Below are 121,896 nucleotides of genomic sequence, written 5' to 3'. Positions count from 1 at the left end.
TACATGTCAGGTAGGAAGAATAGAGAGGTCACTTGAAGGGTGCGAGTCTGGTGGGGTAGAGGAGCAAAGGGATCTTGGAATACAAATACACAAATCACTAAAAGTAACGACACAGGTTAACAAGGCCATAAAAAAGCAAACCAGACACTTCTAGAGGGATAAAATTGAAAAGTAGAGAAGTTATGCTAAACGTGTTTCGAACCTTGGTTAGACCACACTTGGAGTACTGCATACAATTCTGGTTGCCATATTTGAAAAGGTTATAGAGGCACTGGAGAGGATGCAGAGAACATTTACAAGGATGACACCAGAAATGCGAGGGTATACCCATCAGGAAAGGATGAACAGGCTGGGTCGCTTTTCACTTGAAAAAAGAAGGCTGAGGGGTGAGCTAATTGAGCTCTTTGAAATTATGAAAGGTTTTGATAGAATAGATAAGAGTGTTTCCACTTGTGGGGAAGAGCAAAACTAAAGGCCATCAATATAAGATAGTCACCAAGAAATCCCCTGGACCTGATGGCTTGCATCCTAGAGTCTTAAGAGAAGTAGAGGCAGGGGTTGTGGATGCATTGGTTGTAATTTACCAAAATTTCCTGGATTCTGGGGAGGTCCCAGCAGATTGGAAAACTGCAAATATAACGCCCCTATTTAAAAAAGGGGGCAGACAAAAAGTAGGAAACTATAGACCAGTTAGCCGAACATCTGTGGTTGGGAAAATGTTGGAGTCCATTATTAAAGAAGCAGTAGCAGGATATTTGGAAAAGCAAAATTCAGTCAGGCAGAGTCAGCATGGATTTATGAAGGGGAAGTCATGTTTGACAAATTTGCTGGAATTCTTTGAGGATGTAACGAACAGGGTGGATAAAGAGGAACCAGTGGATGTGGTGTATTTGTACTTCCAGAAGGCATTTGACAAGATGCCACATAAAAGGTTACTGCGCAAGATAAAAGTTCACGGGGTTGAGGGTAATATATTAGCATGGATAGAGGATTGGCTAACGATCAGAAAACAGAGAGTCGGGATAAATGGTTCATTCTTTGGTTGGCAACCAGTAACTATTGGGGTGCCGCAGGGATCAGTGCTGGGACCCCAACTATTTACAATCTAGATTAACGACTTGGAAGAAGGGACTGAGTGTAACGTAGCCAAGTTTGCTGACGTTACAAAGACGGGAGGAAAAGCAATGTGTGAGGAGGACATAAAGAGGCTGCAGGAGAACACAGGCTAAATGAGTGGGCAAATATTTGGCAGATGGAGTATAATGTTGGAAAGTGTGAGGTCATGCACTTTGGCAGAAAAAAATCAAAGAGCAAGTTATTATTTAAATGGAGAAAGATTGCAAATTACGGCAGTACAGCGGGACCTGGGGGTACCTGTGCATGAAACACAAAAGGATAGTATGCAGGTACAGCAAGTGATCAGGAAGGCCAATGGAATCATGGCCTTTATTGCAAAAGGGATGGAGTATAAAAGCAGGGAAGTCTTACTACAGCCATACAGGATATTGGTGAGGCCACACCTGGAATACTGCGTGCAGTTTTGGTTTCCATATTTACAAAAGGATATACTTGCTTTGGAGGCAGTTCAGAGAAGGTTCACAAAGTTGATTCCGGAGATGAGGGGGTTGACTTATGAGGAAAGGTTGAGTAGGTTGGGCCTCTACTCATTGGAATTCAGAAGAATGAGAGATGATCTTATCGAAATGTATAAGATTATGAGAGGGCTTGAAAAGGTGGATGCAGAGAGGATGTTTCCACTGATAGGGGAGACTAGAACTAGAGGGCATGATCTTAGAATAAGGGGCTGCCCATTTAAAAATGAGATGAGGAGAAATTTCTTCTCTCAGCGTTGTAAATATGTGGAATTCGCTGCCACAGAGCTGTGGAAACTGGGACATTGAATAACTTTAAGACAGAAATAGACAGTTTCTTAAATGATAAGGGGTTATGGGGAGCGGGCAGGGAAGTGGAGCTGAGTCCATGATCAGATCAGCCATGATCTTATTGAATGGTGGAGCAGGCTCAAGGGGCCGTATGGCCTACTCCTGTTCCTATTTCTTATGTTTTTATGTTCTTAAATCAAATAGGGAATTTAGAAGAAACTTCTTTCCCCACAGAGTGGTGAGAATGTGGAACTCGCTATCACAGAGAGTAGTTGAGGCAAATAGTATAAATGAATTTAAGGGGAGGCTAGATAAGCACATGAGGGAGAAGGGGATAAAGGGTTATGGTGATGGAGTTAGATGAGAAAAGATGGGAGGAGGCTCAGGTGGAGCATAAATGCCGGCATGGACTGGTTGGGCCAAATGCCTGTTTCTGTGCCATATTCCCGATGTAATCCCATGTAATTTTTTTTTTAAATAGCCATGAAGATCTGAAATCAGTTTGCAAACTATTGTTTCTTATCCATGCAGGATTTGGGTGGGTCTCAGCAAAGTTGAGTAATTGATGGTTTAACACAGTGAGTCCTGCGAATAGGCTGTTAAGCAGAGTACAAGCAAGGTTCTTGGTCAATGAAAGGGGAAGGAAAAAAATGTTCTGTGTTCATTCACTGAGTAAAAAGAAACACAAATCTAACTCCTGTTTTGTCCTCTGAGACATTGCTAAGTTGTAATAAATTGAAGATGCCGCTCATTGCAACTTATTCTTAGGTCAAACAAATTGACCATTGATATCACAGAGATACTAAAGGGCTTTCAGTGTATTATTTACAATGTTTTTGTTATTAAAGTTGACATTTAATCTTTTTGTTTACAACTATCCAAACTGTGTTTTAATACTCCTGTACCGATATATTTTGATTAATGGTATTGTACTTGATTCAACCTAAAATGTGAAAATATTGTATATACAAGTCAATGTTCAATGGACAATAAACCCTAAAAACAAAGTAAAATACTGGAAAGAGCAACTTATTTCAGTTATTTATATTTGATATTAAACAATTATTTACAAATCACTCTGCCTTAGTACATATTTCAAACTTTTACACAATGGAGTACCCAAAAATACAACACATGTCTTAACAAGCTGGGCAGGCCAGTCCATTAGTAACCTTTCAGTGACAGTTGTTTGAAACAGTCTGATTGTCACCCTCACTTGATTCTCATTTTACTCCTCACTGCCTTTATTCTCGACATTTGCTATTCTCAGTAAAATTAGTAAGCCAGTGGCAATCACTGCAGGTTATTTGAAGCAACAGACCCATTCCATTTGTTTTAATTTAAAATCCATTCAAGAATAAATGACACTAAGGGATAAAATCACAAAGCAAATCAGTCAGATTTCATTGTGTATGTTGATTTAATGGTTTGATCAAGCGAAATACTAACTTCCACTACATTTTTAAATCTCGCAGATTCTAACAGCACAGATCTATGAATCTATTGACTTCAAAAGCACACTGGTAATGGTTCTCTTTAAAATGTAAAAATGCAAAATCAGCAATCTATCAAGTTTCTTCCCCATTATAAAGGTTATATTCTTTAAAGAGAATGTAGTATTTAAGACGACTGGGCAGTGACAAGAATGTCATAAATACCGGACATCGCAGCCTCATCCGGCCCATGCATTTTCGGATCTTCAGCCTGCACAAATGCTTCAATGAACGTGGGTTTTCTGGAATTAGGAAGGAAATCATCATAAATGTGAAACTACTTGGAGAATATGAATGAAAGATTTTTTTTTAAATACATAATTCACGTTATTTTTCTAGAAATATTAACATACAAAGTTTAATATAAATGATACATATAATTTATATAAAAAAAAAGGTAGTGTTTCAGAAGACTGAGATGAGGAAGAACTTCTTCACTCAGATGGTTGTGAATCTTTGGAATTCTGTACTACAAAGGGCTGTGGTTGTTGAATCGTTGAGTATATACAAGGCTGAGACAGATAGATTTTTGGACTGTAGGGGAATGAAGGGATATAAGATAGGGCAGGAAAGTGGAGTTAGGTCGTAGAGTCTGACCACCTCCCATGATATTCAATGACATTACCATCGCTGGATCCCCCAACATCAACATCCTGGGGACCACCATTGACCAGAAACTTAACTGGACCAGCCGCATAAATACTGTGACAACAAGAGCGGGTCAGAATCTGAGTATTCTGCAGCGAGTGTTTCACCTCCTGACTCTCCAAAGCTTTTCCACCATCTACAAGGCACAATTCAGGAGTGTGATGGAATACTCTCCACTTGCCTGGATGAGTGCAGCTCCAACAACACTCAAGAAGCTCGACACCATCCAGGACAAAGCAGCCCGCTTGATTGGCACCCCATCCACCACCTTAAATATTCACTCCCTCCACCACCAGCGCACTGCAGCTGCAGTGTGTACCATGTGTAAGATGCACTGTAATAATTCGCCACAGCTTCTTTGGCAGCACCTCCCAAACCTGTGACCTCTCATCATCATAGGCAGTCCTTCGAAATCGAGGAAGATTTGCTTCCACTCTAAAAGCGAGTTCTCAGGTGACTGTACAGTCCAATATTGCCTCTACTCCCTAGAAGGACAAGACTGCAGGCGCATGGAAGCACCTTCACCTGCAAGTTCCCCTCCAAGTTACACACCATTTTAACTTGGAAATATATCGCCGTTCTTTCAATGTCGCTGGGTCAAAATCCTTGAACTCCCTCCCTAACAGCACTGTGGGAGTACCTTCACCACAAGGACTGCAACGGTTCAAGAAGGCAGCTCACCACCACCTTCTCAAGGGCAATTAGAGATGGCCAATAAATGCTGGCCTTGCAGCGATGACCACATCCTAGAACGAAGATCAGCCATGATCTTATTGAATAGCAGAGCAGGCTCGAGATGCCGTATGCCTTACTCCTGCTCCTAATTTTTATGTTCTTAGAATATTCCAGAATTTAGCATTTACTAGATTTCCATGATCCAAATTAAAGAGATAAAAATTTGGAGCAGATTTCTAAGATAGACCCTGGCAAATTGCTCAGCATACTTTAAATGGTGCCATTATAATAAGTGTACCAATTAAGAAGGGTACCTGCTGTTTGAGTGATGTGGAGTGATGCGAAAACTTTTGGCTACTTGTTAACATTAGAACATTGCTTAGGAATTTATTTATTTTATGTCATGGTCCATAAAGGTACCAACAACATAGGTAGGAAGAGGGATGAGGTCCTGCAGGCAGATTTTAGGGAGCTAGCAAAGAGATTAAAAAGCAGAATCTCAAAAGTAGTAATCTCTGGATTACTCCCTATGCACGAGCTAGTGAGTATAGAAATAGGAGTAAAGAGCAAATGAGAGATGTTGCAGGAGGGAGAGCTTCAGATTCCTGGGACATTGGGACCGGTTCTGGGGGGAGGGGCAGAGGGGGGGGGGTGGTCTTGTACAGACCAGATGTGTTATACCTCAACAGACCTGAAACCAAAGTCCTCGTGGGAGGGTTGCTAGTGCTGTTGGGGAGAGTTTAAACGAATTTGGCAGAGAGACGGGCACCTGGATGTAGCATTAGAAAGGAGAAACAAAGTGCACAAAGGATTGGAAGAGACAGAGAGCACTAGATTAAGAAATAGTAAGGACAGATTGTGGGGTCAGTCTAAGGGAGAATACAAGAAGGTCTAAGATAGGTTTATAGAGCATGTGTGTAAACACATGAAGCATGGTAAATGTAGTTGGAGAGCAGGCGCAAATAGTCACATGGGAATATGATGTCATGTCGGTAACGGAGACCTGGCTCAAAAAGGGGCAGGATTAGGTTTTAAATATTCCAGGATATAAGGTGTTCAGGAAAAATAGGGAATGAAAGAAAGGAGGTGGGGTGGCAGTATTGGTTAAGGAGAATGCTATAGTGCTGGAGAGAGAGGATGTCCTGGAGGGGTTAAGGAAAGAATCTATTTGGTTAGAGTTAAGAAATAATAGAGGTGCCATTACACTACTAGGTGTATTCTATAGGTCACCAACTAGTGGGACAGATATAGAGGAGCAAATTTGCGTGGAAATTACAGGGAGGTGCCAGAACTATAGAGTAGTGATAATGGGGGATTCCAACTATCCTAATATAGACTGGGATTGAAATAGTGTAAAGGGCATGGAGGGGGATGAATTTCTGAAGTGTGTTCAGGAGAACTTTCTTGATCAGATCGTTTCCAGCCCAACACTGTTTCTGGGGAATGGGGTGGGTCAAATGGAGCAAGTGTCAGTAGGGGAACATTTAGGGAACAGTGATCATAGTATCATAAGGTTTAGATTAGCTATTGAAAAGGACAAGGAGCAATTTAGAGTAAAAATACTTAATTGAAGGAAGGTCAATTTCAGTGGGTTGAGAATGGATCTGACCCAGGTAAATTGGAATCAAAGATTGGTAAGAAAAACTGTAATCAAACAATGGGCTGCCTTTAAAGAGGAGTTGGTTTGAGTACAGTTGAGGAAGGAGGAAAAGTAGGGCAACTAAAGCCAGAGCTCCCTAAATGATGAAAGAGATAGAGAGCAAGATGAAGCAGAAAAAGAGCACATATGACAGATGTCAGGTTGAGAATACATGTGAGAATCAGGCTGAATATAGAAAGTTCAAAGAGGAAGTGAAAAAAAATAAGAGGGGCAAAGAGGGAGCACGAGAATAGATTGGAAGCTAGCATAAAATGGAATTCAAAAATCTTCTATAGGCATATAAATAATAAACAGGTAGTAAGTAAGAAGGGGGTGGGGTGCTGGTTAGAGACCAAAAAGGAGATCTACTCATGGAGGCAGAGGGCATGGCTGAGGTACTAAATGAGTACTTGGCATCTGTCTTCACCAAGGAAGAAGATGCTGTCAAAGTCATGGTGAAAGAGGAGGTAGTGAAGATACTGGATGAGATAAAAATTGATGAAGAGAAGGTATTAGAAAGGCTGTCTATAAAAGTTGATAAGTCCCCAAGATCGGATGAGATGCACCCTAGAATGCTGAGGGAAGTTAAGGAGGAAATTGCGGAGATACTGGCCATAATCTTCCAATTCTTAGATATGGGGGCGGTGCCAGAGGACTGGAGAATTGCAAATGTTGCACCCATGTTCAAAAAAGGGTGTAGAGATAAACCCAGCAGCTACAGGCCTGTCAGTTTAACCTCGGTATGAAACACTAATCAGGAACAAAGTTAACAGACACTTGGACGTTGGATTAATTAAGGAAAACCAGCACAGCATTTTTAAAGGCAAATCATGTTTAACTAACTTGATTGAGTTTTTTGATGAGGCAACAGAGACGGTTGATGAGGGTAATGCAGTTGATGTGGTGCATATGGATGGACTTCCAAAAGGCGTTTGACAAAGTGCCACATAATTGGCTTACCAGCAAAGTTGAAGCACATGGAATAAAAGGGTCAGTGCAGCATGGGAAACAAAATTGGCTAAGTGACAGGAAACAGAGAGTAATGGTGAATGGTTCTTTTTCGGACGGGAGGAAGGTATACAATGGTGTTCCCCAGGGGTGATTGGCAAAAGAACCAAAGGCGACATGAGGAAAAACTTTTTTATGCAGCGAGTGGTTAGGATCTGGAATGCACTGCCTGAAAGGGTGGTGGAGGCAGACTCAATCGTGGATTTCAAAAGGGAATTGGATAAATACACGAAGGAAAAAAATTAGCAGTGCTACGGAGAAAGGGCGGGGGAGTGGGACTAGCTGAATTGCTCTTACAGAAAGCCGGCACAGGCTCGATGGGCCCTGGTACAAGGGTCAAGGATGTCTCGGAGCGGGTGCAGGACATTCTAAAAAGGGAGGGAGATCAGACAGTTGTCGTGGTACAACGACATAGGTAAAAAAAGGGATGAGGTCCTACGAAACGAATTTAAGGAGCTAGGAGCTAAATTTAAAAAGTAGGACCTCAAAAGTAGTAATCTCGGGATTGCTACCAGTGCCACGTGCTAGTCAGAGTAGGAATCGCAGGATAGCGCAGATGAATACGTGGCTTGAACAGTGGTGCAGCAGGGAGGGATTCAAATTCCTGGGGCATTGGAACCGGTTCTGGGGGAGGTGGGACCAGTACAAACCGGACGGTCTGCACCTGGGCAGGACCGGAACCAATGTCCTAGGGGGAGTGTTTGCTAGTGCTGTTGGGGAGGAGTTAAACTAATATGGCAGGGGCATGGGAACCAATGCAGGGAGACAGAGGGAAACAAAAAGGAGGCAAAAGCAAAAGACAGAAAGGAGATGAGGAAAAGTGGAGGGCAGAGAAACCCAAGGCAAAGAACAAAAAGGGCTATTGTACAGCAAAATTCTAAAAGGACAAAGGGTGTTAAAAAAACAAGCCTGAAGGCTTTGTGTCTTAATGCAAGGAGTATCCGCAATAAGGTGGATGAATTAACTGTGCCAATAGATGTTAACAAATATGATGTGATTGGGATTGCGGAGACGTGGCTCCAGGATGATCAGGGCTGGGAACTCAACATCCAGGGGTATTCAACATTCAGGAAAGATAGAATAAAAGGAAAAGGAGGTGGGGTAGCATTGCTGGTTAAGGAGGAAATTAAGGCAATCGTTCGGAAGGACATTAGCTTGGATGATGTGGAATCTATATGGGTAGAGCTGCAGAATACCAAAGGGCAAAAAACGTTAGTGGGAGTTGTGTACAGACCTCCAAACAGTAGTAGTGATGTTGGGGAGGGCATCAAACATGAAATTAGGGGTGCGTGCAATAAAGGTGCAGCAGTTATAATGGGTGACTTTAATATGCACATAGATTGGGTTAACCAAACTGGAAGCAATACGGTGGAGGAGGATTTCCTGGAGTGCATAAGGGATGGTTTTCTAGACCAATATGTCGAGGAACCAACTAGAGGGGAGGCCATCTTAGACTGGGTGTTGTGTAATGAGAGGGGATTAATTAGCAATCTCGTTGTGCGAGGCCCCTTGGGGAAGAGTGACCATAATATGGTGGAATTCTGCATTAGGATGGAGAATGAAACAGTTAATTCAGAGACCATGGTCCAGAACTTAAAGAAGGGTAACTTTGAAGGTATGAGGCGTGAATTGGCTAGGATAGATTGGCGAATGATACTGAAGGAGTTGACTGTGGATGGGCAATGGCAGACATTTAGAGACTGCATGGATGAACTACAACAATTGTACATTCCTGTCTGGCGTAAAAATAAAAAAGGGAAGGTGGCTCAACCGTGGCTATCAAGGGAAATCAGGGATAGTATTAAAGCCAAGGAAGTGGCATACAAATTGGCCAGAAATAGCAGCGAACTCGGGGACTGGGAGAGATTTAGAACTCAGCAGAGGAGGACAAAGGGTTTGATTAGGGCAGGGAAAATGGAGTACGAGAAGAAGCTTGCAGGGAACATTAAGACGGATTGCAAAAGTTTCTATAGATATGTAAAGAGAAAAAGGTTAGTAAAGACAAATGTAGGTCCCCTGCAGTCAGAATCGGGGGAAGTCATAACGGGGAACAAAGAAATGGCGGACCAATTGAACAAGTACTTTGGTTCGGTATTCACTAAGGAGGACACAAACAACCTTCCGGATATAAAAGGGGTCGGGGGGTCTAGTAAGGAGGAGGAACTGAGGGAAATCCTTATTAGTCGGGAAATTGTGTTGGGGAAATTGATGGGATTGAAGGCCGATAAATCCCCAGGGCCTGATGGACTGCATCCCAGAGTACTTAAGGAGGTGGCCTTGGAAATAGTGGATGCATTGACAGTCATTTTCCAACATTCCATTGACTCTGGATCAGTTCCTATGGAGTGGAGGGTAGCCAATGTAACCCCATTTTTTAAAAAAGGAGGGAGAGAGATAACAGGGAATTATAGACCGGTCAGCCTGACATCGGTAGTGGGTAAAATGATGGAATCAAGTATTAAGGATGTCATAGCAGTGCATTTGGAAAGAGGTGACATGATAGGTCCAAGTCAGCATGGATTTGTGAAAGAGAAATCATGCTTGACAAATCTTCTGGAATTTTTTGAGGATGTTTCCAGTAGAGTGGACAAGGGAGAACCAGTTGATGTAGTATATTTGGACTTTCAGAAGGCTTTCGACAAGATCCCACACAAGAGATTAATGTGCAAAGTTAAAGCACATGGGATTGGGGGTAGTGTGCTGACATGGATTGAGAACTGGTTGTCAGACAGGAAGCAAAGAGTAGGAGTAAATGGGGACTTTTCAGAATGGCAGGCAGTGAATAGTGGGGTACCGCAAGGTTCTGTGCTGGGGCCCCAGCTGTTTACACTGTACATTAATGATTTAGACGAGGGGATTAAATGTAGTATCTCCAAATTTGCGGATGACACTAAGTTGGGTGGCAGTGTGAGCGGCGAGGAGGATGCTATGAGGCTGCAGAGCGACTTGGATAGGTTAGGTGAGTGGGCAAATGCATGGCAGATGAAGTATAATGTGGATAAATATGAGGTTATCCACTTAGGTGGTAAAAACAGAGAGACAGACTATTATCTGAATGGTGACAGATTAGGAAAAGGGGAGGTGCAAAGAGACCTGGATGTCATGGTACATCAGTCATTGAAGGTTGGCATGCAGGTACAGCAGGCGGTTAAGAAAGCAAATGGCATGTTGGCCTTCATAGCGAGGGGATTTGAGTACAGGGGCAGGGAGGTGTTGCTACAGTTGTACAGGGCCTTGGTGAGGCCACACCTGGAGTATTGTGTACAGTTTTGGTCGCCTAACCTGAGGAAGGACATTCTTTCTATTGAGGGAGTGCAGCGAAGGTTCACCAGACTGATTCCCGGGATGGCGGGACTGACCTATCAAGAAAGACTGGATCAACTGGGCTTGTATTCACTGGAGTTCAGAAGAATGAGAGGGGACCTCATAGAAACGTTTAAAATTCTGACGGGCTTAGACAGGTTAGATGCAGGAAGAATGTTCCCAATGTTGGGGAAGTCCAGAACCAGGGGACACAGTCTAAGGATAAGGGGTAAGCCATTTAGGACCGAGATGAGGAGGAATTTCTTCACCCAGAGAGTGGCGAACCTGTGGAATTCTCTACCACAGAAAGTTGTTGAGGCCAATTCACTAAATATATTCAAAAAGGAGTTGGATGAAGTCCTTACTACTAGGGGGATCAAGGGGTATGGTGAGAAAGCAGGAATGGGGTACTGAAGTTGCATGTTCAGCCATGAACTCATTGAATGGCGGTGCAGGCTAGAAGGGCCGAATGGCCTACTCCTGCACCTATTTTCTATGTTTCTATGTTTCTATGACCTCCTTCTCTGCTGTAACCATTCTATGATTCTATGAACTGCCTCCAACATACTGCAGACCATTCGCGTAAGCAGATGATATCTGCTTTGCTTCAAGAGACAGAGACTTCAGAAAGATTGAGGACAACTTGAACCAAGACATGGCAGCCACTGCAAAAAATGGAAACGCCTAGTGTGTCGAAGACAGTGTTGTCATGCTCCCTTCATAATAATGTCATCACTTCATGAGAACTCAACAACTTCTTGGATGGAAATGGTGAGCACTTAAGTCAGTAAATCTAGGAATAACTGTGGATTACACACTTACCTACAAGGACCGTCTCACCAAAGTATTTCAGAAGATCAAAAGCAGAAATGTCCTCCTAAATAAGCTTGCGGACTCAACTAATGTACAAACCTTGCACAGCTCTCTGCTACTCAGTTGGAAAGTAATATACTCTTGTGAGGTTAAACACTTCTCACATGAAATGAGTTGAAATACAACAAAATCAAATAATGAGAATAATAGAAACTTATTAAACTTGAAATTTAGAGTTTAAAAAGATAGCTTTAAATAAATTACACCCAAAGTGGCAACCTGAACCAATGTGAGTTTGTTTGCAATTAAGATAGTGGTACTGCAGCAAGTTAATCGGTGGAGCCTGGTATCCAGTCGTCTTGGATCCCCTTGCCACTGGACCAAGACCTTGCTCCGTCAAGCCCGTGTGGTGGCTGGTGTGCAACGGCCACCCCAGCTTAAAAGAATTCACGCACAGGCATCTTCCACCATTTAAATTGAATTCTTCAGTCACCTGAGTACTCATTTTTAGTATGAAAGCAAGTCATCCTCGATCCCGAGGGATTACCTATGATGATGATGAATTGTTTAGCAACGAGAATATATTTGGTGTATTAATGTAAACCCCAGTTTATCAAGCCACAATTTAATATGAAAGTTCATTAACTTAAAAGAAATATAAGAATTGTGCAAAGTTTGAATTTCTAAGATAAATTTCCTAGAATATATGTCTGAGACCATTCATATTGCCTGGCTCAAGGGGATTGCTAACACACATGTACAGAACTTTGATGCGATCATCCGCACTCTAAATAGTGCTAAGGAGCTCCGAGGGACTTGTTAAAACAGTGGAGTTATATTCCCCGCAGTGTCAAACCCAATTAATCTTACACTGCTTCTCTTAAGAGTTGGGTTGGACTTGGAGTTTCTACAATAATTTTAGCATTGCTACAAAGAGAAAACTATTTTGCTGTGACACTGCAGTATAAGTGCACCCTAAATGTGTCCTGGGAAAGCCAATATATAGAGCTAATATTCATTAGTGCACCTTAATTAGCAAAGACATTGAAACCATATAATCAGAAACTTACTCATGATATGTCTGATTTCTGACCATTCATTTTGTTCTTCAAGTGCAGCTTCCAATTTAGAGCAGAAATGAACCTGAGCCACATAATCCAACATCACACGGATCACTTTCCCAGATAGGTGCTTTAACCAGTTTAAAGTAATGACTTCACAAAACTGAAATAGAAATTCAAAAGACTATATAATAATTCGATAAATGTTTTAAAAATTGATTGTTTCCTTCTGCGTTTTTAAACTACAACAAAAAGCATTGTCCACAGCTGAATTCAATAATATATTTAGGCATTAAAATCTTGCTTGAGTGGAAGCATTGTTGTGGCATATTCAAGGTTAGTGGACGAAACTTTCATTTACTCCTGAAGCCCCAGAAGCTTGCGTTCATGAAACCCTGTTTCGCAGCTCAACTGTGCACCTTTTCACATTCTTTTGGCCCTAAATTTGTGGTCGCTGGTTTCCCACGAGCAGATGCCTCCAACCAGCAAAAAATCTACAAACTTACCTGATGGTCCCAGAGGTTCGGACACTTGCACTCCTGGGCCTCTATACAAAAGCCGGCGTATGTGTGGAATCCTCAGAAGTATGAGTGGAAATACAGCTGTACCCCCAAAAATACACGTACACTTCAACATTTTTTTTTAAATCACTTTTAAAAATTAGACAAAATCATTTTTAATTAAATATTCAACACAAAAATAATGTCATTTTTTTGAAAAATAAATTTACAGATTTTAAAGGGGCTAAAAATAAACTTATCTTATTTCACCGGTTTTTAAGTGTATAAATTATTGGAAAAAAAATTATTTTTCTGTTCTTTAAAACTCTTACGCTGGTAAAAGCAGGCTTTACGCTTTTACCAGGCGTAAGAATTTCACAGGCATTCGCTGGGCAGAAGTTGGTCAAATAGCCCAATTCTCTGCCTGCGGAGGCGCTTTTCCTGGGGATGTGTGCGAACTGTCAAGAAGAGTCTTGACAGATCACAAGTTCCGGGTTTTAGCGCATGCGCTTCGCATACCTAAACCCGGAACATGCGCTGCCCCTATGGGCGCATGCACACCTCGTACGCACCTTAGGGGCCGCAAATTATGGCCCACTATCTTTTTGATGAATTTGTGTTTTTCAGGTAAAATACTTCAATGCTGAATAATGAAACCTTTCCACTTTTGGCATAGTTTCAGTATTGAGCAGGGTTGATTCATTGTACATGGGGAATGTCGACAGTCTGTGGAGAGCATTGCAGCCAAGCTCAATCCTGTTCTCGCCCCGAGAGCACACATGCACCTTCCAGCAGAGGTTATTTTATGGCGAGCAGGAGTGGAAACCCTGAAAGATTTATCCCTCCCTTGTCCAAGAGCATGGAACCCACTTGCCAGCTTGGCTGAGAGCAGCTAAATTAGCCCAAAGCGGAGATGAATCTGATGTGTATGACTCATTGATACATGTACTCACATTGGGCTCAATTTTCCCCAGTGATTTGCGCCACTATTTTGGACCTAAGTTGAAAAACCACAGCTTCCCCAATCAATTTGCACCAGTGTAACTCAGTTAGTTACGATTTTTTTTTAGATCAGTTTTTTTCAGCCAAAGTGGGCGTATCCAGCCACCTACACCAATTAGGGAAGTTTGGCCAGCTGAGAGTTACTCCAGTTGTGCTTTGGCCAGCGTATGTGGCCTCTACTGAAAAACCTTCCCTAGAGTTAAGGAAATCGGTGCAGCAGATGCCCGGATGCACTAAAAGAATTGAAAAACACATAGCAGCTACTTACCTGCAATCCCACCCGAAGGCTGTCCAGTCCCATTCTCAGTCCCCATTCTCCTGGTCCGGTCCCATTCTCAGTCCCCTGTTCACAGAGAGAGGGAGAGAGAATTCCACAACTGAACCGGGGACCAAGAATGGGACCGGACCGGCAAGCCTTTCAGGTGGGGTTGGAGGTAAGTTGCTGCTATGTGTTTTTCAATTCTTTGAATGTGTTGGGAACTGGCTGTATGCTTCACTTTGCAGTCTCAGCTCACACTGTGTCCCTGGTTACCATGGCAGCCAGATCTTTTTGGCACAGATCAAGACTCCACCCCCAAAACTAAAGGTCAGGTTACGCCACGCCAAAATGAAGAAATCCAATTTAGAATTTTTTTGGGGCGTAATTAGGCCCCCAAAAAATCGGGTGTAATTCAAGTACGCCAAAAAAATGCTTTGGGTTAAATTGAGCCCTTTATTACTATAAGTGCATGGAGTATCCTGTTTAAAAATCTGAGCTCGTGGAAAGTAGATACACTTATCTGATGTAAAGAGAGAGAAGGAACAAGGGCTCCACAAAGAAATATACATCTTACACAGGAGACTATCATTGTATGGTTTGTTAACTAACATAGATATAAATAAATCTAAAAAAACAAAATTAGTTATGATCTGAGAGTAGTTGATCATAAAACCCAGAGCAAGAACCAGGCTTCAAGGCACAATGGCTTGGATTTTGCGGTCAGTGGTGAAGGAATAGCGCCAGCCGTTTATTGCACTTACACTTGCCCACAGACTTTCTATGGGCTTTTGCACTGGAAGTTGCAGTGACTAGAAATCCAATTCAGCACAGTATCCTCTACAGGGGATCTGGGTCCCGTTTGAACAGGGCAGGTAATTGTGTATCTCCTTAACCAATCAGATTCAAGAATCCTCAATGAGGTGCACAGAGTCTGAACCAGGAAGTGTAAGTTCGAATAGTTAATTCAATGCCAAATCATGTACAGAAAGCAAAATAAAGAGAGGGAAAGAAAGATTGGATTAGGGAAGAGAGTAAAGAGCCCAAAAGAAAGTTTTAAAAATTATTTTGTTTAAATTTTTTTAAATCTCCACCAATAGTTAGTGGGTGTCTAACAGGCAAGAACCATAACTTTACACCATCCCATGTATTTTCAATGCTGAGTCTCTTGGTGAGACCCTGTTATAGAGAAGCTTCTGGAGGAGCAGGGCAACTCTGACAGCAACTTCCTGATTTCCGAGTTGAACTGTGCATATGCGATCACCGGAAGTTGCTGTCCTATGAACACTTCAATACCGGTGAGCACTGATAGCCTCACTGTTAGTTTTACCGCAAAATCTGGGCCAATATCTAATAGTGATTGGTCAGGGATCTGTCACAAAGCCATGGGGAAAGCCCAGTTACTCTAACACTGAAATAGACAGAATAATCCAGTACCTACCATGTTGTCTTTAATGATTGTAGGTGTCCATCCTTCAAAGACAACGAGGGGATGAATTTTGTTTTCATGTGGACAATCAAAGCATCGATGGATGTCATAGCCGTAACTGAACAACATCCTCAACATAACTTCGTCATTTAATGCATATTGCAGAGCAGATGGGAAGTGAGTTGTGTTCACTCTGCAATAGTAATTTACATTGGCTCCATGGCGAAGAAGCAAGTTTATGAGCTCATAGTTGCCCAGTCTGACAGCTAGCTGGAGACAATTGATAGGATCTTGGTTTGGTAGTGCTCCAGCCTCCAGGAGCAGCCGAGCAGAGCAGACATCATTATTGGACACACAAAAATAGAGAGCAGATTTTCTGTGATCATCATAGCCTTTGCGAAGCCTGGGACTGAGCATGAAATTGACATCGAAACTGGACTGCAGAAGCAACTTGAGGCATTCTTGGTGGCCACCTGCTGCTGCGGAGTGCACTGGACTTATCCCACTCTCCTTAATAGCAGAGTAATCTGTCGCTGGAATTAACAGCTTCAATGCGCTAAGGAAAACCAGACAAAAATAAACTATAGCAATGAAAAAAAGCTGCACATAATGGAAATCAGAAATAAAATAGAAAATCTCAGAAAAACATGGCAGGTCCGCCAGTACTGGAATAAAGTGATCAGTGAAATTAATGTTTCAAGTTTACACCCTTCATCAGCTGGACAAAGGGTCTCAAACATTTACCTGTTTTATTTTCAGATGCTGAGCAACAAATTGTGTTTTCCAGCAATTTTTGTTTTTATTTCAGATTAAACTGAACACTGAAGCTAAAAGGAAGTAGTCTGCCTCTGTTCTGTTTACATGAGCCCCACCAACTTCAGGCTTAGAGTTATAAAGCTGCAGCTGATAGCACATGCACAGTTCTCTTGCCTGCAACTGCATCTGACTTATCTTGCTATGGTGGCACTGGAAACTCAGGAGGCGAAATTGCCCCTCACCCCGATTGGGGGTGGTATCCCTCCAGTGAGGTCATGCTACGTGGATGCTCTGCGTAGCACTGATGCGCCACAACGCACCTCCCCTTGGATTAAAGGGGAGGGCTGCTGCGCACTCTGCATAGCTCTTTGGTGTCCGCCACTGGACCACCAGGGCAGTGTGAGACCGGGTCAGCAGCCCGACACCCAAAGGGAATGCTGGGCTGCGTGATAGCAGCCTGGTCCAAGCCAGGGCCGGCACGATCGGGCCAACCCAAAAGTCGGCCGGCAAATAAAGATGGCGGCCCGGGGCATTGCAGGCGTCCCCTTTAAACAGCGCCCTGGGAGCAGATGTCCGCCAGATTTGCGACCCGCGAAGCTGGCATTGACATCCGCCCACATCAGCCTTGTGACCCGTGGAGCAATTTCCCCCGTGGGGTGTTAAGGGATTGGCGCAGGGCAGTGAAGAGTCGCCGCGCGCGGCGGGGCACAGCTGAGACAGCTCCTCCCAAACCTCCGGGGCAATTTCCCGGGAGGCGGTAGCGCCCCCCCCTCCTCCGGGCGAAAACTGCCTTGCCTTGCCTTTCTCGGAGGTGCTAACGGGGCAATTTCACCCCCTCAATTCTTAACAGGTTTTGCAAGCTACTGCAGAATTTACCAGCCCCAACTCTGGCCATCAGCCGATGGAGATTGGTAGTGGGGGGAATGTAAACCGGGATAAGCTGCACTGGGAGACTGCTGAAATGCAAAAGCTGGTAGGATAACATTATTTGTTTACGTCACCTTGCTAGTTTTAGGATACGTTTTCTAATTGGTGCTACGCGATCTGGAGGATTTACACAGGAACGTAGCTAAAGAAGGACATAAGAAATAGGAACAGGAGTAGGCTATATGGCCCCTCGAGCCTGCTCCACCATTCAATAAGATCATGGTTGATCTGTTCATGGGCTCAGCTCCACTTCCCTGCCCGCTCCCCATAACCCCTTATCGTTTAAGAAACTGTCTATTTCTGTCTTAAATTTATTCAATGTCCCAGCTTCCACAGCTCTCTAAGGTAGCGAATTCCGCAGATTTACAACCGTCTGAGAGAAGAAATTTCTTCTCATCTCAGTTTTAAATGGGCGGCCCCTTATTCTAAGATCATGCCCTCTTGTTCTAGTCTCCCCCATCAGTGGAAACATCCTCTCTGCGTCCACCTTGTCAAGCCCCCTCACAATCTTATACATTTCGATAAGATCACCTCTCATTCTTCTGAATTCCAAAGAGTAGAGGCCCAACCTACTCAACCTTTCCTCATAATTCAACCCCCTCATCTCCGGAATCAACCTGGTGAACCTTCTCTGAACTGCCTCCAAAGCAAGTATATCCTTTCGTAAATAGCAGTATTCCAGGTGTAGCCTCAACAATACCCTGTATAGCTGTAGCAAGACTTTCCTGCTTTTATACTCCATCCCCTTTGCAATAAAGGCCAAGATTCCATTGGCCTTCCTGATCACTTGCTGTACCTGCATACTATTCTTTTGTGTTTCATGCACATGTACCCCCAGGTCCCTCTGGAATGCAGCACTTTGCAATCTTTCTCCATTTAAATAATAACTTGCTCTTTGATTTTTTTCTGCCAAAGTGCATGACCTCACACTTTCCAACATTATACTCCATCTGCCAAATTTATGCCCACTCATTTAGCCTGTCTATGTCCTTTTGCAGATTTTTTGTGTCCTCCTCACACATTGCTTTTCCTCCCATTTGTATCGTCAGAAAACTTGGCAACGTTGCACTCAGTCCCTTTTTCCAAATTGTAAATATAGATTGTAAATAGTTGGGGTCCCAGCACTGATCCCAGCAGCACCCCACTAGTTACTGATTGCCAACCCGAGAATGAACCATTTATCACGACTCTCTGTTTTCTGTTTGTTAGCCAATTCTCTATCCATGCTAATATATTATCCCCAACCCCGTGAACTTTTATCTTGTGCAGCAACCTTTTATGTAGCACCTTGTCAAATGCCTTCTGGAAGTCCAAATACACCACATCCCCTGGTGTGGTGTCACAATGTGACATTAATATCAGTATCTCCCAGCATAAAGCTGCTCGTTTAAAAAGGGGTTATAGACTGAAATTCCCAACCATTCAAAAATATTATTATTTAACTTTGGAGCAGAGTAGTTAAATGGTTCGTTTTGCATGTTATTGGGTCTCAGTTCCAACAGTGGCCGATAATAATGAGCTTTGCCAGTTCCCAGCACTTGGTGCAGCATTTCACCATAAATGGAAATAAAAACAGAAAATGCTGGAAATACTCAGCAGGTCAGGCAGCATTTGAGGAGAGAGAAACAGAGTTAACATTACAGGTCGATGACCTTTCGTCAGAACTTATCCACCATAGATAGAGTTGGGCTGGAAGAATCAAAACAGCCCAATGATTTGAAATGATTCTTAGATTGGTATCAAATGCTGGGGGAAATGCCTTATGCAGATTACTTTATCAAAGAAAACATTGGCAGGGAAAATTTGTATGAGATTCCTATAATAATGCTCGAGTATCCTACAGATAAGTAACAGTTCCAAGGAAGTCCTATTTGAAAGAGCGTGCGGCGAACCAGTTCCACCCACCCCTTCCCTCAACGACTATCTGTCCCACCTGTGACAGAGTCTGTGGCTCTCGTACTGGACTGTTCAGCCACCAAATAACTCACTTCGGGAGTGGAAGCAAGTCTTCCTCGATTCCAAGGGACTGCCTATGATGATTTGAATACTAAAAATTAATAATGATGAAGCTATAAGAATATTATTAATTTTTTGTGTTTCGAACAATGATTGTGGATGACAAAATAGACAAGAAAGGCAACAATGCCTGCTGATAGATACAAGTGCCGCAGACTTGGAGAAGCAGCATTTGAATATAGCCAATGCTCACAATCGCACTCAGGCTCCCTCCACCCCCAACAAAAGTCTCATGACCTGGGCCAGTTCTTTATATACAAGACTAAGCCAAGGTCAGGTTCCAAGTCAACTTGAGAGTGGGTAAATGGGCAGCAACTCCACCGGGTGGAATTTCCTCAGTCCAGAGGAAAGGGCCTTGGTAAAGGCCTTAAAGGTTAGTCCCTTCAACCACAATCTAGAGTATTCAGCCAAAATTACCACATAGGAGATAGAAAGGAATAAACCAATTTGTATACTTACCTTGGTATAATTGAAAATGAAAACTTCAGATTTGTCTAAATTATAGCCACAGTATTTCAACATTAAAAAAAATTTTTTTTTTTAAAAGCGCTGCAATTTCACCTCAGGTTTTTATTCAAACTATTGGAAATAAAAACATCATCACTGTAGTGGTATTCTGCCTGATATATATTTCTCAGACTTACTGATAGTGCCCTTTGTATGATGCCCTGTGAATGGGCAGGTGACCAGTGTATTTAGGAACATTGGCATCAGCCCCATATTCCAATAGAAGTGCCAGGCATTCAGAGTTCGCAACTGTAGCAGCCTCAAATAACACAGACACGCCATCAGATGCTTGAGACAGGACATCAGCTCCTGTGAAACAGAGACAAGTTCGTTTAAAGTCAGAAGTAGGGTGAGGCTGGATGGGGCAGGGGTATGATATCCACTCTTTCATATTTAGACCTTGGATTGAATTCAGCTCACAGTGAGATCATGGAAGTTTCCCCTCTCTGTTAGCTGTAAAAGAGTAATGTGATCTTAAATGACAACAAAAAAGACATATTTTGAAGAAAAATTGGTAACAGGTAATTAAGATCATTAAGTCCCAACAAGCCTGCCTCTTTTCGTAGATCAACTCTAGCTACCTGCCTTTTTACCAGATCCATCAATCTGCAAAGCACCTTGTATTGCCTGCTTCAATGATCTCCCTGGTAACTCATTCCATATAAATGTTACTTTGGGATAACAAAGTTCTGTCTGAGTTCCCTTCTTGCTAATAACTTCCTAATTTGTTACTTGTGTCCACTTGTATTTGAACTCTTCACTATTTGCTTCGATCAATTTTGCCAATGCCTTTACAATCTTGGGGTGGAGGTAAGGAAGGCGTTGCAGAGAATGGGAACAAAATGGTTGCACATTCTACGACCGATGGCAAAGCAGAGAGAGGAAAAAGGGAAATGGGCAGTAGATCAGCATTGGAAAGTGAACAGTTCAAGCAGAGACGTGGGGCTCAAAAATGTTGTGTAGAGGGAGTGAGGCCACAAAAGAATTTGAAGAAGACCACCCAGATGTTGAAATAAATGTGCTGGGGGATGTGAAGCTACTGAGCAGCAAGGATGAGGGTGATAGGTGAGGGATTTTGTGTAGCATGCGATGTAGGCAGCTGAGATCTGAATGAGTTGGAGTTTATGTAGGTTGCAGCTTGGCTGAGCATCACAAAAGTATAGTCTGGAGGTGACAAAGGGATGGATTAGAATTATAGTGGCAGTGGGGGTGAAGTAGGGGAAGAGATGGGCGGTGTTTTAGAGGTGGAAGGTGGAACAGGGAACTTTGGACCTATGATTGCCATAGATCTTCACCACTGGGATTTCCCTTGTGTCATGTCTGGGTTTGTTGTAGGTTAATTGTTAGAGATTGATTGATTGCTATGATTAATCAGCAACTCCATTATTGTTGCATCATGTGACTGCGAGGATGGTAGAAGATGAACTAGATGGGCCTTGGTCCTTTTTCATCTAGCAATTCCAATGTTCCAATCATTGATGATGCACTGAACACGGGGTTTGAACCTCAGCTAGGGCTAATCAGAACATTGAGGCTATCTTGTTGAGCCTTGACTGACAGTGGACTTTATCTATCAGACATTGCTCTAGTCAACTAACAAGAACCATGGGAGCATCCTGATCAATAGCATATACACTATGCAAATGATGCATTACCTTTGTGGAGTAAAAGTTTCACCACTTCTGTACATCCATTCTGTGCAGCAAGAGCTAGTGGGGTGAGTCCAAAGGCACTTTCAGGGTCTAGATAGGCTCCAGAGCGAATCAGTAAATCCACTAAATCCTTCCTACCCAGTTTGGCAGCTTCGTGCAGGGCTGTCCTCTTATTAATGCACTCCAAGTTCACAGCTGCCCCAAAACACAACAGCATCGAGGTGACATCAAGAGCTCCATTTCTTATAGCTTTGAAAGGAGAAAAAGGGTCTCACTGACTTATGTTAAATGTTGCATTCAGAATTCAACTATCTTATAAACAAGATTACACATTGTAAAAACTTAACAATACTTTGGTTATTGATTACAATACATTTAGAAGACACCTCTCTAGTAACCAGAAATCTCCTACCTTATTTATCAAATATAAGATCCTCTCTACATTCTTCTTCAGTTTGCATTTGCTTAAAGTTTTTTCTAATCCTCTTTCTAATTGATCTCTCCTTCCCCCATCTATCCCACTGTCCCCCACCTATCCCACTGCCCCCCCAACTATCCCACTGCCCCCCACCTATCCCACTGCCCCACACCTATCTCACTGCCCCCCTACCTATCCCACTGCCCCTCCCACCTATCCCACTGCCCCTCATCTATCCCACTGCCCCCCCCACCTATCCCACTGCCCACACCTATCCCACTGCCCCCCCACCTATCCCATTGCCCTCCCACCTATCCCACTGCCCCCCACCTTTACCACTGCCCCCCCACCTATCCCACTGCCCCCCACCTATCCCACTGCCCCCCACCTATCCCACTGCCCCCCACCTATCCCACTGTCCCCCCATCTATCCCACTGCCTCCCACCTGTCCCACTGCCCCCCACCTATCCCACTGTCCCCCCATCTATCCCACTGCCCTCCACCTATCCAATTGTCTCCCCATCTATCCCACTGCCTCCCACCTATCCCACTGCCCCCCACCTATCCCACTGTCCCCCCATCTATCCCACTGCCCCCCATCTATCCCACTGCCCCCCACCTATCCCACTGTCCCCCCATCTATCCCACTGACCCCCACCTATCCCACTGCCCCCCATCTATCCCACTGCCCCCCCACTTATCCCACTGTCCCTCCACCTATCCCACTGCCCCCCCACCTATCCCACTGCCCCCCACCTATTCCACTGCCCCCCCATCTATCCCACTGTCCCCCCATCTATCCCACTGTCCCCCCATCTATCCCACTGCCCCCCATTTATCCCACTGCCCCCCACCTATCCCACTGTCCCCCCACCTATCCCACTGACCCCCACCTATCCCACTGCCCCCCACCTATCCCACTGCCCCCCCACCTATCCCACTGCCCCCCCACCTAACCCTCTGCCCCCCACCTATCCCTCTGCCCCCCACCTATCCCACTGCCCCCCCACCTATCCTACTTACCCCCCACCTATCCCACTGCCCCCCCACCTATCCCACTGCCCCCCCACCTATCCCACTGCCCCCCCACCTATCCCACTGCCCCCCACCTATCCCACTGCCCCCCACCTATCCCACTGCCCCCACCTATCCCACTGCCCCCCACCTATCTCTCTGCCCCCCACCTATCCCACTGCCCCCCCACCTATACCACTGCCCCCCACCTATCCCACTGCCCCCCCATCTATCCCACTGTCCCCCCATCTATCCCACTGACCCCCACCTATCCCACTGCCCCCCATTTATCCCACTGTCCCCCCACCTATCCCACTGTCCCCCCACCTATCCCACTGCCCCCCCACCTATCCCACTGCCCCCCACCTATCCCACTGCCCCCCCACCTATCCCACTGCCCCCCCACCTAACCCTCTGCCCCCCACCTATCCCTCTGCCCCCCACCTATCCCACTGCCCCCCCACCTATCCTACTTCCCCCCCACCTATCCCACTGCCCCCCCACCTATCCCACTGCCCCCCCACCTATCCCACTGCCCCCCACCTATCCCACTGCCCCCCACCTATCCCACTGCCCCCACCTATCCCACTGCCCCCCACCTATCTCTCTGCCCCCCACCTATCCCACTGCCCCCCACCTATCGCACTGTCCCCCCACCTATCCCACTGCCCCCCCATCTATCCCACTGCCCCCCACCTATCCCACTATCCCCCCATCTATCCCACTGCCCCCCATGTATATCCCACTGCCCCCCATCTATCCCACTGCCCCTCCACCTATCCTACTGCCCCCCCCCACCTATCCCACTGCCCCACACCTATCCCACTGTCCCCACCTATCCCTCTGTCCCCCACCTATCCCACTGCCCCACACCTATCCCACTGCCCCCCACCTATCCCACTGCCCCCCATCTATCCCACTGCCCCCCACCTATCCCACTCTCCCCATCTATCCCACTGCCCCCACCTATCCCACTGTCCCCCCATCTATCCCACTGACCCCCACCTATCCCACTGCCCCCCATCTATCCCACTGCCCCCCCCCACCTATCCCACTGTCCCTCCACCTATCCCACTGTCCCTCCACCTATCCCACTGCCCCCCCACCTATCCCACTGCCCCCCACCTATCCCACTGCCCCCCATCTATCCCACTGTCCCCCCATCTATCCCACTGACCCCCACCTATCCCACTGCCCCCCATCTATCCCACTGCCCCCCCACCTATCCCACTGTCCCCCCACCTATCCCACTGCCTCCCCACCTATCCCACTGCCCCCCACCTATCCCACTGCCCCCCCACCTATCCCACTGCTCCCCCCACCTATCCCACTGCTCCCCCCACCTATCCCACTGCCCCCCACCTATCCCTCTGCCCCCCACCTATCCCACTGCCCCCCCACCTATCCTACTTCCCCCCCACCTATCCCACTGCCCCCCCACCTATCCCACTGCCCCCCACCTATCCCACTGCCCCCACCTATCCCACTGCCCCCCACCTATCCCACTGCCCCCACCTATCCCACTGCCCCCCACCTATCTCTCTGCCCCCCACCTATCCCACTGCCCCCCACCTATCCCACTGCCCCCCACCTATCCCACTGCCCCCCCACCTATCCCACTGCCCCCCACCTATCGCACTGTCCCCCCACCTATCCCACTGCCCCCCATCTATCCCACTGCCCCCCATCTATCCCACTGTCTCCCCATCTATCCCACTGCCTCCCAGCTATCCCACTGCCTCCCACCTATCCCACTGCCCCACACCTATCCCACTGCTCCCCCACCTATCCCACTGCCCCCCACCTATCCCACTGCCCCCCACCTATCCCACTGCCCCCACCTATCCCACTGCCCCCCACCTATCCCACTGTCCCCCCACCTATCCCACTGTCCCCCCATCTATCCCACTGCCTCCCATCTATCCCACTGTCTCCCCATCTATCCCACTGCCTCCCAGCTATCCCACTGCCCCCCACCTATCCCACTGCCCCCCATCTATCCCACTGCCCCCCCCACCTATCCCACTGCCCCCACCTATCCCACTGCCCCCCCACCTATCCCATTGCCCTCCCACCTATCCCACTGCCCCCCACCTATCCCACTGCCCCTCCACCTATCCTACTGCCCCCCCACCTATCCCACTGCCCCCCATCTATCCCACTCTCCCCATCTATCCCACTGCCCACCCACCTATCCCACTGCCCCCCACCTATCCCACTGCCCCCACCTATCCCACTGCCCCCACCTATCTCACTGCCCCCCACCTATCCCACTGCCCCCCACCTATCCCACTGCCCCCTACCTATCCCACTGTCTCCCCATCTATCCCACTGCCCCCCCACCTATCCCACTGCCCCCCCACCTATCGCACTGTCCCCCCACCTATCGCACTGCCCCCCCACCTATCCCACTGCCCCCACCTATCCCACTGACCCCCCACCTATCCCACTGCCCCCCCACCTATCCCACTGCCCCCCCACCTATCCCACTGTCCCCCCACCTATCCCACTGTCCCCCCATCTATCCCACTGCCCCCCACCTATCCCACTGCCCCCCACCTATCCCACTGCCCCCCATCTATCCCACTGCCTCCCATCTATCCCACTGCCCCCTACCTATCCCACTGCCCCCCATCTATCCCACTGCCCCCTACCTATCCCACTGCCCCCCATCTATCCCACTGCCCCCCACGTATCCCACTGCCCCCCACCTATCCCACTGCCCCCCACCTATCCCACTGCCCCCCACCTATCCCACTGCCCCCCATCTATCCCACTGCCTCCCATCTATCCCACTGCCCCCTACCTATCCCACTGCCCCCCATCTATCCCACTGCCCCCTACCTATCCCACTGCCCCCCACCTATCCCACTGCCCCCCATCTATCCCACTGCCCCCCACCTATCCCACTGCCCCGACACCCAATTGCATCCACCGTTCCCTGATTGAAAGAGTAGGCCGGCACTTTGCATCAGCGTTTCTACCAATATTCCTCTAAAAGAGTCTGAGCTTCAGCCAACTCATTCTCTCGCTTTTATTTCCATTTCTGTGAAGGAATTGTCGAGCTTTAGTTCATTGCCTCCAACTTAATCTGATTAAGAAAAACAGTATCTAATGAGGATTCATGGGATCAAATCAATGCCATTCCTCTCCGGCACACTAGTCTGTTGCACTAAACTCTGTGCTCTAGCAGCTCAGCAAGTCTTCCTGTGGTTTGAATTAACTGCACTGCAGTACAATGAATAATGCAAGTGATTTTGTGCCAATAAACACTTAATATTTCCACATCTTAGTTTTATGTCTCCCACTGCTGACCCTGCTTTGGTCTAGAGTGAGAGATGGATCGGGTTGTTACTGTGCAATCACATTAATGTGAAATACTCTTCTATAGGGTAGAACAGGCCCCAAAAGTCCCTCTCCCCCACCCCATCCAAATGTTATTCAATTTGTTCGAGTGCTTCATAAATCACATTCAATGATACATCAATATACTGCCCAACTTTCAAACAATCTCATCAGGGATTAAGCTAATGATTTCAGAGAGATCCTTCAGTCCATATTATACTTGTACCCATTTTCTTCTGTCCCACTTTTCCATAATTAACAAAGCTTCATAAAAAAGGAAAATAACTTGCATTTCTATTGTAAAATAAAAATGCAAATACTGAAAATTTGAACTATTCTGAACATTCTGTAAATGTACAGGTTAATCAGCATCTGTAAAGAGGAACGATAGGTTATGAAGGGTGTATGAAGGGATAATCTGTCTTTTCTCTTTGCAGATACTGACTGACATGTTTTCCATTTTCTGATTTTTTTTTTTGCAATTATATGGTGCCTTAATCATTCCTTGGGACATCGCAAAGCACTTCACACCAATTGGTTACTTTTGAAATGTAGTCGCTGTTGTTACATAGGAAAATTTGGCAAAACAAGGTCTTACAAACATTATATAAGAGGCATGATCTTTTTGTAGTAGTGTTAATTGAGGCGCAGGCTGAGTTGGGCACTGGGGCAGAGCCCTGTTTTCCTTCGAATATTATCATGGCATCTTTTACATCCATATGATCAAGCAGATGAGCCTGGTTTGTATGTCTCATTGGAAACATGGATGTAAAATAAGATAAAAACAAAACTAAATAAGTCTCAGACTGAAGAAAATGAAAGCGCTGACTCGATGGGCCAAATGGCCTCCTTCTTTGCTGTACTTAGGAGTAGAAAAATATGAAAGCCCACAGGAATCACAAATATTTAATCCTAATGATACTGATATTGGATCAGGAGATAGCAATAAGTAGGTGGTTTGAAAAGTAATTAAATTGATTCAGACTTCGATCCTTATCAATGATAAAGTTCAGTAGCACAAACTTAAAGAGAGATTCACCGGCTATTAATACAGAATTTCCCTCTTCATTCTTGGAGTTCGGTTTGCAGCCATTCTCAAGTAAATAGTGCACATTGTCGATAAGGTTCAACTCAACTGCCAAAAACAGAGGGGTTTCCCCCTTCAGGGTCTTCTGCTCCCATGTATTAGGATTAGAAGCTGCAACAAAATGAAACCTTAGTTAGAAATAAAAATATAAATTTGGGGATTCAAATACAGTTAAATAACAACTTTTATCAACCTCACCCAAACACCATGAGTGTCAGGTGGTAAATTGCAATAATTATTAGTTTAAAGAGACGGGGATGTTCACAGCGTTGTTCCTTGTAGCGAGAGTGATGTCCCTTGTGTTTGCATCTTTGATACTGACTTTAACATGAGTTACATTGATACTTGTATAACACTCTTCACCTGCATTGTTTGCAATTACCAACAAGTCTGCAATGCTTATGAAAACAATGTATTATAATAATTTGAGTTTAGAACTACAGAAAAAAATGTACTGAACATTAAAAACCATCACAGTGAGAATATTCAGTCCCATACTGAAGGAAATTCTTCCACCTAACAGTAGAAATCACTAAAGGTAGGATTATTAAGATTCTGAATTAATTCACACTTCCAATTAATGTAATGAATGGACTATTACTGCAAGAGTAATGCTCACTGAATACTTTAAAAGCCCATAGCTAAACTTTCCCTGCATACAGGTAGGAGCTAAACATTTAAAAACCTGTGAAATAAGGTAAGTTTATTTTTAGACCCTTTAAAATATGTACATTTATTTTAAATATATATATTTTTTTGTTTTCAATAATGAATTAAATTCCATGTTGTTAATTTTAAATATGTGATGTTTAAAAATATATATTTTAAGTATGTGTGTATTTTTGGGGGTATTTCCATTCATACTTATGGTGATTCCATACACACGGAACTCACCACAAGTATGAATGGGAATACCCCTACTTTGATTGGTTGGGCTGGTCCACGTGACCCAAGGAGCGCTTGCGAAGCGCCTGCATTCCGGGGATATGTGGGCCTCTACACAGGCCTTCACGTAGAGGCCTAGGACCGCAAGTCTTCGAACCTCCCGGATCACCAGGTAAGTACGCAGATTTTTTTCAGGTCGGTGGCATCCGCCCGCGGGAAGTCTCCGACCGCAATTTCTGCACCTTTGTTTTTGCCTTCTGCCATTGTGAAGAATGGTACCATTTGCTTTCTTCTCTCGCAGTTTTTCATGTTCATGGCTAGACTCCACATTCTGTAGGCAGGCCGAGTCTCAGTGAATCCAAATTTACATCTTTATTACTGCTGTGTACAGGTTATCATGTTCATGTTTGGCAATTAGCTCCAAGTTGCCTCAACTAGTCATTTTGGTTCAGTTGGTAACACTTTTATCTCTGAGTCAGAAGATTGTGGCTTCAAGCTTCACCCTAAGACTTGAGCACAATATCTAGATTGACAATTTAGTGCAGGACTGAGACTTATTTACTGATGAAATATTTGAAGCAAAAAGAGCAAGATACTAATACAGCACAGTTTGAATTGTTCTAACGGTTTATAACAATAACGGACCAGAGCCCCAAATCCCGTGCTACATTTCTCAACAAATTCTTGGAAACTGAGTCTCCGATCGGGTATTGTGTGCGATTATTCCTTGATACATATTAGTTGCAAGGTGAACTGGGAACAGAAGATTGCAAAAGAGTTTCAGGGTTATAAAAACATCCTCTCTTTGAATTTGACAATGGTTCCATGACAAATCCATCACAGCAAACCATGTGTTAATGGGTCAAGAAACAAAAGTACACTCACTTGCGCTTGTGCCTACCAGGGGTGACCGAATAGAGGTCTTTAAAATGATGAAAGGTTTTGACAGAGTGGATAGGGAAAAGAACATAACTAGAGGCCATCAATATAAGATAGTCACCAAGTAATCCAATAGGGAATTCAGAAAATCCTTTACTCAAAGAGTGGTGAGAATGTAGAACTCGCTACCACAGGGAGTGGTTGAAGCAAATAGTATAGTTGCATTTAAGGGGAGGTTAGACAAGCATATGAGGGAGAAGGGAATAGAGGGTTATGCTGATAGATTTAGATGAGGAAAGAAGGGAGGAGGCTCGAGTGGAGCATAAATGCCAGCATAGACTGGTTGGGCCGAATGGCCAGTTTCTGTGCTGTATATCCGATGTAATCCAACTAGTTAAACTGGTTCTCAACACCCAATACTAAAAGAAATTATATTCGGAGGCAGCCATCAGCAAGAGAAATTCACACAGAATAGCATTGTAGACTATTCAAAAACAATGAACTAAAATTTTAATAGTGGAACATGGATTGAAAGATAAAAGAAAAACATTTAGGGCAGATGTTTTCATTGACTTTAATTAGGCTTGATTGCATGCAGTACCTTCATATATTAGTCACCAACAGAATGACCTTACCACATAAACATAGGGGTGCTCACACAAAGTCTTCCTAGACATATTGCTGGCTAAAGCCATTTAAAAAAAAATTCCAGATGTACCCCAACTAAAATTACTAGAATTTACCTCCTTTAGAAATACAGAAATTCCAGTTTCAGTCACAAAACTATGTAATGTTCTATAGTGTAGATCATTGTGAGCAATGCATGGCTATGGAATTACATTGCTCAACTCTACTTTTTACCATTGTACTCCTGCTAACTACAGAACACTATAATGAACAACAGTGATCAGCAACATAAGTATCAGTATGTTACTGACAGAAAATTATTTGGATATAGGCCGAGAGGGAGTGATGTCAGAATTTGTGATCTATACCAAATTGAGTTTTAGTTAATTCCTTAAAAGACCAATGGAATTGCAAAGGGATGTAATGCCCCTATTTAAAAAAGGAGGCAGAGAAAAAGCAGGAAACTATAGACCAGTTAGCCTAACGTCTGTGGTTGGAAAAATGTTGGAGTCCATTATTAAAGAAGCAATAGCAGGACATTTGGAAAAACATAATTCAGTCAGTTAGAGTCAACATGGATTCATGAAGGGGAAGTCATGTTTGACAAATTTGCTGGAATTCTTTGAGGATCTAACGAACAGGGTGGATAAAGGGGAACCAGTGGATATGGTGTATTTGGACTTCCAGAAGACATTTGACAAGGTGCCACATAAAAGGTTACTACACAAGATAAAAGTTCACAGGGTTGGGGGTAATATATTAGCATGGATAGAGGATTGGCTAACAAACAGAAAACGGAGAGTCGGGATAAATGGTTCATTCTCGGGTTGGCAAACAGTAACTAGTGGGGTGCCACAGGGATCAGTGCTGGGACCCCAACTATTTACAAATCTATATTAATGACTTGGAAGAAGAGACCGAGTGTAATGTAGCCAAGTTTGCCGACGATACAAAGACGGGAGGAAAAGCAATGTGTGAGGAGGACACAAAAAATCTGCAAAAGAACATAGACAGGCTAAGTGAGTGAGCAAAACTTTGGCAGATGGAGTATAATGTTGGAAAGTGTGAGGTTATGCACTTTGGCAGAAAAAATCAACGGGCAAGTTATTATTTAAATGGAGAAAGATTGCAAAGTGCTGCAGTACAGCGGGACCTGAGGGTACTTGTGCATGAAACACAAAAGGTTAGTATGCAGGTACAGCAAGTGATCAGGAAGGCCAATGGAATCTTGGCCTTTATTGAAAAGCGGATGGAGTATAAAAGCAAGGAAGTCTTGCTACAGTTATATAGGATATTGGTGAGGCCACACCTGGAATACTGCGTACAGTTTTGGTTTCCATATTTAAGAAAGTATATACTTGCTTTGGAGGCAGTTCAGAGAAGGTTCACTAGGTTGATTCCAAAGATGAGGGGGTTGACTTATGAGGAAAGGTTGAGTAGATTGGGCCTCTACTCATTGGAATTCAGAAGAATGAGAGGTGATCTTATCGAAACGTATAAGATTGTGAGGGGGCTTGACAAGGTGGATGCAGAGAGGATGTTTCCACTGATAGGAGAGACTAGAACAAGGGGGCATGATCTTAGAATAAGAGGCCGCCCATTTAAAACTGAGATGGGGAGGAATTTCTTCTCTAAGAGGGTTGTGAATCTGTAGAATTCACTGCCTCAGAGAGCTGTGGAAGCCTAGTCACTGAGTAGATTTAAGTCAGAGATAGACAGTTTCTTAACCGATAAGGGAATAAGAGGTTATGGGGAGTGTGCAGGGAAGTGGAGCTGAGTCCATGATCGGATCAGCCATGATCATATTAAATGGCGGAGCAGGCTCGAGGGCCCGATGGCCTATTCCTGTTCCTATTTCTTATGTTCTTATGATATTGATAAGATGGTGAAATCGGCTAAAAAGTGACAGATAGAATTCAATGTAAGTGTGAGGTGATGCATTTAGGCAAGATATGGTCACAAAACGCTAATAGAATTCTAGGTTTGATTTCTAGAGGTATGCAATATAAAAGCCAAGATGTAATGGGGTCGATATAAAACCTTAAGAAGACCTCAGTCAGAGTACTGTGTGCAGGATCCAAACTGTAGGAAGGATATTGATTTTAGAGGGTACAACACACATTTACGAGGATGCTGCTTGGTATGAGGGAATACAAATAGGAAGAAAGATTTGAAAAATTGGGTCTTATTAGAACATTGCAGATTATGTGGTGATATAATAGAAGTGTTTAAAATTCTGAAAGAATGGGACAGGATAGAGAAAAGCAGACTGTTTTCAGTAGTAAAAGGATCAAGAACAAGAAGCTATAGATACAAGATTAAATGTAATAGATTTATAAGAGAGGGCCGGAGAAACTTCTTTACTCAGAGATTTGTGAAGCACTGGAATTCACTTCCAGGGTTAATGGTTGAGGCAGAAACGATGTCAACATTCAAGATTGGATAGGTGGAAGGCGGCAAAGGGGTTGAAGGGATATGGGAATAGAGTGGCTATTTGTGTTTAGAACTATTTGCTCGTGTGGAAGGTAAATGGCAACTGGTTTAGCCAAATGGCCTGTTTCTGTGCTGTAAATTCTATATATGTATGTCTCTGAATTTCAGTTTCTGCAGCAAAAAAAATTTGCCAAAGTGGCAGATAACAAAATGTCAAAGTACCAATACTTTTTATAAGGCATAAAATAAAAACAGAAAATGCTGGAAATCTCAGCGGCTCAGGCAGCACCTGTGGAGAGAGAAACAGAGTTAACGTTTCAGGTGAATGACCTTTGAAATATAAAGTGCCTAATCGAAAGATGAGATGCTGTTCCTCAAGCTTTCGTTGAGTTTCATTATAACGGTCCAGGAGGCCGAGGACAGAGAGGTCAGAGTGGGAGTGGGATGCAGAATTAAAATGACAGGCGACTGGAAGCTCAGGGTCACGCTTGCGGACTGAATATAGATATTCCACAAAGCAATCACCCAAACTGAGTTTGGTCTCCCCAATGTATAAGAGACCGCATCGTCAACAGTGAATACAGTATACTAATTTGAAACTATAAGTAAATCGCTGTTTCACCTGGAAGGAGTGTTTGGGGCCCTGGACTGAACAATCCAACATATAACTTTAAAACAATCTTTAATATCTGAGCATATTCTACCTTTAATTTAATGGGTGAGCACTCTTTCTCCCCACTAACTTTGTAGGTAAATGCACCACATGGTGTAGTACGAAGCCATGGTGACAGAAAAACCAAGGATTGATCCTTCGCCTCTGCTGCGTTCACAGATTACAGTCAAGGCAGCAATTCCAGCAAAACAACTGGCCTCCTTGTGCTGAAAGTGAAAAAATCAACTCAGCCTCCGCTGTTGAAAGGTACATGAACATTGGGTGAAGGATTGGGCTGAGCTATGATACTCCCAATGGTCAAATTGGCTGACAACACTCACTGTTGAGGTACGGATATCAGTATCAGCCCATGTCTGTCATGAGTTAATACTGGTGGCCCTTCCACTGCTATGGAAGCAACCATTGAGATATAGAGCACACCTGAAAAGGTAATTAATGATCATATAAATCATAATCCATAATTTTGTGGTTGATTTCAGATAAACAAATAGCAACATTAAATTAACATGGTTACCTTGGAGAGTGGCTCTAAGAATTTCCTGATTTAACTGTATAGCTGCTTCATGCAGAGGAAGCCAGCCTCTGTCATCAGCTTCATTAAACGCAAAGCAATGAATGGACAGCTGACGCAACTCTGCTTCCTGACCTAGAAATGAAATATACTTCAGTCATGTCATTTACAGACTGCTGACAACAAGAAAACAATTTCAAGAATGCATAAAATCTATCAAGCACACACATTCCACCTCAAAGAACAAACACACTCGATCTCAATGCATGAAATGAAGATTGGACTGTGTTCTGACACAAGAGGAATTCCATACTATGATTGGAATATTCAGGTGTTACAGTATATTATGGATATAACAGGCATCATGGTACATTATGGGTATAACTGGTGTCACTGTACATTATGGGTATAACTGGTGTCACTGTATATTATGGATATACTTAGCAGCTTTGAAAGTGGATAAATCCCCAGGCCTGGATGAAATGCATCTCAGGCTGTTGAGAAGCAAATAGCAGAGGCTCTGACCATCATTTTCCAATCCTCTCTGGCTACAGGTGTGGTGCCACAGGACTGGAGGACTGCAAATGTTGTACTTTTGTTTAAAAAGGGAGGAAGGGATAGACCAAGTAATTACAGGCCAGTCAGCCTAACCTCAGTGGTGGGACAATTAGTGGAAAAAATCCTGAGAGACAGGATAAATCTTCATTTGGAAAGACATGGATTAATCAAGGACCGTCAGCATGGATTTGTTAAGACAAGGTCATGTCTGATTAACTTGATTGAATTTTTCGAGGAGGTAACCAGGAGGGTCGATGAGGGCAGTGTGTATGATGTAGTGTATATGGATTTTAGCAAAGCTTTTGATAAGGTCCCACATGACAGGCTGGTCATGGAAGTAAAAGCTCATGGGATCCACGGCAAAGTGCCAAGTTGGATCCAAAATTGGCTCAGAGGCAGGAAGCAAAGGGTAATGGTTGATTGGTGTTTTTGTGACTGGAAGGCTGTATCCAGTGGGGTTCTGCAGGGCTCAGTGTTGGGTCCCTTGCTTTTGTGGTATGTATCAATGACTTGGACTTGAATGTTGAGGGTATGATTAAGAAGTTTGAAGATTAAACTAAAATAGGTTGTGCGGTCGATAATGAAGAAGAAAGCTGTGGATTGCGGGAAGATATCAATGGACTGGTCAGGTGGGTAGAACAGTGGCAAATGGAAATCAATCCGGACTGGAACTAGAGGGCATGATCTTAGAATAAGGGGCCGTCCATTTAGATCTGAGCTGAGGAGAAATTTCTTCTCTCAGGGGGTTGTGAATCTGTGAAAATCGCTGCCTCAGAGAGCTGTGGAAGCTGGGACATTAAATAAACTTAAGACAGAAATAGACAGTTTCTTAAATGATAAGGGGATAAGGGGTTATGGGGAGTGGGCAGGGAAGTGGAGCTGAATCCACGATCAGATCAGCCATGATCTTATTAAATGGCGGAGCAGGCTCGAGGGGCCGTATGGCCTTCTCCTGCTCCTATTTCTTATGTTCTTATAAGTGTGAGGTCTAACAAGGCAAGGGAATATACATTAAGTGGGATGACACTGAAAAGTGTAGAGGAAAAAAGCGACCTTGGAGTGCAGGTCGACAGATCCCTGAAGGTAGCAGGCCAGGTAGATAAGTTGGTTAAGAAGGCATATGGAATACTTGTCTTTATTAGTCGAGGCATGGAATACAAGAGCAAGGAGGTTATGCTTCAACTGTATAAAACACTAATTAGGCCGCAGCTGGAGTACTGTGTGCCGTTCTGGTCACCACATTACAGGAAAGATGTGATTGCACTGGAAATGGTGCAGAGGAGATTTACGTGAATGTTGCCTGGACTGGAGAATTTTGGCTATGTGGAAAAATTGGAGATGCTGGATCTGTTTTCTTTGGACAGAGGAGGCTGAGGGGTAAGCTGATTGAGGTGTATAAAAAAATGAGGAGCCTGGATAGAGTGGATAGCAAGGACCTGTTTCCCTTGGCAGAGGGGTCAACAACCAGAGGACATAGATTTAAAGTAATACAGTTGGAGCTGGTGCTCTCCACTCTCTCTCCTGTGACAGTTGGAGCTGGTGCTCTCCACTCTCTCTCCTGTGACAGTTGGAACTGGTGCTCTCCACTCTCTCTCCTGCGACAGTTGGAACTGGTGCTCTCCACTCTCTCTCCTGCGACAGTTGGAGCTGGTGCTCTCCACTCTCCCGTCCTGTGACAGTTGGAACTGGTGCTCTCCACTCTCCCGTCCTGTGACAGTTGGAACTGGTGCTCTCCACTCTCTCTCCTGCGACAGTTGGAGCTGGTGCTCTCCACTCTCTCTCCTGTGACAGTTGGAGCTGGTGCTCTCCACTCTCCCGTCCTGTGACAGTTGGAGCTGGTGCTCTCCACTCTCTCGTCCTGCGACAGTTTGAACTGGTGCTCTCCACTCTCCCGTCCTGTGACAGTTGGAACTGGTGCTCTCCACTCTCTCGTCCTGCGACAGTTGGAACTGGTGCTCTCCACTCTCTGTCCTGCGACAGTTGGAACTGGTGCTCTCCACTCTCCTGTCCTGTGACAGTTGGAACTGGTGCTCTCCACTCTCTCGTCCTGTGACAGTTTGAACTGGTGCTCTCCACTCTCTCTCCTGCGACAGTTGGAACTGGTGCTCTCCACTCTCCTGTCCTGCGACAGTTGGAGCTGGTGCTCTCCACTCTCTCTCCTGCGACAGTTGGAACTGGTGCTCTCCACTCTCTCTCCTGCGACAGTTGGAACTGGTGCTCTCCACTCTCCCATCCTGTGACAGTGGGAACTGGTGCTCTCCACTCTCTCTCCTGCGACAGTGGGAACTGGTGCTCTCCACTCTCTCTCCTGCGACAGTGGGAACTGGTGCTCTCCACTCTCCCATCCTGCGACAGTTGGAGCTCGTGCTCTCCACTCTCTCTCCTGCAACAGTTGGAGCTGGTGCTCTCCACTCTCCCGTCCTGTGACAGTTTGAACTGGTGCTCTCCACTCTCCCGTCCTGTGACAGTTGGAGCTGGTGCTCTCCACTCTCTCTCCTGTGACAGTTGGAACTGGTGCTCTCCACTCTCTCATCCTGTGACAGTTGGAACTGGTGCTCCCCACTCTCCCGTCGTGTGACAGTTGGAACTGGTGCTCTCCACTCTCCCGTCCTGCGACAGTTGGAGTTGGTGCTCTCCACTCTCTCATCCTGTGACAGTTGGAACTGGTGCTCTCCACTCTCCCGTCCTGTGACAGTTGGAACTGGTGCTCTCCACTCTCTCTCCTGTGACAGTTTGAACTGGTGCTCTCCACTCTCCTGTCCTGTGACAGTTGGAACTGGTGCTCTCCACTCTCCCATCCTGCGACAGTTGGAGCTCGTGCTCTCCACTCTCTCTCCTGTGACAGTTTGAACTGGTGCTCTCCACTCTCCTGTCCTGTGACAGTTGGAACTGGTGCTCTCCACTCTCCGTCCTGTGACAGTTGGAGCTCGTGCTCTCCACTCTCTCTCCTGCGACAGTTGGAACTGGTGCTCTCCACTCTCCTGTCCTGTGACAGTTGGAACTGGTGCTCTCCACTCTCCCATCCTGCGACAGTTGGAGCTCGTGCTCTCCACTCTCCTGTCCTGTGACAGTTGGAGCTGGTGCTCTCCACTCTCTCTCCTGTGACAGTTGGAACTGGTGCTCTCCACTCTCCCATCCTGCGACAGTTGGAACTGGTGCTCTCCACTCTCCCGTCCTGTGACAGTTGGAGCTGGTGCTCCCCACTCTCCCGTCGTGTGACAGTTGGAACTGGTGCTCTCCACTCTCTCTCCTGTGACAGTTGGAGTTGGTGCTCTCCACTCTCTCTCCTGCGACAGTTGGAACTGGTGCTCTCCACTCTCCCGTCCTGTGACAGTTTGAACTGGTGCTCTCCACTCTCTCATCCTGCGACAGTTGGAGCTGGTGCTCTCCACTCTCCGTCCTGTGACAGTTTGAACTGGTGCTCTCCACTCTCCCGTCCTGTGACAGTTTGAACTGGTGCTCTCCACTCTCCCGTCCTGTGACAGTTGGAACTGGTGCTCTCCACTCTCCTGTCCTGTGACAGTTTGAACTGGTGCTCTCCACTCTCCCGTCCTGTGACAGTTGGAACTGGTGCTCTCCACTCTCCCGACCTTTGACAGTTGGAACTGGTGCTCTCCACTCTCCCGTCCTGTGACAGTTTGAACTGGTGCTCTCCACTCTTCCGTCCTGTGACAGTTGGAACTGGTGCTCTCCACTCTCCTGTCCTGTGACAGTTTGAACTGGTGCTCTCCACTCTCCCGTCCTGTGACAGTTGGAACTGGTGCTCTCCACTCTCCCGTCCTGTGACAGTTTGAACTGGTGCTCTCCACTCTCCCGTCCTGTGACAGTTGGAACTGGTGCTCTCCACTCTCCCGACCTGCGACAGTGGGAACTGGTGCTCTCCACTCTCCCGTCCTGTGACAGTTTGAACTGGTGCTCTCCACTCTCCCGTCCTGTGACAGTTTGAACTGGTGCTCTCCACTCTCCTGTCCTGTGACAGTTTGAACTGGTGCTCTCCACTCTCCCGTCCTGTGACAGTTGGAACTGGTGCTCTCCACTCTCCCGTCCTGTGACAGTTTGAACTGGTGCTCTCCACTCTCCCGTCCTGTGACAGTTGGAGCTGGTGCTCTCCACTCTCCCGTCCTGTGACAGTTTGAACTGGTGCTCTCCACTCTCCTGTCCTGTGACAGTTGGAACTGGTGCTCTCCACTCTCCCGTCCTGTGACAGTTTGAACTGGTGCTCTCCACTCTCCTGTCCTGCGATAGTTTAAACTGGTGCTCTCCACTCTCTCTCCTGCAACAGTTGGAACTGGTGCTCTCCACTCTCTCTCCTGCAACAGTTGGAACTGGTGCTCTCCACTCTCTCTCCTGCGACAGTTGGAGCTGGTGCTCTCCACTCTCTCTCCTGCGACAGTTGGAACTGGTGCTCTCCACTCTCCTGTCCTGTGACAGTTTGAACTGGTGCTCTCCACTCTCTCGTCCTGCGACAGTTGGAACTGGTGCTCTCCACTCTCTCGTCCTGCGACAGTTGGAACTGGTGCTCTCCACTCTCTCGTCCTGCGACAGTTGGAGCTGGTGCTCTCCACTCTCTCTCCTGCAACAGTTGGAGCTGGTGCTCTCCACTCTCCCGTCCTGTGACAGTTGGAACTGGTGCTCTCCACTCTCCCGTCCTGTGACAGTTTGAACTGGTGCTCTCCACTCTCTCTCCTGCAACAGTTGGAGCTGGTGCTCTCCACTCTCCCGTCCTGTGACAGTTGGAACTGGTGCTCTCCACTCTCCCGTCCTGTGACAGTTTGAACTGGTGCTCTCCACTCTCCCGTCCTGTGACAGTTGGAACTGGTGCTCTCCACTCTCTCGTCCTGTGACAGTTGGAACTGGTGCTCTCCACTCTCTCGTCCTGTGACAGTTGGAGCTGGTGCTCTCCACTCTCTCGTCCTGCGACAGTTGGAACTGGTGCTCTCCACTCTCTCGTCCTGCGACAGTTGGAACTGGTGCTCTCCACTCTCTCGTCCTGTGACAGTTGGAACTGGTGCTCTCCACTCTCCCGTCCTGTGACAGTTGGAACTGGTGCTCTCCACTCTCTCGTCCTGCGACAGTTGGAACTGGTGCTCTCCACTCTCTCGTCCTACGACAGTTGGAACTGGTGCTCTCCACTCTCTCGTCCTGCGACAGTTGGAACTGGTGCTCTCCACTCTCTCGTCCTGCGACAGTTCGAACTGGTGCTCTCCACTCTCCCGTCCTGTGACAGTTGGAACTGGTGCTCTCCACTCTCTCGTCCTGCGACAGTTGGAACTGGTGCTCTCCACTCTCTCGTCCTGCGACAGTTGGAGCTGGTGCTCTCCACTCTCCCGTCCTGTGACAGTTGGAACTGGTGCTCTCCACTCTCCCGTTGGTGTAGGAGGGAGGGCTTTAGTTTCCTGAACAATTGGGACCGCTTCTGGGGAAGGTGGGACCTGTACAAGTCGGACAGGTTACACCTCAACAGAGACAGGACCAATGTTCTCGCGGGTGGTTTTGATAGTATGGTTGGGAGGGCTTTAAACTAGCTTGGCAGGGGGATGGGAACCCAGGAGAGGGCTCTGAGCTAGTTAGAGTGGGTGAGAGCTCAGATGAACAGAACCCCAAGAAAGAATGCAAAAGGCAGGAGGCATCAGAGCAGAGTAGCACTGGGGTAAGTGTAAACCACAAGGTGATAGGAAGGGACAATATGTATGAATATAAAGGGGCTGCAGGAGGGGTCAAAACTAAAAATCATGGTTTAAAAACTAGCATTAAAACACTCTACCTAAACACACGCAGCATTCGAAATAAAGTAAATGAGTTGACGGCACAAATCATTACAAATGGGTATGATTTGGTGGCCATTACAGAAACGTGGTTGCAGGGTGGCCAAGACTGGGAATTAAACATACAGGGATATCTGACAATTCCAAAAGATACACAAGAAGGGAAAGGAGGTGGGGTAGCTCTGTTAATAAAGGATGATATCAGGGCAGTTGTGAGAGACGATATTGGCTCTAAAAAACAAAATGTTGAATCATTGTGGGTGGAGATTAGAGATAGTAAGGGGAAAAAGTCACTGGTAGACATAGTTTATAGGCCCCCAAATAATAACATCATGGTGGGGCGGGCAATAATCAAGGCAATAATGGAGGCATGTGAAAAAGGAACGGCAGTAATCATGGGGGATTTTAACCTACATATCGATTGGTCAAATCAAATCGCACGGGGTAGCCTTGAGGAGGAATTCATAGAATGCATACGGGATTGTTTCTTAGAACAGTATGTTATAGAATCTACAAGGGAGCAAGCTATCTTAGATCTGGTCCTGTGTAATGAGACAGGAATAATAAACGATCTCCTAGTAAAAGATCCTCTCGGAATGAGTGATCACAGTATGGTTGAATTTGTAATACAGATTGAGGGTGAGGAAGTAGTGTCTCAAACGAGCGTACTATGCTTAAACAAAGGGGACTACAGTGGGATGAGGGCAGAGTTGGATAAAGTAGACTGGGAACACAGACTAAACGGTGGCACAATTGAGGAACAGTGGAGGACTTTTAAGGAGCTCTTTCATAGTGCTCAACAAAAATATATTCCAGTGAAAAAGAAGGGCGGTAAGAGAAGGGATAACCAGCCGTGGATAACCAAGGAAATAAAGGAGAGTATCAAATTAAAATCCAATGTGTATCAGGTGGCCAAGGTTAGTGGGAAACTAGAAGATTGGGAAAATTTTAAACAACAGCAAAGAATGACTAAGAAAGCAATAAAGAAGGGGAAGATAGATTAAGAATGTAAACTTGCGCAAAACATAAAAACAGATAGTAAAAGCTTTTACCGATATATAAAACGGAAAATAGTGACTAAAGTAAATGTTGGTCACTTAGAAGATGAGAAAGGGGATTTAATAATGGGAAATGTGGAAATGGCTGAGACCTTAAACAATTATTTTGCTTCGGTCTTCACAGCGGAAGACACAAAAACCATGCCAAAAATTGCTGGTCACGGAAATGTGGGAAGGGAGGACCTTGCGACAATCACTATCACTAGGGGGGTAGTGCTGGACAGGCTAATGGGACTCAAGGTAGACAAGTCCCCTGGTCCTGTTGAAATGCATCCCAGGGTATTAAAAGAGATGGTGGAAGTTATAGCAGATGCATTCATTACAATCTACCAAAATTCTCTGGACTCTGGGGAGGTACCATCGGATTGGAAAGCAGCTAATGTAACGCCTCTGTTTAGAAAAGGGGACAGACAAAAGGCAGGTAACTATAGGCCGGTTAGTTTAACATCTGTAGTGGGGAAAATGCTTGAAACTATCATTAAGGAAGAAATAGCGGGACATCTAGATAGGAATAGTGCAATCAAGCAGACGCAACATGGATTCATGAAGGGGAAATCATGTTTAACTAATTTACTGGAATTCTTTGAGGATATAACGAGCATGGTGGATAGAGGTGTACCGATGGATGTGGTGTATTTAGATTTCCAAAAGGCATTCGATAAGGTGCCACACAAAAGGTTACTGCAGAAGATAAAGGTACGCGGAGTCAGAGGAAATGTATTAGCATGGATCGAGAATTGGCTGGCTAACAGAAAGCAGAGAGTCGGGATAAATGGGTCCTTTTCGGGTTGGAAATCGGTGGTTAGTGGTGTGCCACAGGGATCGGTGTTGGGACACAACTGTTTACAATATACATAGATGACCTGGAAGAGGGGACAGAGTGTAGTGTAACAAAATTTGCAGATGACACAAAGATTAGTGGGAAAGCGGGTTGTGTAGAGGACACAGAGAGGCTGCAAAGAGATTTAGATAGGTTAAGCGAATGGGCTAAGGTTTGGCAGATGGAATACAATGTCGGAAAATGTGAGGTCATCCACCTTGGGGAAAAAAAACAGTAAAAGTGAATATTATTTGAATGGGGAGAAATTACAACATGCTGCGGTGCAGAGGGACCTGGGGGTCCTTGTGCATGAATCCCAAAAAGTTAGTTTGCAGGTGCAGCAGGTAATCAGGAAGGCGAATGGAATGTTGGCCTTCATTGCGAGAGGGATGGAGTACAAAAGCAGGGAGGTCCTGCTGCAACTGTACAGGGTATTGGTGAGGCCGCACCTGGAGCTTTGGTCACCTTACTTAAGGAAGGATATACTAGCTTTGGAAGGGGTACAGAGACGATTCACTGGGCTGATGAGGGGGTTACCTTATGATGATAGATTGAGTAGACTGGGTCTTTACTCGTTGGAGTTCAGAAGGATGAGGGGTGATCTTATAGAAACATTTAAAATAATGAATGGGATAGACAGGATAGAGGCAGAGAGGTTGTTTCCACTGGTCGGGGAGACTAGAACTAGGGGACACAGCCTCAAAATACGGTGGAGCCAATTTAAAACAGTCGAGAAGGAATTTCTTCTCCCAGAGGGTTGTGAATCTGTGGAATTCTCTGCCCAAGGAAGCAGTTGAGGCTAGCTCATTGAATATATTCAAATCACAGATAGATAGATTTTTAACCAATAAGGGAATTAAGGGTTATGGGGAGCGGGCGGGTAAGTGGAGCTGAGTCCACGGTCAGATCAGCCGTGATCTTGTTGGGTGGCGGAGCAGGCTCGAGGGGCTAGATGGCCTACTCCTGTTCCTAATTCTTATGTTCTTATGTTCTTATTAATGTTGGGGAAGTCCAGAACCAGAGGTCACAGTCTAAGGATAAGGGGTAAGCCATTTAGGACCGAGATGCGGAGGAACTTCTTCACCCAGAGAGTGGTGAACCTGTGGAATTCTCTACCACAGAAAGTTGTTGAGGCCAATTCACTAAATATATTCATAAAGGAGTTAGATAAAGTCCTTACTACTAGGGGGATCAAGGGGTATGGCGAGAAAACAGGAATGGGGTACTGAAGTTGCATGTTCAGCCATGAACTCATTGAATGGCGGTGCAGGCTCGAAGGGCCGAATGGCCTACTCCTGCACCTATTTTCTATGTTTCTATGTTTCTATGAAGCTATTTGAGGGGAAATTTCTTCACCCAGAGGGTGGTGGGGGTCTGGAACTCACTGCCTGAAAGGATCCTCGCTGCACAGCATTGCCCCCCAGACATCAAGATCCACGGCATGGCCCTGGACATCGTGGACCACTTCCCTTATCTCGGGAGCCTCCTATGAACAAGAGCAGGCATTGATGACGAGATCCAACACCGCCTCCAGTGCGCCAGTGCAGCCTTCGGCCGGCTGAGGAAAAGAGTGTTGGAAGATCAGTCCCTCAAAACTGTCACCAAGCTCATGGTCTACAGGGCCAGAGTTATACCCACCCTCCTGTATGGCTCAGAGACGTGGACCATGTATAGTAGACACCGCATGTCGCTGGATAAATACCACCAGCTATGTCTCTGCAAGATCCTACAAATCCCCTGGGAGGACAGACGCACAAACATTAGCGTCCTTGTCCAGGCCAACATCCCCAGCATTGAAGCACTGACCACACTTGATCGGCTCCGCTGGGCAGGCCACATAGTTCGCATGCCAGACACGAGACTCCCAAAGCAAGCGCTCTACTCAGAACTCATCCACGGCAAATGAGCCAAAGACGGGCAGAGGAAACGTTACAAGGACATACTCAAAGCCTCCCTGATAAAGTGCGACATCCCCACTGACACCTGGGAGTCCCTAGCCAAAGACCGCTCTAAGTGGAGGAAGTGCATCCGGGAGTGCGCTGAGCTCCTTGAGTATCATCGCCGAGAGCATGCAGAAATCAAGCACAGGCAACGGAAGGAGCGTGCGGCAAACCAGGCTCCCTGCCCACACTTCCCCTCAACCACTGTCTGTCCCACCTGTGACAGAGACTGTGGTTCTCGTATTGAACTGTACAGCCACCTAAGAACTCATACTAAGAGTGGAAGCAACTCTTCCTCGATTCCGAGGAACTGCCTGATGTTATGTATTTAACCCTTTCTAACTTGCATTACACCTGGCCACCAGAGGGCCCACCTGTTTGAGTCCCAAGGGATCCCAGCATCCCTTTGGAGCACAGTATATAAGCAGGTCACCCACGAGGTACCTGCTCTCTGGAACCTTAATAAAGGAGCTAAGGTCACACTTGCTCATTACACACAGTACTCAGTCTCGCCATTTATTATGAATATAACAATTGGCGACGAGGTAACGAATAACCGCGCGAAAATGCAAAGAACAGTCAGCATCCTGGTGAAGTTCTCAGAAGGGGCCAATTGGGAGGCCTTCATGGAGAGACTCGTCCAATACTTTGTGGCCAACGAGCTGGAAGGGAACGAGAACGCCACCAAACGAAGGGCGATCCTCCTAACTGTCTGTGGGGCAACAACCTATGGCCTCATGAAGAATCTCCTGGCCCCGGCAAAACCAACAGAGAAATCCTAGGAGGAATTATGTACACTGGTCCGGGTGCACCTAAATCCTAAGGAAAGTGTTTTGATTGCGAGATATCGGTTCTGCACGTGTCAACAATCAGGGGGCCAGGAAGTGGCGAGCTACATTGCTCAGCTAAGGCGCCTCGCAGACATTGTGAGTTTGAGGGATTCCTAGAACAAATGCTCAGAGACTTTTTTGTACTGGGCATCGGACATGAGACAATCCTTCACAAACTGTTGACTGTAGAAACTCCGAATCTGAGTAAAGCCATAACGATAGCCTAGGCATTTATGTCCACCAGTGACAACACCAAGGAGATTTCACGGAACAAAGAAGTTTCAGCCAGTACTGTGCATAAAGTAACGTTGGTTTTAAGCAGAAATGTACACGGCAGAACGTACACGCCGACTGCTGTGGTCCAATCTCAATTGACCCAGAGTCTGCCATCAATCGTTAATGCGAGGCAGTTGGCGCTGCGGGGGTGATCATCGGCCCCATCAATGCCGCTTTAAGCACGATGCGTGCAATGGTTGCAGAACAATGGGACACCTCCAACGAATGTGCAGGCAAGCTGCAAACCCTGCAAACCACCACGTTGCAGAGGAAGATCGATCCACAGTGGATCAGACTGAGTTGGAAACTCGTACGAAGGAGGCAGAAGTGTACGAGGTATTTATGGAGCTGGACACGGGGGCAAGTCAGTCCATAATGAGTAAAAAGGCCTTCGACAGGCTGTGGGGAAAGAAGGCACACAGGTCTAAGCTCAGCCCCATTCACACTAAACTAAGGACTTACACCAAGGAACTAATCCCTGTAATTGGCAGTGCAGAAGTCAAAATCTCCTTTGACGGAGCAGTACACGAACTCCCGCTGTGGATTGTACCAGGGGATGGCCCCACGTTGTTTGACAGAAGCTGGCTGGGAAAAATCCTCTGGAACTGGGACGACATCCGAGCGCTTTCGTCCATCGACGATGCCTCATATACCCAGGTTCTAAGCAAGCTCCCATCATTATTCGAACCAGGCATTGGAAGCTTCTCGGAGGCAAAAGTCAAGATCCATTTGGTTCCCGGTATGCGAACGATCCACAAGGCTCGGGCGGTACCGTACATGATGCGTGAAAAAGTGGAAATTGAGCTGGACAGGCTGCAACGTTAAGGCATCATCGCGCCGGTGGAATTCAATGACTGGGCCAGTTCGATTGTCCCGGTACTCAAGGAGAACGGTACGGTTAGAATCTGCGGAGATTATAAAGTAACGATTAACTGTTTTTTGCTGCAGGACGAGTACCCGCTACCCAAGGCAGATGACCTATTTGCGACCCTGTCTGGAGGGAAGATGTTCAGCAAGCTGGACCTGCCCTCGGCCTACATGATGCAGGAGCTGGAGGAGTCTTCGAAAGGCCTCACCTGCATCAACGAGCACAAAGGTCCGTTTATCTACAACCGTGCCCGTTCGGGATTCGGTCGGCTGCGGCAATCTTCCAGCGGAACATGGAGAACCTGCTAAAGTCGGTCCCTTGCACAGTGGTCTTCCAGGACGACATACTGGTTACAGGTCGGGACACCATGGAGCACTTGAAGAATCTGGAGGAGGTTCTTAGTCGGTTGGATAGCGTGGGGCTCAGGTTGAAACGCTCGAAGTGTGTTTTCCTGGCACAGGACGTCGAATTCTTAGGAAAGAGAATCACAGCAGACGGCATCAGATCCACCGACGCCAAGAGGGAGGCCATCAAGAACGTACCACGACCACAGAATGTGATGGAGCTGCGGTCGTTCCTGGGACTCCTTAATTATTTTGGTAATTTCCTACCTGGGTTAAGCACCTTACTAGAATCCCTACATGCACCACTGCTCAAGGGAGACGACTGAGTATGGGGGAATTCACAAGAGGCTGCCTTTAAGAAAGCCAGAAATTTATTGTGTTCTAACAAACTGCTTGTCCTGTATAATATATAGAACATAAGAACATAAGAATTAGGAACAGGAGTAGGCCATCTAGCCCCTCGAGCTGCTCCGCCATTCAACAAGATCATGGCTGATCTGGCCGTGGACTCAGTCCACTTACCCGCCCGCTCCCCGTAACCCTTAATTCCCTTATTGGTTAAAAATTTATCTATCTGTGATTTGAATACATTCAATGAGCTAGCCTCAACTGCTTCCTTGGGCAGAGAATTCCACAGATTCACAACCCTCTGGGAGAAGAAATTCCTTCTCAACTCGGTTTTAAATTGGCTCCCCCGTATTTTGAGGCTGTGCCCCCTTGTTCTAGTCTCCCCGACCAGTGGAAACAACCTCTCTGCCTCTATCTTGTCTATCCCTTTCATTATTTTAAATGTTTCTATAAGATCACCCCTCATCCTTCTGAACTCCAACGAGTAAAGACCCAGTCTACTCAATCTATCATCATAAGGTAACCCCCTCATCTCCGGAATCAACCCAGTGAATCATCTCTGTACCCCCTCCAAAGCTAGTATATCCTTCCTTAAGTAAGGTGACCAAAACTGCATGCAGTACTCCAGTTGCGGCCTCACCAATACCCTGTAAGTTGCAGCAGGACCTCCCTGCTTTTGTACTCCATCCCTCTCGCAATGAAGGCCAACATTCCATTCGCCTTCCTGATTACCTGCTGCACCTGCAAACTAACTTTTTGGGATTCATGCACAAGGACCCCCTGGTCCCTCTGCACCGCAGCATGTTGTAATTGCACCCCATTCAAATAATATTCCCTTTTACAATTCGTGTGCTCAGGTCTTAAACAAGTTCCCTTCGCTGTTCGAACCAGGCATCGGGAAGTTGCAAGGAGCAAAAGTGCAGATCCACCTAATTCCGGGGGCGCGACACATCCATCACAAGGCGAGAGCAGTATCGTGCATGATGAGAGAAAGGGTAGAGATCGAGCTAGACCGGCTGCAAAGAGAGGGCATCATTTTGCCAATCGAATTCAACGAGTGGGCCAGTCCGATCGTTCCTGTCCTCAAGGCAGATGGCACCATCAGAATCTGTGGTGATTACAAAGTAACTATCAATCGTTTCTCCCTGCAGGACCAATACCCACTACCAAAGGCCGACAACCTTTTTGCTACACTGGCGGGAGGAAAGACGTTCACGAAGCTGGACTTGACCTCGGCCTACATGACGCAGGAGCTGGAGGAATCATCGAAGGCCCTCACCTGCATCAATACGCACAAAGGTCTCTTCATTCATAACAGATGCCCGTTTGGAATTCGATCAGCGGCGGCGCTATTCCAGAGAAACATGGAAAGCTTACTGAAGTCGGTCCCACGCATGCTGGTCTTCCAGGACGACATCTTGGTTACAGGTCGGGACACTGTCGAGCCTGGATGAGGTTCTTAGTCGATTCAACCACTTGGGGCTCAGGTTACAACGGTCGAAGTGTTTTTTCCTGGCGCCTGAAGTGGAGTTCCTGGGGAAAAGAATCGCGGTGGATGGCATCAGGCCCACCGATTCAAAGACGGAGGCAATCGAGTACACACCAAAGCCACAGAATGTGATGGAGCTACAGTCGTTTCTAGGACTCCTGAACTACTTTGGTAACTTCTTACCGGGTCTCAGCAGACTGTTAGAACCACTGCACGCCTTACTGCATAAAGGAGACGAATGGGTATGGGGTAAAAGCTAAGAAAATGCCTTTGTAAAAGCTAGAAAATTGTTATGCTCAAACAAATTGCTTATGTTGTATGATTCATGTAAGCGTTTGGTACTAGCATGTGCTGCGTCGTCGTATGGCGTAGGGTGTGTATTGCAACAAGCTAATGATTTTGCGAAACTGCAACTGGTTGCTTATGCATCCAGGAGTTTGTATAAGGCTGAGAAAGCCTACAGCATGATTGAAAAAGAAGCGTGCGTGTGTGTGTATGGGGTAAAGAAAATGCATCAATATCTGTTTGGACTAAAATTTGAATTGAAAAATTACCATAAGCCACTGATATCCCTGTTTTCTGAGAGTAAGGGGTTAAATACTAATGCATCGGTCCGCATCCAGAGATGGGCGCTCATGTTGTCCGCATACAACTATGCCATCCGCCACAGGCCAGGCACAGAAATGTGCCGATGCTCTCAGTAGGCTGCCATTGCCCACCACGGAGGTGGAAATGGCGGAGCCCACAGATTTAGTCATGGTTATGGAAGCATTTGAGAGTGAGCAATCACCCGTCACAGCCCGACAGATTAGAACCTGGATGAGCCAGAACCCCTTACTGTTCCTCGTTAAAAATTGTGTGCTTCACGGGAGCTGGTCCAGTGTCCCAGTGGAAATGCAGGAAGAGATAAAGCCATACCAGCGGCGCAAAGGTGAAATGTCTATACAGGCAGACTGCCTTCTGTGGGGAAATCGGGTAGTGGTCCCCAAGAAGGGCAGAGACACCTTCATCAGTGATCTCCACAGTAGCCACCCAGGCATCGTAATGATGAAAGTGATATCCAGATCCCACGTGAGGTGGCCCGGTATCGATGCGGACTTAGAGTCCTGCGTGCACAGATGTAACACATGCTCGCAGTTAAATAATGCAGCCAGGGAGGCACCACTAAATTTATGGTCTTGGCCCTCCAAACCGTGGTCTAGGGTCCATATCGACTATGCAGGCCTGTTCTTGGGTAAAATGTTCCTTGTGGTTGTAAATGTGTACTCTAAATGGATTGAATGTGAGATAATGTCAGCAAGCACGTCCACTGCCACCACTGAAAGTCTGTGGGCCATATTTGCCACGCATGGACTACCCGATGTCCTTGTGAGCGACAACAGACCATGTTTTACCAGTGTCGAGTTTAAAGAATTCATGACCCGCAACGGGATCAAACATGTCATATCTGCCCCGTTCAAACCAGCATCCAATGGTCAGGCAGAAGAGCAGTGCAAACTATCAAGTAGTTCTTGAAGAGGGTAACTGAAGGCTCACTGCAGACTCGCCTATCCCGGGTTCTGCTTAGTTACCGCACGAGACCCAACTCGCTCACTGGGATTCCACCTGCTGAACTGCTCATGAATAGGACACTTAAGACAAGGCTCTCGTTAGTTCACCCTGATCTACATGAACAGGTAGAGAGCAGGCGGCTTCAACAAAGTACATATCATGATAGCGCAAATGTGTCACGTGAAATTGAAATCAATGATCCTGTATTTGTATTGAATTATGGACAAGGTCTCAAGTTGCTTCCCAGCACTGTTGTGGCCAAAGAGGGGAGCAGGGTGTTTTGGGTCAAACTTTCAAATGGACTCATTCACCAGAAACACTTGGACCAAATCAAACTCAGATCCATGGACTATCCTGAGCAACCCACCTTGGACCCTACCTTCTTTGACCCCCCCAACACACACACCAGTGGCAACCGACACCGCGGTTGGACACGAAGCAGAACCCATCACCCGCAGCAGCCCAGCAGGACTCACCACACCAGGGAGTCCAGTAAAGCCAGCTGCACAGCAGCCCAGCGAGGGCCCAACAGATGCTTCACCAATACTAGCATCTGCACCAAGACGATCAACTAGGGAAAGAAGGGCCCCAGATCGTCTCACCTTGTAAATAGTTACACTATTGACTTTGTGGGGGGGTGGTGGGTCGAGAGTGTTGATATATATGTATATACTTTGTACAGACACCAGAGGGCTCATCCCCTGGAGTCTCAAGGGATCCCATAATCCCTTTGGAGCATAGGTAATTAAGGAGGCCTCACAGGCTGGCGAGGCACTCTGGAGACCTACAATAAAAGACTAAGGTCACACTTTACTTTGAGCTCACAGTATCCAGTCAGTCTCTTTATTTATACATAACAAGGAGGAAGGCGGATTCTCACCAACTCAAAAGAAGGAGTGGAGTCGCAGAACCCCAGGGTTATAAGTTAAGTATCTAGATATTTAATATTTTGGTTCTTTGTGTTTTGTATCTCCGTGGTTCCTGTTAAACTTGAGTAAATAATTTTGTCTTTTGTCTCTCTAAATTAGGGCAGCAGGTTAAACTAAGAACTTTAGTTAGTAGTCTAATAAATAGAAGCATGGCAGTGCACCTCAGCCCCATTGAATGCACATACTGTCCCAGGTGGGAGGTCCACGATGGTTCTCGCGTCCTGGACAATCACATATGCTGGAAGTGGCATCAGCTTGAGGGGCTCGAGCTCCGGGATACAGAGCTTGATTAGCAGATGGTGTCACTGCAGTGCATCAGCGAGGCTGAGAGCTACATGGATAGCACATTTCAGGAGGTGGTCACACCGCAGCTTAAGGGTTTACAGGCAGAGAGGGAACGGGTGACCTCCAGACTGACAAGGAGGACCATGCCGGTACTGCAGGAGTCCCGTGTGTGCATCTTGCTCTCTAACCAGTATTCAGTCTGAATACTGGTGATGATGAGGGTCCCTCTGTGGAGTGCAGCCAGAGTCAAATCCATGGCACCATGGATGGGCTCAGCTGTACAGGGGGGCGGAGGAAGGTCAGAAAAGCAATAGTGATGTGGGATTCAATAGTTAGGGGAACATACAGGGGTTTCTGCAGCCACAGATGTGATTCCAGGATGGTATTTTGCTTCCCTGGTGCCAGGGTCAAGGATATCACTAAGGTGGACATTCTGAGGCTGAGGGTGAATAGTTAGAGGTCGTGGTCCATAGAAGCATACAAATTTACAGCACTGAACAGAGAAGGCTGAGGGGAGACTTAATTGAGGTTTATAAAATCATGAGGGGCCTAGATAGAGTGGTTAAGAAGGACCTATTTCTCTTAGAAGAGAGATCAATTACTAGGGGGCATAGATTTAAAGTAATCAGTAGAAGGAGAGGAGAGTTGAGGAGAACTTTTTTCACCCAGAGGGTAGTGGGGGTCTGGAACTCACTGCCTAAAAGGGTGGTAGAGGCAGAAATGCACATCACATTAAAAAAAATACTTGAAGTGACATAACTTACAGGGCTACAGACCAAGAGCTGGAAAGCTGGAATAGGCTGGATAGCTCTTTTTCGGCTGGCACAGACACGATGGGCCAAATGGCCTCCTTCTGAGCCATAAATTTATTTGATTCTATGACTAACTAGTTCATTCTCTTACAGTTGGCATATCACAGTAGCGATAGTACACCCTCCATACATTGATCTACACGACTGATTAGGACAATGGTCAAAATTCTCTCTTATAATCATAAATAATAATTGCATAAAAAAAACACACAAGAGATTTATAAATGTATTAAAACAAAATCATAATATTTATGATTTATAAATGTATTGTTGCACATGCTGTCATTGACAAACACTGAAAGTGCAAATGGCAAGAAAATATATCTTGTCCTGTGGAGATTGATGTTTGAATGAGTACTTGCGCTCCCGTTGGTTAAATGGAATATGATTTGATGTAAGCTTCTCGTCAACTTCCCCCTCCCTTATGTTGAACTCACCTAACAAGTCCTGGAGGAAAACATTAACTACTAGAAAGCAAACAAAAATTGACAAATCATTGTTCGCCACGGTGTAACATTTGGGACCTTAATATGCTCCTTATATCTACTCCCTGTGCACAAAATTAGGAAATGCCCAAAGAAAACAATGGGCTGCCTTTAAAAAAGAAATAGTTTGGGTACAGTCAAGGTACATTTCCCACGAGGGGGAAAGGTAGGACGACTAAAGTCAGAGTGTTATGTATACAATAAAAATACAAACTGAGTACTATTTAACTGAACAAGATACACCCTTGGCTCTGCTTTATTACGGCCCGAAGTGTATGACTCACAAAATGGCTGGCCTTTTATATCAGGACAGCACCATGTGCATACTGCTCAGTGGCCTCCAACAATTACACCATCTAGTGGCTACAAACCGCATGTACATACATGACACAGAATTTACTGAATGATGAAACAGATAGAGAATATGATGAAGCAGAAATAGAGCGTGCATGACAGATGTCAGGTTGGAAAGACATCTGAGAATCAGGCTATATATAGAAAGGTCAGAGGAGAAGTGAAAAAGAAAATAAGATGGGCAAAGAGAGGGTAGGAGAATAGAATGGCAGACAACATAAAAGGTAATCTGAAAGTCTTCTATCAGCATAGTGTAGTAAAAGGAGCCGATTAGGGACCAACAAGGAGACCTATGCGTGGAAGCAGAAGCTACAGCTAAGGTACTCGGGGCCATAAAAGGAGCGGTGAGCGGCGACCACAAGCAGCATGGAGGCCCCGACCTGCAAGGGAACATCAGCGGCAGGTCGGGGCCATAAAAGGAGCGGTGAGTGGCAGCCACGAGCAGCATGGAGGCCTGTAACTACAAGGTACAGCGCGAGCTGGTGCAGGAGGGCGACGGCTGTGAAGAGTGACGTCATCAAGATCCAGGTCAGTGATTGGAGTGTGAGCAGATACAGCAGGAGCAGTGAGGTCGGGGCGAAGGAGCGGCGAGAGACTGTGGAGGGACGTAATCAGGGCCCAGGGGAGGCACGAGTTCAGGGCCATGGGCCCAGGGGCAGCACGGGCCAGCCCACACTGCGATATGTGTGCGCACTATGTCCGTGCAGCAGAGCTGGTCTCCAGTTGTCTTAGGTAATCCTTGCCACTGGACCAAGACCTAGCTCTGTCAAGCCCGTGTGGTGGCTGGTGTGCAACGGCCACCCCACGTTAAATAAATGCACACACAGGCATCTTCCACCCTTCAGGATGTAGTTCAGGTCCTTCATTGAAACACCTGTGAACTCGTCCTTTTTTTGGCATGGAAGCAAGTCATCCCCGTTTCGAGGGACTGCCTATGATGATGATAAACATGCATTTATCTTCAACAAGGAAGAGGATGCTGCCATAGACTTGATGAAGGAGGAGGTAGTGGAGACACTTGATAGGATAAAGGTTGATAAAGAGGAGGTATTAGAAAAATTTGCTGTACTTAAAGTAGATAAATCACCAGGAGCGGATGGGATGCATCCTGAATGCTGAGGGACTTGAGGGCAGATATCGCGAAGGTATTGGCCATAATAGTCCAATCCTCCACAGAAACAGGTGTGGTGCCAGAGGACTGGAGAATTGCAAATGTTACACCATTGTTTAAAAAAGGGTGTAAAGGTAAACCCAGTAACTATAGGCCAGTCAGTTTAACCTCAGTAGTGGGGAAGCTTTTAGAAACAGTAATCAGGGATAAAATTAAGAGTCACTTGGATAGGGGTGGATTAATTAAGGAAAGCCAGCACGGATTTGTTAAAAGCAATTCGTGTTTAATCAACTTGATCGAGTTTTTTGATGAGGTAACACAGGGTTGATGAGGGCAGTTCAGTTGACTTGGTGTACATGGATTTGCAAAAGGCGATCAACAAAGTGCCACATAATAGGCTTGCCAACAAAATTGAAGCCCAAGGAATAAAAGGGACAAAAGGGCCTGGATAAGAAATTGGCTAAGTGACAGGAAACAGAGAGTAATGGTGAACAGTTATTTTTTGGACTGGAGGAAGGTATACAGAGGTGTTCCCCAGGGATCGGTTCTAGGACCACTGCTTTTCTTGATATATATTAATGACTTGAACGTGGGTGCACAGGGCACAATTTCAAAATTTGCAGATGACACAAAACTTGGAAGTATAGTGAACAATGATGAGGATCGTGATAGACATAGACAGGCTGGTGAAATGGGCAGACACGTGGCAGATGAAAGTTAGCACAGAAAAGTGTGAAGCGATGCATTTTGGTAGAAAAATGAGGGGAGAACATATAAACTAAATGGTACAATTCTAAAGTTGGTGTACAAACAGAGAGACCTGGGAGCATATGTGCATAAATAGGTTAAGCGTGCCGTGTTTTCAGTGGGGCGGGGGCAATTTTGGCCCCATAGAGTACAAAAGTGTTTCTTGGCTGATTCTGCTGCATTCAAGAGACTCCAAGCTCAAAAATAAATAAGACTCAGCAAAAAAGCTAGCCCAGTAAAGCCAACAAAGTATTCTACTGCAATCGATTAAATGTTAATTCAGATTTCTATAGTTTGGATACATGACTTAAAAGGTCTGTTTAATATCAAATCATCTGTAGTTATACATTAATTCACCTGTCTTTATTGCTTCGACAATCTTCCTGTTCTCTTTACTTTGTAAGAGCCTGCACACAAAAGCAAGATTACATCTGAACTGCGCGTTCACAGATATGTTCAGAGTTTACTATTGCTCTACACTTGGTAATGCGTGGGTTAAGTTACTTACTTTATACCAATGGGGTCAAGATGTTAACCAACTAACTGTACAATTAGTTTCCCTTCTTAATCATTTTTAAATGATCTATGAAATAATTATTTCAAATATAGGAGAACACCTAGATATATGCAAATAACAGGAATACATATATATATATATATATATTTAAAACTGAAATGTTATCCGTCACTTACTAAACAGGGCTGCTGGGCCACACGTTAGGTTAGGGAAACTCTGTTGCTCTTTGATATCCTGGTACAACTTCTTTAAGTCTTTCTATGCTAATATTTAAAAAAATGTGTCCAAGCTCCTTCAGTGGGTAAATGCACCTTCGAACGTGCTGTTGAGCCCTGCAGACCATGAATAGGTTCAGTCCTTGGTCTGTGCTGAGTCAGTTGGTCCTGGCCATGGATACTGTTTGGGCGAGATAATTATTCTCAGTATCTTGGATTACACAGGGAGAAAACAATCAGCCAGGTTCTTATTCCTGCTGACCCCTGGAAGAAAGTGGTTCTGTGTGGTCACCAGGTGAAGACAGGATTGGGCTCAGCTGTGATGGATATTATGCTGACACATGAAGATTAGCCATTTGGATGAGGTGCCAGGGGATGGCCAGTACCTGTGCAGCTATGCCCAGCAAGACATTGCTTTCAGGAGAAGAGGAGGAAAGAAGATGGCTTTTTCTGTTGAAATAAGTAAGTGTTTTATTACTGGTGACCAAATGCAAGATGTGGCATCTGTGATAGTAAAAGTCTGAAGGAGCCACTGAATCTGTGGTAGGGCCAATAGTTCAATTGAAAAACAGGGTTGCTGTTTGAAACATTGGGCCCAAGTTTCCACAAGAAAAAAAACGGGCGCCCCTCCGAGCTGGGCGCCCGTTTTTCGCGCCTAAAACGGCGCCTAAAAAAATCCTCGGTATTCTCCACCGACTTTCAGGTTCTGTGGCACTCGGCGCAGTCAGCACGAGCTGTGGGGGGGGCGGAGCCAGGTCCCTGCGCTGAAAACAGTGCCGGGTCCTCTGCACATGCGCGCTACAGTGGGCACGCAAGTGCAGTAGCTCCAGGCGCCGAACTGTGTGGGAGGAGCCCGAAGCACGCAGCCCCTAGCCCTGGCCCAATGGCCTCACTGGGGCTGTGTGAATAAGGCTCCTCCCACGGCCAGCTCCTGCTCCCCGCCCCCGACAAGACCCGACACGCGACCCCCCCCACCGCCGACCCGACCCGACACCCGAGACCCACTCCCCCCCCGCCCAGACCGAGACGCGACACCCGCTCCCCCCCCCCGCCCCGACCCGACACCCGAGACCCACTCCCCCCCCGCCCAGACCGAGACGCGACACCCGCTCCCCCCCCCTGCCCCGACCCGACACCCGCTCTCCCCCCCCCGACCCGACCCGACACCCGCTCTCCCCCCTCCGACCCGACCCGACACCCGACACCCGCTCCCCCCCCGCCCCGACCGAGACCCGAGGCCCGCTCCCCGCCCCGACCCGAGGCCCGCTCCCCCCCCCGACCCGCTCCCCGACCCGAGGCCCGCTTCCCCCCCGACCCGACACCCGCTCCCTCCCCCCGACCCGACACCCGCTCCCCCCCCGACCCGACACCCGCTCCCTCCCCCCGACCCGACACCCGCTCCCCACCTCCGACCCGACACCCGCTCCCCACCTCCGACCCGACACCCGCTCCGCTCCCCCCCGACCCCCCGACCCGACACCCGCTCCCCCGACCCGACACCCGCTCCTGTTCCCCGACCCCCCCCTCTCTTTCCCTCCCCTTCCCCTCCCTCTCCCCTCCCCCTCCCCCTCCCTCTCCCCTCCCCTCCCCCTCCCTCTCCCCTCCCCTCCCCCTCCCTCTCCCCTCCCCTCCCCCTCCCCTCCCCCTCCCTCTCCCCTCTCCCCTCCCCCTCCCTCTCCCTCTCCCCTCCCCCTCCCTCTCCCCTCCCCTCCCCCCTCCCTCCTCCCTCTCTCTCTCTCCCTCCCTCTCTCGCTCAGCGGCACGAACAGCTGCAGAATTCTCCCTGGCTGAAGCACTTTCACACAGGTAGGAAGATGGTTTATTTAATCTTTTCTTGGCTTATAAATGTTTATTCAGGTTGGATTTATTTGTATAATATTTGTAGAAGTATAAATAAGGATTTATTGTCGAATTTAATGAGTTCCCTTCCCCCCCCCCACCTCGTTCTGGACACCTAATTTGTAACCTGCGCCTGATTTTTTAATGTGTAGAACAGGTTTTTTCAGTTCTACAAAAATCTTCACTTGCTCCATTCTACTTTAGTTTGGAGTACATTTTCACTGTGGAAACTTTCAAATCAGGCGTCAGTGGCCGGACACGCCCCCTTTTGAAGAAAAAATTCTGTTCTAAACTAGAACTGTTCTACCTGACTAGAACTGCAGAAAAAAAAATGTGGAGAATTGCGATTTCTAAAATAGTCCGTTCTCCACCAGTTGCTCCTAAAAATCAGGCGCGAATCATGTGGAAACTTGGGCCCATTAAGTTTAGAAGTCTGGAACATGAGTACTCTGAGAAACTGTTGCAGCATTTAAATCTGAAAGATTATGTTAATTACATAATTTGACTCACTACTACCAAAGCTTAGCGTGGTTCACAGAGCACCAGGGAGAAACCAGGTTTGCCACCAGAGTATTTTCTTATTATATCTGATAGACACAACAATATCACATGCACATATGTTGTTGCTAATTATAGTCTGAATAAACGACATAGTTTTCAGAAAAGGATAGAAGCACTGGTTCGGTACAGCTGAATAGCTCACAGGACGAGACTGCAATTTGTGAAGAGTGGTGACTTGATACAGTGTAGAGGTAAGAAAATTACTGCACTGTACCTGAAATCCTCCACTTCAACAGAAGGGATACAAGGATCCCCTATACAGATTTCTAGCAGACTCTGTTCTATTACATGCTGCATTATTTCTTGATCTTCCCATTCTTCATCTGTTGTAGTCATATTCATGATGAATGTTACAAGTCAGATTCTGACCTAAATATTTGTTTCCCTTTCACTCCAAGGAAACAGTGTACCATATTTGTGTAGTGAAAGATTCCTGTGGATATGTGAAAAAAAGTAGAAATTAGTTAACTTCCTTTTCCCTCTGTTAGCTTCATTCTCTTCCTCTCCCTATTACACGAGCTTCACATACATCTCCTTCAGCTGACTTAGCGGTGGAGTATACAGAATTTGTAGTCTTCTGTACCCTGATTCCTAATTATTCTTGTTAACGATTAGACACAGATGGAATTGAGTTATTGGATCATTTTTTTTGTTCTGGATTTGGTGTTCATATTTATAGTGAAGTGAGGGCAAGACACACAAAGTTGGACTGAAGGAAGGCAATCTGATGGTGGTACTCAGTACAATGGTAAGGATTATGGGATTGTCAGTGCATTGGGGATTTGGAGAGATGGTTTAAGTGAACCACTCTTTGATGAGCTGCTCTCTGCGAGCTCTGGCAGATAGGGGCATCGGTGGTTGATGCCTCTCCTGCTCTTCTTCCTCTACCTGGTGCACTTCTCGTTGCTCATGAGGTGGTACGGGCTGCTCCTTCAAGATGACAAAGTTATGGAGCATGTAACAGACGACTACAAATCTGAGGCGCGTACTGCAAGGCTTTTCCAGAATGGTCCAGGCAATGGAAGTGAGCACTCTGATTGTTTGTTCGATAACATCTCTTGTGGTTGCATAGCTCTCATTATAGGCCTGCTCTGCAGATGTGCCAGGGTTACTGACAGGAGTTATGAGCCATGTCTGGAGAGGATAGCCCAAATGCAAGATGGTAATTTGACTGCCTGGCTGGAATAAAGGCGACCTAGAGGACTGGCACAGGATGAATAAGTCATGACTGCTGCCAGGATACCGGGCACAGACCTACATGATACCAACTCTGCTCGCAAATAAGCTGCACATTGAGAGAGTGGAATCTCTTTCAATTGTTAAAAATGCCAGCCTGGTGATGGGGAGCACTCTTGGTAATGTAAGTGCGGTTTATGACACCCTGCATCCTGGGGAAGCCTACCATGTGGACGAAGACTAGGGCTCTCTCGCCCTGCTTTGCTCTGTCCATAGGGAGCAATATATAGGTGTTCCTCTTGCTGTAGAGAGCCTTGGTGACCTCTCTGATACAGTGATGGACTGCAAACTGTGATAGGTTACTGATGTTACCTGCTGTAGCCTGAAAGAAACCAGTGGCAAAAGTGTTCTGGTCCATGGAGATCTTGACAGCCACAGGCCCGATTTGTGATTGCAGCTTGGCTCACTGACAGCCTCCTTTGTGTCGGAGAAGTGCTCCCTGAATACCCGTTGTGGATACAGATTCCTGCACAGTGCCCTCTTCCTTCTCCCTCTTGTCGCTCTCTTCCCTGCTGGTGCCCCTTCTCCTCCAGCCCCAAAGGCAGCCCTACCAGACCACCCAGGACTGTAATCAAACTATTTATAAGGCAGCCAAAAGCACTTTCTCTTCTCAGCAGTCAAACTTAACTTTCCAGAGTCAGATAACAAACCAAAGAACACCTAGAGGTTAACCAGCAGCTTGAAATTACAAAGAAGTAACTAACCTGTAAATGTTACATAATCCCTTTAAAGAGCAGTGGTGAAGGGTCCTTCCTGCCTTGCTGGGCAAGTTTAACAAGTAGCAAGTCAGGCGCTTGGGCAGGCCAATCTCACAAAAGGGTCCTACAACAAGCATAGGAACCTTATTTACATAAGTTATTCATGGCTTTAAATCATTCTGGCCTGCACGTTGCATGCCTATGGAGAAGTCCGTTCCAATATGGCCGGCAGTGCACTTATGGCTGCTAATGAATGTGCGTTTCCTGCCTGCCATATTGAACATATGTGCCCATTTAGTACCCAAAAAACAGGCGTGGCACAATCAAATTTCTCGGTCCAACTGTGATCTCCATGATGAATGTTTTCTTCAAGAATATTTTGTCCCTTTGATGTTGGAAGAGGAGAAAATGCTCTAGAAATAAAGTTCTGTCACCTCTAGGACTGCCAAACTAAGATAAGAAATAGTTTACAAAAGTACAAAACTTGTTTCTAAAGCAAATTTCTAGTATTCTTCACGTCCAACCAGAGTTTGAAAATTAACAGGAACTGTGAGACCTGAAGAATGATTTGCTCTATTTATATTTAGTGACTGCAGTAAACAACATAATTGATTAGGTGCCACTATCTCTGACCATTAAACAGAAATGCTAGCACTACTTTTAATGTTTCTAGAAATGTATCTTTTAGCAGTTTCTACTCACCCAGTGTTTCTTTACTCAAAATATAACCTGGAGAATTTTGACTGCGTTGATTTCCAAGGTTCACTCATGTCAGTTTTGAGACACTGACTCAACCAATTGCTAAAAATAACAGCACTGGTTTTTTTCTGTCTGCTGGTCTGCCTCTCAGTATTCACCCTCTGGAAATGATCCAATGTCACAAAGCCTAGGGAGAGGAGTTTAGCTCTTTACCAGATCTTGTTCTATTTTACTTTTTCAGAAGGGAACACGGAAACCTAACTGCAGAAGTCCTTACAAGGTTTACATTTATAGCACAAATCCCAGTGATTATGCCAGGAGTGGGCATATCTAATTTTACTTTCTAAAGCAAAATACTGTGAATGCTGGAATCTGAAATAAAAACAGAAAATGCTGGAAATACTCAGTGGGTCAGGCAGCATCCGTGAAGAGAGAAACAAAGTCGATGACCTTTCATCGGGTCATCATCCTGAACCCGTTAACTCGGTTTCCCTCTCCACGGATGCTGCATGACCTGCTGAGTATTTCCAGCATTTTCTGTTTTTATTTCTAAATTTATTTTTATATTTTTAACCTTGCCTTTATTTACCACTCATTTATCAATTAGAATCAAAGAATTTGACCTTGTTTATTGTCAAAGATGAACATGCCACCTGAATGGTTAGCTCTAATTTTAAGATTATGCCTTCTTGTTTTGGATTCCCCACCAGAGGAAATAGTTTGTGTCTATCCTATCAAATCCCTTTACAAAGACTTCGGCCGGAATTTTCCCGTTGTCGACCGTGTGGGTTTGGGGGCGGGTCGGCAGTACAAATCCCGGAAATAGCGAGCGTGTCGGGAACCCACGGTCATCCCGCCACCTTGCACATTTTACGAGGACGGCTTTGAAGGCTCGACACGGACCGATCGGCAGAGGTGGGCAGCCAGATTGAAATCATTGAAAGTGCTTGTTGAGAGACCTTTAAGAGTGATTTTAATGCCAGCTTTTGACTTTAACTGGAGGAGCGCGGGATTCACGGAGGTCGGGTAGCTTGCTTGTGAAGGGGAGGCGGAAGTGGCCGTTGGCAAGTTCATTCATTGACAGCTGGGTAAAGCACGTAAATACTGCAACATTACACCTCATTACTTGTCTCATAGAAAGGCTCCTGCTCACTCTATTTTGTAAGAATCCTGAGAAATCCCCATTTCAAATTCGCACTAACATGGACTTAATCAATTGATTTTATTACTAATTGTAGTTTAAAGATTTCATTATGTTATCGTTGCTATTGTAAACCCTTTTGTAATATGCCTTGGGTAGAGCCGGTTACATTTTAAAATGCAAGAGGCGTTGGGCCTGTTTGACCAAATAAAAAATGCAGACTTCAACATTCCACTTTACAGCAGTGACTACACTCCAAAAGTACTTCATCAGCTGTAAAGTGCTTTGAGACATCCGGTGGTCGTGAAAGGCGCTATAGAAATCCAAGTCTTTCATTTTGTTAGCAAAGCCGACAGTGAGTCAGTGATAAAAGCTAAAAGAATTACTGGAATTCCAGAGTCTGAGATAAGAAAGCAGGGACTGTAAGATTGTTATGAATTCCATGTTAGTTGTTTTTTTTGAATACTTGTTTTGATATCTTATAAGCATTAATATCTTATAATCATCAGTAATATATCAACTGTGTGTAAGGATTATATGTAGAAATTTATAATCATCAACTGAATGCAATGATAACCTGAATTATGTATAACATGTAACCCTTTTTCTTATGCTTAAAAGTCTGAGTAGGCTGTAGCCAGACAACCTGGGGTGAGAAAGATTGGCATTGTCGAATAGACTGCAGTTAGCCTGGGGACCAAGGTTAACTTGATGTTGGAATGTTATAAAATCCGCAGTGAATTATAAAAATAAAAGCCATCAGCAGGGACCATATCTCAACCTGTGGAGACATATTCCTTCTGTATTGCCATCACTACCCCAGATATAAGTCTTGATAGCCAAAAACAGATGATGTAAGAGTGTCAAAAGACTAACAGCCTGTGTAAACCAGGGCGCTACGAATGTGGCATCTTTATAGAAACATAGAAATTTACAGTGCAGAAGGAGGCCATTTCGGCCCATTGTGTCCGCGCCGGCCGACAAAGAGCCACACGGCCCTTGGTCAGCAGCTCTGAAGGTTACATATAAACCTATGAACAATGAACAATGGCAGAAAGGTAAAGAGCATCCGGCCCAACCAGTCCGCCCCACACAACTGCGACACCCACTGCACTGCAACATTCTACACTCCACCCCAACTGGAGCCATGTGATCTCCTGGGAGAGGCAAAAAAACAGATTAAAAACCCAGGCTAATTGGGGAAAAAAATCTGGGAAAATTCCTCTTCGACCTATCCAGGCGATCGAAACTAGTCCAGGAGATCACCCTGGCCATATTCGATTCCCTGCAGTGCATACCTTCATATATGCGCCAGCCAACAAGTGGTTATCCAATCTAATCCCACTTACCAGCTCTAGGTCTGTAAACCTGCAGGTTCCGGCACTTCAAGTGCCCATCCAAGCACCTTTTAAATGTAGTGAGGGTTCCTGCATCCACCAGCCTTCCAGGCAGTGAGTTCCAGACCCCACAACCCTCTGCGTGAAGAAGCCTCCCCTCAAATCCCCTCTGAACCTTCCACCAACCATCGTAAAACTATGCCCCCTCATAATTGACCCCTCCACTAAGGGAAATAGGCCCTTGCTATCCACTATTTCCAGGCCCCTCAATAAGGTCTCCTCTCAGCCTCCTCTGTTCCAATGAGAACAAACCCAGCCTATCCAATCTGTCCTCATAGCGAAGATTCTCCATTCCAGGCAGCATCCTAGTAAATCTCTGCATCCTCTCCAGTGCAATCACATCCTTCCTATAATAAGGTGACCAGAATACTGTTATGTCTTTAATACTCTTATGAATGACTCAACAAGGTCTAGTATTGTACTTGAACTGTTGTGACCTTAGTCTCATTTATTGTAACTCCAGAGTGAGGCACAAGCATGGTGGGCAGCCTTTTATACTGGGTCCTGCACACCTATGCAGGTGACCCTAAGGTCTCCCACCACAGTGCCATCTGGTGACTATACAGTTAGTATATATGGTCTACATACATGACATCACTTCCCCAAGTCTTTAATGCAAATTGACTCGTACATTGACGGTGACCTGGGCTTTGCTCTTCCTAGTTGACCATTGGAGGGTCGCTTCTGGCTTGGGTGGGTTGGTAGTGAGATTTGTTGCCAGTGGAGGTCCCCGTGGTTTCTAGTTGTGAGTCCATGACTACTCCATACTCCCCCCCACCCCCCCACACAGGGATCAGGCTAATGGCCCGTTTTACAGTTCTGCCTGTGAAAGGCGCCATTCTATTTACAGTACTTGCCGGGTTTGAGTCCTGAGAGTGAGTCATCATCTGCTTGGAGCTGCAGCTTGAGGTCATGAACACCTGGCTGATGCTGATGGCCTTCTGCAGAGTTACGGTGGTTTCGGCAGACAGTAGCCTGTGAAGAAGGGCCACATGACCGATGCCAATTACGAAGACGTCCCGCAACGCATCGGCGAGGGATGCATCGAATTCACACGGTCCTGCCAGCCTCCTGAGGTCAGGAGCGTACTTCATGATTTCCTGGCCCTCGAGGTGGCGGTGTGTATAAAATCAATGCCTGGCCATGAGGATGTTCTCCTTCATAGAAACATAGAAACATAGAAAATTCGGCCCTTCTAGCCTGCACCGCCATTCAATGAATTCATGGCTGAACATTCAACTTCAGTACCCCATTCCTGCTTTCTCGCCATACCCCTTGATCCCCCTAGTAGTAAGGACCTCATCTAACTCCTTTTTGAATATATTTAGTGAATTGGCCTCAACAACTTCCTGTGGTAGAGAATTCCACAGGTTCACCACTCTCTGGGTGAAGAAGTTCCTCCGCATCTCGGTCCTAAATGGCTTACCCCTTATCCTTAGACTGTGACCTCTGGTTCTGGACTTCCCCAACATTGGGAACATTCTTCCTGCATCTAACCTGTCTAACCCCGTCAGAATTTTAAATGTTTCTATGAGGTCCCCTCTCATTCTTCTGAACTCCAGTGAATACAAGCCCAGTTGATCCAGTCTTTCTTGATAGGTCAGTCCCGCCATCCCGGGAATCAGTCTGGTGAACCTTCGCTGCACTCCCTCAATAGCAAGAATGTCCTTCCTCAGGTTAGGAGACCAAAACTGTACACAATACTCCAGGTGTGGCCTCACCAATGCCCTGTACAACTGTAGCAACACCTCCCTGCCCCTGTACTCAAATCCCCTTGCTATGAAGGCCAACATGCCATTTGCTTTCTTAACCGCCTGCTGCACCTGCATGCCAACCTTCAATGACTGATGTACATGACACCCAGGTCTCTTTGCACCTCCCCTTTTCCTAAACAGTTTGAGTTGGTCCAGAATTAGCACTTTCAGCTTCTCGTATGACTTGGTCATTGTTTACTCTGGTGCAAGCAAGTCCCTGACGAGGCCGTAGACCACGGGCCCATAACTGGTCAACAGGATAGTTCTGCGCTTATCTGCCAGCGTGGTCGGATCATTGCCTACCAGGTCGTTTGCTAGGAAATATTGGTCGAACGGTGCCGTAAAGGCTTACCAATCTTCACCCTCTGAGAACTTTTCTAATGCACCAATGTTAGTCATTTTTGCGTGAAAGTTCGTAATCTCGCCACCAGTTGTTATGTCTTTAATACTCTTATGAATGACTCCACCAGTATTGTATTTGAGCTGTTGTGACCTTAGTCCTATTTATTGTAACTCCAGACTGAGGTAGAAGCATGGTGGGCAGCCTTTTCTACTGGGCCCTGCACACCTATGCAGGTGACCCTCAGGTCTCCCACTGTAGTGCCCTCTGGTGGCACACCATATGTGACTATACAGTTAGCATACATGGTCGACATACATGACAAGAACTGCACACAGTACTCCAGCTGTGGCCTAACCAGAGTATTATACAATTTAAGCATAACCTCCCTGCTCTTGTTTTCTATGCCTTGGCCAATAAAGGCAAGCATTCTGTATGCCTTCTTAACCACCTGGCCGCCTACTTTCAGGGATTTGTGGACAAGCACTCCAAGGTCCCTTTGTTCATCTACACTTTTAAGTGGCCTACCGTTTAATGTGTATACCCTTTCCTTATTAGCCCTCCCCAAGTGCATTACCTCACACTTCCCTGAATTAAATTCCATTTGCCACTGCTCTGCCCACCTGACCAGTAGATTGATATCCTCCTGCAGTCTATGACTATCCTCTTCATTATCAACCACACAGCCAATTTTAGTGTCATCTGCAAACTTCTTAATCATACTCCCTATATTCAAATCTAGATCATTGATGTATACCACAAAAAGTAAGGGACCCAGTACTGAGCCCTGCAGAACCCCACTGGAAACATCCTTCCAGTTACAAAAACATCCATCACCCATTACCCTTTGCTCCTATCTCTAAGGCAATTTTGGATCCAACTTGCCACTTTGCCCTGGATCCCATGGGCTTTAACCTTCATGACCAGTCGACCATGTGGGACCTTATCAAAAGCTTTGCTAAAGTCCATATACACTACATCGTACGCACTACCCTCATCGACCCTCCTGGTTAACTCCTCAAAAAATTCAGTCAGGTTAGTCAGACACGATCTTCCCTTAACAAATCCGTGCTGACTGTCCCTAATTAATCCTTGCCTTTCCAAATGTAGATTTATCCTGTCTTTCAGGAGTTTTTCCAATAATTTTCCCACCACTGAGGTTAGACTGACAGGCCTGTAATTACTCGGCCTATCGCTTTCTCCCTTCTTAAACAAGGGTACTACATTAACAGTCCCCCGGCACCATGGCCAAATCCAAAGAGGACTGGAAAATGATGGTCAAGGCCTCTGCTATTTCCTCTTTTACTTCGCTCAACAGCCTGAGATGCATTTCATCTGGGCCTGGGGACTTATCTACTTTCAAAACTGCTAAGCCCCTTAATACCTCCTCTCTCACTATGTTTATTTCATCCAGAATTTCAGACTCCTCCTCGATAGCAGTATCTGCATTGCCCCCTTTCTTTGTGAAAACAGACGCAAAGTATTCGTTAAGAACCCTCCCAACATCTTCCGTCTCCACAGAAAGATTACCCTCATGGTTTCTAATAGGCCCAACCCTTTCTTTAGTTATCCTCTTGCTCTTAATATATTTATAGAACATTTTTGGATTTTCCTTAAGTTTACTAGCCAAGAATTTTTCATGCTCTCTCTCTTAGCATTTCTAATATCCTTTTTAATTTTACCTCTGAACTTTCTATATTCCTCCAGAGATTCTATAGTATTTAGCCGTCGGTACAGGACATAAGCTTCCCTTTTTTTCTTTATCCTCCTCTGTAAGTCCCTAGACATCCAGGGGGCTCTAGAATTGTTATTCCCACCCTTTTTCTTTAAGGGAACATGTTTGGCCTGAGCCCTCCGGATCTCCTCCTTGAATGCTGGAATCACTGTTCCGACACTGATTTACGCACAAGTAGCTGTTTCCAGTCTACTGTGGCCAAATCACTCCTCAACTGAGCAAAGTCAGCTTTTCCCCATTTTGGGACTTTTATTCCTGGTCTATCCTTGTCCTTATCCATAACTAACTTGAATCTGACTGAACTTTGGTCATTGGCACCCAAGTGCTCTCCCACTAATACCTCTTCCATCTGCCCAGCTTCATTCCACAAAACTATATCCAAAACCGCCCCCTCTCGTGTTGGGCTTGCTACATACTGACTAAAAAAGTTCTCTTGAATGCATTTTAAGAACTCTGCACCCTCTTTACCCTTCACACTATATTTTTCCCAATTAATATTAAGATAGTTAAAATCCCCTACTATTACTGCCCTATGGTTTTTGGACTTCACAGAAATTTGCCCACATATTTGCTCCTTTATCTCCCTCCGTCTGTTTGGGGGTCTATAATACACGCACAGCAGTGGGGGCACCCCTTTTTTATTTTTCAATTCGACCCATATGGCCTCATTTGATGATCACTCTAAAATATCATCCATCCTCACCGCTGTAATAGTTTCTTTAATCAATATCACGACGCCCTCCCTTTTTACCCCCTTCTCTGTCTTGTCTAAAAATCCTGTCACCGGGAATATTGAGCTGCCAAACCTACCCCTCATTCAGCCATGTCTCTGTAATGGCTATAATGTCATACTGATTAATGTCATTATGATTGGATTTTAGGCTTGACTGTCAGCCAGTGATTGGACCATGGGTTTTGAATGAGAGTAAGTGTATTAACAGTCACAAATTGTAGAAGATTTCAGGAGTAAAAGATTTATTAGAGGAAGTATCAAGGAGACAGCCAGGAGATAAAGAGAGAGAGGCAAGATACACCACAGCGTGCAGCCTGCTCACAGTTGCGCTTGTATCCAGAGGATAACGGGGAAATATAAGCCTCAGTTATTCTTTGTAAACTGCTGTTCGAATACTGTAATGTATTAAGTTTTGCTTTACAGTATTCGAGCAGCAGTGTAGAGATAATAATTTAACTTTATTCAGCACATGCATTAAGTCTTACTTGTGCTGAATAGAGTTAAATCATTGTCCCTAATACGGGTCAACCTCGAATCATTTGGAACCAGGATTCTTTTGGGATCTTATAATTTTGTCCACAGATTTGGGTGCCTGCAGCTTGCAGAAGCCACTTTCACCACATTGCTACTCACTATCACAACATTGAGGGATTGGCCTGCTGATCTCCACTTTACATAGAAACATAGAAACATAGAAAATAGGTGCAGGAGTAGGCCATTCGCCACTTCAAGCCTGGACCACCATTCAATAAGATCACGGCTGATCATTCACCCTTTTCCTTCTTTCTCTCCATACCCCTTGATCCCTTTAGCCATAAGGGCCATATATAACTCCCTCTTGAATAGATCTAACAAACTGGCATCAACAACTCTCTGAGGTAGAGAATTTCATAGGTTCACAATTCTCTGAGTGAAGAAGTTTCTCCTCATCTCGGTCCTAAATGGCTACACCTTATCCTTGGACTGTGACCCCAGGTTCTGGACTTCCCCAACATCGGGAACATTCTTCCCGCATCTAACCTGTCCAGTCCCGTCAGAATTTTATATGTTTCTATGAGATCCCCTCTCATTCTTCTAAATTACAGTGACTATAAGCCCAGTCGATCCAGTCTTTCTTCATGTCAGTCCTGCCATCCCGTCTGGTGAACCTTCGCTGCACTCCCTCAATAGCAAGAATGTCCTTCCTCAGATTAGGAGACCAAAATTGTACACAATATTCAAGGTGTGGCCTCACCAAGGCCCTGTACAACTGCATTAAGACCTCCCTGCTCCCGGTCTATAATTCCCTGTTTTCTCTCTCTCTCCTTTTTTAAAAAGTGGTGTTACATTAGCTACCCTCCAGTCCATAGGAACTGATCCTGAGTCGATAGAATGTTGGAAAATGATCACCAATGCATCCACTATTTCTAGGGCCACTTCCTTAAAGTACGCTGGGATGCAAACCATCAGGCCCTGGGGATTTATCAGCCTTCAATCCCATTAATTTCCCTAACATAATTTCCTGACTAATAAGGATTTCCTTCAGTTCTTCCTTCTCGCTAGATCCTCTGTCCCCTAGTATTTCCGGAAGGTTATTTGTGTCTCTCTTCGTGAAGACTGAACCAAAGTATTTGTCCAATTGATCTGCCATTTCTCTGTTCCCCATTATAAATTCACCTGACTCTGACTGCAAGGGACCTACGTTTGTCTTCACTAATCTCTTTCTCTTCACATATCTATAGAAGCTTTTGCAGTCAGTTTTTATGTTCCCAGCAAGCTTCCTCTCACACTCTATTTTCCTGCTCCTAATTAAACCCTTTGTCCTCCTCTACTGGATTAGAAATTTCTCCCAGTCCTCAGGGTTGCTGCTTTTTCTGGCCAATTTATGTGCCTCTTCCTTGGATTTAACACTATCCCTAATTTCCCTTGTTAGCCACGGTTGAGCCACCTTCCCCGTTTTATTTTTACTCCAGATAGGGATGTACAATTGTTGAAGAATTCCATGTGGAATTTAAATGTCTGCCATTGCCTATCCACTGTCAACAGTTTAAGTATCATTCGCCAGTCTATTCTAGCCAATTCACGTCTCATACCATCGAAGTTACCTTTCCTTAAGTTCAGGACCCTAGTCTCTGATTTAACTGTCACTCTCCATCTGAATAAAGAGTTCTACCATATTATGGTCACTCTTCCCCAAGGGGCCTCGCACAACAAAATTGCAAATTCGTCCTTTCTCATTACACATCACCCAGTCTAGGATAGCCAGCCCTCTAGTTGGTTCCTCAACATATTGGTCTAGAAAACCATCCGTAATACACTCCAGGAAATCCTCCTTGACCATATTGCTACCAGTTTGGTTAGCCCAATCTATATGTAGATTAAAGTCACCCATGATAACTGCTGTCCCTGCCATCTACTACATCAGCAAGGGTGCCACTTATACTGTCTCACCTTGGCCCTCAGAATCGGACCAAGATGAGCCCCACCGCCAACAACAGCAGCAACCACAACAGCAGCATTCTCCTCAATGACCTAATGCTCCACAGGAGAGAGGGGGACACCACAGGTCTACAATGCGCCAGAGGCGATAGCCCCAACACAGGCAGAAGATGAGCTTCCTCAACATGACTGAACAGCAATGCTTCAGAAGGCTCAGGTTAACACACCAGGTCGTCCGTCATTTGTAGCTTGCTGGAACAAGACCTACGGCCCAGAGGACCTGGTGGACACTCCTTACCAGTTGCTGTCAAAGTCACCACCATCCTCAACTTCTTCGCCTCAGGCTCCTTCCAGGGATCTGCAGCAGACTTTTGCGAGATCTCGCAGTCGGCCGCCCATAGATGCATCACCCAGTGACCAATGTCATGTTTTACAAGTCAGCCAATTATGTCAACTCTGCCACTGATGAGGCCAGTTGTACTGAGCAGGCGCTTGGCTTTGCAGCTCTGGCTGACTTCCCACAAGTGCAGGACATCATCGACTACACGCATGTGACCATGAAGACACCCCATCAACACCCAGGAGTGGTTTATGAACTGCAAAGGCTTCCACTCCCTCAATGTGCAGCTCATCTGCAACCATAAAACGATTATGCACGTGTGCACCAGATTTCCTGGCAGCTGTCATGACTTTCGTTCTGCGCCACTCCCTCAGCTCTTCGCACCTCCAAACAGATTTACCAGCCACTGAAGAGCTGGCTAATGGCACCCTTGAGGACACCAAGTACTGAGGTTGAGGAGTGTTATAATGAGAGCCACATCTCCACCAGATGTGTCATAGAGCAAACAATAGGGATGGTGAAGATGCGATTCAGATACCTTGACAGATCTGGAGGAGCCCTTCAGTACACACCAGTATCATCATCGTCTGCTGTGCACTACATGACAGCGCAGCAGCGAGGATTGGAGCTGCAGGAGGAGAAAGGCGCACATTGCACAACCTCTTCAGAGAAGGAGGAGGAGGAGCAGGTGGAAGACGAGGAGATGGAGGAGGAGGAACCTGAGGTGCAGATGGCATCAGTAGTGGCGCACATTGCTGCATGTGAGTCCCGGGTTGACCTCATCATGACCAGATTTACTTAAACTTGCTCCAATGCAGCCACATGGCTACCATCTGCTGTATTAACTTCCCCCCCCCCCCAACAGCACCATAAAGCATCTCTAAAATCACCAATTCATTCCTCATAGCCAAAGCCCCAATACTAGAGGTTAAGTAATGTTTCACCATTCACTCCAAGAGATAAAGCCACTTCCATGGTTTGAGGCAAAAATGGACAAGACCTGAAAGTGATGCAAAGAAAAACATTTCTGTGTCATCAAAATAACTGAAACTTAACACAAACATTTTTTCATACCCATATGCATCTACTTTTGTGTCATTTTCTTTTTCGAGTGCTTCTACAAGGTGCAACCCTGTGGCTTCAGCAGAGGTAGAGGCAGGCTGCTCACTTCCCTGCTCCGACTGCTTGGACACTTTTGGCGGATGCCCTCTGGGTTTTGGAGCCTGTGAGGGCCCCGCCAAAGACTGCTCCACCTGCAACTGTGCAGGGGCAGACTCGGCCATCGGGATCCGAGGAAGCATGTGGTGCTCTGACAGAGTGGGAGGCAACAGAAGAGAAGTGGGAGCACTTTGAGAGGAGCCCCCAATTCCATGTCCCCTCTCACCATCATCCCAAACAGTAGTAGTGATGTTGGGGAGGGCATCAAACAGGAAATTAGGGGTGCGTGCAATAAAGGTGCAGCAGTTATAATGGGTGACTTTAATATGCACATAGATTGGGCTAACCAAACTGGAAGCAATACGGTGGAGGAGGATTTTCTGGAGTGCATAAGGGATGGTTTTTTAGACCAATATGTCGAGGAACCAACTAGGGGGGAGGCCATCTTAGACTGGGTGTTATGTAATGAGAGAGGATTAATTAGCAATCTCGTTGTGCGAGGCCCCTTGGGGAAGAGTGACCATAATATGGTGGAATTCTGCATTGGGATGGAGAATGAAACAGTTAATTCAGAGACCATGGTCCAGAACTTAAAGAAGGCTAACTTTGAAGGTATGAGGCGTGAATTGGCTGGGATGGATTGGCGAATGATACTTAAGGGGTTGACTGTGGATGGGCAATGGCAGACATTTAGAGACCGCATGGATGAACTACAACAATTGTACATTCCTGTCTGGCATAGAAATAAAAAAGGGAAGGTGGCTCAACCGTGGCTATCAAGGGAAATCAGGGATAGTATTAAAGCCAAGGAAGTGGCATACAAATTGGCCAGAAATAGCAGCGAACCTGGGGACTGGGAGAAATTTAGAACTCAGCAGAGGAGGACAAAGGGTTTGATTAGGGCAGGGAAAATGGAGTATGAGAAGAAGCTTGCAGGGAACATTAAGACGGATTGCAAAAGTTTCTATAGATATGTAAAGAGAAAAAGGTTAGTAAAGACAAACGTAGGTCCCCTGCAGTCAGAATCAGGGGAAGTCATAACGGGGAACAAAGAAATGGCTGACCAATTAAACAAGTACTTTGGTTCGGTATTCACGAAGGAGGACACGAACAACCTTCCGGTTATAAAAGGGGTCGGGGGGTCTAGTAAGGAGGAGGAACTGAGGGAAATCCTTATTAGCCGGGAAATTGTGTTGGGGAAATTGATGGGATTGAAGGCCGATAAATCCCCAGGGCCTGATGGACTGCATCCCAGAGTACTTAAGGAGGTGGCCTTGGAAATAGTGTATGCGTTGACAGTCATTTTCCAACATTCCATTGACTCTGGATCAGTTCCTATGGAGTGGAGGGTAGCCAATGTAACCCCACTTTTTAAAAAAGGAGGGAGAGAGAAAACAGGGAATTATAGACCGGTCAGCCTGACATCGGTAGTGGGTAAAATGATGGAATCAATTATTAAGGATGTCATAGCAGTGCATTTGGAAAGAGGTGACATGATAGGTCCAAGTCAGCATGGATTTGTGAAAGGGAAATCATGCTTGACAAATCTTCTGGAATTTTTTGAGGATGTTTCCAGTAGAGTGGATAAGGGAGAACCAGTTGATGTGGTATATTTGGACTTTCAGAAGGCGTTCGACAAGGTCCCACACAAGAGATTGATGTGCAAAGTTAGAGCACATGGGATTGGGGGTAGTGTGCTGACATGGATTGAGAACTGGTTGTCAGACAGGAAGCAAAGAGTAGGAGTAAATGGGGACTTTTCAGAATGGCAGGCAGTGAATAGTGGGGTACCGCAAGGTTCTGTGCTGGGGCCCCAGCTGTTTACACTGTACATTAATGATTTAGACGAGGGGATTAAATGTAGTATCTCCAAATTTGCGGATGACACTAAGTTGGGTGGCAGTGTGAGCTGCGAGGAGGATGCTGTGAGGCTGCAGAGTGACTTGGATAGGTTAGGTGAGTGGGCAAATGCATGGCAGATGAAGTATAATGTGGATAAATGTGAGGTTATCCACTTTGGTGGTAAAAACAGAGAGACAGACTATTATCTGAATGGTGACAGATTAGGAAAAGGGGAGGTGCAAAGAGACCTGGGTGTCATGGTACATCAGTCATTGAAGGTTGGCATGCAGGTGCAGCAGGCGGTTAAGAAAGCAAATGGCATGTTGGCCTTCATAGCAAGGGGATTTGAGTACAGGGGCAGGGAGGTGTTGCTACAGTTGTACAGGGCATTGGTGAGGCCACACCTGGAGTATTGTGTACAGTTTTGGTCTCCTAACCTGAGGAAGGACATTCTTGCTATTGAGGGAGTGCAGCGAAGGTTCACCAGACTGATTCCCGGGATGGCGGGACTGACCTATCAAGAAAGATTGGATCAACTGGGCTTGTATTCACTGGAGTTCAGAAGAATGAGAGGGGACCTCATAGAAACATTTAAAATTCTGACGGGGTTAGACAGGTTAGATGCAGGAAGAATGTTCCCAATGTTGGGGAAGTCCAGAACCAGAGGTCACAGTCTAAGGATAAGGGATAAGCCATTTAGGACCGAGATGCGGAGGAACTTCTTCACCCAGAGAGTGGTGAACCTGTGGAATTCTCTACCACAGAAAGTTGTTGAGGCCAATTCACTAAATATATTCAAAAAGGAGTTAGATGAGGTCCTTACTACTAGGGGGATCAAGGGGTATGGCGAGAAAGCAGGAATGGGGTACTGAAGTTGAATGTTCAGCCATGAACTCATTGAATGGCGGTGCAGGCTAGAAGGGCCGAATGGCCTACTCCTGCACCTATTTTCTATGTTTCTATCTATGGGCCACCTGCAGTTCCCTGCTAGCAAGGAACATGAGAGCACCTTGCTGCACAGCAGTTTGGCAATGAATGCCCTAGTCTACATTTACTTCCCTCCTTGGGATGAGGTCTATGAGCACTAGCCATCTGTTTTCCAAAGCTAGAATGTGCTCATGTGACTGCCGCATTTACTGCTCCATGTAGGTGGCCAAACATTCCATGGAACAGCACATTATCGCCATCGCCTGCGACATGGTGATGCTCATATTGGAGATGGACTCTTCCAATCTCTGAACATTTGCAGACAGCGTTGCTGCAAAAGATGCCAGAGCCTCATGCAATTGTTTCTGCCCCTCTTGAAGGATAGGATAAATCTTAATTTGGAAAGACATGGATTAATCAAGGACAGTCAGCATGGATCTGTTAAGGGAAGGTCGTGTCTGACTAACTTGAATGAATTTTTTCAGGAGGTAACCAGGAGGGTCGATGAGGGCGGTGCGTACGATGTAGTGTATATGGATTTTAGCAAAGCTTTTGATAAGGTCCCACATGGCAGACTGGTCACGAAAGGGAAATCATGCTTGACAAATCTTCTAGAATTTTTTGAGGACGTAACTAATAGAATAGACAAGGGAGAACCAGTGGATGTGGTGTATTTGGACTTTCAAAAGGCTTTTGACAAGGTCCCACACAAGAGATTAGTACGCAAAATTAAAGCACATGGTATTGGGGGTAACGTATTGACATGGATAGAGAACTGGTTGGCAGACAGGAAGCAAAGAGTAGGAATAAACGGGTCCTTTTCAGAATGGCAGGCAGTGACTAGTGGGGTACCGCAGGGCTCAGTGCTGGGACCCTAGCTATTTACAATATACATTCATGATTTAGACGAAGGAATTGAATGTAATATCTCCAAGTTTGCAGATGACACTAAGCTGGGTGATAATGTGAGCTGTGAGGAAGATGCTAAGAGGCTGCAAGGTGACTTGGACAGGTTAGGTGAGTGGGCAAATGCATGGCAGATGCAGTATAATGCAAATAAATGTGAGGTTATTCCCTTTGGTGACAAAAACAGAAAGGCAGAATATTATCTGAATGGTGACAGATTAGGAAAAGGGGAGGTGCAACGAGACCTGGGTTTCATGGTACATCAGTCATTGAAAGTTGGTATGCAGGTACAGTAGGCGGTGAAAGTGGCAAATGGCATGTTGACCTTCATAGCGAGAGGATTTGAGTATAGGAGCAGGGAGGTCTTAATGCAGTTGTACAGGGCCTTGGTGAGGCCTCACCTTGAATATTGTGTACAGTTTTTGTCTCCTAATCTGAGAAAGGACATTCTTGCCATTGAGGGAGTGCAGCGAAGGTTCACCAGACGGGATGACTGACATTTGAAGAAAGACTGGATCGACTAGGCTTATAGTCACTGTAATTTAGAAGAATGAGAGGGGATCTCATAGAAACATATAAAATTCTGACGGGATTGGACAGGTTAGATGCAGGAAGAATGTTCCCGATGTTGGGGAAGTTCAAAACCAGCATTCACAGTCTAAGGATAAGGGATTTAGGACCGAGATGAGGAGAAACTTCTTCACACAGAGAATTGTGAACCTGTGGAATTCCCTACCACAGAAAGTTGTTGAGGCCAGTTAGTTAGATATATTCAAAAGGGAGTTATATGTGGCCCTTACGGCTAAAGGGATCAAGGAGTATGGAGAGAAAGCAGGAATGGGGTACTGAAGTTGCATGATCAGCCATGATCATATTGAATGGTGGTGCAGGCTCGAAGGGCCGAATGGCCTACTCCTGCACCTATTTTCTATGTTTTTATGTTTCTATGGAATAGCCCATGGGATCCAGGGCAAAGTGGTAATGGTTGATGGCTGTTTTTGTGACTGGAAGGCTGTTTCCAGTGGGGTTCCGCAGGGCTCAGTGCTGGGTCCCTTGCTTTTTGTGGTATATATCAATGACTTGGACTTAAATGTTGGGGGTATGATTAAGAAGTTTGCAGATGACACTAAAATAGGCTGTATGGCTGATAATGAAGAAGAAAGCTGCAGACCGCAGGAAGATATCAATGTACTGCTCAGGTGGGCAGAACAGTGGTAAATGGAATTCAATCTGGGTAAGTGTGAGATAATGGGGAGGTCTAACAAGGCAAGGGAATACACATTAAATTGTATGACACTGAAAAGTGGGGAGGAACAAAGGGACCTTGGAGTGCAAGTCCACAGATCCATGAAGATAGCAGGCCAGGTAGATAAGGTGGTTAAGAAGGCATAAGGAATACTTGTCTTTATTAGCCGAGGCATGGAATACAAGAGCAAAGAGGTTATTCTTGAACCGTATAAAACACTGGTTAGGCAGCAGCTGGAATACTGCGTGCAGTTCTGGTCACCACATTACAGGAAAGATGTGATTGCACTGGAAAGGGTGCAAAGGAGATTTACAAGAATGTTGCCTTGATTTGAGTATTTTGGCTATGAGGAAAGATTGACGATGCTGGGTCTGTTTTCTTTGGAACAGAGGAGGCTGAGGGAAGACCTGATTGAGGTGTATAATAATTGAGGTGCCTGGATAGAGTGGATAGGAAGGATCTGTTTCCCTTGGCAGAGGGGTCAACATAGATTTAAAGTAATTGGGGGGAGGTTTAGAGGAGATATGAGGGGAAATTTCTTCACCCAGAAGGTGATGGGGGACTGGAACTCACTGCCTGAAGGATGGTAGAGGCAGGAACCCTAACCACATTTTTAAAATACTTAGATGTGCACTTAAAGTGCCGTAATCTACAGGGCTACGGACTAAGAGCTGGAAAGTGGGATTGGGCTGGATAACTCTTGGTCGGCTGGTGCAGACACGATGGGCCAAAATGGCCTCCTTCTGTGCTGTACATGTCTATGATTCTAAGATCACCCTCTTTCTTGATGACCCCCAAGGTTCAGCGTCTGAATGCAGCTCAGCAGAGCTGGGAGCATCCTGCGCTTTCTGGCGCAGAGTCCCCACTGCTGTCCCTGTGAACACCATTTGCTCTTGCTCACTTGTGAATTGTGAGACACCAGGTTACAACTCTACCGAGGTGTGCTCATCTGCTCTGGTGCTGGGTGCGCTTGTGTCTGCTGACAGTGCCCCCTCAGAGGCTGGATGTTACTCAGAAGAGCCGTCTTCCTCCTCCGGCTGGACAGTGGCGGTGGGAAGGCAGTCAATGGTCCTGTGGGAGAGTAAAGAGATGAATTAGAAGTGTTATAATAAGAATGGGTAACGTTACCATTATGCACATGATGATATTTCAGTGGCCGCTGATGTCAGTCACCATATGAGTGACTATTGTATGCCATGTGGCTTTATGAAATGTGATTCTGTCACCAAGTTGCTGGGATGTCCCCTTCTCTCCGTCTCCCACCACCAGCAGCTCTGAGTGAGAGTGATGGATGGGTTACATCTGTAAAGGGTGACTATGAGGGAGTGGGGTGCCAATGCCAAATGGCCTCGTCCTGTGATGTTACTTGCTATGATTGATTAGAACAAGGGTGAGTGTGAGGTGTGGTTAGTCAGATTGGGATGCGAGTATGTAGAGAGAGAGGGATGGGTGGATGTGCAAGGTATGTTAGTTTGAGGAATCATGTGCAGGCGTTGGCTTGGGAACGCAGAGTTATTGGTGTGTGTTGACAGGCATATCAGGATGATTGTGTGTATCATTGCACTCACCTTTCCTGACTCATGAGATCATTGAATCATTTCCTACACTGGATCCAGGCCCTCGTTACCACATCCCCGCTGCTGACCTCCTCAGCTATATCCAGAAAGGCTCTTTTGGTCTCATGTGGAGGGCTCTTTCACCTATTAGCAGGGAAGAGGACATCCCAGTGTGCTCTGATATCCCTGCATACTCTGTTGGAGGCAGAGTCTGAAAACCGTGGTGCAGCCCTCTGCCTTTGGCTATCCATCCTTGCTACTTTATAACAGTACTTGGGCCTTTATTTGTCAGCTTCCACCCTTCTCTGGCAACCTTCAAATGACTTGAGTGCAAGGCTGCTTTAAATATCGGCACTGGAAACAAGTCATCGATGAAGTCATCAGACCTGCACCATTTAATAGGGCCAGGAAACGCATATACGTCTTTCAGTTGGAGCCATTAAGTTAAAGTCGCTCTCACCAACGTGTTGCCGACCCGCTAGGCATGCACCTGACCCGACTCCAAGGTAAAAATTCCGGCATTTGATTAGAATACATCTCAACTGGCGAAACTCAAGGGAATACAAACCAAGCTAATGCAATCCTTTAGAATCTGGTGAATCTATGCTGTAGCCCCTCAAAGGCCAATATATCTTTCCCTGAGGATTGGTACCCAAAACTCCAAGTGGCCTGGCCAACATTTATCCATTGAACAAGACCACAAAAAAAACATACAGCAGACTATCCAGTCATTTATAGCATTGCTATTTGTGGGCTTTTGCTGTGTGCAAATTAACTACTGTGTTTTCTTACATTATAAATATGACTACACTTCAAAAAGTAATTAATTGGTGTGAAATGCTTTGAGAGGTCCTTAAGTGCTTATTAAATAAGTTTTCTTTATTTCTTCTCTCTATCTCTATGTGATACTTTGACCTTGAGGCAGCAACGTAATATATTGCTTCAGTAAATGAGATCGATGGCAGCAATAGGTAAACTACTGCCATGTTTATGTTGTGGCAGGGCCACAGTAAAAATCAATAACCACACTGCAGTCCCCAGCTTACCTGTGGGTAATGCCATGGGAGATCTCTAAATATAGGATATATATAGTACATACCAGTTGGTCTACGCACCCCTTGCACTATTATGTATGAATAAAGAGTCTGACCAGATACTGTGAGCTCAAAGTGTGACCTTAGTCTTTTATTGCAGGTCTCCAGAGTGCCTCTCCAGCCTGTGAGGTCTCCTTAAGTACAGGTGCTCCCAAGGGATTGTGGGATCCCTTGGGACTCCAGGGGATGAGCCCTCTGGTGGTTAAACAAGATATTTACAGGTTACAGGTTTACATATATAACAACATTCTCTTTCTCCCCCCCCCCCCCCCGGCCAAAAGTCAATAGTGTAACTATTTACAATGTGAGTTGATCTGGGGCCTTTCTTTCCCTGGTTGATCGTCTCGATGCAAGTGCTGGTTTTGGTGAGTCGTTTGTTGGGCCCTTGCTGGGCTGCCGTGCAGCTGGCCTTGCTGGGCTGCCTGGTGTCATGAGTCCTGCTGGGCTGCTGCAGGTGATGGGTTCTGCTTCATGGTCAACTGCTGTGTCAAAAAAGGTAGGGTCTAATGTGGGTTGCTCTGGATAGTCCATGAATCTGAGTATGGTTTGGTCCAAGTGTTTCCTGTAGATGAGTCCATTTGAAAGTTTGACCCGAAACACCCTACTCCCCTCTTTGGCCACGACAGTGCCGGGAAGCCACTTGGGACCTTGTCCATAGTTCAACACAAATAGAGGATCATTAATCTCAATTTCGCGTGACACATTTGCGCTATCATGATATGTACTTTGTTGAAGCTGCCTGCTCTTTACCTGTTCGTGTAGATCAGGGTAGCCTTGTCTTAAGTGCCCTTTTCATGAACAGTTCAGCAGGTGGAATCCCAGTGAGCGAGTGGGGTCTCGTGCGGTAACTAAAAGGACTCAAGACAGGCGAGTCTAGAGTGAGCCTTCAGTTACCCTCTTCAAGTTCTGCTTGATTGTTTGCACTGCTCTCTCTCTGCCTGACCATTGCTGGTTTGAATGGGGCAGATGTAACATGTTTGATCCCATTGTGGGTCATGAACTCTTTGAACTCTGCAATGGTGAAACACGGCACATTGTCACTCACAAGGCTATCAGGCAGGCCGTGCGTGGCAAACATGGCCCGCAGGCTTTCAGTGGTGGCAGCGGACGTTCAATCTCACATTCAATCCATTTGGAGTACGCATCTACAACCACTAGGAACATTTTACCCAAGAACGTGCCTGCATAGTCGACATGAACCCTAGACCACGCTTTGGAGGGCCAAGACCATAAACTTAGTGGTACCTCCCTGGGTGCCTTGCTTAACTGTGAACATGTTACATTTGTGCACGCAGGACTCTAAGTCTGCATCGATACTGGGCCACCACACGTGGGATCTGGCTATCTCTTTCATCATTACAATGCCTGGGTGGGTATTGTGGAGATCACTAATGAAAGTGTCCCTGCCCTTTTTTTGGTACCACTACCTGATTACCCCACTGAAGGCAGTCTGCCTGTATAGACATTTCATCTTTGCGCCGCTGGTACGGCTTTATTTCTTCCTGCATTTCTAATGGGACACTGGACCAGCTCCCGTGAAGCACACCGTTTTTTTACTAAGGACAGTAAGGGGTCCTGGCTCGTCCAGGTTCTAATTTGTCGGGCGGTGATGGGTGATTGCTCACTCTCAAATGCTTCCATTACCATGACTAAATCTGCGGGCTGTGCTATTTCCACCCCCGTGTGGGGCAATGGCAGCCTACTGAGAGCATCGGCACAGTTTTCTGTGCCTGGCCTGTGGCAGATGGCGTTGTTGTATGCGGACAACGTAAACGCCCATTTCTGGATGCGGGCCGATGCATTTATTTATCCCCTTACTTTCAGAAAAGAGGGATATCAGTGGCTTATGGTCAGTTTCCAATTCAAATTTGAGCCCAAACAGATATTGGTGCTTTTTCTTTACCCCGTAAATACACGCTAATGCTTCTTTTTCAATCATGCTGTAGGCCCTCTCAGCCTTAGACAGAATTCTGAATGCATAAGCAACCAGTTGCAATTTCCCAGATTCATTAGCTTGTTGCAATACACACCCGACACCGTATGACGACACATCATATGCTAGTACCAAACGCTTACATGGATCATACAACATAAGCAATTTGTTTGAGCATAACAGTTTTCTAGCTTTTACAAAGGCATTTTCTTAGCTTTTACCCCATACCCAATCATCTCCTTTACGCAGTAAAGCATGCAGTGGTTCTAACAGTGTGCTGAGACCCAGTAAGAAGTTACCAAAGTAGTTCAGGAGTCCTAGAAACAACCGCAGCTCCGTCACGTTCTGTGGCCTCGATGCGTTCTCAACTGCCACCGTCGTCAAATCGGTGGGCCTGATGCCGTCCGCTGCGATTCTTCTCCCCAGGAACTCCACTTCAGGTGCCAGGAAAATGCACTTCGAGCATTTTAACCTGAGCTCCAGGCGAATAAACCGACTAAGAACCTCCTCCAGGTTCTGCAGATGCTCGACTGTGTCCCGACCTGTAACCAAGATGTCGTCCTGGAAGACCACCGTGCGTGGGACCAACTTCAGTAAGCTTTCCATGTTTCTCTGGAATATCGCCACGGCTGATCGAATCCCAAACGGGCATCTGTTGTAAATGAAGAGATCTTTGTGCGTGTTGATGCAGGTGAGGCCCTTCGATGATTCCTCCAGCTCCTGCGTCAAGTAGACCGATGTCAAGTCCAGCTTCATGAATGTCTTTCCTCCTGCCAGCGTCGCAAATAGGTCATCTGCCTTTGGTAGTGGGTATTGATCCTGCAGGGAGAAACGATTGATAGTTACCTTGTGATCACCACAGATTCTGATGGTACCATCGCCCCTGAGTACTGGAACAATCGGACTAACCCACTTGTTGAATTCGATCGACGAAATGATGCCCTCTCATTGCAGCCGGTCCAGCTCGATCACCCTCTCTCTCAACATGTACAGTACTGCTCTCGCTTTGTGATGGATGGGTCACACCCCTGGAATTAGGCGGATCTGCACTTTTACTCCTTGAAACTTCCCGATGCCTGGTTCAAACAGCGAGGGGAACTTGTTAGGACCTGGGCACACAAAGTCTCGACAGATGAGAGCGCTTGGACGTCGTCCCAGTTCCAGCGTATCTTCCCCAGCCAGCTCCTGCCGAGCAGCGTGGGGCCATCGCCCGGTACCACCCAGATTGGTAACTTGTGCACCGCTCCATCGTAGGTGACCTTTACAGTGGCACTGCCGATTACGGGAATCAGTTCCTTTGTGTAAGTTCTCAGTTTAGTGCGAATGGGAGTCAGGACTGGCCCTGAGGCCTTGCTGCACCACAATTTATTGAAAGTCTTTTTGCTCATAATGGACTGGCTTGCGACCGTGTCCAGCTCCATTGACACCGGGAATCCATTTAATTCAACCTTCAAAATTATCGGGGGGCACTTTGTGGTAAATGTGTGCACCCCATATGCCTCTGCCTCCTCGGTCTGAGGCTTTGGTTCGTCGTGATCCGCCGTGGATTTGTCCTCCTCTGCAACATGGTGGTTTGCAGGATTAGCAGGGTTTGCAGCTTGCCTGCACATACGTTGGAGATGTCCCATTGTTCCACAGCCCTTGCAAACATATCCTTTGAAGCGGCATGAATGGAAATGATGATCACCCGTGCAGCGCCAACAAGGTATTAATGACCTAGCATTCATCACCCTTGATGTTGGACTCAGACATCTGCGGACATGCAGCTGCAGGCATGTGAGGCCTGCCCTGTACGTTACGATTCGAAAACAACATTACTTTGTTCACAGTACTGTAGCAGCACGCGTGTGCTGAGAGATTTACTTGGTATTGTCACTGGTGGTGATGAATGCCTTGGCTATCGCTATGGCTTTTCTCAAGTTTGGGGTCTCTACAGTCAAAAGTTTGCGAAGTATTACTTCATGGCCAATGCCAAGTACTAAGAAGTCCCTGAGCATGTGCTCCAAATGTCCTTCAAATTCGCAATGTCCTGCAAGGCGTCTTAGCTCGGCAACATAGCTCGCCATGTCCTGGCCTTCAGACCTCTTGTACGTGTAGAACGGTACCTCACCATTAGAACGCTTTCCTTCAGGTTAAGATGCTCCGGACCAGTGTGCACAAGTCATCATACGATTTCTCTGTGGGTTTCGTTGGAGCAAGCAGATTTTTTATGAGGCCATACGTTGGTGCCCCACAAACGGTGAGGAGAATCGCCCTTCATTTGGCAGCATTTGCTTCTCCTTCCAGCTCGTTGGCCACGAAATATTGGTCGAATCACTCCACGAAGGTTTCCCAATCATCTCCCTCTGAAAATTTCTCCAGGATGCCCACTGTTCTCTGCATCATTCCGGTGGGGTTCATCAGTTGTATCTCATCGGCAGTTATGATGTATGAATAAAAAGTCTGAGCAGATACTGTGAGCTCAAAGTAAAGTGTGACCGTAGTCTTTTGTTACAGGTCTGCAGAGTGCCTCTCCAGCCTGTGAGGCCTCCTTAAGTACAGGTGCTCCCAACGGATTGTGGGATCCCTTGGGACTCCAGGGGATGAGGCCTCTGGTAGTTAAACAAGGTGTTTACAGGTTTACATATATAACATGAACCTCCTCAGAATTCTCTCTTCAGGTTATCTGAGAATATTCTGGTGGTAGAGCCTTCCTGTTGGCTCACAAGGAAACACTTTATTTTTAATGACCTACCTTTCTGGGCCTCTTCTGCTTGCCACCATGTTGGCTTGGCAGGGAAGCTATAGTGACTTCCACGCACATGCTTCGGGTTAAAACGAAGCCCAATCTGTATATTTAATGAAGAATCCCACTGTGTCCCACTCGCCTGCTTGAAAAAGCAGGTTAAAATTGCAACTTGTGGGAAAGGCAATCCAAGGGGGTAAAAGTTACTGCGGTCATTTTAACTACCATTTTAACTTCTGCCGGTGAAATTGTTGCCTTGTTCAAATTGTGCAAATTCCTCTGGACATCCCACCAGATTTTTCAAGTGATGGATACCAAGTTCACATCTATGCTCATACATCGTGTCTCAATCTGTATCAAAAGGGTCCTGCTATGTCTCCTTTATTCAGTCCACGAGGACAGACAAGCCCATCCATAAAATGAACTTCACATCCTTGATACTCGGCCATTTTGGAAAAGCATTGGGTGCTCAAAAGCTGGATTTAAAAACGTCATAATATTTACATGTTAAATTGCAGTGAATACATTCAAAAGTACTTCATTGGCTGTTAAGCGCTTTGGGCATTGAGGTTGTGAAAGGTGCTGTATAATTGCAAGTTCTTTTTTTCTTCTGAGGAGCCCATTAACTGCTTATGAAATTACAACAGATCATTATTCCAGGAGTGTAATGATTAGTTGATTTTTTTCTGGCGAATTGGTGAAAAAACATTGCTGAATGTTAAACATTATCTCACACAAAAGAACTATAGTTTCTGATGATACACGGGCAATTTTCACCATGCCTGCTCGGCAGAAACAGAGCAGGTAGGCAGATAAAATCACCTAAGGGACTCACTCACTAATGTTCCACACCAATCCCTAATGATCTATAGCTAGGACAATCCACAATAAAATGAAGAGCACCACAGTGTTTTTGTACAAGACCCTGGTTCTGCTCCATTTAGAATACTGTGTCCAGTTGTGGTTCCCTCACATAGTGGGTGGTATAGAGGCCCTAGAAAGGTTCTGAGTAGGGCCGCTAGATTAATACGAAGTTTAAAATCTCTTAGTTATGACGATGGACTCGTAGAGCTGAGTTCTTTTTACTCTATGAAAATGGAGACTTTGGAGTGATCCAATTTAAGTGTTTAAGATCATGGAGGGTCTAAACTATGTACATCGAGACAGATTATTTGAAATAGGTAAGTTGGGATAACAAGGGGGCATGTGTACAAATTACATAAGCATAGGTTACATGTAAGGAGATTTTTCTTTTCTCAGAGGATCAATGATCTTTGGTATTGGTTGCTGGTGCATGCAGTGGGTGGGGATTTGTGCAAACGTTCAAAAGGGAGCTGGACAAGTTCCTGGAAGAGGCTGATATCGCTGCATACAAAAAGTAGGTGAGCTGTTGGGTAATGTACCTCGTGGAACTCGGAAGTCAGAGATGAATGCCACAAATTATTTCTTCCTGAATTTTTTAAAATCTGGTTGATTCCTACCTCAGGAGATTACATGGTTGCTGGTGGGTAAGGAGTAGGGCTGCCAACCCTCCCAATTGCCCAGGCGTGTCCTGGAGTTGGCATGAATCTTCCAGGCACTGCTCCTGGCAGCCAGGGAGAACTTCACCATTGAAATATCTCACCACAGCAGCGTCTCTCTCGCCCTCCCTCACATACCCTGCTGCCTAATGTCACCAGCTGCCACCACAGAAAATCTTCCAGCTTCTGCCATTGTAGAGAGACGATTCCCACTTAGGTGTGACTGAAAATGGGAACAATGGGTGGAGAAATAGCTGGCAGTTTGGAGGTGGTGGTGGGGGGTGGGGGGAGGGGGGAGTGGGGGGCGGAGTGTGACCAAGTGGGGAAAGTTGCAGGGCTCGAATTTTCTGCATAGGTGGAGCGGCACAGAGAGAAGCAGCCAGTAAAGAGATGAATTGAAACCTGGGGACTTTGTTGTGGGTATATCGTGAATGATTGTTTCCACTGATGGGCGAATGGGGAACAAGGGGACAGAGGCTGAGGATTCCCACTGGAAGAATCAGTGGGGAAGGGATAAGGTACATTTTTGAATTGAGGGCTATTACACCATGGCATGCTTCAACTTGCGAAACCTCCAGAAATGCCTCAAATCAGAGTTGCCAACCTTACTAGGAAGTATTGGGGGTTGTGTTGCAATACGACAGAATGGAACAGACTCAATGGACCAGCTGGTCTTTTTTTAATCCATCTTTTATGTATATTCGTATAACATTATTTCAGAATGTACAAATTTTGCAAATGCATACTGATAACTCTGCTGAATAACTTTTGGGAAAAAAAAGAGTAGGAAAACTAAAAAGGTTCCACCAAGGCTGCTGTATATAATTATGTAAAACAGATATTCACTCATGCTCATGTGATCAGAGATATATAGTCTCATACTTTATTTGATCTAATTTTCACATTTGAAGGGTAGGTACCTTCTACAGTGTGCCAAATGTCACTATTATTTCTTCCCACTAATTATTTATGGAAGGCCAGAACTTGTACAGAAAGATCTTCATCCATACTAATTAGAAATATAATATTTCTTTGCATAGATAATATTTAAAAACTATAACTATAAAAGTTTTAAACAAATCCAAAAATAAGATAAACAATGAGACATGTTGCTTTAAAGTGCTCTGTTATAGATGATTTGTACCATGGTTGAAAATAAAATCAGAGTTCTAGTTGAGTGCAATTTTTAGATTCTTTAAAAAGTCCTTGATGCTAGTCATCCAGCTGACAGAGTAGTGCGACACCACGCTTGGTCCAGTGCTCAACTCCTTTGTCTGTTGGCAGAAGCATTGCAATAACAAAGTTGGTCGAGTGTCCTGTGGTAGAGAGGGTTCCTTTGCGTTCACTTGTTTTGTAGATTGGGCAGACATAGGCGACTGAAGTCTTGAAGTCTGATTTTTTATCTTCAGCAAAAGAGAGTTCAGTTTAATTTCCATGCAATGTCCTACATTCAATGTGTTTTAAAATGATGTGATTGCTTATTACTTAGAAAAGAGAATGGAAACAGCTCTTTTGTGGCGAGTATGCTATCTTCTTTTTAATCTTGGTTTTCATTTGTTACTGGCCTCACCTTGTGACCATGAGACCAAGCCAGGCAGGTTGTTGGCAAAGAAACATGCTAGTGCAGCCCCATTTGATTTTCTCTAACCTTGTAGGAAGTCCTCGCCCTCTATTTTATAATCTCTACAAAGCAGTTTACCAGCGCACACTGGCATCACCAAGCCTGGGCTCTGGCAATTTGCTTCTTAGCTCTCTGGATATAGAAAAGAAGGATGTATCCCTATGTAAAGAGTGTGTGCAGTCCGTATTGAGCAAACAGAAACTTGCTACGTGGGTGTAGATTTCTCAGTAGGGTGCATTGCAGAGTCTTATACATGGTATGGTAGTGTAGCGGCTATGTTATTGGACTAGTAATCCGGTGGCCTAGACTAATAACCCAGAGAACATGAGTTCAAATCCCACCATGGCAATTTGAGAATTTGAATTCAATTTAAAAAAATCTGAAATAAAAAGCTGGTATCAGTAAAACTGTGTACAGTTTTGGTCTCCTTTCCTAAGGAAGGATATACTTGCCTTAGAGGGAGTGCAACAAAGGTTCACTAGATTTATTCCTGGGATGCGGGGATTTTCTTATGAGGAGAGATTGAGTAGACGAGACCTATATTCCCTCGAGTTTAGAAGAATGAGCGGTGATCTCATTTAAACATATAACATTCTTAAAGGCTTGACAGGGTAGAAGCTGGGAGGATGATTCCCCTGGCTATGGGGCCTAGAACTAGGGGTCACCGTCTCAGAATAAGGTCCGGCCATTTAGGACTGAGATGAGGAAAAATTTCTTCACTCAAAGGGTCTGGAATTCTCTAGCCCAGAGGGTTGTGGATGCTCAGTCGTTGAGTATATTAAAGACAGAGATCAATAGATTTTTGCATACTAAGGGAATCAAGGGATATGGGGATAGTGCGGGAAGGTGGAGTTGAGGTAGAAGATCAGCCATCTTATTGAATGGCGGAGCAGGCTTGAGGGGCTGAATAGCCTACTCCTGCTCCTATTTCTTATGTTCTTATATTTTTAAAGTGACAATGAATCTGTTGGATTGTCATTAAAACCCAAATGGATTAATAATGTCCTTTAGGGAATAAATCCTACCGTCTTTACCTGGTCTGGACTATAACTGACTCCAGTCCCAACGTGGTTGACTCTTAATTGTCCTAACTAGCAAGCTGTACCAAAACCTCTTCAAAGAATGGCAGCAGTTCAAGAAGACGGCCTGTCACTATCTTTTCAGGGCAACTAGGAGTGGGCAATAAATGACGCCCACATCCTGAGAATACATTTTTTTTAATTTTTTTAAAAAAGAGTTTGTTTCCACTTGAGTCAGACATGAAATACAAGTCTGCTATCTGCTCTAAGTTGGGAACCAATTCAGTATTGTGAAACAATATTATCGAGACAGGGGCTGGGGCTAATACTGACCAATGAGCAACTGCATTTGCACAGGCGGTGTGTCCCTCTGAGGGCCAGGTTTGAATTGACGAGAGAGAACTTTATGTTATGTTTGACCATTGGAGATGGATCAAAGGCCAAGGTCATTAAGAACAAGAGCTGGGAGGAAGCAGGGGCTGGAGTCAGCTGGAGCAGGAAGATGGAGAAAATACCCTGGATCAGTGGGAGAAAGAGGGTGGGGCCCAGAATTGCTGGTTGTAACAGGCTGCTGAGGGGGAAGACAATCTTGCATTTATTATCTTAAAATTACTAAATTAATGCTAGAATATAAAATTAATTGTTTTGGTAAATTCATTAAAAAATGGCCCTTAAATGATGGAGTGAGTTACCAATGTACAAACACTTAGGGGCTGAAATTGCTCTCCGACCGAAAGGGGGCGCACTCACCGATCTTGAAGATTTTTCGCTGCCCCAATCCATGGGGCAGAGGGTAGAGCAAGATTCAGCTCTTTGATTTTTTTTTCCCGGTCAGGGCGGTGTTTGGGGCGGCTGTGGGGCGGAAGTGTCCTTGGAGCGAAGCGGACATTGCTGGGAGTCATCAGCGCCTCGCTGACGTATCACAACGTCCCTTCAGTTACAGGGGAGGGCTGCTCCGAACTCTGCAGTTAGTTTAGTTTGGCCCACTGGGCCACCAGGGAGTGTTTTGGCTGGGCCAGCAGCCAAGAGGGGGTGCCGGGATGCCGTTCGGAGGCCCGGCCGAAACCGTGGGCGCAGTTGTCGGACCAACATCGGAGTCGGCCGACAATTAAAATAAGATGACGGCCGCAGCAGGACGCCTTCCCCTTTATGGGTGGATGTGCCGCCCAGCCACACACAGCTTCCCACAGGGGAAAGCTGTCGGTGGCACTGAATGGCGGCCGATCCCCTCCTGCAGAGCAATTTCCCACAGGGCAATTTCTCACGGTGTGGAACGGGGTCGCCGCCAGTTGGTGGGGGGGGTCAGCGCGTGCCTGACGGGGCTGCAACACAGGCGGTGCGGTGACGATCACCGCTGGAAAACAATGGAGGGCAATTTCAATAAATGTCGGTGACTTTGCACCAACTAGGTGGCGAGTCCTTTCCAACCCGTGGCCGTCTCTTTGAGGTGGTCACGGCTCTTAAAGAAAGGGGCAATTTCAGCCACTTAATGTATTTGCCTGAATTTCTTTTCTCTGGACCTTGACTGAATTAATTGGGAATTGGTGTTAAATAGCATCATTCAGTCCCTGAATTAAATGATAGAAGCAAAAAAAAACATTTCCCCAAGAAAAATCAAAGCATTATTTACTCACTTGGTTGTATCCAGATTATTGGCATTACATCAAAGAGGACTTTTGGAAATTGTTCAGCCAATAACCCTCTGAGAGAGGGAAAATAAATAGAATATAAATCATAAGTTTACAATAAACACTTCATATAGTGGCAAACAATTACAACATCACCGTTAAAATAATTTTTGTAGGAAATTTCGTAAATTCAAGTTGGAGTAACACAATCAATACAACTGCTCCTGCATACCTCTCTCGATCCCATCGGGCACCATCTAGGAACAATCCATGAATGTAAGCTCCATCTGCTGGAGAGCTATTTGCTGTATCTTTGGTCAGGACCTAATGAAATACAATACTTCTCAATTCCAGCTTTTAAGCAAAGACCAAGTTGAAATTTCAACCATGAAGTGAGCTTCGACAATATAACCACTGGAACAACAGGAACAACTGTGAATATTTACTAATTCTAAGGAAGGGAGAATGTGATTACAATTGCTTGGACTGACAGGTGTCAGACTGGATTGTTTCTGTTTGAGTTAAAATGTAAAGTAAAATTTGCTGCTCCTTATGTATGGAATCTTGAGTTAGTGGTAAAAAAAAAGAGACATTTTGGCAAAACTGGGTTTCAGTGCTATTAGAAAACAATGGTTCGACAATGGAAGTAGAAATTCCAAAACACCGACTTATTTGTTTATATAGGAGAGAGAAAGAGGATGAAAATAAAGAGAACGAGTAATGGGACAGAAAAGATATGGAGATTACCTCATACTCAAATCCCAGCAGGTCAATAGGGATGGTGTACTTTCTGGCATAGTTCTGCATGACTCCAGTTAGGAAGGCCTGGGTAAAGAAGAACCCAGACACCCAGAAGACATTGGGCTTTTCATCATCAAACCATTTCTGTTCAATATAAAGCACTGAATTAGGTTTCAGCATTTATGAAAACAAAATCTGACGAGGATTTAATGAGTTCTAAGATAAACTAAGAGGTTTGAGAATTTATACTCATAGCTGAAGGAACTCCTCCACCAGCTGATGGCAAAATTCATGTACGTTTTCTAATTCAAGTCAATTAGAGACAAAAGGCTGGAAATGAGCTTGGAGATGGGGAGAGAGTGATGGGAATGTTTTGAGGTTGGGAAACCCAGAAAAACGCTGAACAATTCTTGTCTCCGTTTCCTGGCCGTAGCCAGCCAGATTGAGAGACTGACTGGCTGTCGGGTGGATTGGCACCAGGCCGCACCCGGGGAGTGAAGAGGAGGGAGGGATAGGAGGCTTTGGTGGGGGAGGGGGGGAAGATCGGAAGGGTCGGTTGAGGGAAGATTGGAGGCCTCTGGGAAAGCGGGGTGGAGAGATCTGAGGCCCGGGGCGGGGGGATGGGAGAAGGGGGTGGGGAGGGCAGAGATCAGAATGGCCTCAGGGAGGAGATCAGAAGGGTCTGGGGGGGGGAATTGGAAGGGTCGATGGTGGAGGAAAGTGGAGGCCTTGCGGGGTAGATTGGAAGAGTTGAGAGGGAGATCAGAAGAGTTCCGGGCGGGGGAGATCGGAAGGGTCGAGTGGGAAATCAGAAGGGTCTGGGGGTGGAATTGGAAGGGTTGGGGAGGTGTGATTGGAAAGATCTGGGGGAGGGGGGTGTGCGGAGATCGGAAGTGTCGGGAAGGAAGATCGAAAAGGTCAGGGGGTTATTCGATCACAGGAGGTTGGTGAAACAGGTAAACTGGGTCCAGTAGGTAAGTGGAAAGGCACTTACCTCCTGCATCCAGGAGTATCGCCTCCCTTTAGCTGATGGGTTTCCCGAGGCCCGGGAAATCCGCCCGGCCCGAGTTAAATTTAAAATGGTGTTTAATTCACAGGCACAAAGCCTCATTATAATATTTAAATGACTAACCCGCCTCCTGCAAGTGGGTTGGTTGCCCTCACCCCTTGCCTCCGTTAAAACCAGGATTGCGGGTGGGAGGTGGGATTCAGATTTTTTACATTTTTACCTGCCACCAATCCAAACCCACCCTTTTTTGAGAACATTCCCCCCAAAGTCTACAATTGAAATCGGTCATCAAAAATATTTTGCACCACTTTAACTGCCCTTCTGGTTGAAGATATTTCATTCGCATTTTGGGCAACCTTATCCAGGCATTCCAGTGAGTTTTAGTGATCATGTACTCTGCTAACTTGAATATGAAGCACTGCCAACATCTACGAGTTCTGAAATAGCACAGGCTATCAAATGAAATTTTTAGGTGGCAATCCCATGTAAAACTAAAACTCGTTTCCACAGTTGCTTTAGCAGAAAATCCACTTTTTCTGCTGTTTAGCCAATTAAAAGATGCTTAACGTCCCATCTACTCATTATCTGTTCTTTGTTGTTGTATAAAGTAGTAGTGCGGAAAGCAATTTAGGATGTCCGTGGCGAGCATGGACCTTATGGGTGGGCAGTCACTAATGATTTTCATGATTAGCATTGTGGATAACACCAAGGCTCTGTCATGTACGTACTTTTGGACTCACTAGCCACTAGATGGCGTCACTGTTGGAGGCCATTGGGCTGCACGCACGTATAAAAGGCCAGCCATTTTGTATATTAGTCACTTTGGGCCTTAATAAAGCAGAGCCAAGGTTATACCTCTTGGAGTTAAACAGTACTCAGTCTAACAGTTATTGCATACACAACATTTGGCGACGAGGCAACAAGAACCTTTGCATGCAAAAATGAGCACAATTGGATTGTTGGAGCGATTTGTGGAAGGAGAAGATTGGGCAGTCTTTGTGAGCCATTTGAGCCAGTTTCTTCATGGCCAACAAAATGGAGGAGGTCGGCGACGCAGATCGGCGCCGGGCAGCGTTCCTCATGGTTTGCCGTCCAAAAATTTATGGTCTGATAAAGAATCACTCTACTGTGAGTCCAACAGAGAAGACATATGAAGAATTGTGTACACTGGTACAGGACCATCTTAAGCCAGACAAAGGCATCATCATCTCGAGATACAGATTTTACACGCACGTTCGCTTAGAGGGCCAGAATGCAGCGGAATTCGTTGCCGATCTGAGTTGTCTATCGGGAACATATAAGTTTTGAGCTGTGTTGGCAGACAGCCGTGGGTTTTCTTTGTAATTGGCATCAACCATGAGGTGATCCTGTGTAAACTACTGGCGATGGAGACGTTAGACTTGAACAGGGCCATCACGATCGCTCAGTCATGCATGACGACTGATAGAAGTCTAAAGCAGATATCAGTGAAAAATCGAAACTCGGCAAGTACTGTAAATATGACTGATTCAGCGTTTGGCAGAGCGGCACATGGCACACTGCAGAAGATAAAGGTACGCGGAGTCAGAGGAAATGTATTAGCATGGATCGAGAATTGGCTGGCTAACAGAAAGCAGAGAGTCGGGATAAATGGGTCCTTTTCGGGTTGGAAATCGGTGGTTAGTGGTGTGCCACAGGGATCGGTGCTGGGACCACAACTGTTTACAATATACATAGATGACCTGGAAGAGGGGACAGAGTGTAGTGTAACAAAATTTGCAGATGACACAAAGATTAGTGGGAAAGCGGGTTGTGTAGAGGACACAGAGAGGCTGCAAAGAGATTTGGATAGGTTAAGCGAATGAGCTAAGGTTTGGCAGATGAAATACAATGTCGGAAAATGTGAGGTCATCCACCTTGGGAAAAAAAAACAGTAAAAGAGAATATTATTTGAATGGGGAGAAATTACAACATGCTGTGGTGCAGAGGGACCTGGGGGTCCTTGTGCATGAATCCCAAAAAGTTAGTTTGCAGGTGCAGCAGGTAATCAGGAAGGCGAATGGAATGTTGGCCTTCATTGCGAGAGGGATGGAGTACAAAAGCAGGGAGGTCCTGCTGCAACTGCACAGGGTATTGGTGAGGCCGCACCTGGAGTACTGCGTGCAGTTTTGGTCACCTTACTTAAGGAAGGATATGCTAGCTTTGGAGGGGGTACAGAGACGATTCACTAGGCTGATTCCGGAGATGAGGGGGTTACCTTATGATGATAGATTGAATAGATTTACTCGTTGGAGTTCAGAAGGATGAGGGGTGATCTTATAGAAACATTTAAAATAATGAAAGGGATAGACAAGATAGAGGCAGAGAGGTTGTTTCCACTGGTCGGGGAGACTAGAACTAGGGGGCACAGCCTCAAAATACGGGGGAGCCAATTTAAAACCGAGTTGAGAAGGAATTTCTTCTCCCAGAGGGTTGTGAATCTGTGGAATTCTCTGCCCAAGGAAGCAGTTAAGGCTAGCTCATTGAATGTATTCAAATCACAGATAGTTAGATTTTTAACCAATAAGGGAATTAAGGGTTATGGGGAGCGGGCGGGTAAGTGGAGCTGAGTCCACGGCCAGATCAGCCATGATCTTGTTGAATGGCGGAGCAGGCTCAAGGGGCTAGATGGCCTACTCCTGTTCCTAATTCTTATGTTCTAGGGCCTACCTGACTGCGTATGCAAAACCTGGAGCAGCCCAAAGTCCACCAGCGGGAATGCATCCGATTTCTCAGTATTGGCGTTGGGGAAATTACCGGCACCAGCAGTGCCGATTTAGGCAATATAGTTGCAAAGGCTGTCTGAGAGTGGGGCATCTCCAGCGCAAGCGTCTGCAGATGAGCAAGCGTACTGCGACACACCACGTGGAGGATGACGCTCAGACTAGCACAAATCCGGATACGCAATCCGAGATACCAGAGGAGGAAGTGTATGAACTGTACTCGTTCCTAACTAAGAGCAAACCAATAATGATCAACGTGAAATTTAATGGGGTGCCGGTTTCGATGGAACTGGACACGGGGGTGAGTCAATCGATAATGAGCCAGAGGGCATTCGACAAGCTGTGGGATACTAAGGCTGTGAGGCCCAGGCCGAGTCCAGTCAATGCCAATTTGCGTACGTACACCAAAGAACTCATAACGGTGATTGGCAGTGCCACAATTAAAGTGTCGTATGACGGTGCGGTTCACAAGTTACCGCTATGGATTGTCCCAGGCAATGGCCCAATGCTGTTCGGCAGGAACTGGCTTGAAAAAATCTGATGCGATTGGAACAACATCAGGGCGTTGTCGTCGGAGAAAGATACATGTGCCCAAGTACTGAGCAAGTTCCCCATGCTGTTCGAACCGGGCATCGGCAACTTCATGGGAGCCAAGGTGCAGATCCACATGGACTCAGATGCAAGACCCGTCCATCATAAAGCTCGGGCAGTTCCATATATGATCAGGGAAAAGGTTGAAATTGAACTGGACAGACTCCAGCGTGAAGGGATCATATCACCGGTTGAATTTAATGAATGGGCCAGCCCCATTGCTCCTGTGCTGAAAAGTGATGGCACAGTCAGAATCTGTGGAGACTACAAGGCTACGATCAACAGGGTTTCGAAACAGGATCAAGTACCCGTTATTGAAGGCTGGTGACTTGTTTGCAATGCTAGCCGGGGGGAAGTCGTTCACCAAACTGGACTTGACGTCGGCCTACCTGACAGAGGAGCTGGTCGAGACGTCGAAGAGACTTACGTGCATTAACACGCATAAATTTATTTATCACAGGTGCCCTTTTGGAATTCGCTCGGCTGCAGCAATATTTCAGAGGAACATGGAGAGTCTACTGAAGTCCGTTCCCAGAATCGTTGTGTTCCAAGATGACATCCTGATCACAGGCCGTGACTCCGAGGAACATCTGAACAACCTGGGAGAGATTCTACATCGTCTGGACAAAGTGGGACTCCGACTGAAACGCTTGAAGTGTGTTTTCATGGCACCAGAGGTCGAATTCCTGGGGAGGAAAATTGTTGCTGACGGCATCAGGCCCACGGATGCGAAAACCAAGGCCATCAAGAATGCACCAAAGCTGCAGAATGTGACAGAGCTGCATTTGGCCTGGGTCTACTCAACTACTTTGGTAACTTCCTATCTAAATTGAGCACCTTATTAGAACCACTGCACATGCTGCTAAGAAAAGGTGACAACTGGGTGTGAAAGCCACTAATCTGCTTTGCTCTAATAAGCTGCTGGTACATTATGACCCATGAAAACATTTAGTATTGGCCTGTGATGCTTCGTCATATGGAATTGGTTGCGTACTCCAACAAGCTAATGAGTTGGGTAAACTTCAACTAGTCGCGTATGCTTCAAAAAGTTTGTCTAAAGCGGAAAGAGCCTATAGCATGGTAGAGAAAGAAACACTAGCCTGTATGTATGGGGTTAAAAAGATGCATCAGTACCGGTTTGGTCTTCGGTTTGAACTGGAGACAGATCACAAGCCGCTCATTTCACTGTTCTCTGAAAACAAAGGTATCAATACCAATGCTTCATCCCGCATCCAGAGGTGGGCACTGACATTATCCGCTTATGATTATGTCATTCGCCATAGAACTGGCACCAAGAATTGTGCCGATGCTTTGAGCTGTCTGCCGTTGCCCACACTGGAGGTGGAAACTCCACAACCGGCAGACCTATTGTTAGTTATGGATACTTTTGAGAGTGAAGGAACCCCTGTCATGGCTCAACAAGTTAAGACCTGGACCAGCCAGGACCCGATTTTATCGGTGGTGAAGAGTTGCATGTTCAAAGGTGATTGGTCTACCATACCCAAGCAAATGTGCGAGGAGACCAAACCTTACATTCGTCGCATAGACAAACTGCCTATTCAGTCGGATTGTATACTGTGGGGCAATCGTGTTGTTATTCCCAAGAAAGAGAGAGAGAGAGAAATTTGTACGTGAGTTACATAGCACACATCCTGGCATTGTAATGATGAACGCCATCGCCAGGTTTCACGTATGGTGGCCAGGAATTGACTCTGAGTTGGAATCATGTGTGCATCAGTACAACACTTGCATGCAGCTCAGCAAAGCACCAACGGAATCGCCGCTGAGTCTGTGGTCGTGGCTGTCCAAACCATGGTCCAGGATCCACATAGACTTTGCAGGTCCCTTCCTGGGGAAGATGTTTTTAGCTGTGGTGGATGCATATTCGATAGAGTGTATAATCATGTCATCCAGCACATCCACAGTTACCAATGAGAATCTCAGTGTCATGTTCGCGACACATGGTCTGCCTGACATCGTTGTTAGCGACAATGGATCGTGCTTCACCAGTCAGGAGTTTCAAGAGTTCATGAAACTCAATGGTATCAAACATGTAAGGTCAGCACCATTCAAACCTGCATCCAATGGGCAAGCAGAACGTGCTGTCCAAATCAAAAAGCAGAGTATGAAGCAAGTAACCCAAGGGTCACTGCAGACCCGCCTGTCATGCATAATGTTTAGTTACAGGACAAGACCAGACATGCTTACCGGGGTCGCGCCTGCTGAACAAATGATGGAGAGGTCTTAAGACCAAGCTATCTCTTGTACACCCTGACTTGAATAATTATGTTGGATATAGAAGACAAAGTCAGCAAGGGTATCACGATCGCGCAGCTGTGTCACGCGATATTTCTGTAAATGATCCTGTATATGTTCTGAATTATGGTCAGGGTCCCAAGTGGATCACTGGTACTGTCATGGCCAAGGAGGGCAACAGAGTATTTATTGTCAAGCTCAAAAATGGGCAAACATGCAGGAAACATATGGATCAGACAAAGCTACGGCACACAGAACCGGAACAGTCGGAGGAAGAGACAATCGACGACCAACCAACCTACCCCCAGTCATCAGAGGACTCAGTGGTCATCAGTGAATCAGGACTTTCAATCACTGACATTTTCAATGAAAATGGACTTTCAATTCTTGACATGGCCATTGCCACTCCCACTAGGTCAGCCACCCAGTCACCAGTCACAACAGACTCTGAACACACGCCCAAAGCTGGAGTTAAACCGAGACGGTCAACCTGGTTGTGTAAAACACCGGACCGTCTCAATTTGTAAAAGACTGCATCAATAGCTCAGAGGGGGATATTGTCATGTATGTACTTTTGGAATCACTGGCCACTAGATGGCGTCACTAATGGAGGCCATTGGGCTGCATGCACGTGTGTGCAGCCCAAGTATAAAAGGCCAGCCATTTTATATATTAGTCACTTTGGGCATTAATAAAGCAGAACCAAGGTCATACTTCTTGGAGTTAAACAGTACTCAGTCTAACAGTTATTGTATACACAACAATCGCCATTGTGGATTTTTTGGGGGTTAGAAAGTGGGGGGCTTATCGTGTACACAGAACTCGTTATATCTGTTGTATGTGATATACAAAAGAGTCAATGGGTAATATAATAAAAGTCAGAGCAGCAACAATATTGGCAAACAATGCTTGGCAGAAAGACAATAAGGTAAATAACGAGATTATACACACTAGAGGGAGATTGATACTATAGTCAAATTAAAAATAGTTGAGAAAGTAATTTATTATATCTAATATGATATATTTATGGTTAATTTTATGTAATAATATAAGTAAGGAAACAAATCCGCTTGCTAAAGGATATTACACCAGTGGGAAGATCTCTGTCGGTCAGTTATCAGTTGCAGAAGCTATATAAGTCATGATCACAAAGATTGGAGTGATCTCACCGAAAGAACTTTTTTATTGTACAGCACTATTTATCCTAAGAAGTGGGGATACACACATGGCTTGTCATTCATTATTGCCTAATTTTGACTAATATTTTGGTTTCTAGCTATTTTGGGAACATGATAAATGACATGATTTTACCTGCAGGAATTCTAACCGGGCCAAAAAATCAGTGATGTAGCTTCCCAATGGCTTGAGGCTAGGGTAAGAGCGTTTGGCCCACTGCTCAGGCAGTTTTCCAACAAGCAAACTTCCTGCCAGTGCTTCCAGCTCTGAATCCATCACCACTAGACCTTTAATTGCTTTCTCCAGGCTCTGAAGGGTGAATCGTATTGTTCGGATTAAACTGAAATTAGGAGACAAACAAAAGTTAAGAATTGTAAGAAAATTAATACCAAGTTTTTATATTTTTTTATCTGAAATAGACTACAAATACACACAAAAAGTATACTTAAAAAGTTAGTTACAGAAGAACTTAAGAACAGGAGTAGGCCATTCAGCCCTTGAGCTTGTTCTGCCAGTCAATTAGATCACTGCTGACCTGTATCTCAACTCCATCTACCTGCTATGGTTCCGTTTCCCTTAATATCCTTGTCTAACTAAAATCTATCAAACTCAATTTTGAAATTTTCAATTGACATCACCATAACAGCTTTTTAGGGACGAGAATCCAGATTTTCACTGCCCTTTGTGTGAAGAAGTGCTTCCTGACATGACCTCGGAACAGCCTAGCTCTAATTTTAAGGTTGTTCTGGACTCCCCCACCGGAGGAAATAATTTCTCGCTATGTACCCTGTCAACTCAACAACAACTTGCATTTGTATAGTGCCTTTAACACATTAAAACATCCTAAGGCACTTCACAGGAGCGTTATCAATCATTTGACACCGAGCCACATAAAGAGATATTAGGGCAGATGACCAAACGGGTCAAAAGAGGTAGCTCTTAAGGAGAATCTTAAAGGAGGAAAGAGAGATAGAGAGGAATTTAAGGTTGAATGAGGGAATTCCAAAGCCTCAGAGACTGAAGGCACAGCTGCTAATGGTGGAGCCATTAAAATTGGGCACGTGCAAAAGGTCAGAATTGGAGGAGCACAGACATCTGAGGGTTGTGGAGCTGGAGGAGGTTACAGAGATTGGGTGGGGGGCGGGGGACGAGGCCATGGAGGGATTTGAAAACAAGGATGAGAATTTAAAAATTGAGTTGTTGCTTAATCAGGAGCGAATGTAGATCAGCAAGGGTGATGGGTGAACGGGACTTGGTGTGTATTAGGATATGGGGCAGCAAAGTTTTGGATAATCTTAAGTTTATAGAGAGTGGAAGATGGGAGGTCAGCCAGGAGTTCGATGGAATCGTCAAATCTAGAGGTAACAAAGGCATGCGGGTTTTAGCATCAGATAACCTGAGGCAGGGCAGAGTCCTCGTTTAATCATCTTTAACACTTCAAATAGGTCACAACAACTTGTATTTATCATCATCATCATTATCATAATCACAAGCAGTCCCTCGGAATCGAGGAAGACTTCCTTCCACTCCTGGTGAGTTCTTTGGTGGCTGAACAGTCCAATACGAGAGCCATAGACTCTGTCACGGATGGGACAGATAGTCGTTGAGGGAAGGGGCGAGCGGGACTGGTTTACCGCATGCTCTTTCCGCAGTCTGAGCTTGATTTCTGCATGCTCTTTCCGCTGTCTGCGCTTGATTTCTGCATGCTCTTTCTGCTGTCTGCGCTTGATTTCTGCATGCTCTCGGTGTTGAAACTCGAGGTGCTCAGCGCCCTCCCGGATGCACTTCCTCCACTTAGGGCGGTCTTGGGCCAGGGACTCCCAGGTGTCAGTGGGGATATCGCACTTTATCAGGGAGGCTTTGAGGATGTCCTTGTAGCATTTCTGCTGTCCACCTTTGGCTCACTTGCCGTGAAGGAGCTCCGAGTAGAGCACTTGCTTTGGGAGTCTCATGTCTGGCATGTGAATTATGTGGCCTGCCCAGCGGAGCTGATTGAGTGTGGTCAGTACTTCAATGCTGGGGATGTTAGCCTTGTCGAGGACGCTGATGTTGGTGCGCCTGTCCTCCCAGGGGATTTGTAGGATCTTGCAGAGACTTCGTTGGTGATATTTCTCCAGAAACTTGAGGTGTCTGCTGTACATGGTCCTTGTCTCTGAGCCATACAGGAGGGCAGGTATTACTACAGCCCTGTAGACCATGAGCTTGGTGGCAGTTTTGAGGGCCTGGTCATCAAACACTTTTCCTCAGGCGGCTGAAGGCTGCACTGGTGCACTGGAGGCGGTGTTGTCATCGATGCCTGCTCTTGTTGATAGGAGGCGCCCGAGATATGGGAAGTGGTCCACAGTGTCCAGGGCCGCGCCGTGGATCTTGATGACTGGGGGGCAGTGCTGTGCAGTGAGGACAGGCTGAGAGAGGACCTTTGTCCACGGATGTTTAGCATAAGGCCCATGCTTTCGTACGCCTCAGTAAATACGTCGACTGTGTCCTGGAATTCAGCCTCTGTATGTGCGCAGATGCAGACGTCGTCCGCATACTGTAGCTCGACGACAGAGGTTGGAGTGTATTTATATAGCACTTTTAACATAGTAAAACAACCCAAGGAGTTCACAGGAATATTATAAGACAAAAATTTGACTCCGAGCCACACAGATGAAATTAGGGATGTCCAAAAGTTTGGTCAAAGAGGTAAGTTTTAAGGACCATTTTAAAGGAGGAAAGAGAGGTAGAGAGGTGGAGAGGTTTAGGTAGGGAATTCCAGAACTTAGGGCCTAGGCAACAGAAGGCACGGCCATCAATGGTTGAGCTATTATAATAAACGATGCTCAAGAGGGCAGAATTAGAGGGGCGAGATATCTCGGGGGGTTCTGGGGTTGGAGGAGATTACAGAGATAGGGAGGGGCGAGGCTATGGAAGGATTTGAAAATAAGGATGAGACTTTTGAAATCGAGGTGTTGCTTAACCAGGAACCAATGTAGGTCAGCGAGCACAGGGTTGATGAGTGATCGATTACCTCTTAAACTTCTATGCTCAAGGGAATGCAAGCCTAGTCTATGCAACCCACCATCATAATTTAAACTTTTAGCCCAGGTATCATTCTGGAGAAGCTGGCTTGCATTCCACTCCACTCCAAGGTCAATCTACCCTTCCTGAGATGTAGTGCCCAGAACTGAACATAGTACTCTAAGTCGGGTCTAATCAGAGCTTTATATAACTGTAACATAACTTCCGCTCCTTTATATTCCAGCTCCCTTGTGATAAAAGGCAACATTCTATTAGCCTTTTAAATTATTTTATTACCTGTCCACTAGCCTTTCGTTATTTCTGTACATGAACTCCTAAATCTCTTTGCTCCTCCAGCTTCTTACCATTTAGAAAATATTCTGATCGATCTTTCTTAGGTCTAAAGTGGATGACCTCACACTTCCCTTCATTAAACCATCTGCCACAGGTTTGCCAACTCATTTATCTATCAATGCCGCTTTGCAAATTTCTGCTCCCATCTATGCTATTTACTGTGCCACCTGTCATCAGCAAACATAGATATAGGATTCTCTATTTCTTCACTCATAAATATAGTGAAAAGCTGAGCCCAGTACAGGTCGCTGGGGAAGATCACTCGTCACATCCTGCAAATTTGAGTACATACCCATTATCGCTACTCTGTATTTTAAGGGGCTGAAATTCCCCTTCTGGTAAGGCCTCTGGCCACCTGAAAGCGGCGGCCACAGGGTGGCACGGAATGGCCAACTCTCCACGGAGGGGGCGGTCATTTTGGAAATTGCCCTCCTTTACTTTTGGAGCGTTTTCCTTCCATGGCATGCATACACTGACCACTTACCGACCTGCGGGGCCCCCTTGCAAATTTTCCCCTTGAGAAATTGGCCCCTTTTGGCTCTGTGGGCGTGGCCCCGCCGCCGATCGGTGCCCACGACAGCTTTTGCTGTGGGTACACTCTCTGTGGCATGGCAGCCTGGCTGCCTTTAAAGGGGTAGGGCGCACTGCCACGTCAGCCATGTTATTTTTATTGTCGGCCGACTGCCAGGTCGGTCCAACAATTATGGCCGCGGGTTCGGCCGGGCCGCCAACAGGCAGCCTGGCACCCCCTCTTGGCTGACCCGGCCAAAACCCTCCCTGGTAGCTCAGTGTTTGCCACTAAAGTGGCTGCAAACTACGTAGCTGCCCATCCCTTTAACTGAAGGGGAGAGACATTGTGACATGCCAATGCGATGATGACTGACAGCCTCGGATACTTCGCCCCGCCCCCACTTCCACCCCGCTAGTGACAGCCACTCCGCCTCCGCCCCACTTATGTCCCCATGATGAGGCCACTTCTGCCCCGTTCGGAAAAAACCCCGAACTGCTGAATTTCGATGGTGAGGCCGCCCCAATGAATGAGGCGGCCAGAACACATCGAAACCAATATGTGCGCCTCGTTTCGGCGGTGGGCAATTTCAGCCCCTAAATGTCTTATTAACATGAGGGAAAATCTCTACTTACTTATTGAATCGCTCCATCTCTTGCACTAACACTGTGTTCATGCTTTCTTGATAGATTACTGGGTATTTGATCAGCGCTTGTTCAATATCATAATCTTTCGGCAGCTGGAAGAGAAATATTCACAAAATATGTTTGATAACTGACAAATAACGAGTCAAAATATACAAAAAGAAATATTCCCTGAATGAAATGCAGAGTTCTTTGAACATAACTATCCATGTTCTTATTGATCGTGTCATGCACTTTGACATGGAACACGTGTGTAACAAAGTGATATCAATAGTAATACAAAAGCAAAATACTGCGAATGCTAAAAATCTGAGATAGAAACAGAAAATGCTAGAAATACTCAGCAGGTCAGGCAGCATCTGTGGAGAGAGAAACAGAGTTAACATTTCAGGTTGATGACCCTTCGTCAGAACCATAAAAAGGTAGAGATGTAACAAGTTTTTAAGCAAGTGTAGGGCCAGGGAAAGGAGGGAGGGGAGGAAATAACAAAAGGGAAGGTCTGTGATTGGGGAAGGCAGAAGAGATTAGAGAGACAAAAAGGATGATGGTGCAAGGCAAAGGGAGATGGTAATGGAGCAAGTTAAGAAACAAAAGATGAATCTAGATGGGGGGTAAATGGAAACGGCAGAATTATGGTCCAGGTGAAACAGCGATTTACTTGTACTTCTTTCAATTTAATATACTGTATTCACTGCTCATGATGGGGTCTCCTCTACATTGGGGAGACCAAACGCAGATTGGGTGATCGCTTTGCGAAACACCTCCTTCAGTCCATAAGCGTGATGCCAAGCTTCCGGCCACCTGTCATTTTATTTTTCCACTCCACTCCCACTCGGATTTCTTAGTCCTTGGCCTCTTACACTGTTTCAATGAAGCTCCACACAAGCTCGAGGAACAGGATCTCATCTTTCATTTAGGCACTTTACAGCCTTCTGGACTCAACATCGAGTTCAACAATTTCAGACCATAACCCCTGTCCCTATGTTTTTTTCTCTCTTTCCCATGGCAGCTGTTGATAATTCTGCCATTTCCATTTACCCTCGATCTAGACTCATCTTTTGTTTTGTAACTTGTTACATTACCATCTCCATTTGCCTCGCACCATCATCCCTTTTGTCTCTTAATCTCTTCTGTTCCAACTCCTTATATCTCTAACTTTTTACAGTTCTGATGAAGGGTCATCAACCTGAAATGTTAACTCTGTTTCTCTCTCCACAGATGCTGTCTGACCTGCTGAGTATTTCCATCATTTTCTGTTTCTATTTGATATCAATAGTAGTTGCTTGGACATTTCTAAGTACCTTTTCCAGGATGTCTGTTGCAATACCATGTAGTGCGTGATCACTGGAGCCAGATGAAGCTCCCTGTCCACTGCCTCCCTGCGTTAGTATCAGTGAGTCAAACATTATCTTGGTTTGATGTAGATCCTTTGAGATGTCTACATTTTCATGCATTCCAAAGACCTCTGGGTGCTGAGTGGGAGGCAGTTTCTATGGAGACAGCAAAAGATGTTTAAAAAGAAAATGACTTTATAGAACAAGAGGCAAAAGTGCCAAATTTCAACTGCCTTAAAAACGGGTGGTCAATGATTACAAATTGCAGCAGAGCATCTTAGCCATCCCCACCCCTTGGATGCCCAAGGCTCACCTGATGCAATTTTCATATGAGACTGTAAATAGTGAGTAGCATGGCTGCCTGAAAAAGGCGAGAGGCTGTTTAGATATACAAATTAGGATTCTATGTTAACAGTTGCAATTTTCAGGTGCAAATGGATGGTGCCTGTGCCGTGCACGCTCCACCCAGTTGTACCAGATGTTGAGCAGTCTATCCAATGATCTTTCAAGGGAATAGAAGTGCTCATCCGTGGCCCACCCAAAAGACATTGGGCCTCCTCCGACCTGTCGAAGCTCACCCACAGGATCGCCTCGCCTCGCTGTCCCCACACTCAGACTCAACCTGCCAGCCTGCTCAGTGTGGGAGCTGGTCAACTTCCCATGATCCCAGAACCAGCGAACTGTAGCGAATTCCTATAGTTGGCCGGCAGCATGTTAATGAGCTTCGGGCCTCATAATGGTTCAGGAACGAGCAGATAGCGAAGCAGTTAAGCCAACTTCAGATCCATTTTGAATATTACTTAAAAATTGCCCGAAAGTGTGAAAATTACTGAGCTTTTCAAATGGCAAACTTAGAGCCTATTTTAGGTGGATTAATAAATCAAATTTTGAAGTAATGTGATATAAATACATTGGCGCTGACTTTGCTGTCAGCAGTGTAGATAAGGAGTAGGCTGCCGACCTTCGAACGGAATCCGCACTTACCGGCTGCAAACCCCTCTTCGAGAAGTTGTTTTGACAAGCTACAGAGTTGTGTGCAGCATAGTGGCCCACGGATCCTAGGGGCACACTGTTGTGTGTATGTGTACCTGGGATCACGTGGGGCCATGCTCCTTTCACTTCCTGACTCTTAGCCAAACAGGAAACAGAAATCTCTGATGGGACAGCATTAAGCTTTGTGGAAAGTCCATCAAATTGCCCCCGCTGCCTCTAATTGATTGTTAAAGACCCTTTCCTTAGTTTGTGGGTATGCATGACGTTCTCCATGATATTAAACATTCATATTTTCAATTAATAATGTGCATTGTGAACCACAAAAGTGAATGCGATTAGTAAATGCAAATTGAATACATTTTGTTAATTGCTGCCTATTAAAACACATAACTCATTTTAAATAAAAAGAACTGGTAAGATGAACAAGACTAGACTTTCCACTAGGTGGCCATCGCAATGGACCTTGTTCCAGTCATGTAGGACGTCTCAGCTTTAGTGATCACTGGTACAAGGCCCATTTTTTTTTTTGTGCGATTTTCCACTCGGCCTTAGGCCGGCGATGTGGAATGGGCAATGTGATTTTTCAGCGATGTCACGATCGCCCAAAGAACGAGGAAGGCCAAAGCTTCCCTAGCAACGGCATTCTGCGCATGAGTGGGATTTTTTTTCCGGCTGACTGGCTTTCCTGCGTTTCGGGAGATCCGCGATCATCCACACATGCGCAGAAGGCAGAAGGAGGGGCTGGAGAGATGGAGAGAGGGGAGATTGAGAGAGAGGAGGAAGACGGTGTGAGTAAAGGGGATAGTTGATAATCGAATTGTGCTTGCAGAGCAATAAAATAATTTACATAATCTAAATTTGAATTTAAATTTATGATCAAATATAATATTAAAAATGTTGTAAATAGAATCTGAGAGGAAAAGAGCAAAGCCTTTTAGTGACGAGGCTAATGAGGCCCTGGTGAACATGGTCCAGTCCAGGTGGGACGATTTGACTCGGGATGTACACGGCAAGCCCCCACCCCGTGTTTATAGGAAGATATGGGTGGAGATCGCTGCAGTGGTGTCCTCGGTATCCCATGAGGCAAGGGGATCTGACCAGTGCCGAAAATGCTGCTATAGCTTGGTGGCTGCAGCAAGGATAAGTTGCATTTTATATTTTACTGCTTATATTTTATATTTTACTGATGCATGCAAATTTTTATTAGAGCAATGAACCTTCTGCATTGCATGTAATTCTTGAATGTTTTAGTTAAACCATGTTAACAGTGAATAGCTTGGTGGCTGCTGATATATCTTTACCATACAGTATAAATGTACACTGTGATATCTTCACAGAGCACAGCACACACAGCTTCCTAACATGGCAGGCAGCTCTCTCGGAAGTCTCCGGAAATCTGCCTGGGCTGTTTATTATTAACCCTGCACTTGCAGTACACAATACATCCACATCCACAGTGTGGAGCTACAAACATTACAAGCTTACAGACATTACACTTCTCCCTTCTTAATGAAGAAGCCATCATAACAAACATCATACATAACATTCATGTTTATACATAACACAGGATATAAACATTTTCTTTCCATATTTACAAATTTAACTTTACCACTTGTTTTCTGTTTCGAAGAGGATACCTTCGCTCTCGAACAGAACCTTCCAGACATGGTGTCGAATCTAAACTCATTCGAGGCTCATCCTGAGGAACGTTTTCCTCTACAGAACTTCCTTGATTTTCATTTGAACTCACTCTAACTTCAGGCTCTTTGTTTTCCTGACTCGGACTCAGACTTTCATTCTGATTCTCTCCTGGATTTGTTTCCAGTACATTGGATTTAGGATTTGCTACTGGTATATCAAAACTATCTGATGAGTCAGAAATAATTGAATCATTCCCACCTTCAATTCCTTCCATGTCTGTAGGTAAAATATGATCATCATGAACAAACCTAACCTGTCCATTATCAAACATCTTTACCAGATATGTGCGAGGACCACATATCTTCATCGCTCTTCCTGGTAACCACTTTAACCATTTATGGTGATGGTTCTTCACTCTCACCTTCTGGTTTAATTTCACACTTCTCTCTTTTACTCTACCTCTATCATGATTCTCTTTCTGTCTTAATTGTGTCTCTTTTACGGACTGTGCCAAATTTGGCTTTAACAACGAGAATTTGGTTCGAGGCTGTCGTTTGAGAAACAACTCTGTTGGTCTTCTACCAGTAGTTGTATGAGGAGTATTTTGATATGTAATTAAAAAAATTAGCCAATTTGTGATCCAATGACAACTGTCGTTTCCTTCGATTTGGATCTAACATTTGTTTTATGAGGGCACGTTTTACAATTTGTATAGTGCGCTCTGCTGCACCATTTGAAGCAGGATGGTATGGTGGAACCTTGGTATGTTTCACACCATTTTTGCTCGTGAATTGTGCAAATTCTTCTGAACGAAATTGTGGTCCATTATCCGAAACAATTTCTTCAGGGAGGCCAAATGAAGAAAATAATTTTCGCAAAATGTCCAATGTTTTACTTGTTATTTTCCACATTGGAAACACCTCAACCCACTTCAAATGGCTATCAATCACAATGAACAATTGTTGTCCTTCTAACTCAGCAAAATCAATATGTAGCCTTTGCCACACCCTGGGAGGCCATTTCCATGGTTGTGATGGTACTGATGGTGGTTGCTTGCTTACCGATTGACATGTCGCACACTGACTCACGATGTACTCTATATCTTTATCAAGACCTGGCCCCATAAATAACTGCATGCAAAACTCTTGGTCAAGCACATTCCTAGGTGCTGGTCAAGGAGGTCTCCTAATAATTTGGGCCTGAATTTATTTGGTATAACCACTCTTGCACCCCACATGATACAATCTTTATCGACTGATAATTCATTCCTACGAATGAAGAATGGATGTGTATTGTTGTCTGTTACCTGGTTTGACCATCCATTTGCAATATAATCATACACCTTTGACATCACTGGGTCACGTTTGGTTGCTCTACCAATCTCTTCAGGTGTGACTGGCAGTTCATCAGTGTATGAAAAATAAAACACTTCTTCCCTATCGGGTGTAACTTGTGATGGGGAAGGCAATCTAGACATTGCATCAGCATTACTGTGATCAGCTGATCATCTGTATTCAATATCATATGTATATGCTGACAAAATCAAAGCCCATCTCTGCATTCGGGCTGCAGCTAATGTTGGAACTGGGGACTTTGGATGGAGGATTGCTGCTGGGGCTTATGGTCCGTAACGATGGTAAACTTACGACCATACAAGTATTTGTGAAACGTCTTGACCCCAAAAATTAATGCCAAAGCTTCCCTTTCAATTTGCGCATAATTACACTCACTGGCACTGAGAGTGCGTGAAGCAAAAGCAATTGGTCTCTCCTCTCCCTACTTAATACATGAGAGATTACTGCCCCAACTCCATACGGAGAGGCACCACATGCTAGCTTAATCTCCTTAGATATGTCATAGTGAACTAACATGGTGCTCTCTACCAATTTGCTTTTACACTCCTTGAATGCTGTATCGCATTCTTTTGACCACTTCCAATGGACCTGTTTTTTCAAAAGTTCATTGAGTGGATGTAATACTGTAGCCAAATTTGGTAGGAACTTCCCATAATAGTTCAAAAGACCCAAGAATGAATGAAGTTCAGTGACATTCCTGGGAGTGGGTGCATTTCTAATTGCATCCAATTTTTCCATGGTTGGATGTAAACCATCTTTGTCTACTCTGTATCCTAAGTACTCCACTGAGTTTTTAAATAACTCACACTTACGAGCAGACACTCATACTCTGTGCTTCTCTAGCCATTTGAGGACTTCATTCAATATGTTATTATGAATTTGCCTATCTGCTGCTGAAATTAGTATGTCATCCAAATAACATACTACCCCTTCAATACCTTGCACAATCTGGTTCATCACCCCTTGGAATATGGCAGGGGCGGAAGACACTCCAAACGGTAGCCTATTAAATTGATATCGGCCTAGATGAATACTTATAGTCAAACATGACTTGGACTCCTCATCTAGTTCAAGCTGTAAGTAGGCATTCGTAAGATCCAGTTTTGAGAAGATCTGACCACCTGTCAGTGTTGTGAACAAATCTTCTATATTCAGCAATGTATTGGGGACATTACCCTCTAGAACCTGGTTTACGGTTACTTTATAATCACCACACAATCTTACCTTACCATCGGACTTAGGTACAACAACAATGGGTGTAGCCCAATTACATCGATCTATCTTATAGTCTTTTTAGTTCTTGCTCAACTTTCTCCTTGAATGCATATGGTACGGAACGTGGCTTGTAGTAAACCAATCTAGCGTCCTTCTGTACCCTGAAATTCGCCTTGAAGCCTTAGATCGGAATGCCCATTTCACAGAACACCTTCGGATATTTCTTGGTAACCTCATCCATTGATGAAAATCTCGCTTCCACACAGAAAATCTTATTCCAATCCAGCTTCAGTGAGCTCAACCAATTTCTTCCTAGTAAGGCAGACTTGTCTCCTTTCACTACTATTAGAAGCAAGTTCTGAAATTGATCTTTATATTTCACCGGTATGGTGATACGATCTACCACAGGAATTTTCTCTCCCGAGTAGCCTCACAGCTCTATCTTGGATTTCTCCAGTTGGAAATCACGCAATTTGTCGCGGTACTACACTCACGGAGGTACTCGTGTCAATTTCCATTGGTATCTTGAATCCCGCAACATCCATGTGGATTTTGATGCTTTCCAAATCGCTGTCCATTAACCTCGTGCTCCTGATGATGTGCAACTCTAACATCTCCTCGTCTTGTTGTTGTTCTTCCATGCTATGTGGTCTCTTGTGATTTCTTCTCATAGCTTTGAATGCTGGACTCATAGCTTTAAAAGCTGGTTTACCCTTCAGTCAGCATGCCTTCGCAAGATGCCCAGTCTTCCTGCAGAAGAAACACTCTCTGCCTTCACGTATGGACAACTTTGAGCAATGTGTTGTCCCAGGCACCTATAGCACGACTTCGACGCTCTGTTAGAATTTCCAGTTTCTGAGACTTTGGGCCCCCACCGCCTTTTACTTTGAACCTGCAGGTGATTTACCTCGGTTGACCGACGACCGCAATTATTATTTAATTCTCGGAAATATTGTTCGGCCATGCCCAGCGACCTCGCTGTCTGACAAGCAATCTCAAAAGTCAAGTCATCCGTCGTCAATAACTTCCTTCTGATCGCATCATTTTTCACCCCACAAACAAAATGATCCCGTAATGCTCGGTTTTGAAAGTTTCCAAAATTACAGTGCATCGATAGCTTTTTTAATGCTACGATGTAATCACTGATACTTTCATCATTTTTTTGATTCCGAATCCTGAAACGATAGCTTTCAGCAATTTCTAACGGTTTGGGGTTATAGTGCTGCTCCAGCTTCGTTAAAATCTCTTTAAGCGTTGTGTTCTTTGGTTCGTCAGGCACAAGCAGATTTACAAGGATTTCGTACAATGCCGGACCTGCCTCCGATAAGAAGATCGCTTTCTTACGTTCCAACACAGCCCGGTTCTGGACTGCATTGTAAGGAACTTCGATTATGTTATTTGCAGGGAAATACATTTCTAGCCGATCCACATACGCTTTAAAACGTTCCCGGTCGTATCTATATTGTCCCAAATGTCCCAATACACCTGCCATTTTAATCTCTAGCTATTCACAACGTGTGCTGTATTTTACCTCGGATTTTGTAGCTTTTTTCCAAAGACAGGAAAATCCAAAGTCTCTGTGTCGGCTGGCTGAATCCTTCACCAATAAAAATTAAGCTTTAAATCATCCGAAAAATCCCATCTTCCATCGCCAAATGTGACATCTTCACAGAGCACAGTACACACAGCTTCCTAACATGGCAGGCAGCTCTCTCAGAAGTCTCCGGAAATCTGCCTGGGCTGTTTACTTTTAACCCTGCACTCACAGTACACAATACATCCACATCCACAGTGTGGAGCTACAAACCTTACAAGCTTACAGACATTACACACACAAGGCCCATACTTGAGAGAAGGCTACTCTGTGACCAGTTACCTTTATTACCAAGACCTGAAGTGATGAAGGTGGCTGTAGCTTCCCCTTTTATACCTGAAAGTCCAGGTTAGGAGTGTCTCCCACAAGTTTGCCCCTTGTGGTCAATGCTCTCAAGGTGTACAACTTAGGTCAGCTTAGGTATGGGTTACAATGATAGTTGAATACATGACATCACCTCCCACCCAAAGTCTTATTGGGATCACAGATTAAGTCTCTCTGGTGGTTTACGCTCCCTTGATGAGCACCTGAGTTGGGGCTCTGGTTGTTGGGTGCTGGCCTGAGTGTCTGCTGTTTGCGATGCCTCAGGCCTGTCCGGACTGCCCTCAGTGATTGGGTTCTCCTCCACTTGGTTCCGGTGTTCGGTCACCTGTGGTGGAGTAAACTCTACGTCGTGTTCTTCCTCTGCTTCTTCTATGGGGTTGCTGAACCTCCTTTTAGCTTGATCCACGTGTTTGCAGCAGATTTGTCCATTGGTAAGTTTAACTACCAAAACCCTATTCCCCTCTTTGGCAATCACAGTGCCTGCAAGCCATTTGGGCCCTGCAGCGTAATTAAGGACAAAAACAGGGTCATTTACATCAATACATCACGCCCTCGCATTCCTGTCATGGTAGTCACATTGTGACTGACGCCTACTCTCAACAATTTCTTTCATAGTAGGGTGTATAAGGGATAACCGGATTTTGAGCGTCCTTTTCATTAGCAGCTCTGTGTGTGGAACCCCTGTGAGCGAGTGTGGTCAGTGTAAAGACCAATACGACAAATCCATACGAGGTACATTCTATGGACAAGGTCACTCCATGACCTGAACTTTTATTCACAGGACCAAGAGGTGATGACCCTGCATGGGACCTCCCTTTATATACCTGAGTGACCAGGTGAGGAGTGTCTCCCACAAGTTCACCCCCTGTGGTCAAGGTGTGCATTTCTTACGTATATTCAGTATTGCAATGTTGTTACATAAAGATTACATACATGACATCACCTCCCCCTCAACATCTTATTGGGATCATAGGTTAAGTTTCTCGGATGGTCTGCGCTCTCTCGTGGAGCGCCGCAGTTGAGGCTCTGGTGTTGAGCCTTGGTATACGTGTCTGTCACCTGTGGTGATTCTGGCCTGTCCGGGCTGACCGCAGGGACTGTGCATGCTGCAGAATGTTCTTGTTGCTCGTTCACTGGCGGTGGTGTGAATATCATTTCATGATCTTCCTCAGGTTCCTCAGTGTCCACGCTGAAGCTTTTTTTAAAAACTTGGTCCAGATGCTTGTGGCATATCTGCCCATTGTTAAGTTTAACCACTATGACCCTATTCCCCTCTTTGTCTATTACAGTACCCTCAAGCCATTTGGGCCCCAAAGCGTGATTGAGAACAAATACGGGATCATCAATTTCTATACATCAGCCCCTTGAATTTCGGTCATGGTACTCGTTGTAGGACTGGCGCTTGCCCTCAACAATGTCGGACAGGGCTGGATGAATGAGGGACAGCCGAGTTTTGAGTGTTCGTTTCATGAGTAACTCCGTGGGCGGAATCCCCGTGAGCGAGTGCGGTCGGGACCTATAGGCCAGCAGGAGGCGCGATAGACGGCATTGAAGGGAGGGTCCTTGAATCCGGAGCATGCCTTGCTTTATGATTTGGACCACACGTTCCGCCTGGCCATTGGAGGCCGGCTTGAACGGTGCTGTCCTGACATGGTTAATGCCATTACCCGACATGAACTCCCGGAATTCGTAGTTTGTGAAACATGGGCCATTATCGCTAACAAGGGTGTCCGGCAAGCCGTGGGTCGCAAAGACCGCGCGCAGTCTCTCCACGGTGGTGGATATCATGCACGAATTCAAAATGATGCACTTGATCCATTTCGAGTATTCTCAACCACAATGAGAAACATTTTTCCCATGAACGGGCCCGCGTAGTCTACATGAATACGTGACCATGGCCTGGTGGGCCAGGGCCACGGGCTGAGTGGGGCCTCCCTGGGGGCATTACCTAGCTGGGCACACGTCATGCACCTGCAAACACAGTGTTCCAGGTCTGAATCAATTCCCAGCCACCACACATGTGATCGGGCAATGGCCTTCATCAACACGATGCCCGGGTGCTCGCTGTGGAGTTCCCTGATGAATGCTTCCCTGCCCCTCTGGAGTATGACTACCCGGCTTCCCCATAGTAGGCAGTCGGCTTGGATGGAGAGCTCATCCATCCGTCTGTGAAACGGTCTGACCTCCTCAGGGCATGCTCAATGTGCGGGCTCCCAATCCCCAGTCAGGACACATTTCTTAATCAACGATAAGAGGGGATCTCTGTTGGTCCAGATTTTGATCTGGTGGGCTGTGATGGGGGAGCCTGCGCTGTCAAAGGCATCGACAGCCATGACCATCTCAGCGCTTTGCTTCGCTGCCCCCTCGGTGGTGGCCAGTGGAAGCCTGCTGAGCGCGTCAGCGCAATTGTTTGGTGCCAGACCGGTGCCGGATGGAGTAGTCATACGCAGCGAGCATGAGAGCCCATCGCTGTATGCGAGCTGACACATTGGCATTGACGGCCTTGCTGTCTGACAGCAGGGATGTTAACGGCTTGTGGTCCGTTTCTAATTCGAACCTCCTGCCAAAAAGGTACAGATGCATCTTTTTCACCCTATAGACACATGCGAGTGCTTCCTTCTCAACCATCCCGTAACCCCATTCAGCTTGCGAGCGCGACCTGGAGGCATAAGCCACAGGTTGTAGTTGGCTCTCAGCGTTACCCTGCTGCAACACGCATCCAACCCCATTGGACGATGCATCACATGTCAGAACCAATTTCTTACGGGGGTCGTACAGGGTCAACAACTTATTTGAACAAAGTAGGATCCGCGCCCGATTGAAAGCCCGTTCCTGACAGTCCCCCCAAAACCAATCACAACCCTTACGCAGGAGCACGTGTAGCGGCTCCAACAATTTGCTTAAGTTGGGCAGAAAGTTCCCGAAATAGTTCAAGAGTCCCAGAAATGAACGCAACTCCAATGTGTTGCAGGGCCTGGGCGCTCGTCGAATCGCCTCTGTTTTGGATTCAGTAGGCCGAATCCCGTTTGCAGCAACCCTCCTCCTGCCCAGAAACTCGACCTTGGGAGCCAAAAACACACACTTAGACTTCTTGAGTCGCAGGCCTACCCGGTCCAGTCGGCGTAGCACCTCCTCCAGGTTGTGGAGGTGTTCCTCGGTGTCACGACCAGTGATGAGGATATCGTCCTGAAATAAGATTGTTCCAGGAATGGATGTGAGCAGGCTTTCCATATTTCTTTGAAAAATTGCGCCCGCTGATCGAATGCCAAACGGACACCTGTTGTAAACAAACAGTCCCTTGTGCGTAGTGATGGTGGTCAGTAGTTTAGATTCGTCGGCCAGTTCGTGGGTCATGTAGGCTGAAGTGAGGTCCAACTTGGTGAACAGCTTGCCGCCTGCCAGCGTGGCAAAAAGGTCCTCCGCTCTTGGGAGCGGGTATTGGTCTTGTAGGGACACCCGGTTGATAGTGGCCTTGTAGTCGCCACAGGTCTTGACTGAGCCATCCACCTTTAGGAGGGGAACGATGGGGCTTGCCCAGTCGCTGAATTCAACGGGCGAGATGATGCCCTCTCTCAGCAACAGGTCCAACTCACTTTCAATTTTCTCCCGCATCACATACGGCACAGCTCTGGCTTTGTGGTGCACTTGTCTGGCGTCCGGGGTGATGCATATCACCACTTTGGTACCTTTGAACGTCCCGACGCCAGGTTGAAATAGTGACTCAAATTGCTGTAGGACTTGTGAGCACGAACTTCGCTCCACAGAGGACATGGCGTGCACATCCCCCCATTTCCAGTTCATCTTAGCTAACCAGCTCCTCCCCAACAGTGTGGGACCATTGCCCGGGACAATCCAGAGCGGCAGCCGGTTCACCGATCCATTGTGTGTGACCGCCAACATTGCACTGCCTAGTACTGGAATGATTTCTTTGGTGTACGTCCGTAATTGCGTCTCAATGCGTTCTAGTTTGGGTCTGCTGGCTTTGAGTGGCCACAGCTTTTCGAATTGTTGAACACTCATGAGTGATTGGCTGGCCCCCGTGTCCAGCTCCATGCGTACAGGGATGCCGTTTAATCAGACTTTCATCATCATAGGTGGCGTTTTGGTATATGAGCTGTGAATGTTTGCCACATGAACCCGCTGAACTTCATCGGCCATTGATGTGCCCCAAGCGTCATCCTGCCTCGCAGACCCCTCATCTGGTTCATCCGCCTCGTATATTAGCCTGGTTACAGGCTTTCTGCACATTCTGGCTAAATGGCCACTGAGGTTACAATTTCTGCAGACGAACTGTTGAAACCTACAAGTCCTGGCAGCATGTCTGCCCCCACACCTTCAGCATGAACTGAGATTCCCATTGTTGTGAACAAAAGACCTGTTGCAAGGCATTCCTCGCTGATTGTCCCTTTGACTGCTCTTGAGCACCCTGTTAGTGGGTGTCAATGGCCCCATCCCGGGACGCATTGTCCACTGGGGGGGGCGTAAATGTCCGTTCAGCCTGCCATTGTCTCTGTTGGAGACTTACTCTTGGGTCTATTGCTGCCTGGGGTGTCTTGAACTACCCTTGCCTGCCTGCAGGGCTCTGTGTCGCGTTTATGATATTGACTCCCTGATCCATCGCCACGTTGGAAGCAGAATTGCGCGCGTATATTATCTTGGTTTCCTCCTCCCCCGCCATAAAAGTCTGAGCCATCAACGCTGCCGCTTCCAAGGTCAAGTCCTTGGTCTCAATTAGCTTTCCACCATGACTGATGCCCTCAATAAAGAAATCCCTTAGCATCTCCCCCCTGCAGGCATCTGTGAATTTACAGAGGCTGACCAAGTGCCGGAGGTCCGCAACGAAATCCAGTATGCTCTGTCCTTCCCGACGTCGGTGTGTACGTTGCTCACCGATTTGAGGTGCTCACCGATTAGTTTGCTGAGCTCTTCGAAGGTTTTGTCCGCCGGCTTCTCGGATGCTAGCAGGTCTTTCATGAGCGCGAAAGTCTTGGGTCGACAGCTGGTCAGCAGATGAGCCCTTCGCTTGTCGGCGCTGATTCTCCCAGCCAATCCTTCGTGACAAAACTCTGCTGGAGCCTCTCAGTGAAATCGTCCCAGTCCTCACCAACACAGTATCGTTCATCTGTGCTGCCAGTGGCCATTCTCGTGGGTCGTTGATTCCCATTTCTCGTCGCCAATGTAAAGTCCTTACACAATACCACAAATCCACATGAGGCACATTCTATGGACAAGGTCACTCCATGACCTGAACCTTTATTCACAGGACCAAGAAGTGATGACCCTGTGTGGGACCCTCCCTTTATATACCTGGGTGACCAGGTGTGGAGTGTCTCCCACAAGTTCACCCCCTGTGGTCAAGGTGTGCATTTCTTACGTATATACAGTATTGCAGTGTTGTTACATAAAGGTTACATACATGACAGAGGAGGCTGAGGGGAGACTTAATTGAGGTGTATAAAATTATGACTGGTCTAAATAGAGTAGATAGGAAGAACCTATTCCCCTTAGCAGAGGGGCCAATAACCAGGGGCCATAGATTACAAGTAGATAGTAGGAGGTTGAGAGGGGATTTGAGGAGAAATATTTTCACCCAGAGGGTGGTGGGGGTCTGGAACTCATTTACTGAAAGGATGGTAGAGGCAGAAACCCCCATAGCATTTAGAAAGTACTTGGATATGCACTTGAAGTGCCGTAACCACAAGGCTACGGACCAAAAGCTGGAAAGTGGGATTAGACTGGATAGCTTTTACTCGGCTGGCACGGACACGATGGGCCGAAAGGCCTCCTTCTGTGCTATAAATGTCTTCGATTCTATGATAATTAATATGCAGTATGTGCGCAATTAACCCAACATTTCATCAGCACATCATTTGAATGAGGATTTGAAAATCGCAGCGGATCATCTGTCTATTTGAAACTTGACGGATTGCTAGTTCGGGATTTAGCGCATGCGCAACTTGTAGTGAATTTCAAAGGTGGTACGATGGTGTAATCTGAGAGTATGCATCATACCGACTGTGAATTCAGGGCCACTGTAAAATTGTGCTGAATTATAAAAGATTCCAAAATAATAACATTTAGGTTTTGATTTTCAAAAATATAAATTTCTGTATAGAATAAGTTAAATAGATTAATTTAAGGTTTTTAGGTCTATGCAGTTAAAAAGAAATAAAAACGGTCATGTTAAGGGAAAGTGAATGAGTGAGCTGAACAGGCTGAATTTTTTTCTTAATTTTTTTTGTTCCTAGAAAACATATAGCGCTATGGAAGTACTCAGATAAATTGTAACGCTTTTACTTGTTTATTTTCATATCGAAAATGAAAGACAATATTAAAAAGTTTTCAAATAAAAAATTGTTAGCAACATAAGGAGCATAGTATTGATAATAAATGTAAAAAATCATTTAAGTTAGTATTACAGAAGTGTAAACAAAGTAAAACTGATTTACACAATTTAAATAAATTAATAAAATGTGTTAAAGTGAAAACCAATAAATTGTTAAGTACCTTAATGAAGTCGATGTAGTCATCATAGTTCCCTTTGGGGGGTACACAGTAATTTCTACTGGGGGAGAATGAATACCTTGGGTTTTCTAGCAATTCAGGATTGTAAAAATCTGCCAGAATTGTCATCAGTAGACGTCTGTCCCAGTCATCTGTCACACGGCCCCCATAATTACATTCACCAGTCAGATATATGATGGCTTCAAATGGAACATTTTCATATTCATTAATGAAGAGCTGTAAACCACACAGACAGGAACATTAAAATATCATGGAGCAAATAGACATATGTTGCCACTAAATCTGGAAGAAAATAGAGATAGAAAAATCCAAGGGGTTTTAAGGTCCTTAAGGCAGCAAGTAACTGAGCCTAGGGTGGTCCTTGGTGCAATTCTAAATTAATTGAAATTACCTGGGGCAAGTGAAGGGGTACTACAGTTGTCCTCAATGTCCTTGAGATAGGGAAGGGGAAATTAGCCACGCTTCCCAATCCCGAATACAGTGCAGCAATCCCTACTGAAAGTACACTGTGAATGTGGGACTGGGAGTGGGTGGGGGGCAGCGGGATGGTATTTGGAAAGGTGAAACGTGTGTCACACATACCAAATTTCAGGTATAATAGATGATACCTAAAACATCTGTACAGAATATGAATTACTTGGATTAATATTTATTTTTATTGCTCACAACAAACAAATTCTAATGATCAACTCTTATACACAGCTCTTTTAATGTTACCTGTACAGTTCTACATGACTGATATCACAACATTTATTTTCCTTTGTGAACTGCTTTGAGATAGAGGTTTGTAAGCCAATAATGAGGGAACACAAAACAAGTCTAATTAGAAGATGATGATCATCCTGTGAATTGTATGGTGCACGATGTGCTGATTACTTTTTTTACCTGTAACTGCCTAACACTGATACGCAGGTCAGATTCATTAAATCCATATGGAATATTCCAGCCAAGAGGACCAAATTTCCTCCTCTCCTGTACAATTGCATGGAAAAAGCAAACTCCAAAAAGAAGTTTCTCCCAGACCTGATACAAGGATATGAATAGATTATAAATACAAGAAATAATTTTTTTTTAAATCTGATAATCAAATTTAACTGTAGTATTTTGTACAGCATGAAATCTGAACTGACCTGTTCCTTTTCAACACAGCCGCCGAAAAAAGTGGGGTTAGAGATAGGATCGGTGAGGTAGGATTGGAGTAGGTTTAATCGGAGACCAGTGGGAGGTTCATTGGTCATCTTCACACCATTCTGCAATATAGTCACAGGAAACTGTAATAAAATAAAATAAAATGTCACATGGCTCTTGTTGACACTGCGTAAAATGAAAATCTCCAGTTTGTAAACTTGTTCTTTTTAAATAATGGTGTTAGTGTTCAACATATAATATATATTACAAAAGAGCGCATACCTTTTATAAAAGATTCAAAAATCACAAAAACTGCAACCATCATATCTACATTTTTATATTTAACTATTATATTTGAAATTGGCATTTGCTACTTTTTTTGCTTTCTGTATATTGCTTATTAAGCCATTCATTGATTGTTACGGTGAAGACTTTAACACTGATTATTTTTCAAACTTTTGCTATATTTTCTGCACCGTGACCTGTCTATCTCATTTGCGAGATACTTTACTGTATAACATTGTAAGGAAAGGGTTAATCAGATTGCTTTAAAGACTGCTGATGTGATATTGATTTCTCTTTATATTGTAGTAATTTTAGCTTTTACCTGTTCAATTTAGATGCAGCCACCACTGAATGGTCGAATTAAGTCTGACCTTAAAGCAATATTCAATTTAGACAATAAACCTAATCAAAAGACATACCAGTAATTAGTTAATTACAAGTTCTGCAGAAGGGACTGCATCATCCTTTTCAGAAGCAGGAGACTGGCATGGAATGGTACAAGATAACAAGTTGGTGAGTTGTATCAGTCTATGGGAAAATAACTTGTTAAGACTAATCTTGAATAGACAGAAAAGCTCCCTTAGTTATAGGAAGGCCTTGAAGAAGCACCTGCCTGAGAAAGGCCACAAATATGGAAAGTTAGGGAGTGTGTGACAGATGTCAGGTCGAAAATACATCCAAGAATCAGACTAAATATAGAAAGTTCAGAGGAGAAGTCAAAAAGAAAATAAGAGGGGCAAAGAATGGCAGCTAACCTAAAAAGTAATACAAAAGTCTTCAATAGATATATAAATAGTAAAAGGGTAGTAAGAGGAGGGGTGGGGCAAATTAGGGACCAAAAAGGAGACCTATACATGGAGGTAGAGGATATGGTTGAGGTACTAAATGAGTACTTTGCATCTGTCTTCACCTAGGAAGAAGATGCTACCATAGACATAGTGAAGGAGGAGGCAGAGGAGATACTGGATGGGATAAAAATTGATAAAGAGGAGGTACTAAAAAGGCTGGCTGTACTTAAAGTAGATAAGTCACCAGGACCGGATGGGATGCATCCTAGGACACTGAGGGAAGTGAAAGAACAAATTGTGGAGTTACTGGCCATAATATTCCAATCCTCATTAGAAATGGGGGGTGGTGCCAGAGGACTGGGGAATTGCAAATATTAAATCCTTGTTCAAAAAAGGGTGTAAAGATAAACCCAGCAACTATAGATCCATTAGTTTAACCTTGGTAGTGGGGAAGCTTTTAGAAACAATAATATGGGACAAAATTAACAGTCACTTGGACAAGCATGGATTAATTAAGGAAAGCCAGCACGGATTTGTTAAAGGCAAATCGTGTTTAACTAACTTGATCGAGTTTTTTGATGAGTGACAGGAAACAGAGAGTAAAGGTGAAAAGTTGTTTTTCAGACTGGAGGAAGGTATACAGTGGTCTTCAGCAGGGGTTGAGTTCTAGGAACACTGCTTTTCTTGATAAATATATATGAATGACTTGGATATGGGTGTACAGGGCACAATTTCAAAACTTGCAGATGACACAAAACTTAGAAATATAGTGAACAATGAGGAGGATAGTGATAGACTGCAAGAGGACATAAACAGGCTGGTGGAAATGGGCTGACATGTGGCAGAAGAAATTTATTGCAGAAAAATACGAAGTGGTATATTTTGGTAGAAAGAATGAGGAGAGGAAATATAAACTAAAGTGTACAATGCTAAAGGGGGTGCATGAACAGAGAGACCTAGGGGTATATATGTGTGCACAAATCATTGAAGGTGGCAGGGCAGGTTGAGAAAGCAGTTAAAAAAAATTACGGGATCCTGGGCTTCATAAATAGAGGTATAGGGGCCGAAATTGACCACCGCCCCAAACGAATCGCACCTACCATTTTTGAACGGTTCCCTCCACCCCAATGCATGGGGCAGACAATCTGGTGAAATTCAGGTGTTGGTTTTTTTTCCCCCCGGCGGAATGCGGCGGAAGTGGTCTCAACATTGGGATGGAAGTGGGGACGGGTTGGAGTAGCCGTCACCAGCGGGGCGGAAGTTGGGGCAGAGCGGAGTGACCCATGCTGCAAGTCATCAGCACCGTGCTGATGACATAATCGCGCTGGTGCATCACAACATCCCTCCCCATCAGTTAAAAGGGAGGGCCGCTGCGAACTCTGCAGCCACTTTCATGGCAAACACTGGTCCACAAGGGAGGGTTTCGGCTGGTTAAGAGGGGTTGCCAGGCTGTCTGTTGGAGGCCTGGCCGTACCCGTGAGCTCCATGGTCGGGCCGACCTGGCAGTCGGCCGACATAAAAAACCAACATGACCTCGCAGGCAGCGTCACCTCTCCTTTAAGGGCGGCCGCACCACCAAGCCACAGAAAGGACACAGAGCAAAAGCTGTCAGTGGCACTGACTGGCGGTTGGGCCGCTTCCACGGAGCAATTGCGGGAAAGGGGCAATTTTGGGAGGGGCTCTCTGCCAGTTTGCAAGGGGTCGATGCTTGCATGCCGCAGCGGGAAAACAGCCAGAGGGGTCCCCTACACTGCTCCAAACCTGAGGAAGGGCAATTTTTAAAATGGCGGCCCCTCTGCGGAGACTCGGTGACCATTCTGCACTGACCCGTGGCCATCACGAAAAGCGACTGCCATGGGCCTTATAGAAAGGGGCAATTTCGGCCCCAAAGCGTGTATATTATGATGAACTTGTATAAAACACTGGTTTGGCCTCAACTGGAGCATTGTGTCCAATTCTGGGCACCGCACTTTAGGAAGGATCTGAAGGCCTTAGAGAGGGTGCAGAAAAGATTTATGAGAATGCTTCCAGGGATGAGGGATTTCAGTTATGTGGATAGAGTGGAGAAGTTGGGGTTGTTATCCTTAGAGCAGAGAAAATTGTGAGGAGATTTGATAGAGATGTTCAAAATCATGAGGGGTCTTAACAGAGTAGATAGAGAGAAACTGTTCCCATTGGCAGAAGTGAGAACCAGAGGGCACAGATTGAAAGTGATTGGCAAAAGAACCAAAGGGCAACAGAAGGAAAAACCTTTTTACGCAGCGAGTGGTTAGGATCTGGAATGCAATGCCTGAGAGGGTGGTGGAGGCAGACTCAATCATGGCTTTCAAAATGGAGTTGTATAAGTACCTGAAAGAAAACATTTTGCAAGACTATGGGGAAATAGTAGGGAAGTGAGACTAGCTGAGGTGCTTTTGCAGAGAGCTGGCACGGGCTCGACGGGCCGAATTGGCTTCTTCCTTGGTGTAACCATTCTATGATTCTATGTGTGGCAGACCAATTGAACAAGTACTTTGGTTCGGTATTCACTAAGGAGGACACAAACAACCTTCCAGATATAAAAGGGGTCAGAGGGTCTAGTAAGGAGGGGGAACTGAGGGAAATCTTTATTAGTCGGGAAATTGTGTTGGGGAAATTGATGGGATTGAAGGCCGATAAATCCCCAGGGCCTGATGGACTGCATCCCAGAGTACTTAAGGAGGTGGCCTTGGAAATGGCGGATGCATTGACAGTCATTTTCCAACATTCCACTGACTCTGGATCAGTTCCTATCGAGTGGAGGGTAGCCAATGTAACCCCACTTTTTAAAAAAGGAGGGAGAGAGAAAACAGGGAATTATAGACCGGTCAGCCTGACCTCAGTAGTGGGTAAAATGATGGAATCAA

At 45.7% G+C, this 121,896-nt stretch overlaps 2 protein-coding genes across 3 annotated transcripts in view; both read right to left on the bottom strand.

Annotated features, from left to right (window-relative positions):
- Window positions 1-3,284: 3,284 nt before the first annotated feature.
- Window positions 3,285-59,858, bottom strand: asb14a (ankyrin repeat and SOCS box containing 14a). Its single transcript, XM_070895278.1, has 10 exons — window positions 59,780-59,858; window positions 57,358-57,576; window positions 54,369-54,418; window positions 33,445-33,576; window positions 27,386-27,544; window positions 21,572-21,817; window positions 20,054-20,225; window positions 15,723-16,266; window positions 12,533-12,686; window positions 3,285-3,618 (listed from the first exon to the last, which is right to left on the bottom strand). The coding sequence occupies exons 2-10, from the start codon at window positions 57,483-57,485 to the stop codon at window positions 3,452-3,454; spliced, it is 1,752 nt and encodes a 583-aa protein (XP_070751379.1). The 5' UTR covers window positions 57,486-57,576; window positions 59,780-59,858; the 3' UTR covers window positions 3,285-3,451.
- Window positions 59,859-85,403: 25,545 nt separating this feature from the next.
- Window positions 85,404-121,896, bottom strand: part of dnah12 (dynein, axonemal, heavy chain 12) — a 393,315-nt gene continuing 356,822 nt past the window's right edge. For both annotated transcript variants that reach the window (XM_070895275.1, XM_070895274.1), the window contains 10 exons: window positions 117,941-118,081; window positions 117,696-117,833; window positions 116,793-117,026; window positions 103,131-103,319; window positions 101,821-101,924; window positions 97,459-97,663; window positions 89,557-89,694; window positions 89,042-89,133; window positions 88,816-88,883; window positions 85,404-85,944 (listed from right to left, as the gene is read on the bottom strand). In XM_070895275.1, coding sequence (XP_070751376.1) covers window positions 85,754-85,944; window positions 88,816-88,883; window positions 89,042-89,133; window positions 89,557-89,694; window positions 97,459-97,663; window positions 101,821-101,924; window positions 103,131-103,319; window positions 116,793-117,026; window positions 117,696-117,833; window positions 117,941-118,081 — 1,500 coding nt within the window. In that variant the 3' untranslated portion in view covers window positions 85,404-85,753. The remainder of the gene's footprint in view (window positions 85,945-88,815; window positions 88,884-89,041; window positions 89,134-89,556; window positions 89,695-97,458; window positions 97,664-101,820; window positions 101,925-103,130; window positions 103,320-116,792; window positions 117,027-117,695; window positions 117,834-117,940; window positions 118,082-121,896) is intronic.

The sequence above is a fragment of the Pristiophorus japonicus genome, chromosome 12, assembly GCF_044704955.1.
Source record: "Pristiophorus japonicus isolate sPriJap1 chromosome 12, sPriJap1.hap1, whole genome shotgun sequence".
NCBI lineage: Eukaryota > Metazoa > Chordata > Chondrichthyes > Pristiophoridae > Pristiophorus > Pristiophorus japonicus.
The sequence above is the reverse complement of the archived record's forward strand: the minus strand, read 5'-3'. Positions and strand labels throughout refer to the sequence as shown.

Excerpts from the sequence above, each read along its gene's own strand:
- asb14a (XM_070895278.1), bottom strand. The coding sequence starts at position 57,485 with ATGAATATGACTACAACAGATGAAGAATGGGAAGATCAAGAAATAATG. Across the intron at positions 33,577-54,368 it reads TGTCGAAGCAATAAAGACAG|GTCAGGAAGCAGAGTTGCGT; the intron begins GTGAATTAATGT and ends TTTCATTTCTAG. Across the intron at positions 3,619-12,532 it reads AGAAATCAGACATATCATGA|AAAACCCACGTTCATTGAAG; the intron begins GTAAGTTTCTGA and ends TCCTAATTCCAG.